This window comes from Macrobrachium nipponense, chromosome 15 (genome assembly GCF_015104395.2).
Source record: "Macrobrachium nipponense isolate FS-2020 chromosome 15, ASM1510439v2, whole genome shotgun sequence".
NCBI lineage: Eukaryota > Metazoa > Arthropoda > Malacostraca > Decapoda > Palaemonidae > Macrobrachium > Macrobrachium nipponense.
Genome location: NC_087208.1, coordinates 40,469,541 through 40,613,719, shown reverse-complemented (window position 1 = coordinate 40,613,719; position 144,179 = coordinate 40,469,541). Strand labels below are relative to the sequence as shown.

Genomic DNA, 144,179 nt, shown 5'->3' with positions numbered 1-144,179 from the left:
ATAGTTTTCAATGCACCCAAAGCATTAAAAGTAAGGTTTTCTTAGGATTTTTGACGATGTTCTGGCATATGACGATTTTCGGCTTACGACGCGTCTCAAGAACGGAACCCCCATCGTAATTCGGGGACTGCCTATGGGTATTTTTATATAAGTATTCCGCGGTGATCTAGATGATGGCAATTGACATTTTCCTATGTTATTTTACTTGCTGTACAAGATTTGAAAGTAATATTTATTCGGATGACTGTAACTAAACAGTAATTTACCTTTGAAGACTGCATGATGGTACTAAGGGGTGCAGTGTACTGACGTATAGAGTTCTAAGGCAAATAAAAGTTTAGTTACAGTGGAACAAAAAATATATTCCCTTGAACTCTTGTAAAGCAAGTAAAATAACATAGGAAAACGTCAACTGCCATAGTCTAGGTCGCCGTGGAATGGTTATAGTACTATACCAAGATCTACCGGAAAATATCCTAAGCAGCGATGCCGTTTTTTCTTCACAACATTGGCTTTTAGCAGTGTTACTACCTATACGCAGTCTTTTGATTTTTTTACATTAATTATGATTTACTAATGGTTAGAATGCATATTTTCCGATGTAGAATTATTTTCCGTGATGTAAATAAACTACACGTCAGTAGCTTAACATACTAAGTATACTATTTTTTAAGAAGAAAAATAAAGGATTTCATTACAATTCATTTGTATGAATAAGCAGGATAATAAAGCATAAAAAGGCAAAGTGAAGAATTTTATTCCTCAGTGTCATGGCCTGTGGTCAGAATATCGACGGAGGGTTGCCAGATGTCACTAGAATGACACTAGGTACCTACTATAGTAACTAGTAGTAGCTAGACGAAATTCCTCAAAAGGCAACATTGATCCTAAGCCAAAATACTAATGTGTACCTACTCTACAAGGGGTGGCCTTCAGATCTCAAGTCTTGAAATGCTACTAGTACCTAGCCTAGTACCTAGTAGCTATTATACCTAGCTTAAAACAGGCATGGATATGAGACAGCCTACCTTTCGCATTTTTAAATCTACTACCTAGGTAAGCTACAGATGAAACTTGTAGCATAGGTAGGTAGGTACCTATGTCAATGCCCCATTAGCCCGATACCATCAAGGCATCCTAGTCGTCACATGGCAGTTTACTGCGATTCCATTGGTCCAATTACCTAGAGGTCAGATGGGGCGACCTCCAAAATTAAACCAGGTTGACAAAGATGTACAGTTTTTGTACGTAACCTTTGGCTGATTTAGTATGTTGGCACTACCTAAGGTACCTATAGGTAGGTAGTATAGGTAGGTAGAACCTCTTTACTCATTCACTCACCACCTAACCTACTCCCTCCGCAACTTAAAACACTTCTAATAAATAAAACTTAGCAACCGATCAATACGTTTTGCAAAATTAGCCATGACTACCTACCTAGATTTCAAAAAGGCCCTCCTCCTCTGCTGACCTAGGAAATTGAAACCGTAAAACTCGAGACTTTCGTCTTTTAACTCTTCTTCATCACTAATACCACTTACTATTTACACTGATCTTATTGTAAAAGTCTTATTCATCATTCAGTGATTCAGATCTGAAGCCAAATGAATACAGGAATAAGGAGGAACATCTTCGAGACTCGTACTCACCGCTAAACATCAGACTCACGTCAGTGACATTTCTCCAACGACAACAACAGGAAAGAAGAAGAAGAACGCATCGCTGTTGAAAATAAACAGTTTTGATGTATTTATTTCACAAACAATGGCCTATTCGAATATGTGGTCTTTCTATTCTACATTTATAATCAAAATTTATATTTCTAATGTTAAAAATTCTCGGCAACGAAGTGTAAAGACTAAAACGAAAACCTTCGTATTTTACTTGGTTGCTTGACCTCTGACCTGCAACTTCATAAATAAGGACGTCATGTTGTTCCCTCCCCTCAAGGATACGTGTCATTGCATAACTTAAAATATCTTAATTTCACACCAACTACAATTTTTTTATCATGTGTCTCTTATGAGTCTGTATCCTTACGTATGATTTTTTTAGTTTTAACATATGCCGAGAACTGCCTTGTGACCTCCAAACAAAGCAAAAAAGGAATGACATCATCGATGCTTAAGGTCCATGGTGAGAGGTTGTATAAGTATCATTACTCATGAGTCCAGGAAGAGAAAAGAGTAATCGGATTTGGATACAGAAAATGAACGGTTGAGTCATATTACGATCGAGTTCTCCCACGCTAAAAGGACGTTGACCGTAACACTTCCTTTACCCGGCACCAGATTTCACAAATGTCTAAAAATTCGCATTTAAAAACATAAGAAGTAAAAATTTCGAAGATGTCTGAACAGCGAATGGAAATATGACGCGCATGACAGAAACATCTACCTGGATTTTTATTAGCTTGCCAAGTTTTATGTAATTTTAAACGATTTCCGTTATGTATCGTTCACCAAAAGAACTTCCAATCGACAGGGAAAACTGTGCTATTGTAAAACGCCTTATTATTGTTAAAAAAAGGTAATATTCTCTTGCTATCTAATTCTATTGTTTTCCAAATAGCAACTTGTCTTTACCTCGGTGACAGAAACGAAGCAGAAAATGAAGCTTGTGAACGATAATATCTGGTTTTTCACGTTTCTGGCCGCGGAGTTTTTTTCTCTCAATCCGGCAAGGGATTTGGGATGGTTCAAGGCTATGTACTCTTGCAAAGGTTGGAGGAATGTTTAGCGATGCATTCGTAAACGCTATATTCTGTCTGGACCGAGATTTTATAAAATGAGGGTTTCGTATGTATATATACACACATATATATATATATAATATATATATATATATATATATATATATATATATATATATATTATATATATAGAGAGAGAGAGAGAGAGAGAGAGAGAGAGAGAGAGAGAGAGAGAGGAGAGAGCAGATTGATTCTCTCTCTCTCTCTCTCTCTCTCTCTCTCTCTCTCTCTCTCTCTCCTCTCTCTCTATATATATATATATATATATATATATATATATATATATATATATATATATAGTATATATATATATGCATATATAATATATATATATATATAGTATGTATGTATATATATGCATACGAAACCCTGAGAAAGAGAGAGAGGAGAGAGAGAGAGAGAGAGAGAGAGAGAGAGAGAGAGAGAGAGAGAGAGAATCAATCTGCTCTGCCATTTATTTTGTATCTCTCTCTCTCTCTCTCTCTCTCTCTCTCTCTCTCTCTCTCCTCTCTCTCTCTCTCTCTCTCTCTCTCTCTCTGAGTGTGTGTGTGTGCTCAGCTGCAGTTTCGTAGGCATTCTCCAAAACAACCAGGCACATTTTTGCATTCCGCTGCACATTATTTCCTGAGTAAGGGCTGCAAACCCCATTACCTAGCCATTATATAGGTACGTTTCTAGCAGGCAGAGCAGAACGAATGCTATTATTTTCCTTTTTTCTTGCATCCTACCGAGACAGAGCGATTATTCGTGAAAAAAAAAATTGTTCCTTCGTATACAAGACCTAGTATGATTGCTGTTGGCCTTGGAAGCGAGAGTCTCATCTTTTGAGGGAGGATTTCCGTCCCACTAATTGGCGCACAAGTAGCGGGCACAACTCTTCGCCATAAGCAGGACCATCGTATCATGCACACACACACACACACACACACACACACACACCCACACACACACACACACACACACACACACCATTAACAGCATCAAACTTAATTCATAGGTCATGCTTCTGTGATTATTATATTTGCCGAAGTCCAGATTAACAATTAACGCGTTGTCCAGCACATTCCTGACAAAGCTATCAACATAGCGAACTAAATAGGCCTATACACTATACCGGTCCTTCGAATAGGTGGCAATTAAATCACTGATGTTGAAATTAATCCAGCTATTGTTTATTTTTCACTATCCTAAAACCACCAGAACTTTCAAGTCCTAAAACTGACTCTATTGTTTCCTACATGTCACGATCGGTGCCCGTCATGAATTTTATGTCGAGGTGTCTCGTAAATTAATTTCAGAAAGCGCATTCATCTGACTACGCAAATAATTTCACGTGAAGACCTAGTCTAATCTATCTATATAATATTATCACCTTCCGTGTCCAGAATTCTTTTAGTAAACAGAGCATCTTTGGAAAAACTGTTCATTTTGGGATGACTATAGTAAACCCATTATGCCAATAAACAAAGTGAAAAACTAGATAAGCCCAGTCGCTCAGTATATAAAGAACAAACGGTTTTCCTGACCTTCACAAATGCCCCCATATCCTTGGCCAAACGAATCTACAAATTTTCATAGAAATATAAACAGTGCTCTATAAACAGTAAGTATTCACAAAATAAAGTCTTATCAGTTTTAACAAGACATACTGCCAATTAAGCGAATGAATGAATGAATTATTTAGAGCTTATCTCATACCAATTAAGTCTCTCTCTCTCTCCAGATGATGGAGGTAAAGTCATCACGATGGAATGTTATCTCCAAGAAGATGAACCCAAGCAAACCATTGCGTGCTTAAAAAATAACATTTTTGCATGCGAGATAGGTGCTGTAGATTGTACCCGAGAACGCCACAATAGACGAACATGGTTTAATGGTTAATTTTCTAATCAGAGTCATGAACTGGATAAAAGCGGCGTTTACCGACTGTGAACTGTGACTGACTTCATCAGTGAACCGTCGGGTCAGCATTCTATTCTGTGACTTTTGTCAAGGCTTGTGTGCTAGTCAGGAGAGGACGTCAGATTTGGACTGTCGGTAAGTTTGTATATTGGAAAAGGAATGAACATTATGAATTATGTCGTAAGTCTTAGGGTTAATGTCTATGATTCTGGAGAGCAAATTTTGCCATTTCTCTGGGACATGTCATGCATGAAATGAGTAATTTTGACGGGACGTACATCGAGATGGCAAGAAAAATTGCTATGGAATGGAACAGCTGTTTTGACGGAAGCGTAAACAAAGGTGCTATGGGATCTACATCTTACATTTTCGTAGTTTCTTGACCAAAACAGATACCTAATGCATAAAAATGAGTGTGATTGCATTATTTAATCCTATAATAATCTCTTGCAGGAGGGTAAAGCTTAAAATTCCGTTAGAAAAGAGATAAATAATAATGATATCGCTTCGCGTTCGTCAATTATTTTCGCGCCTTTTGTTGGAAATTTCGAGACATGTCAGCTGGAGGTTCTTCTGTCAGGAGACTCGTCTTTATTTGATTTAAGCAGCCGTTTGTCGCCGTCGATAATTCGCCAGCGGGTTCCAGTGAGGAGGTACAAACTAAGGTGAGTTTTTTGAAGTGTTTTTCACTTAATGAGATTTAATTATTAGGACTATTTGGGGTAAATGAAGGAGAGTCATCTAGGCCTGGTTTTCTAGCATTCATTTTACGCTATTGAGACGAGACCGTAGATTACCTATCTTAGGCATTATTTATATGAGATACGATAGAATTTATTGAAAAAAAGCCATTAGATAACAAAGGGGAACTATTAGGGCATTGTAGTAGGCCTAACTCCAAAAGAATAGACAAACTACTTAGCTTCATACCTAGGTAGCCGACCCAGTTTTTCAGAATAGCCTACCTAGGCCTATCGTCAGGTTTATAATTATTCATTGTTTAGGCTATTATAAGTAAATTAATTTTAGATTTTGCTTTAATCCATCAGACGTAGCCAGTAACATCTAGGCCTGTTTTGGACCTGAAAATATCAATTTTTCCGTTGTTTTAACGTTTGCTTTGGTACCCAAGGCCAGGTTAGGTTAGTTGTTGTTGTTTTGGTCATTTACCAACAAAAGTTACGCCAGACGTTGAAAGCTACCAACCTAGGTATATTTTAAATATCTAGCATAAAGACTGAGTGGCGACATCATAGCGGCCACCTCACTCGGAACGCGGCCACCTCCCCTAAAAGCACATGAATTATTACCATTATTTTATATAATATAGGAGAAAACACTCACTTCGAGAGGAGCGTGGAGGTCTCGGTGTGTTGCCTGGATGGGTCACAACTCATGGCAGCAAATTCAAGTTATCTACTTCTTTGGGAAGGTGGCAGCTAGCTATGTCGCCGTTTGGCCGTTAACCCTATATTTTAAATGTTGATAGAATTCATAGGAAAATTATTTTTTTAAATTTTCAAGAGGCGATACTATTCCTTTAAATTAAAATCCCACTACCCAGGCCCATAAATGTTCACCTGACCCAAATACAGCCTAGGCCTAATGACAAAATTAAAAGATTCCTTTTTTTCCAAGAATATCTAGACTTAGCCCAATCATATTTATCCTTTGACTTTAATTATCTAGAATCTAAGGTAAATGAATGAGCAGCGACATAGCAGCCACCTCTAGTGGAAAGTGGCCACCTTTCCTAAAAAGTACTTGAATTCGCTGCTATGAGCATCAGTCAAGAGTTGTTGCCTATCCAGGCAACACACTGAGACCTCTACACTCCTCTTGAACTAAGTGTTTTCTCTTAAATTATGAAATAGTGGCACAAGTGCTTTTTTTGGTTAGTACATATTTTCCTTAGGTATACATACTGCCTTTTATTATAATCCAGGTTCAACCATACCACATCGCCCCCGATGTTGGTGGAAAAAAGTTCTGGCTCACAGTAGTTGAATTAGGAATTCCCCCACTCTCCCTCCTGTCTGTACAAAGTCTCAACGTCTGTTCCAGCTTGCACTCAGTACTCTTGCATAAAAGGCCTTGGTTTTTATACCTAGTAGAAATACAAATTACACTTTAAAATGTTATGCTTTTGTGGAATCTTGTTTATTCATGATAATGTAAATATGGGGCCTCATTTAAGTGAGCTGTCTGCCCATGTAGACAAAATATGTGGCATTTCTTGCTAGTGCTCTATTTTTTGTAGTTTAGGGAGCTAAGAATAATTATTACCTTCCAGGTGAGGTATAGGCTATCGCTGGTATTGAATTAATTATTAACTGCTGAATTTCTATTTTCTAAAGATATGTCTTACACAAGAGGGTAGAGTGAGGCTTTGAATCCTTAAAGAATTCTGACCAATACAGCATAAAAATAATAATTTAGTGTATCTAGGTAACAAACATGATTAGACTCATTTCATTAGTTAGATAGCCATGTGATAAGAGATCAAAGGCAGTATGAAACGTACACTCCTAAAAAGCAGACCTCATGTCTGTTTGCAATGAAAAATACAAATTGATTGAAAATTTTTCATTTTTGGTTGAATTAAAGTTGTAAGGGTAGTTCATTATTCTCTCTGTTATGTCTTGCAAGACACACTGTTGTTTATATTCCTCGAAGGGGTATTGCATGTTTTTTAATTAATAACTAAGCCAGAAAAGTTAGACAACTTTCACATTTTTGTCAGAAGTTGTTAATCAGTTACTTGTATGGATACAATTTGCTTGACTTACATATGAAAATATTGGATTTGTAAAGATTTTAAGTAATTCCAACCTATGCAGTGTTGAATTTTGTCATTAGGCTTAATTTCGCAAAAAAAAAAAAAATTGATTGATCTGTGGTCATCCGTCAAGCCTGATTGTTAACTATTAAAATTTTGTAATAAATTTTATAAAATGATTAGATATTCCATACGCTATGACTATTAGAGCAATGGATAACCTTCATTCTCATATTTGCAGGTGAAAAGTTTGAGTTCAAGAGATGGCTGATGATTTGCTGCATGCAGAGCTATTGGCAGCTTGCTCCTCTCTTGGATACAGTGATGGGCCCGGATCAAGTACTACAAAGAAGCTCACTGTCTTGAAACTACAAAGATTTTAGTACGTACTTAAGGAAAGATGACGAGAGTCACGAAATCAGACGTGCACTTGGAGACACCCGTGTTGTACAGACTGATCTGATCCCTATAGTAAGAGACCACAGCCAAGATGCAGAACTGTTCGATGTAACGCTTAGGCTCCTTGTGAATTTGACGAATCCTGTCATTCTGCTTTTCCGTGAAGAGTTGCCAGAGGAGAAGGTGACTCACCAGCAGTACCTGCATCTCCTGTCTCAGCAACAAGGCTATAAGGAAGCTTTTGTAGAAGTTAAAAAGTATGAGTATACTTGTTGGGGAAACTATGTGAACTACTGCAGTTGGATTGGGAGATTCGTCAGGAAGAAGACAGGCTCATCATTGAGAGGATTTTAATATTAGTAAGAAACATTCTTTTTGTACCTGCCAGCCCAGAGGAAGAGAAAAGAACTGAAGATGATGCATCAATACATGACCAGGTTCTTTGGGCATTGCATCTTGCTGGATTTGAAGATTTGTTGCTTTACATAGCATCATCCGAAAATGAACAGGACTTGTGTATGCATGCTTTAGAGATTATTTCATATATGTTACGTGAACAGGATCCTGCCCAGTTGGCCAAAGCTGGGCTTCAGCGCTCCCAGTCAGAGAAGGAAAAGGATGAAAAGGAGCTACAAGAAATAAGGAAGAGAGAAGCTTTGAAGAAACAGCAACAAAGAAATAAATATTATGGAGCACGCCATTCGAGGTTTGGTGGAACTTATTATGTTCAGAACATGAAGAGCATCAGTGACCGGGACCTGATAACACATCGCCCTTTAACAGATGTTAAATCAATTAATTTTGATTTTGCCAAAAGACCGAGGAAGACTGCCAAAAATAGGGCAGATATGGTTCACAACACTTCCACAAGACGTTCAACTCTTGCCATCCGCTTGTTTTTGCAAGAATTTTGTATTGAGTTTTTGAATGGCGCTTATAACAGCATCATGTACATAGTGAGAGACAATCTAAATATGGCAAAATCACAGGAAAATGACGATTCGTATTATATGTGGGCCATTAAATTTTTTATGGAGTTTAATCGACATCATGAATTCAAACTTGAGTTGGTTAGTGAAACTCTCAGTGTTCAGATATTCCATTATCTCCAAACAAACTTGGAAAATTACTATGGCATGATGACAACAGATAAAAAGAAGATTCCATTGTGGTCAAGGAGAATGCACAGGCATTAAGAGCTTATCAAGAGCTGCTCATGACGCTGTCATACATGGACAAGTCTACTGAGGAAGTGAGAGAAGCTGCAAAAGTTCTGAAGAGTAAACTCTTTTATGTGGTAGAGTACCGGGAAATGGTCCTTGTCCTCTTGCAGAATTATGATCGAAGGAAGATGTCCGTATTATATCTGAAGGACTTGGTTGAGACAGCTCACATCTTTATTAAGCTTCTTGAAAAATTCTGTGGGAAAACCAGGCATATGATAGTTCAGAGGAAACACAGAGTAAATCCAAAGAAAAAGAAGCCTAAAGCTGTCCCCAGTCAGATGACAGAAGATCAGCTACAAGTAATATGGGATGAAATGTCAGCAGAATTATCAGCAGTAGTTCAAGGAGAGACAGGGGATCTTCCAGAGATGATACCTTTTGATGCGGCATCAGAGGATCCAGAGGACACAGGAAAAGGAGAATTGCTATGAGACGTATAAATGCCTTACTTCGCAGTAAAGAAATGCCACAGGCCGTTTCTCTTTTACGAGCAGCCAGAGAAGTATGGCCTGAAGGAATCTTTGGAGAACAAACAATTTCACCATCAGAAGAGTTTTTATCTCTACGAGAAATTTTCATGGCAGAATTGAATCCTGTTGAGCCACCTCAAGAAGAAGAGGAGGATGAGGAGGAGGATGAGGAAGAGAGGAAGCTGAGAGGCAAATGGTATTACGAGAAGAGGATTTTGATTTTCCGTCATTCATCAGACGTTTGCTCACACAAAAGTAATGCAGGCATATGCTCAGCTATTTCAGAGTATTCTACTAACAGTGCTAACACAAACCACTGTATTTTAAGGATGTTCCACCAAGAATTGCATGGATTGCAAACTCCCAGCAATGTTCTTTCAGGCCTCTCTCTTTTGTGTCTTCAGAGAAGCAATGCACGACGACAGACAAAGCACTGACGAGAGTGTTTAAAGAGATAGTTAAGTTTAGTAAGTTTATTGTTAGGGAATTTTTTGGTACAGTTCAGTCAAATAACAAGGTTTTTTGCTGAATTGTTTTTTTGGAAGGACAATAGAGAGGCTCATGAAATTGTGTGGGGTTATGAGGCCCTTTGCCTCTGGCAGGAAGCTGCCAAGAGAGCTTGGAACTGAAGAGGAAGAAGATGAGGTGCGTAGGCTCTACGAAGAAAATTTAAAGACACCCCCATGGAAAGTCTGGAAGGCAGAGATTGTGCTGATCTCATTCTGGATAACCTCATAGATGAGAAACGTACAAAGCGTGCGATTGTAAAGAAACTGAAGGAGTTAGGTCTGATTACGGAAACTAAACAGTTGAAGAATCGTAAGCCTGTGCGTGTTCGAGCTCCAAAGATATGGACTGAGGAAGAGGAAGGGGCTTAGGATGTTGTTTGAAGAAAATAAGGATGCCATGGATATTGTTGGCAGGATTATGGATCACATGGTACTGAGAAGACCAAAACATAGGGTCATTGAAAAAATTTTGGAACTTGGCCTTGTTTCGGACAAAAATGAACTCAAGAAAAAGAGAGTGAAGACAGCAAAGAAAACTAAAGGAAAAAGGGACACTAGTGATCTTGGTGAAAGATTTGTAGCTCCCGATGAAGAAAGCGATGAAAATACTGACAGGAGTGAATCTGAAGTGGAGAATGAAGAGATTGATGATTCATCTGGTGATGAAGTACCAACACAGAAGAAATCCTCAGAAAGGCAGGTATCATACATACCCCTGTAGCTACTCCAGGCTTAATAGCTCAAGCATTGAAACTGTCATCGAGGCCAACATGCAAGGTCCATTAGAGGGTGGCTTGTGGGGTGGTCCAGGAGTTGCAGATGATCGAGAAGAAGACGGTGACTTTGAACCTGTTCCAATCCTGGCTATAACAGAGGCTTGCACAGATGCCATGGAGGACAGTAAATTTCAGGAGCTGTTGAAATTACTTGGCCTTCAGCAACCCCTCAGTCATCAGGAAATGTTCTGGCGCGTTCCATCTCGGCTCAGCGTTGATGCATTGCGGAAGAGGGTCCATTACTTGAAACAGAGCTTGTCAGGAAGTCCTATTGAAGTTCCTCAGCTAGAACAACCTTTGGACCCTGTAGTTGAAGCAGTTGTAGAACCAAGCCAAGGAAAAAAGAAAGGCTCTCGGGTCTCTGTGAAAGGCTCAAAGAAAAACGCACCTAAATCTGATCCTGCCAGATCCAAGTCTAAGGCCAGACGTCAGCCAAAGAAGCAAACATATTCTTCACAGGTTTCAGAAAATTCAGATGCTGAAAATATAGATCCTGAAAACAAGGAAAATGTTGAAAGTAATCCATCGCTATCAGCATACGTAGACGATTCTGTTCCACTTCACGTAAATGACTCTGTTCCACTTTTGCCCGATGGAAGTGATGGGAATCATTCAAGCAACGATGAAATTCCCTTATCGAGGCAAGCCCTTCCGTCATCCCATGTGAACAAGAGAGTTGGCATTGACAGTGAGAATGAGTCCGATTCCAATTTGTCTGCTCCGTCACTAAAACGGGCCAAAAAGAAACGCCGTGTGGTTATTGATGATGATTCGGACAATGAAACTCCCCAAGTAGAAAGTCAAGACTTGAACCTACATATAGATACAGAAGTTGGAGAAACTAGCAGTCAAGGTATTATGAGAGTAGGCTCTGATGATGATGATGATGACGATGTACATCTGAATATTTTAAGACAAAGAGCTAAGGCAGTCATTGAAAGTGATGATGAATAGTGTTGGGTGAAGTTGTCTTCAATATGAGTGCTTATAATGTGATTGTGGTTTCATAGTATAGTATCAAATGGAGAATTTTATTTTATATCATAGCACAATATACTTGTAAGATGTCAATTGTGTAACATTTAAAGTGTTGAAAAGATGATAATAAGCTATAATATCTGCTATCTTATGTTAAGTCATTTATAATGTGTGCAGTGACCTTAAATTAATTTTTTGAATCCAGCTAAAAGGAGGTTGCTGAAAGAGAACACTGATGTCATTATTTTATGGATATTTATCCATCATTTTATATATTTATATATATATATATATATATATATATATATATATATATATATAGAAAAAGCAAATTTTTGGCAAACATTACAATTTTCATCTCATGGTCATTTTTAGTTTTTGGTTGGCCCATATTCCCCCGAGAGTCCGTGAATTGATTTGTGATTAATGTTGCTTTCCAGTATATTAGCAGCCTTTGATGGCAAGAATTGCTTACAGTTCTGTTCAGTCCTTGTGTTGATTAGTACTTGTTTTAGGTTTCAGCCTTAATAATCCTGATCGGTCAGCATTTTAGTAGTCCAGATCCAATTTCCTTGATAAAAAGTGGTTTCCCAGATAAGCGTTTCGCTTATAGGTACGTATTTTGTAGTTTTTTTATCAGGTCTACGGTTACAGATAATTTGAATTATTTTTTATTCATTTTGATATACAGAGGCTGGTAAGACTGCAGCCTCATGGCCTTTTAAACCTCATTCTTGAAAGATAAGGCAAATATAAGGGCAAGGGAAAAATGAACTGGCTAATCATTAAAGCAGCAATAATATATGTTCTACTTTTAAGGAGACCATTGAGTTGCATTTCTAGGCTTGCCTGAAGAATTTGTTTGCAAGTGAGAAGTGAAATATGATTTATAGAAATATTCAGTTTTTACTTAAAGTTTCTGGTATCTCTCGAATATTTCTTATTTAGATTTTTTTTTTTTTTTTTTTTTTTTTTTTTTTTAAGGCACAGTGTCCGAAAGTGGTTTACCATTAGGGATATAAAACTTTATTTGATGTATATAGGTGTAAAGATTTAAATTGTAATAAAAATTATTTTATTGCTTGGTTTCACTTCTATTTTTAGTTACTATTTATTTTTACCTCTTGCAATACTAACAGATTAATGCTGTAGCCCCTCATTTTATCATATTGTTGAGGGCCTGGCACTTTCATTGGTGACCAAATCTGATGAATAATAAACACCAAAGCGGAGCCTCCACTGGAAATGTTATTGTGGATGCTGCATTGCTGGCTTGGATGAGATGAATTTGCAAATACATGTAAACTGCTTTTATTTATAATGAACTAGCCCATATTACCAAAAATTATCACCAGCTCCTATATTACCCCCATACTGTACCATCTTTAACTGAATGATTTCATTTTGACCCTTATTTTGAGATGTAACTGAATTAAATATGTACTGCTTTCAGATTGGTTATTATTGGTTTGGCTGTATGATTTGAAATTAATTTTAAGAAATATCTGGACGGATCGTGATCAAAGTTACGATTGCGAAGAGTTGAGATATTCTTCTTGTCAATAGAAGTTAGAACAGTGGTAGGTCATTTACAGCTCTGATTTTTCTCGTATTGTTCATGATTAATCCATGTCCAACACCTAGGTAAGACCTTTCTGCCAAATATTTCTTGTTTGTATTAAGTTCACAACCTCTATCTGCAGATAAGCTGGGACTGTAGAATATTCCACAATGAGAATATTCCATGTGTATATTTTAATGTGTGGTCTGGTTTTTTTTTATCTTGTCTCGTTTGTTATTTATACTCCTTTCCTTACCATGTTTGATATTTGTCCCAGCTGAGTAGTACGTATTAATCTTTCTAAAAATGACCTTTAGTTTCATGGCATTCCTTTAGTCTGTACTGGTTCTTTCATTAGGGGTAACTTCATTTTCACTTGTCTTTCTTTTTCTAGTTTTTGCTTGGTTTGTATCCCAGCTGCTTTTTCTCTGGATGTTGCTGTATGTTAGATCTGGACTGATATTGTAACTTGTTCTTGTGAGGATAAAAACCTGTGTTTTCATATGGATGTACTTCTGGTGCAGCTTTAAAGCTGAAAAAAAAATTTAAAGATTTGGTAGTTTCCTTTTCACAGAGGTTGCTGGTAAATACCTGTACACAGTAGTCATAGCCCCACTTTCTCTTACTAGTAGAGTGCAGGTATGTTATTCATGCTCTTATTTTGGCTATGCTTGAATTGCTTGTGTGTGGGGCTTTCCTGTTCTTTATGTTGATGGTGTGCAGTTTTAATGTGATAGCACTTGTGTGTTTGGTCATAAGAATGACTGGTGCAGCTACCTTGGACATGATAGACTGTGAAGTTCATGAGAGTGCCTGCTATTGACCCGAGCTGTTTGTTCAGCTTGTGGAGACCAGTAGCATTTATTGTTTACTCATTTGGAGTGTACCTCTTGGTCTCCTTCCAAATGAGAGAGAGAGACACGACATCAGGAGGAAAGCAAAAAGGTGATTTTAGAGAGTATTGCACCTCTGCTATCTCTTTCCATTCTTATGCTGGTTCCAGTTTCCATCCCTCCACCAGCTGTAGTCCCTACCTATCCTTCATTCCTTGCAAGGGGTTAGGAGGCAGTATTCAAGACTACCAATTTCAGAGGAAGTACATTCCAAGTTAAATGTCTTTTCTCGATTGAGGGTTTCCGTAAACGAGCATTTGACAAAACAAACTGCACCTTCCTTTCTGGTGGAGGTTCAAAGTGTGCTTAGCCTATGACGAGTTTTTGGTGTAACCAATAGATTAATGAAAACCAAAGTCCCATTCATTTAGTGTTTGTGAGAATTCTCCTGTCACTAGATGACAGTGACACGAGACAGAATAATGTCAAGAACTCTTCAACACCCAAGGATACTTCTGATGAGGAATATTCATGTCAAGAGCACTTATCCTTCGAGATCCCTGAAAGAGGCTAAGAGAGGATCGGATCAGAATGGTGACTGGTATTTAGAGGACAGAAGAGGATGAGTGGTGAAAGTTGGATAGGTATCTGGAGTCTTTAAGTGAAGATATTGGTAGTTCAGTGTGCACAGGTGTGTAGACATCTGAAGAGGCAATTGTGGTTGATAGTGTTTACTATGGCAGAAAGAGTGCCTTCTGTCATCTGCAATCTCTTTTCAACGAGTCAAGTACAAGTGTATATCAGTCAGTTATAGTCACACTTGATGGATGAGAGATGGAACAGGAGAATGCTAGTCGGTTGAAATATAACTTGTTCAGTAGTGGACCAGTCCCCTGGTAAGGTGTGTGATTGGAGCTGTATTGACATGCACTGGATTGATCTTTGGTTAAAGCATGGTAGTAGTGGGCTGGACAGCAGACAAGGCAAGTCAGGAGTTGATATGACAGCAAGACACTAGTGAAAGTGTACAGCATTTGAAGATCAGGCTATGAAAATGGAGTGGAGAAGATAAATGAATGGTGCTCTTTCACCCAGACTTGGAACCGACATTGATGGTTGTGAAACAGAGGAACCAACCACTAGTAACCGAGTTCCATTACCAATTTGACTTGAACTTTTTTCCATTCAGTGACATTGAATTTAGGTTACCTGGTATGACAGCTACTAAGGTCACCGACTATTGGAGACAGTGAAGCGCTGGGCAAGTTATCATATAGCTGCGGCAACATTGCAGGATCATGGAAAGTAAGGTTATTGGTTAAGGACACCTGAGGATCCTGAAGGCTCATGCTTAAGTGTCCAGCAGATAGAATACTAAAAGAATATTGGGGGACGTGAGTGTTAGTGGGTAATTGCACTGTATAGATAATTGATAGGATTATTTTGAAACAAAATACATACATAACTGTATCTGAATATGCCTTAGAAAATGGTAGATGCCTTAGATGAACTGAGCTTCATTTATGAACCATGAATCAGGTACTGAAAACCAGTGTTGATGAGAAATTCTCTTTCTGAAAAGGTCACACAATATAAATAAAAAGGAAGAACTCAAATGATGATGTCTTTGTAGGACTTTCAAGATTTCAGGATATGATACTAATGATCATATGATTCAATGGGGACCAGATTTTTCCTGACAGTGCCATGAGAGATTTTATTTATGCCAATTGTATCTAATTGTGGATTAAAGAGGAGGGTTGAGTGCTTGGTTAATGTACCTGCCGTAACTGGAACAAACTGCAACAGATGTTAATGAAGGCTGAAATCCAAGAGAGTAAGTTAGTAATTGTTTCATTTTCAGAGGTAAAATTGTCATCAACTTTAAAGTCTATGAATTTGATTTTTCCTTTACATGGTTAGATATGCATTGAACTCTCTCCCTTCTTATCTATATTGTACATTTTCAGATGGAGTTCCAGTGCCTCAGTGGCGTGGTGGGTAGGTCTTGACCTGCCACTTTGGTGGCCGTGAGTTTGATTCTCGGGTATTCTATTGAGGGGTTAGGGATGTGTATTTCTGGTGATAGAAGTTCACTCAATATGGTTCGGAAGTCACATAAAGCTGTTGGTCCTGGTGCTGAATAACCACTGGTTCCATGCAACATAAAAACACCATACAAACAAGCAAACAGATGGAGTTCCTGTTTGGTTTTAGTCTTTATTCATGTCCTATTTCTCAATTTGGTAGGTCTTACTGCTTTATTCCTCCCACTTCCAGGATGAATGTAAATTTCACAGCCTGTTGTGATGTTTTTAGACTTAATTCAAGAGAGATTGTGGCAAGCACTATTTTAGGACTTTGAACAAAACCATAGCTCATAAAATACTCATGGAGATAAGAAGTCTGTCTGGTCTGTCTTATAGTACTGAGATAGTGAAGAGAAACTAAACATGATAAGGGTAAAATAGCTGACTCCTTATCTTTTTTCTTTCAAGCAAGTCGACTTGTGTGATAATGAACTTCGTCGTTATCAGAGTAACATTTGTAGTAGTGTTAATAATCTGGTTTTTTCAGTACTGAAGATATGAAATAGGTAAGGTGCTCTTGCTTTGTCTAGGGATAGTGGAAGGTACGTTTTGCTATCATTGTTGAAGAAACATTAGTCAGGTTAGTGTTTTAGTACAATTTTATTCTTAGATTTCTTATTATGCATTATCTAGTTGGCTTATAGCATATAATTTTGTGAATTTACAAGACTACCATTTGGATTTTGGCAAGAAGCAGGTAAAATTAGCTTTTTGTAAAGTTTTTTGGGCGTTATATTTTAATGTTGAAAAATTGATGCAATGGTTTGATCTTTTAAGATATTTTAGGTATCAGTTTCCATAGGCTTATCTTCTTGCTGTTGAAACTGAATGTGTGTACGTATATTCATTTAGATACCTGAGTATATTGTGTGATTTGTAAATTTCTGTTCTTATGCTTTCAAAAGACCTACAGCTTAAGAATTTGATGGTACCAGATTTCGTTTTGCCATCGCTTTGTTCGTAACAGTAATAATGAATATTTTAACAAAGCCCACCCATATCACTTTCAGCTGGGAATTACAATTGATCCTTTATTGTCCCCTTATTAGTAGGAAAAAGTAAATCACCAGACTTACTGGACTTTGTACTACAAAATGCCGTGGGAAGTAAGGCGTTACCTTCATTCTTTTGGTTTTTGCAGAGGTTAGATTTAGGTTCCATACTTGTTGCATAGGTGTTTTGGATTGGTTCAGTTTTACTTTTCATTTGCACCAAGGAATGACTGTGCAGTTGCTGGTTCTCTTTGTCTATGATTCCTAGCTACAGCCACACAATGAATTCATTAATAATTATTAGTCCCCTGTGAAATTATGTCTTCACAGGATTATGAATGAGAGAACAAAAAATAGGCAGTATTGTTTAAGGATGTTGCTAATTAGATCTCTTGAATATAAGAGGCAGTAGTATTTGTAGTAGGAACCATTTTTAAGTAAAAGTACCTTACAGGTGTGTAATTTGTACGCTATAGTCACTTAAATTACCTAATCTTACCACATTTGAGGTAAGATTAGGTTCTGATTAACATAAATTTTACCCTTGGGTAAAATTTATGTTAATCAGAACTTCCAAGTACCTACTGTAGAACCTGGTAAACCTCTAAATTATACTTAAACAGTAAAGACAGCAAGTGCTCTAATATTGTTACATGATTTGCAGTTTCACTGCCTGATACATTACAATACGGCCTCAGAATCGCATTACAATACGGCCTCTTAATCTTACTTGTATCAGTTTAAAGTTTTCCATAAAAAAAAAGTGCTAAAATGTCTTACAATGAGACACATTATGTATTGATGTACCTTGCTCTCAGCCTTGATTCCCTGTAAGTAAAGGCATATCACTTTTGACAGGACAAAGCACCTAGTCACCTTATTTTTGGTATGAAGGGTGACAAGAAATTGTGAATGACGTAGCTATTAATGCTGATGTCCTGGAATTTGTGTCTTGGCTACCAAGTCAGTATCCATTCCTTTGTAAGTGTGACTTATTCTCAGGTAGCATACAGCTCACTGACTTGTTGGAAAGATGCAGAAACTGGCACAAGCAATTCAGTTAAGTAGTTAAGGAAACATAATTGAACAATTCATGCGTAGGTGTAGTGAAGATTTGAATACCAACAGAATCCTTTTGAGAGTCTTATGAAAATCTGATCCTCTTGAGGACTGACATAACCTCGTAAGGTGCACTAGAGAACTTGAGTTAAATCCGCAAGGATCAGAGATTTCAAATGGTTTAAACCTATAGCCCATTATCATTAAGACTGCCATCTTTTCTCCTAAAGAATGAGAGAAATCTGCTGTGGATGTCATCACTTGGATCAATACTCCTTTCCCTTTCACTGAACCACCCGGCACTCCATTTTGCATGGCAGATGTTGAGGGTAGATTCTATGCTTGAATTAAAGGTGATTTAGCATTTTGTGCTGAAAAATTATTTTCTCTGAGGCCCTGCTCCATGATGTCCAAGCATGAAGATCTAAAATCTCTAGGTTCTTGTGGGGTCAGAAAAAATGAGACTGGCTTAGGAAGTCATATTCTGAGGCGAGTATAAAAACAAATGTTACTGCAGGTAAAGGCAAAAATAAGTACTGTACGTATTAGGTTTCTCAAAGATCAACACTGTGGGTCATACATTGTCCAATAGCTAGAAAACATTTATATATCATACTTCCTTGCTGTTCTATCAGCTTTTGCTGAAAAGGTTTGTTTAATTAAATATATATATCCAAATGTTCCCAGCATTTTGAATAATATTTTGTGATGTGTACACCATTGTTTAAAATTCTTCCCTTCTCTTTTGTCAGGTTACAACACCCCAGAATAGGAATCTGTGCTCTTGACAGGATTCTCACTACCCCTTAGGTATTTAATGCTGTGATAAGCTTTTTGTGAGAGGCTGAGCAGATGGGTATTTTAAGGAAAATTTTTATTATTTTCCAAAGGGTTGAAATTTTTCAAGTTTCTCCCAAAAATCATGATTTTCATAATGTACAGACTTTTTATATGAAAATACAATTTTAAGAGTCAAGCTACTTAATGTATAGCAGAGTAATCTAGGTTTACTGTTAAGAGTTAATCTATTGTATACACAGTAATTTCATTTGAATCTGTATTGCAATGCATTGATATAGTACTTTGTGTTTTTTTTAAGATGCGATGGATCAAAATCTCAAAGGATGGTTTACTGAACGATCCCCCATGTGGCCGGGTCAGGCGTTTTCTTTGCAAGTGAAGGAAGTTCTTTTGGAGGAGAAAAGTCCATTCCAGAGCATTCAGGTCTTTGATAGGTATGTATTTCCCTATTGTTTAAAGGTATATTTTCCAGAAAACATGCCTAAGAAGAATAATATTTGCCTAATTTTCTAGAAAATTGAGAAAAGTTAACTGCACAGATAATATCTGAGGAAAAGGCATTGATTTAGATGCCACCACATCTGCTGTGGGTAAAACAGGCCCCGTCATAACCAACAGCCATAGTGACAACAGTCTCCCATACCTTTTAAATAGTGATGTTCTTTGAACTGTACTGAAATACACAAGTATAATGTGTAAATTTCAATTTCCATTCTTTTTGTAACTTTCAGTACTCACTATGGAAGAGTTTTGGTACTGGACGGAGCAATTCAATGCACAGAGCGAGACGAATGTTCATATCAAGAGATGATCACATTTCTGCCTCTCAACTCGCATCCAAGTCCTAAGAGGGTAAGATTCATTATTTATTGCGGAAACCTTTTTAAGTGATTTTTGTATAAATATTGCTCGTCAGTACTTTACTATATTCTTATCTGTGGGTTTTCCAGTTGTGGAAAACCCAGAAATTTTGCAATAACATACGATTCTTTGAATTATTACAGTTTCTTGAGGTTTGACCAAAGATATCATTCTGCTTCCAGATTGCAAATCCATCAGGTACATGGAGCATTTGACAGAGATTAAAACCAAGGCCATTTGGAATTACACATGGAAAGTGCTGTAACTGACTCTTTTACTTATGAGATTCATTATTATTATGATTAGATTTTTTGGTAAGCCACCTTTCTAGATGTGTTGCATTTTCAGGTGCTTATCATTGGTGGGGGTGATGGAGGAGTAGCACGGGAGGTTAGCAAACATCCATCTGTGGAGCACATTGTTCAGTGTGAAATTGATTCAAAGGCAAGTGATGTAGAATTATGCTACTGTTAATAATAGGGGTGCGGATCTTACATTCTGTGCAAAGGCTTTATTAAAAAAGAAAGATAATCAATAACAATTTTAATGCCTAAGTGTCAAGAAGATAATCCTAATGTTATGACCTCTGGTTTGTTAGTTATGAAAAATACAAATTGATTGAAAATTTGTCATATTTCTGATACATAATCATTCACATTTTGGTGGAAGATTATCTTTTAAAAAGGTTGGACATGTAGTCACTTCCTTCACTCTGTTCTGTCTGTTGTATTTTCTGCCTGAAAACCCAAGAGGTCAGAGAGTTCCTTTTCACACTTAAAAAGAAGCCTGACATAGTCTTGGCATTGAAGAGAACAGTCTTGGATTGATGGTCACCAAATCAGTGTTTATAAAAAAAACTATTACAATGTACTGTATCATACTGATAAATTATAGGTACTATTGTGTTTGTGATAAACATAATACTGTAATTTCAAAAATTATTAGCTATTTAACCCTTAAACGCCGACTGGACGTATTTTACGTCGACATTTTTTGTCTCTCGGGTGGCGACTGGACGTATTTTTACGTCGACATACAAAAGTTTTTTTTGAAAAATTCGCGGAAAAAATACTTATAGGCCTACCAGCCTAAAACTTTTGAATCACGTGCCTTGGGGGATGCTGGGAGTTCACGGATCAAGGTGTTGTTTTGTTTACAATCGTTACGCAGGCGCGCAAGCGCGAATTTCTTTCTTTTCGCACTAAAAAGTATCTGTGACACATCTCGGAAATTATTTCGTCACTTTGACATAATTTTTGTACCATTGTAAATTAGCCGTTACATAAAGTATTATATATGAAAATGTGCGCATTTTTATGTAAAATACAACAATAAAATACTCATGATTGTAGCTTTTATCAGTTTTGAGATATTTTCATATAAATAACGATAATTGCCAAATTTTCAACCTTCGGTCAACTTTTGACTCTACCGAAATGGTCGAAAAACGCAATTGTAAGCTAAAACTCTTATGTTTTAGTAATATTCAATCATTTACCTTAATTTTGCAACTAATTGGAAGTCTCGAGCACAATATTCCGATTGATGGTGAATTTATGAAAAAACTTTTTCCTTACGTCCGCGCGGTAACTCTTCCGAAAAAAATCATACATGCGATTGTGGTAATGTTTGCACCATTTTAAAATTAGCCGTTATATAAAGTTTTATATATGAAAATGTGCGCAATTTCATGCTTAATACAACTAAAAACAACCCATGGTTGTAGCTTTTATCAGTTTTGAGATATTTTCATATACTAAATAATGATAATTGCCAAAATTTCAACCTTCGGTCAAATTTGACTCTACCGAAATGGTCGAAAAACGCAATTGTAAGCTAAAACGCTTATATTCTAGTAATATTCAAGCATTTACCTTCATTTTGCAACAAATTGGAAGTCTCTAGCACAATATTTTGATTTATGGTGAATTTATGAAAAAAATAAAATTTTCTTTATGTCCGCGCGGTAACTCTTCCGAAAAAATCATACGTGTGATTGTGGTAATGTTTGCACCATTTTAAATTAGCCGTTACATAAAGTTTTATATATGAAAATGTGCGCAATTTCATGTAGAATACAACCAAAAATAATTGAAGGTTGTAGCTTTTCTCATTTTTTAAATATTTGCATATAAATCACGATAAATGACCACGTTCGGTCAACTTTGACTCTACCGAAATGGTTGAAAAACGGAATTGTAAGCTAAAACTCTTACAATCTAGTAATATTCAGTCATTTATCTTCATCTTGAAACAAATTCGAAGTCTCTAGCAAAATATTTAGATTTATGGTGAATTTAAACAAAATCTTTCCTTCCCTCCGCGCGCGGATTCTCCGCCACAAATCTCCGAAATGCGTACGTACCATTCTCGGAATATTTGCTCAGTTTCATATTAGGCATTTCATAGAGTTTTATATATGAAAATGTGCGCAATTTCATGTAGAATAAAACAAAAATATTTGAAGGTTGTAGCTTTTCTTATTTCCGAAATAATTGCATATAAAAATATAAAAAAAAAAAATTAAAAAAAAAAAATTCGACATTCGGTCAAATTTTCAAATTTAACTCGTCAGATATGGTCGAAAACTGCAATTGTAAGCTAATACTCTTACAGTATAGTAATATTCAATCATTTGTCTTCATTTTGAAAGAAATTGGAAGTCTCTAGGACAAAATTTAGATTTATGGTGAATTTTTGAAAAAAATATTTGTTTACGTCCGCGCGTTACGAATTCATGCATTATTTTGTGATAATATTTTCTCTGTGTTGCTTTTATCGTTTTACAATGTGTTATATACCAAAATGATCGCAATTTAGTGTACATTACAAAAAAAAAAAGTAACTTGTTACCTTTAACCGTTTTTTGCACACTGCGATTTGAATACAATTATATATGAAATTTTGTTTTTGCGCTATCATATATCGCATTATTTATATATGATAATGATAATTTTTTTCATTTCTGATGGTTGCATACTAAACTTCAGCCGATGACAAAAAAGGAGCCAAAAATGAACTCTTAATCTTGAAAACTAAGCGTGCTGTGATTTTTTGAAAAAAATATTTTTTCCGCTTCCGCGCTCACTCTGAAACACCTCCGGCACACGGGAGACAATTTTTTTTTTACCGTTTCGGCGTTAGAGGGTTAAGATAAATTATGGTTACCTGAGTTTGTTATTCTGAATCTGATTTGCAAACCTGAAAAGGACATGCATAACTAACAAGAAGTTTTTTCCATGAACAGGTGGTTGAGGCTTGTAAAAAGTACATTCCATCAATGGGTTGTGGATTCAGCTGCCCCAAGCTCACTCTCTATACTGGAGATGGCGCTAAATTCTTGGAAACCACGAATGAGAAATTTGATGTAATCATCACAGATGCATCTGATCCTGTAGTGAATGCAGACGAAGGTGCTGGAACTAAGGATGGTGGGTGAATTTTATTTTATTTGTCAGATGATATAAAAATGTTTCCATTTTTCTCACTGTATATAGAATGAAGTTTTACCTGAAGGTACTTTGCCAATGTCATCTTTTAAGATTATATGTAGTAGTCTTCAGAACATGTTAGTATTGATTCAAGAGCATGCAGTTTAGTTTGAAGGTGAAGTCTGAAGCTGTGAAGTAAATACACTTGTGTCATAAATATTTCATTTAAATATTAGTAAGTCCTTTTGCATTAAGGATGTGTATTGTTTATTATTTTAGAATTATCATGATCAATGTTTTCTGTGTTCTCACAGGACTAGCTTGAATGACTTCATATTATCAAAAGGAAAACAGGTTTTATGTAATAAAGCTTTTTATATGATGGTTCTTGACTAGACCAACTAAAATTGTTTTATTTGCTGCTAGTAATTAAAATTTGGATATTCATACAAAATATACTTGATTGTAGTACGTATTTGCTTCAAATGGGAACTGGCCCTTGAGGAGTGTCATTAAGCAGCCTTGTGCTGAACTGGCATTCTCAGCATCTCTTGAGAGTTAATTCCATGTGTATTCCCTTTTTATTGAGGATTTAGTGTTTTAAAAATATAAGAGATATGTTAGAAAAAGCAGTTCCAAAGTAAAAGAAATAAGTTTTTCTACCTTCCAGATATTTTTACATTTTTGTTATTTACGTACTATACTGTATATGCCATATCTTGAAAAATCTTGCCTGCTTATTACTGTACTCTTTGCTTTTTTTTTATTTGTATCATGAATTGATGTCTGCAGTGAGAATTAATTGGTAATATGCCCTGTACTAAATTCTAATCTTATTTTATATATGTACTTTGGCTTTTTCTGTGTATATTACTGGAAAGGAAAACAAATTATTTATGAGACCAAAATGAATTATCCAAAGGGTGAATTTAATTTAACAATGCTTTGCAGGTCCTGCAGCTTCCCTTTTCAACGAAGATTATTATGTAAAGATGAAAGAGAAGTTGGCGGAAGGAGGAATTCTTTGTTGTCAGGTTGGTATATTCGTAGAAGTTTGAGTATATTGGATATACAGTGGTCTCCCCGTATTCGTGGGGATGCGCACCAGACCCCCCAGTGAATAGTTAGAACCTGCGAATGTTTGGAACCCCCTATAAAAAGGCTAAAAACAGCCTATTTTGTTAGTTAAAACTGAAGAAAACCCCACTAAAAATTTTCATACATGTTTTTTTTAATAGTTTTATCACAAAAAGTGCATTTTATGACAAAATTGATAAAAAAAAACCTAGGAATTTGTGGATATTTCTCATAGAAAAATACCGCGAATGTGCGAATTTTCCGCTAATAATGCGGGGAAACATTCCAGAGAAATCCGCGAATCCGGAGAACGCGAATATGGGGGCTCCACTGTAAACTGATGTCATTTGTTCCACTTCATAGTTTGGATTAGTAATTTTTCCTTTTAGGCTATTCACCTTTTTGTTGATTTGTGTAGCTAATAGATGTTGAGTGATTGATAAATACTGTACCAATCATAGTGTGAAGTTGTGGATGAATTTGGCCGAAGAGGATGCAGAATATTTAGTTCCACTTTGGATGTCTTTCATAATACACACCAGTCTAATTGGTGGTTTTGTAACCTCATTATTTTGTGCTCTCAAAATTACTAATACTGTTCAGGCTTTGATGCTCCTCGTCGGAGTTTTAACTTCAGCTTTTCCCTTTAGGATGTTAAAACATGAAATTACTCTTTCTGTCTTGTTCTAGAATATCAGAAGAGTAAAGAAAACTTTAATGTCTAAACACCTAAAGGGAAAATCTGCTCTAAATATTTGAATGTTGATTAGGTCTTGTACAGTATGGCATTTGTGGACCTAGAAAGGGCATTTAGCAGAGTACTGAAGCAAGCAATACTCTGATATATGTAATTTCTTTGGTGTACACCAAAACTGACAGTATCAGTTTAAAGATTTTTCCAACCTTTCCTTTAGCAGTTTTCATAGCATGATTCAGCAGTACTTTACAGAATGTAGAGCATCCAATTTTCTTATGTACAGTATTGCAGTAATGATTTTCTCCCACTCTTCTGGTCCATTGTCACTTTTCCCAAATTTTCCATATCATAAATATGAAGAAAGAAATGGTTGTACTGTGTACACAATATTATATATGTTTTAGAGTTGTGTATTTGATATGTTACCTGAGCTTTAAATAATTACCTTGTAATTTCAGGGTGAGAACATGTGGCTTCATGCAGAGTTGATTAGCAGACTCTTGAAGAAATGCCGGTCCATATATCCAGTGGTTGATTATGCTTACACATGCACACCGACTTACCCTTCAGGCCAAATAGGATTCATCCTTTGCAGTAAAAACCCTGTGAGTATATGAAAAATGCTCATTCATTCAACATGAATTTGTATTTTAACATTAATTTCTTTTGTTTGCACTCATAACAGAGACTTTGCCTTACACAGATATGTATATGGTAAAATTAGTTTGAGAAATTTCTCATATAATCAGACCTGGTGTCACTGAAGATCATTAAATTTGTAATTTCAGTGGTGTTAGATAAAATTACTCTTGGGTTGTGCATTTATTCCAAAATGAATACCACACTGAAGTAATAAACAGCCTTTGAATTTGAATAATTGTTTTGTTCATGAATGCATAACAAAATTTATGATGAAACATATATTTAGTGATGTCTTCAGTTTTCAATCAGTAACACATCTGCACAGAATAAGACTATTTATGATTAGGTAATTGAAACATATTATAATGCAAAATCACTGAACTTTGAGTATTGTCCACTGAAAGTAAAACACTTTTACAGCAAACTAAGTTCAGGGAACCCGTCACAATATGGAATGACGATGATGTCGAGACATTTTCTCTCAAGTACTACAATGCCGATATCCATCGTGCGTCATTCATAATGCCAACATTCATGAGGAAGGCCTTGCAGAAAGCACAAGTATAGAACGTCACAGGTTTTATAGTACAGGTTCACATCTCTGTTGTATAATAAATAAACTAGTACTAGTTTATTTAGGTTTTCAGTTCTGTTGTATGTATTGTAGTTTTAGTTTTTCAGTTCTGCTAGTTTTATTGTTAGTCAAGAATCAAAGGTTTAAAAAATATTTTTGTAAAATTTTGTATTGAAATGTTGACCGGTTACATGTAGACCTAGGTTTTTAATATGCTTCTATTCACTGTAGATTGAGAACATTTTGAACATTAAAATACAGTGAGCAAGATATGGTAGAGTACAATAATTGGCACTCTCACAAAGGTAGAAAGAAGCCAGCTTCATGACCCCAGAGCACTGGACAGCTTCACTTGGTAATTATTATTAAGTAGTTTAACCAAACCACTAAGCCAAAATACCTATTTTTCATAGGGCTTGCCAAAATATTTTCCATTCTTTAAAAATATGATATAGTAATTAGCTAACTGGATAGACTGAATTTCTTTAACCAAATCATTTCCACAACACCTCACAGTTGCACTTTGAATCAGTTTTTAGGAGAAGGTGGAAAGTAAGATGGAAGAAAAATATGAAAGGAGATACAGTAAAAGGAACAAATGGGGTTGCAGCTAGGGGCTGAAGGCATGCTGCAAAGAACCTCAAGTAATGCCTACAGTGAACCGCATGAGGTGCACTGACGGAACTACCTTCATATGGGGTGAATTATAGTAAGGAAATCAGCCAGCCATGAAGTTGTAACAGTAGTGTCCAAATTTCCCTTACCAGATACATTAATTACTGCAACATGAATTTGCAAATTTTCCTAATTCTGCTTGCTTAAAAGTCCTTTTTAGTAGATTATTCTTCAATGGTCTGCCAAAGATCAGTACAGTCTTGTACAGAAATTTGAGCTTGAGCTCTCAAACCATAAGCATAATTTTTGAAGTTGAAAAAAAAAAAAAAAGAGTGAATTAGGTGGAATAGTTCACTAATCAGGGTAACTAGGGAATAAAGTTCACTAGCCATGAATTTAGTAGCACTGATAATTCCATTGACAGCAGTACAATTAAGTCTTTTACAGGTTTTTGAAATTTTAATAATTTCAAATGTCCATACAAATAAAAGTATCCTACACAGAAAAAGCTTTCATCCCTTTTGGTAATTAGTTGAAAATGTTGTAAATAATAATGGTAAATTCTAGGTATTGACATGTGACAGTCTTTCATTTTATAGATATAAGCCAATTTCTTTACAAATGCCTTTGTGTTTGGGGGTCAGACACATTATCTAAATCTGTTTGTTAGTAGTTGAATAAGCCTGCACCAGGGCATTCGCATGCATCTGCAATACGACTTTTTCCTTCAGCCTGGTCTGAAGAATTATGAAATGCCAAGCTTTGAATGAAGTACACAAGGGAATTTTGACATTTTCCAATGCTCCTTATCTAGCATGGTCTGCATACAGGACCAAGGCTAACAACCCTTGGTCGGTCAAAAATTGGTTGGAGAGTAACAGAGGGGTTGCTGTCCTTGAGGGGCAGTCTGTACCAGTCCAGTTAAGACTGAAACTACACAGGACTCCAACCCATTATGTACTAGCATGGTTTTCCAGTGGGGAGTTTCCCCTACTCGCAGCAACAGGAGAGTAAGCATTCTCACTCCCTATTGCTGTGAGTAGGAGATGCCTGTCAACATGCCATCAACAGGGGATGGATTCCTGGGTAATCTCAATCCTTACTGGACTGGTGCAGAATGCCCTTCATGAATTGCAGCCCACATGTTACTCTTCAAATGATCCAATTTCCTGCCTACCATCCCTGCTACCCTTAGTATCCACCTCATTTTGCCTTCCCTAATCTGACAGTGGCCTAGGGCAGGTAGCAGGCTTGGAAGGCCTTACGGTTAGGGTTTGGATGTCTAGCTTCTTCCCAATCCCAACATTAGTGTCATAGCCAACCCAACAATAAGGCTTCGTTGCAGTTAACTCAAGTACCAAAATGCGCCTAGGAGAGGGTTACAGCACCAGAATTCTTTCAGCTGCAAAATTTTGGCAAGTTATTCTCGGAAGAGATGGAAGTACATATAATGAGTTGTACATCCAGTCACAAACATGACCTAAGTGTAGCCTTAATGGCTAACTGAAGATATTGCTGTACAGGAAGAGAAAGCAACCCCTTCCCATGATCCTTGCTCTGGTATGAGGTAGTTTGTCAGCACACAGACTGCCAGGTCCACTGCAAGGGACCAAGTCTTCACATTCTTAAGATTTGCTGAAAACTAGTACATTTTCTGGTCCAGAGATCAGCATCTACCTCTTCTAGCATCCCACAATTAAGTGGTGGTGACCAAGGTGGCTGATAAGATGGCTACCTGAAGTTTTCAGTAGCCCTCAAAGCTTCTTCAGTCCATGAATAAACCCAATGTTCAAAGTACCTGGCCAACTCACAACTACAGTACATATTGTGATTACAACAGCATAAGATTTGCAAGCATTACAGTATCCTCCAAAAACAGCAAACCTTGGTGCGACTGCAGCCCTTCCAAGAATGCAGAATTCATGATCAAATTCCTGTTTTTACTGTGAATACAAAACACGCACCAAACATTGGTACCATTCCCACACATCATCATGCCCAGACAATTTGGGTATTATCCGTTAGTGAACAAGTGGGATTCCTGCAAATAAAAGCAGGTAATTTTGGATGTGTTCATTTTTTAAAGTCAACACATGACTGCCTTCCAAATTCACCATATAGATTATAATGCTTAAGTACAACTGTTTGAATCACAAGGAAACAGAATGGTCATGAAAAACATTACAGCAAACTCAAAGGCAATATATGTTAAAGACCTAACTCATGTTCATACTGAAACAAAATGATCTTGTTCAAGTTAATACAAACATGCTTATGGTAAAAAAAATATTTAATAAGATATACCACTGTAATCCTAATGCATTGGTAGCCTACACAAAATCATTGTTCAAATGAAAATTTGAATATCATGAAAGGGCTTTTCAAGGTATCACTTCAGCAATAAGGGTCATTTGTTTAAATCTTTTATTCAATTTTCTTTGAAATTTCAGCAGCAAATTCACATAAATAATTATGCATATTTCCACACTCCAATTTTTTTCAAACAGCTGCCTAAAAATGCTGTGCTTTGAATTCAATCACATTAACCAATAGTTCAAGCACAGTCAGTGGAAAAACTAAAGTAATTAGTTTTACAGTAAATGAAAAACTATGGAATTAGTTTGTACAAGTCCACCCTTGACAAATATTAATAAAATGTTATAGTTTCAACCCTAAAATAAGTTACAGTAAGTTTCAACCCCTAATGAATAATATATTGTATAATATAACTCTATAAGTGAGAAGCTTTCATATATTTGGTTACCACCGTGTCCCTAGTAAATGAATATGGCTTAAGAACATTCCAAAAAAAGAAAAAAAACAAAGTGTTTGAGCAAGCTATCTAGAAAGAGAAATGGTGCAGCTGCAAGATTTATTTTTTTACTTTTTATTGTCATACGACAGTGTCACAAGAAAGGACTGCAAATGAACTGTCAGTATAATATAGATTTGATAGCAGAATCACAGATACATATGATAAATATCACAGTACCAAGCATGCACCTATCTATCTAAACAGCTGGCCCGAGTTTAAAATATATACTATGATGCAAACTGACTCTTCAAACAGCAAATGTGAAACAAAGTGAAATTAAGAATGTATGTTTAAGTCAATATGACTAGGATGAGGAAAAAAAAAGAGAGTACATGGATATTGAAATCCACTCGGTAAACATTAAGCAATATAACATGAATAAACTGAAAATATTTCCACAGGTGATAAGTGGTGGTTATGATATCTTACTGCAGACCATTCGATGTTAATTAATTAAAGAACTACAATGATCTTTGTTTTTAAAATTTTCTAATGCAATGTTAAGAAGCAACGCCAATCTTAGCTGGCCGCAATAATATACCCGTTACAGCCTCTCAAAACGCAGGGAAACAAGTCATTTTCTGTCTTATAACAAGCAAAATTATCAAGTATTTCAGGAGGCTGATATCCTGACATTCTTGTGGCCAAAACACAAAGTGCACATTCACTTTTAACCAGAATTTATTTTTCTAAACCTCCCATTAAAAACTTTGCTTCTTATAATCATCCGGTCTCAAGATTTTTTGCATACTTTCACTAAAAATCTTAACAGGTTCCCTAACTCCAACAAACCTTCATTCACATTAACAGAGCAAACATGCATGGGGGCAAAAAAAGCCACTTGTTTTAAACAAAGTCTACACTCACAGTTACTATTAGATAAACTATACTATCACTTTATGGTGGGTCAATGTGTTGGACCTAGCCATTCATGAAAACTACGCAATGAAATATGGATGCACCTTATTTTCTATTCAAGATACACTATAAGCTATAACACTTAACTTACATACTGGTAAAACATGCAAGATCATACTGTGCAAAGTAGATTTAACCAACAAACAGTATAGTATGCATTTCTGTAGTGCCAGTTCTTTAGTTTTGGGTCCTGCTTTTAAGTAAGAATGTGGTTACTATTTGCATTTCATAAGTATGATAACATTGAAGAGAAACAAAGAACTCTATGGGGTGAATTATACAATGAAGCAGTAAATACTGTACTGTACAGGCACTAATTGGACTGCACTACAAAAAATCAAAAGCAGGATTCTATTGACATTACATATAGTTAAAAGCATCCCAAAATGCTACAATGAAATGAAATTCAGGCCAACACATTTTAACCCATTTTGTATATAAGGTACAATTAGAGCTTAATGAAACGTAATATACAAACATATAGGGGCAGAAATTAAAGCCATATTTTTAACACAAAAATACCTACATACAGCTTAAAACTTTACATAAAATAATAAAAGATACCAACAAAACGTAAATGCAATGAAGGGGAACAAAGAGTGCCTAGTTAAGTGTGCCTACAAACATGAAATTGAAATAATTTGAAGTAAATCTGCTTTTTTGATCGTTACAGTTATGACAAAAAGCACGATATTTGATCGATCTAGAAAATAATTAGCTATATACAAAACTAATGAGATTAAAGGGTTATAAAACTAAGATTTGTTCCGTTTTAAATTATAGTCACAATTAGAACAGGGTAAAAAATATCCCTTGCCCTTCACCTTATTGGTGAGAATACAAATTAACATACATTTTACATTCAGCAGTCATACCTAATACATGCTGGCACAAATCAGGAAGCACAATCTATACTTGATACACCAAGTGCCCTACCCTGATCAATTTGTTTGTACCAACTAACTTTGGTTCAAAAAACTGGATATCTCTACATAACTATACACAGATAACTGCAGATATGGACTACCATTTCACACCTGAAGACAAATTAGAGCAATTTCTTCCAGCTTTCTATAATGAATATTTAAAAATAAAATGAAGATTAAGTTGTCGAACAACTCTTAAAAGTTCATTAACCGGGAACCAATGACTGAAGATTCATTTCCTTTACTTGGAAAGGCTTCTGCAATATTTTCAAATATGTCTAAGCAGAGTGCATGGTAACACATACTACAAGTATCAACACTAACCTTGCTACACTGACCTTTCAAGTTCAATAAAGTTGCATAGGCATTAACATTGTAACTATGCATGAAAACTGATCTGGTACACAATTGTACTTCACAGCATCAGGGTTTCAGCAAAACTTGACAGAATATTTAATACCTCCTACAGTCAGACTTGACAATACCTTTTGTTTTGAAGCAAATTCCTAGGTGACTGATATGAAGTCATCTCATTTGGATTCCATCGCTCCAAACTAAATAAAACAGTTAAAACAAAAGTACCCTTTTTTTAATGTATTACAGGTAGTCAAAAAACTATTTCTACACACATGGTGTTGAAATCCGTGCTGCACCTTGAATGAAAGAAACTTACCTCTTCCCAGACTGTCTCATGCTAAAATAGTATCAAAATCATCTTCAAAACACAAACTCCACCAAATAACGACAGTAAAGGTAACTTTCAATGCTATCCAAGTGGCAGAAATTATTTGCAAATGTCACAGGAAAAGTAAATCCCAATGATTTATTTTAAGACAATAATTCTAATGTACAATAGCCAGAGTAAATGAACAAGACAAATATTTACAGCAAATACTTCCTTATAACTTTCTTGAAATACACAACTATCAGTACCTCCCTTTGAGTTAAGAAATTCCTAACAAAGTCAATGGTTACACTTGCACTGAGAATTTATTCTTAAGTATGGTTAGCAAAATATTTATTGTATGAATGCTCTGCCTCTTTTGAACTTTACAAACAATCTGCCTAAATATGTGAGTTTTATTCTTCAACTGACCAATTCTGCCAACATGAATTTTTAGTATTACGTACTTCAATTCATAGCGAAATTTTCAAAATGTTGTTTTGTAATTGACACATTTACAAATTCTCTGTCCTATATACAGCACCAGTTTACTTCATCACAATGCAAGTAAATTTTTTTTCTCTCTCGGAGGTACCAATTTGAACTGTCATTCCCTTATTGCTTCCCTAAAATACATTACCCTCTTATTTTCCTGATCCAGATGCCCACTTCTTTGTTTTTTCCCTTGCTAACAAAGTCCCAGTAAATGAAAGTTAATAATTTTGTTACTTATTAGTGGAGTGCAAATAATTTTGTTACTTATTAGTGGAGTGCAAAAACATCGTGAGCTTATTGTCTTGCAGAAAATAAAATTTAAAAAAAAAAAATTTTTTTTTTACTCGTAAGAATGGAACAAAAATTTACTGTTTACTACAAACGTTTTAGTTGTTAACATATTCCTTAGTAATTAGTCAGTTACACTAAACAGCAAAAATAACCTTTAAGACCACTTCACAGGTCTGCTCTCATTAAATAATTTAAAGTTCTCAAGACAATTTGATGAAAGGTCTGTCTGGATTTTCAGGCCTGTCTTGAGGAAATTTAAAATTATATATACACTAGTTTCTTAAAATGTTCTATACAGTACACCTCAAGTTTTCACAAATTAAAAGGGCTCTCTTAATTTTTTTCTATGTGGATCACAGTTGGCAATACCACTTGAAGACTTGAGAACCATTGTTGGGAAAATTCTTTGTAGTGTAAGTTTTGGATCTTCTCCATAAAGTACAAATGACTGAATTTAAATTTCTGTTGTCTCATGTAGGAGAATTGCTTCAATACAAAAATCAAGTCCCTGCCAACATGCTGGCTTCAGTACTGCCAAGCTTTTGTGCCAAGTTCAGACTGCCTTATGCATTACCGAGGAAATGTTCATGGGAGTTACGATAAACTTATAACAGCAGAAAAATTAATATTGACCAGTTATTGTTCTCAAGTTAAGAAAGTAAAATATCTAAAAAGCAATTACACTGTAAATACTGGGGTAAGACAATGTAATATTTAAAGCGTACAATAATAATCTCCCAGTCATCTCCTCATAAACCAATAATAATCTCCCAGTCACTCTCATAAACCAGAGGCCAAATTCACAGATTTAGGGAGCGGGGTTTCAGGCTTGAATTCTGTGTGACAAACTGCCGGGCTTGTTCTGTCAGACGACGCTGATTCTCCGTCTTTCCACACGCAACCATTTCCCATCGAACATCCAACTGAAAATGTAAATGTATTGTAGTTAGCAATGAAATTAAGGAGACACTACATTGCTTCTTATATTTATGTGTGTCAACTATTTCTTCTGCCTGAGGACAAATGGACACACAAACTATGCAATCACAGATGTTTAATTATGACATCCAATAGTTTTGTATAAAATGACAAAAAATAAATATATCTCTGCTAAGGATAATACCATACATCCCAAAATCATAAGTTTAGATCTACATATATAGCTTTTAAACAGGAGTAATGTAACATGACAAATTATTATTATTATATATAAAGGATTAGTTTATCCAGACCTGAGCCTAATAAAGGCTCTTCTCGGACTGGTTTACTTAATTAAATACACTTAATATTTAAGCAGCATGTTTCAAATACTGTTAATACCAATTTTAAGGAAAAAGTTAAGTTAAAAATATTTCCTCTGCGTAACAATTCCAAAGCTTGTCTGGTTTAGAGTAATGCAAGATATAGAGTAAAATAATTTGAAGGATAAAAGCAAAACCACAAATACAAAACCAAACCACTGAAGAATAGACAGTATGCAATTAAGCAATTTAAAAACTTGAGGTTTTAGTGTTTCTTTCAATCTGTATAAATATCAAATAACAAAGGGATGTCACCAGTACATGTTTCTGGATTACTGAAAAAGCAGTTATCGGTATTCTGCTTTAAGCAGTTACTGATCACAATTCATAAAAATTTCCAGGAACCCCATTGGGCAATTTGTAATTCTGTGTATGAAAATTAATTTAAAGAAAGTTTTGGGAGTTTAAGCAAACAAAAACATTTTCTTTGTACTACACATGAAAACCACTGAATTACACGTAAAAAATGACTTGGACTTCAGGTAAAATAATCAAATGTAATTATGGTCTACAAACTTATTAGTATTGGTAACTAAAAATGTAAATACATCCATAACTAAAATAAAAAACCCACTCTTAAATATGCCTCACACAACTTGAGTCGAATTTCAACAGCTTTGTATTTCCTCTGTAAATGGATTATGAATTTCCCTACTTTAATAAGTCACTTGTACTAGGGTCATTAATATACTGTACATCATTACCAACCTTAAATAAAAACTACAATCAAGTGCACAACTATACTCATGATTCTCACATATTTATTAGACAATACTACCTCAAAATCAAAATTTCACCTACAGGCTAAATATTGGCAATCAACCGACTATCTTAAGACTGTGTTATAAACTGGGAACTGACTGATTATCTAACTATGATTTAAGAACCTCTGTTGCCTCCTGTTCATGCTAAGAACTAGAAAAGCATCAATACTTTTAGGCTATGAATCCTAGTCAACATTACTGCTGAATGTCAATTAATTATTGAAAGGTCTCAGAACTGTCAGTTTGAATCTGTGAAGTCAGTCAGTCCTGGGTAAGGCTGGATCTGGAAACCAAGTTAGTTAATAGAAAATGTGTTCTTATATGAGAAAAGATAAAAAGGGAACATATTAGTAATAAAATTCAATTAAAAAAAAAATTGAACGACTGAATTTAATTGAGTAAGGAAGCCAGATTAAGAACCTTAAGCCGTTAAACTTTAAATCACTGCATTCTGTAAACTATAACCCACTTCTGGTACACCTGTCACAACTATGGTTGATGTCGCTAATTTTTCCTAGTGATCTTGAATACGTCTTAAAATTAAAATAACCTTAACCAACACTAATTGGTAGTAGTGTTATAACCAAACCAATTAAAATAAAAAATGCAGACATACCACTACATGGTTAAAAAAAATAACAAAACCATTAATTCCTAACAACACAAGCCTCATCAAAAGTACGTTGCAAGAGAAATCAAAGCAGGACCACATCAAACAAAACAAACCACTAAGCATGCAATGAAGAAAAAAATATCTACCTTCTACAAATCATGTTAAAAGAAAAGTAAATAAGAAAAAAATAAATGTAAAAACCCAAAACATAAACATAACTCATTTTCACTTAGTTTCCATTTTCCTCTTATTTTTTTTTTTTCCTTTTTACCTTTGAGACACTGGCCTTGTTGGTCTGGCCTTCGTTGAAGGATATCCTCTTAACGCACCCAATTTCACCATCTCTCAGCTGGTTGGAAGGGAGAGGTTTAAGTATCAGATGCCTTACGCTTTCCATATGTCATCTCTGTTTACTATTATGACTGTAGTAAACCATTAAGCTATATGAGCTGTTGCCATTATACTGTTCAAAAATTACTACTACAGTACTTTGTTGCAAAACGCTAAAAAAAGGTGAATGCAAATAACAGAATTACGTAATCAATATGGAAATAAGACAAAAATATGTGAAAACACTGAAAGTGCTTTATGAATGTGTAGTAAACTGGACTTTAAACAAATGTCACCTAACCAGCAGTAATAAGAAATGAAAACATGTCCCTTACTACAGCTTAACTCTAATATGCTTTACACTATCATCAACTGAAAAAGTTCTGCAAAGCAAAGTTATTGACGGAGGCTTGTCCAGAATAAAGCGCAGAATAATCTATATGCAAATACCACAAATTTTACACAAGATAATTTCTTCTGACATGACTCAGCATCATATGATTTAAATAAATGTCTTTTAACCTCACCACAGTGCTGTAATTTTGTCATAAATAAAAAATAAACTTAATATCCTTCTGAAGTTAATTGCTTCTAATACTGTATTTAAAAATGACATTCCCTTATACATAACCTGTTTGATAAGAACATAGCTCCCAAAGGGCTCCAAACAAAGTATATGTGCTTAATAATTTTAATATATACCGTATATACTCGAGTAACGTGCGATCTCGCATATCATGCGACCCCAAAATTTTCACCAATAAACAGTGGTTTTGTCATGTATCTCATGTATCATGCAGATTCCTTTTCCGAGGTCAGTTCATAATGGTTGGTGGTTTAGCGTGCTAATGGCCGAGTCGTTCAGATGTGTGCTGCTGCTAGTGAAGTTACGGTAATTTTCTTACTAATCTTCGAGAATTGAATAGAAGATCTCAGATTAAAAAAGAATCCCAAGATATAAAATAATTGTAAAAATAACACACCTTGGAGTCCTAAATCATTCTCTCTCTCTCTCTCTCTCTCTCTCTCAGAAATAAATACTGTAATTTGAGTCTTTCACCAACGGGTATCAGTAAATGTGTAGACATTGTGTGCGTGTTTACAAAAATGTGCAGATACCACACATTCCGATGTTTAGGTTTTTGGAATTTTTCAATTTCGGAATGTGAGGTCAGATGCATAATCAAACAAACATCACTACTGCAGCAAAAACATTTTTTCCTTTATGTTTTTCATTATTGTTATTTATTAATTACAGTTTATTTAAATAAATATTAATATAATACTGTTACATGAATATGAGATAATTAAGATCACCTATAATAAAATAGTGGGACAATGAATATCATGTTTCACTAATAGCTATTATTTTCAAAACAAACATTCCGTAAACGCAAAAATATATGTACATAATCAAAATCTAATAATGTTTAGCAGTTCAACTTGTGAATTTCAACAATAAGTATGACTATATAATATATATCACCATATCGATCTTGCAGTTGAAGAGTCGTAAAATTTTGAGGATGGTCGGGAAAAGGATTTGTACTTTGTGATTACGTATCGCTACAACACCATGTGGTATTTTCATACCACTATATTGATGACGCATCGCTACGACACACTGGTATTTTTCATATCACTATACAATAAAGTTAAAATGATCACGTTATATTATTGTTTTCACGAAGAAATAATTATATTAAGAAAATTATCGAGTAATTTTTGCCGTCAGCAGTCAGAAAATCACGAACATGGTAACGTTCAAACCTAGTGTCATCCATGGCATATATCTATAAATAGAACAGAAGCAGAGGGCAGTCATTGGATAACAGATCTCCATGGCTACCAACCAGCCAATCAGGTGTTAGTTATACTACTCTGTGAATTTCTAAGAATGAACGTTTACACGTAACACACGGGAAGCTAACGATGATGTGTGTGCTTTGCATACAGTACGTAGTTTTTGTTTTTATTAGTGTATTTTACTGATTACATGAGGAACTACTCTCTCTCTCTCTCTCTCTCCTCCCTCTCTCTCTCGCTCTCTCTCTCTCTCGTCTCTCTCTCTCTCTCTCTCTCTTAGGAAAGATACAGTCAATTCAATTTATCAGTATCTTTTCTTGATAGACAGAGTAAATATTTAGGACTCCAAAGCTTGGCATATGTCAATTATTTTATTATCTTGGGATTTTTGGTTAATCTTGGGATTTTCCATGGTCAACTCTTGGATTAGTAAGAAAAATGCGATTATTTGAGTACCAGTAGCAGTAGCTGCAGCGCACACCCAAATGAACCGGGTAAGCCTAGCACGCCAAACAATAGTATTTACAAAATGAGCGGAGCTCTCTGGCTGGGCTGTTTTGGTCCACCCGCGTGTTTGATCGCATATCTGCCAAATTTATAACAACAACAGAGATAAAACCATTTCTCCCATTACAGATATCAAATATTGTCTTTTCCGTTGCGCAGAATTCTAAATAAATTACGTAGGTTCACGATTGATAAAGTTTTTTCATGCAATAACAAGAAACGGAGTCAGATTTTCTATCAACAGGGCATCTCATTTTGGTGCTGCTGCGAATATTTCAACCAGTTCCTCGTGCGTTTTAAATCCATACTGACTGTACAGTCTGGAGGCAGTTCTCCCTTCTACACATATCTTGATTTCTTAATATCGTAGGTATAGAATAAATTGGTGAGCAAGGAAATATGAAATAAAGCATAACAGTAAGTTTGACGAGTGAGAAAATAAACACTCGTATACAGACACTCTCTCTCTCTCTCTCTCTCTCTCTCTCTCTCTCTCTCTCTCTCTGAGAAAATAATAGATAGGAAACAATGACTGAATATTGCTTGAATGCGATATGGCAAAGTTTTGGCCTGACTGAAGTGTGGAGTGACTTTGACACCGACTTACAAGTTATTCCTCACAGCCATGGATAGACATCAACTTCACAGCCGAGAAAGGGCAATCGTATACAAAATAAATAGGTATGGAAAAAGCGAAATCAGGGCCTATGTTGTCCCATAAAAAAAGCTCTCGCTCGGACAGCTGTAAGATTTAGGAGAAGAGAGAGAGAGGAGAGAGAGAGAGAGAGAGAGAGAGAGAGAGAGAGAGAGAGAGAGCGAGAGGAGAGCAGGGCCGAATAGGAAGGAGATTAAAGTACCTGGGAATGAAAACCCCTTATAATCTTATAATTATAGCCTCGGGGTTTGTCTCAAGGACATTCAAAGGTCTGTCACACACGGGCAGTTGTTGTTGTAGAATTAGCATAAGGGCAGATCTTTAAAAGCCACGCCAGGGAGCTCGCCACGGTGACAAGACCTATGCCTTCCATATGAATTGACGAGGTCCTATATGAAGATGCAGGAGATGAAGATGAAATGATCAAAGATCTGGAAGATGACGAATATGATGACTGCCTTGATGGCAAAGAATTCAGAGCAGTATTTGATGATACGGACACGGAGAACGACTTTGGAGGATTTTAGTTTATTAATTTTATGCATTTTTTTTTACTTTAATAAATTTTCACTTACCTGCGTATCCTAAAATGAAAATAATAGTTCAAGTAACAAATGTTTCTTTTACTGAGTAAAACAAAAAGTAAAAAATCCTTCGGTGTTGTGCCTTAATCAACTGATTTGGAAATTATAGATGGTTATATTATAGTCTAGAACAGTTAAACATGTTGTATAAACCAAAATAATGCAAATGGCGCATGATCGCTCTTTTGTATTTTAAAATACAATAGTAATATGAGAATGCATACAAGTATTATTGGATATAGTTGAGTACAAGTAAAGCATAACTTTTAAAAGATCTACTGTTTTCCTCCGGCGGTAGTAACTATCGCGATCTGCCGATTTGGGAAAGCATAGACGGTACGCTAATTTTTATGCCGCGTGTATGATGCGACCCCTTTAAAATTAGCTTCAAAATTAGGTTTTAAAAGTCGCATGATATGCGAGTATATACGGTACCCTCCTTTTAAAGGAATTTAAACATTCCAGTGTCAAATAATTATTTATACTGTTGCTTCAGCAGACCCGTGAATCGGTTCTACTCTCCTCTGACTCGCAAAGAAAGATGTGTTCCTAAATATGATGGTGAAAACTGGAGCTATGTAAAGCTGATGCTTGATGGCTACTTGCAAAGAGATCAAAGTGAACAGATGAGGAGTAAAAGTCAGACAACAATGTAACTGCAGGCTGAAAGAATACTACAAAGAACCTTCATGGTTTAATGTGCCACATGCACACAATGGTACTCTCGTATGGGGTTAGGCTGGCAAGATTTCCCTAAGATTGGTGTACAACGTTTGCCATTTATTGTAGGTTAAAATTTATCACCCACACGAAAACTTTTAGTCATCACTGAATGGAATTTCCATATTTCAGGCTGCATTATGCCAAGTAGCAATTAAAATTGTTAAATTGGCATTTCCAGTACTTGATAATATCACACTATTATCCATACTGACATTCCTTTATAACACTGCAATCATCACCAGTAAAGCCTGATTTCATGTTGTCAATTCACCAACAACAGTAACTCATAAAACCGTGTGATAGGAAGTAAATCGCAGCTCTGTTAACCATGCTATCTACAACACTTCATGAAACTATTCCTTGTCCAATAGAAAAGGCAATGTATACTGTAATTCTGATCAGTTTTTCAAGTTGCATTATGCTGTTAAAATATGAAGCCATCAAAACCATTAACATCTACTAACCTTCAAATTTACACAATCCTTTCATAGAGAAAGGAAAGCATGGATATATTTCCAAAAAACAAATCTACTCCTACATCCATCTACCTCTACTGGCATTTTCTCTACCATACTACTGGAGAATATGGGTATCAGAAGATGAAATGCAAAATAAGATCATCTATTAATTTACCTTCTTAGTTGACTTCTCAGTGTGTAGTGATGAAGAATTTAAAGGATGATTTTCTTCTGGTAATGTATCACGAATTATGGAAGGAGGTGAGAATAAAACTGAAGAATCTCCGATTAAACTTTTGCTCTGCAAGTAAAAAGTAAATGTGTAAGACTAAATATAAGATGCATTAAGTGGCAGATTTAACGTAATTCTGAAGACATGCTAACACTGAATTATAAGTAAAACCTGAAGAGACTTATTGTCAATATATCAGATATGAGCTTTAATGCATTCTATTCTCTGCTGCTCAAGACCAACACTATACATTTGTGCTGACTACATCTACAGAGCAATATAAAGTTTGACTCACCGGTGTTTCAGGCATCAGTGTTAATGGTTCTGCGCAAAACCCTGGTACCTGGATGTCTCCTGGTGTGGACCAAGTATTGACCAGGGCTTTACGTGCCTTCTTGCTAGGGGAATTCTCTTTGCCTGAGGGTGGTGGTGCTTTGCGCTTAACTGTGCCATAACCACTGTCATAAATAGTTGACTGGAAAAAGAAACAAGCTTTATTTTTACTTTTCTCCATAAAAGCTTCCTTCAATTAACATCAAAGACTTTGCTTGAAATGAGAATATATCAAAAGGCATGAAATTAATATATACACTAGCACATTCTAAGAAATGCTTTAAACCATACCTGGTTTCTAATGCTCTGACTATTGACAGAAGGAGTTTCAAACTTGCTTTGGTCTCTCTCTGTATCCTTGCGAATGATCTCTGTTATGTCCTCCAAATGTGTTGGTGTTTGAGGCTGCAAAGAGAAATGATGATAAAAAGCAGTCCACTTTTATATATTCACTGTATGTATAATGTACAAATATCAAAACATGAAACCTTACCAAGTGCTTTAATGGTCCGCTCTTTTTCTCTATTTCACGAAGAGCATTCTTCAATGGTGTGGGAGTCTTTGGAGTAGGCTGAATTAACGCCCGTCTAGACTTAGGAGTACGAGGTTGACCAGTGGCATCACTGGGTGTAGATGTGTGATGATTCTGAGGCTGAGTAACCGAAAGAGATTGGACGGGTGTCGACTGAGATGCTGGTATGGAACCTAATACAGGTGTAGATGTCAAATTATTGTTGTCTTCAAAAGACAAATTTGGACTGTTCAGGAACTGTGACGGACTAAAAGCTACCATCTTGACTGGTGTCATCTTTTGAGGGGTTGTAAGTAGACTCTCATTTGGATCCTGTGGAAAAAGTACCATGATTCAAGATTTTTGCTAAAACGTAGGACTTCCAATGCATCACATTACCTCTTCATGAAATATATGCTAAAAATGAAACTTAGGGTCACTGAGCCCAACTATCATTTAGTTAATACAGTCCTCTCCTACTGTTAACTGGTATGCTTTCTAAAAGTTTTATGGTTTTAAAATTTTGATTTACAGTATGAAAATTAGTGAATCAAGTATAATTTCCTCTATATTCATGAAGCCCATAATACACTAACATGGTAGTCAAAAGAGAGCGCCCAAAATAAATTTCTAATAATTTACGTAAGTTTAAACTTAATACCCTATTTGCTATAGGTGACTGAGAATTCTTCATTTACATATTTATTGCATATTTAATGAGAGCTGAAGTTTCGCTCAGAACTTTATACTTAACAAGGGATTGAAGTCATGATATTTTACTTCATTACGTACCTAGAAAAATTTCATGCCATTAAAATTAGCATCGTCATATTTCTGCTTACTAATGTGCTTATTTAAAACATTTGAATGATGTATAAATAATTCTGTATACCATATCTTAATTCATGTTGTTCAGCACTACATGCAGTTCATATACTGACTGACCCCTCTTATTCCATCTGGCCAAAACTGACATGACAGGTGAGGCCACCATAATCTAACCAAATACATGAACAGTAATAGACCTACTAGCTTTTACATTTGTCTGGCTTTGAAAACCTACAAGAGTGACTGTCATATGTCAAACACAGTAAGCTTGCAAAGTTTGTTATACGTATCACTAACACAAACTACCCATGACTTAGCCTCCCTGCCCCCTCAATTTCACACTGGATTTGTACTAACAAGTATTCCAAAGATTTTCATTCCTATAAGAATTCATCAGTTGCATAATAAGAGGCACATTCTCAAAGTTGAAAATAATTATGTGTTATAATTTAGTTATTCATAAAGGGGGGAAATGCATTAAATCTTAGTCAAACACAAAAGTAATAAGCAAGATTTCTAAACAGCAACTCCAGAGAAAAAGAACTTGACATACCACTATGGTCACATGTCTCTTGGTAGGAGACCCTTGTTTTCGTCTGCCTCGCCTTAGGATAGGTGGTGTTGAAAGGCGTGACGAGTTAAGAGACGAAAAGGAAACGTTTTGGACACTGTTACAACTCTGATTGAGTGTAGCTGGAGCCGACACGATTGTTGATGTAGCTGTAGTACTAATCAAACTCACACTTGTCAGGCTAGGTACCACAATAGGTGTTTCAGAGGAGGGAGGGCTACCCTCCACTTTGATGGACTGTGGACTCAGTAGTTCCGAAATCAATTCTTGCTTAATCTGGAAGGATGTGGCATAATTTATTTCAGTTAAGATTTCACAATATTACAGTAAATGACATGTGCAGTGCAAGTGTAAATACAGAAATTTCAGTAACTTATTGACTATAATGAAAAGTAATGACTGTGTACCATACTACATTAGAAAAGTAAATATCAGTTCCTTTTTAAAATTCAGTGTCACTCAATTCACTAAGCAAAATCTGGCCATATACAAAAACCCCCTTAAAAAAAAGTATTAATAAACTACCCACACAACTGTGAATATTCTTAAATTAAAACGCATAAAAGGATAATAATCTCTACCTTTACAGGACTGCATGTCAGCAACTCAAAAGCACCCATGTCCAATCCAGCTTTGAAAGCTTCTAACCCTCGGTCAGGCCTCAGAGGAGACAAAGAACCAAGTTCATCAAGGTATCTGTAAAAAGATTCAAAATAAAAGCCTTATTCTGTGTACAGATTTATATCCATAAGATTATTCAGGGGAATCATGGCTGACTAGATACAATAGTCAGCTGATAACTGCTAAGACCGAGTTTGCAAACTGTCCAAGCTGTAAATGGGTATCAGCATCTGCTGGGGTCAAGAAAAAGTGCATGAGGCTAGCAAACTCACCCAAAGGCTTGTTAAGAAACCAGAAGGGTGTAACCTTTTAGGAGCCCCATCCCCCAACAGAAAAGCTTATGATGGAAAAAATTGTAACAAAAACAATACTTAGAACATTAGCAATGAAACCTAACAATATGCATTTATTTGTTGAATAATAAAATACAAATCTTAAGCAAACTTACTTGAGAGGTGATATTATACCCAGATCATGGTATATGCTTGTCTTATCAGGAGACAGAAGGAAACCTTGGTTCAGAGGAGGGCTCAGTGATGTAGATGATGAGACAGACAACGGAGGTTGAGACTGGAACTGATTGTACTGGCTTAAGGGTGGTGTGGGACCACCATGTGGTGGTGTTGGTGTTGTAGTGCTCACCTGATTAAGGGAAAAAAATTGTAAATCAATTCCTGACTAGTTGGTCATCATCAAAATCCACCCTGCAGTAAAACCACTGACATATTTACAAACTCAAGTACAATGCAAACTGGTGAATTGACCGTTTAATTCACAAAAGTGTAGTAGTATCAGCAAGAAAGAGGAAAGCAAAATTAAAGAAAACCCCTAGTTACCTTACTGGAAACAGTATGCCATATCTACCATGAGAGTCTAGCATCTTTAGGATAGCTTTCTGACATTAACTTACCACAACACTATCTATAGGTGACCTGTTCCGCTCCATGATGCTGCCCGAGACAGGGGTCTGACGCTGTTGCACAGAATCACCACCACCACCACCACCACCAACACCATCTTCACACTTTATAAAGCTTTCAAGACCCAATATGCTTTGAGGAGACTGGGATCCTATGGGCTTTTGTTTACTCACCTGAGCAGGTATTGGTGTACCCACAGACTTCATGATCGAGCCCTGTGCTGGTGACGCAGTGGCTTGATGGTGTGTGGAAGTTGCAGGGGGCAAAATAGTACCGTAGTTCCCATTGTATGGGCTATTCTGTTCCCAGTAGTTCTGTAAAAACAGATTTTCATTTATTTAGCTGAAAAATCTTTTGAGGACCAAAACTGACATTGGATACAATTTCCTTTGTACCTCCCATCTTATTGATTACTCCTCAAAACCATGAGAGTGAATGATGGAAGACAAGGCAACTAAGGGTGAAGATAACCTAAAGGTTAAGTGCTAAGACCACGACCAAAGAAAAAATGTATTCAGAAACATAAAAATCTAGTAAGTCTTTATATGAACTGACCTGAGAATAGGCCTCTTGGCCATATGGAGAAGTGTTGTTCACAGGGATGGGGGTATGCATTGCAGGTGGGATATCATAATGTGGAGTATGTCCATGGAATTTCAGCTCCTGGTGCTGGGGAGGGCCTCCATTGAAAACACCAGAAGAAGGATACAAGTGTGATGCTGATCCCGCAGGACCTTGCGGAGAAATGTGGTTGTGACCTATGGGTGGGCCCATAACATCTGGGAGATTAAAAACAATTGTAAGACACCTTTCTTATTTATATTTGTATTCCATAAATTCTTGTAAAAGAACAGTATACAGAAAGCAATAAGCATTTTCTTTCCATTTGCAAAATTTCAAAAGGATGACAAAATGGATAACAATGAACTGTGTTCACACTATGCAAGAAATAGACAGCAAATGACGCTAGTCATATGAATCTCATGTACTAACCATACAAAAATTTACCTGATCTGTGGTGAAACTCATGCGAGTACTGCGGGGGTGGTGGAACCGGAGAAGCTATGATTGGAGGAGTCTGGCCAGAACTGTGTCTTCCTCCTCGCTGCTTCTTCCGCCCTGATGCTGTCATCTCTGCCTCGTACTTTCGTCGCATTGTGGAATTCCAATGGTTTTTAATGGCGTTGTCCGTTCTGAAACAATGAAAAATATATTTCATGTGGCAATCTGACTCACATACTATGTAATTATGTCACAACGTTCTACAAATTATCTTTTTCTAAATGTGTCCAGCTGAATACTACTTACAAAAGCTACAAAAATAGGCAGACAAAAATGGTCTGACAAGCATGCAGTGGTACTAGGAAAATATTTTCATACAAACATCAAGCTCCCAGCAACCCAAGAAGCATGACTCCTACCTTCCAGGAATGAGCTTGCAATTTTTGCCCACTGATTGCCCCACTGCTTGTGTGCCTCGTATATGATACGGTCTTCCTCGTCAGTCCAGGCACACTTTTTGATAGCTGGGTTAAGATGGTTGTGCCATCGTTCACGACACTGCTTACCAATCCGACCCTTGAGATGCTTGGCAATCAAAGTCCACCTCTTTTTGGGCCATACTTCTTAACCAGCTCAATCACCTTTTCATCTTCCTGTAAATCGAGAGTAAAAAAAAAAGGTATAAATTTTACCTATCAGAAAATGGGGAGAAATAAACACCAAACATATCCAGAAAACTAATTTGAAGGTACACTTTCATCATAGTTTACAGGCTAACAATTGGACAACCTGGAATAAACATAAATATGAATATGAAAGAATGTTGAAATTGCTGCCAGTCCATTGAAACCATCACCATTATTTTTCAAATTCTCAAAAAGCCATTCCTATTCTGGATCTTATGAGCTGAACATTATGTTACTTTATTTTTGAAGATGAAAGCTCCTAAGTAAACCAATCATGGATAAACATACATTATTATTATCATTACTATTTTTCTTATTCAGAGACCAACCCTATTCATATGGAACATGCCTACAGGGGCCACTGACTTGAAATTCAAGCTCCCAAAGAATATGGAGACCAACTTTTGTTCCTTTATTACATATGAGTTGTCTATCAACGGTATGCAAGTGATAGCTACCTAGATCTAGCAGGATTTTGCTCTGATTACTTGAATAATAAACTCAACGTCTAAAATGGATGACTCAGGCAAAAAGAAGATTGCAACTGCTATATAATGATGAAGGGCTCCTTTTAGCATAACTGCCCTCGTCATCGACGCCCACCTGAGACAAGAGATATCCTCATAGCCTAACCCCAAGGTCTCCCTTGGAAGCACGTTCTGGGGGCGTAGTTTTACGGGCTACCCACATGCCAACTTCCGCCCACGAGGATCTGCTTGATTGGTCTCTAAAGGTGAAATGGCCATTCAACAACAACAAAAATTACCAAGATGAAACAACAGAAATAACAAGTAACCCTCAGGATACGAGCAGAATCTTTTCATGCTTAAACTTTACATAAAAAAATAAATAAAACAGAAATCACATGGAAAAAAAATCCATTAAACGCGATCTACCAATGAGGTAGAAGTGACATGAAAGAAATAAAGAAAATATCAGTTGCAATTTAACCCAAAATTATCTGGAAGACTTAGAAGCAACAATTATTCACCGGCCGTAGAAATTCCCTCCAAAAGCTACACCTAACCCAAGAAGTTGAGTCACCGGCTCGACAGAAAAGCCCTTCCCCGTCACTTCATATTGAGAAAATGATGAAGGGCAGACTTACGCCCACGAGTAGGGGAAATGAATAGTTGCATGCTTTCACGGCTGTTTCAAACAATGCCAATAGGTCAATTGTGATTTTTAAAATTGACTTCACACTAGAAAAAGTTTTTTCCTTTACTTTCTGCTGGAAATTTACGGAAAGAAAGAGAGATCGGGCGTACAGAACTGAAACTTGAGAATCGGTACCGACTCCCGGAAATTCAAAAATGTGTGACTCACCGACAAAGTAACATTGCTTATTGCTTTTTCTTTCGCGAAAAGGAGAATAATTACGTACCGTAGAACGTGCATACGAGTACAAATCATATCAACACAAAGTGCACAGTAAACTTAACGACAGGTAAACCTCGGTACACCCAAACAAAGAGTGCAAATTCCATGACAAACTCGCTCACCTCTCTCTCTCTCTCTTCTTTCTCACAAGCGAGGATAGGCCTACCCCGAACCGTGGGTGGTATTCCACTTAGGTCTAGACCTCGTCATCATCCATTAAGCCTCTTGCTATAGACTATGACACATTTCGGCTCAGAAGCAGGAGGAAGGAACCACCTTCTCGGAGCGGATACTGTGTCCATAGGCCGAGTCCACCATTTGTGGAAAAGCTTGGCGACGTGAGTTCCTTTAGACGTAACAAATAAAAGAAAAGCACACGAAGACGATTATTTCTTTTAAAAAAATGGGCGTCAACGCAAAATGTATATTAAATTTCTGAAGTAATGTTTTGTACCTCCCATTATTATTATTCATTAACAATAAGCAAAAACCTCTACCGAAGAATTATATCAAACAACGGCCAATAGTTCGTTCGCTTAAAAAAAAAGGACTACGCCCTTCTGCTATGTAGGCGACTATGCGTCGTGGGCGGATAATTGTAATCTATAGCATATGCGGTTATAGTCGTTGGAAAATAGTGTAGCAACCACGTTCGTTAAGAAATTTCACTGCAAGCTAAAAATACTTGCGAGAGAGAGAGAGAGAGAGAGAGAGAGAGAGAGAGAGAGAAATATTTCATCCTAGGCAGTCACGGGCAAATAGTGACGGAAACCACAGAGGCAGAACTACCAGTTACCTGAGAGAGAGAGAGAGAGAGAGAGAGAGAGAGAGAGAGAGAGAGAGAGAGAGAGAGAGATATTCAACGACTCACTCATTCCAAGGAGAATCGATATCTTACCAGTAGGAAGATCCGATATCCAAGGCTCCCCTTTTTTTTTATTTTTTTATTTTTTTTATTTTTTTATTCCTCGGTTTTCCAGGATTCACAATAATTAAAATAATCCAATGCATTATTGATATGAATTTTCGAAAGCGCAAAAGAATACATATACAAGTATAGAGAGAGAGAGAGAGAGAGAGAGAGAGAGAGAGAGAGAGAGAGAGAGAGAATTCTCTGTATTTCAAATTGTTACATGTAAGACTCAAATTGTGTGAAAACAATTATATTAATAAGAGAGAGAGAGAGAGAGAGAGAGAGAGAGAGAGAGAGAGAGAGGAGAGGAGGGAGAGCAGTAAAGAGAGAGAAGAGAAGAGAGAGAGAGAGAGACTTAATTCCTACAGATTCGAAAAAACATATAAGTCAAATAGAATCTGGCTGAAGTATTTCAAACTCCTCCGGTATTGCATTCCAATCATCATCAAATAAATAAAAGTTTGAACGTCAACACATTGATGGCGTGCGCTCCACGTTATCAACTGTAGTGCATGTGTTCAAATTTAACAATATTGAAGTTTGTAATAAAAAAAAACTTACTTTTCAAGCACCATACCTACAACATTCAAATTACAACTGTGTGTTAGCCACTCAGTATAACAACAGTCTATTCCCATTTAGTGAAAGCAACATACAAAATACGACTGCGTTACCCAATCAGGAAGCAAGCCCGATTCCCGCCTAAAACTGGCATCCCAAACGTAGGCCTCCCCATTCGCTCACAGAGAAACGTTGGAGGTCAACCTTGCTGTTCATGGGCCCTACGTACAAGTGAATTCCAACCGCATACCTAAATTTAAGATCCCGTGGCAGTGTCAACAAATCACGAGAGAGAGAGAGAGAGAGAGAGAGAGAGAGAGAGAGAGAGAGAGAGAGAGAGAGAGAGAAAATTCTCTGTATCTCATAATGTTACTTGTAACCCTATCAAATTTTATGTGAAAACAATTATTACATTAATTGAGAGAGAGAGAGAGAGAGAGAGAGAGAGAGAGAGAGAGAGAGAGAGAGAGAGAGAGAGAATTCTCTGTATATCATATTGTTACATGTATGACAATCATATTATATGAAAACTATTATATGAGAGAGAGAGAGAGAGAGAGAGAGAGAGAGAGAGGAGAGAGAGAGAGAGAGAGAGAGAGAGAGAGAGACTCAAGCTATAGGCTACATGAATCTCTGCAATCATATAAATCGTACAAATACATATTTATATGCACTTAGTTATTATTCATGGTGGGTATGTCAGTCAAGACAACGTGAGTCCTAAAACACACCACATTCATGTGAAAATGGGCACATGTTTGTGGCATGGGGCCATGGCGTGACGTGCTTTGGGGCCAGAGTTGGGGTAGCTGCATGTCTTAAAAAGGTAGGGTCTCTCGTTTCATGACCTATAAGGAAAATACGAAACGGTCGCCTGTTATTACACAAACAACAGCGTAGCGCAAAGCGTTATGGTAAATAACAGCACCTAAACAAATAGCCTGTCATTGGAAAGATGTTTAGTATTCAAATTCCTCCAAGGAGTGGCACTGCCTATACTTACATCCTCGCTTTTCAAACGCCAACCCCCCCCCCCCCCTCTTCTCTCTCATAACTCAACGATCCTCTTCATTTTCTTATACACGCAGGTAGAAATCGATACGGAAGAACATTATCAAAACGTATTCGCGCTGAAAACCTTGCGGTAAGAGAGAGAGAGAGAGAGAGAGAGAGAGAGAGAGAGAGAGAGAGAGAGAGAGAGAGAGAGAGGAAGCCCAGGTGGGCGGGGCAATGATGCAATTCTTACGTCATCTACTTCCAACCCCGATGTGGTGCCTCACGCTGCTGCTGCTATATGCATATAAAAATAACAAATACCACCCCTCCCCCCACAACCCCAAACCCATCCCTTGTCTCACCCCTATTGCCGGCCTCTCTCTCTCTCTCTCTCTTCTCTCTCTCTCTCTCTCTCTCTCTTAGCTACCCACCGGGGACGTGATTCGACATAAAACCTGAGTAGAATTATTATGGTTGGGCAATAACTTAGTATATACAGGATTACACCCAGGTGTTCAACCCTCCTCGCACACGCTTCCAAGTCATTTATAATTCCTACAGATATCTGGCCTCTTTGTAGCTACAGGCGACTGGGCCTTCCAGTGAATACACAAACCCCCAAGTTACAGAAACTAGCAAGCTTTAAGTTACAGGAACTGTAGCATTTACTTGTAACCGAAGACAACAGCCTAACCAACAAGCGATCATTTCGATATAATCTCTCCCTCTCAACTAATGAGGATATCGAACAAAATTATTATTTTCTAAGGTTTCTTTTTTATGGTTAACCAAGCTCTCGCCGAGATACTTTGTTATTTTCATGCGAGTTTCACCCCTTCCTGGTAATTCAATTCCAAGACGCAGCATATCCCAAACTTCTGTCATATTTTTTTAAACCAGGAAAAAATTCCCGCGCGCACTCCATCCCGCATGGTAATATTTACGATGACGTCATCCGCATCAGTTGTCATGTCGCAATATTCAAAGTCGCCAATTATATATTTTCAACGGAGGTTTCTTTATCAATCACACAATACTCATAACCAATACAAAAGTAAAGCTAAAGGCACTCAACAATCATACATATACACAAAGTAACAGCCCTAACGACGAAAAACACAAACTGGCACCTATCCAAGTCGTGAGCCAATCAACGACAGGGACGGGAGAGCGTGGGAAAGGCGCCTCAGTTTGAACACGGCTCCCCCATCCCCCCTCCCCCTCAAGGGACCTAGCGAGGCCCAGCACGTGGCAAAGCTGAAAGACTTATAGTCCCACGACTTCGTCGCTGATGATGCAAACTTCCTTATATACGTATTACCGAATTCCTCGTCATTTCGAGTTTAACGATGACGCTTAGCAATGCGATCATCTGCCAAACGGCACTTGGTATTTGATTGCAGAAATTTATTTATTAACAAATTATAGATGTCTTAGACTAAGGCCATTATCTACAATATTGATAATGATAAATTGCAGCCCGTACACAAATGGGGGAAAATTGAACCACCACAGAATGAGTACCAACCAAATAAGTATATTCTCGAAATGTCAAGACGAACTTTGACCAAAGATCCAAAGAAACGACGACTTGAAGCAAGAAGCAGCTCCACGGCGCTGACACATCGACGTGTACGAAACCCCAGCATGGACTCCCTTTCAAAAGGTGGACCGAGGGATGATGAAGGGAGGGGTCCCCACCCTTCGCGCTCAGTGGCACCCCTTCGGGAGCCCCTTAAGAGGGCAACGGAGGAGGGAGGACGATGGGGGAGAGGGAGAGAGAATTGATGAGAAGGAAGGGGAAATAGTGAAGAGGGAGTAGGAAGTTGAGGGGGATGCAACTGCCGATGATTCACGCCCCCAACAAAGTTTATGGGGAGGTAGGTCGGTCTTCTGCTGTGACTCTCTCTCTCTCCTCTCCCTCTCTCTCTCTCTTACTCTCTCTCTCTCTCTCTCTCAGAGCTGTGTGCTTCACCTAGTGCCAATGCCTTAAGTTTATGAAGGAAATTCAATGTAGAAAAAAGTGTATTTAACATTATTCATTCCACGAAAGATAATTTACTAAATTTCTATTATCAAAACTAAACCCACGTTGAGCCTATATATATCTGAATAAGTAAACTAATATTATCCCATCCAGGCGTTAAGGCTCTACCAAATACGTTACACACTCAAGGACAAATGGCGTCCACAAAAGCAAACAGAAGGCAGAGGAAGATACGATCAACAAAAGGCACTCCATTGTATATATCACGAACGGCCTAATCGGACAATTCTAGCGTAGCAACAGTTGGAGCAAGCTGACAAGCGCTCTCTCTCTCTCTCTCTCTCTCCTCTCTCTCTCTCTCTCTCTCTCAGAATGTTCAGTTTTGAGGTAGCAACGCTAAAGAATGAATTTGCTCTAGATGATAAAATAAAAATTTTAGGCATTATGTGTATGACAGAGAGAGAGAGAGCAAACTAAGTGCAACATATGCATGTAACCTTGGCCAGCAAAGAATGTCACAGCCAGGCACCTCCACCGCTATTAGCTCCCCCCCCCCCCCCCCCCCATCTCCCAGTATCTCACATGGACACGCATGAGCTAGTAGCTCTTGTCAACATGAGAGAGATGCCTTGTCCTTATAAGGTTCCATTTTTCCCCCACAAGGAGATCGAATTACACAACACATGCTGGGACGAAGGATGTTGAAACGAGAGTCATTTAAAGATTAAGAGCTGAAATAAACAGTGAATGAATTCTACTTCGAACGTAAATTGTAGAGTGTAGCTAGAAGAGCCTTCTTTATAATGCTTGCTAATTCAAGCAGTTAGACCTCTCATCTTTGCTTAGCATTGCATGAAACATTTTCGAAAACGGGTAACGAGTTTGCTTGAGAGAGAGAGAGGGAAGATGGGTGGATAGGGCCGGGTAAAGCGGATCGAGAGGCCCTTGTGTAAGGTAGGCAGACACACGGGAGGGGAAGTCAAGGGCGTATTCTTGAAGGGTCACCTTCAGGATTCGGATGAACACAACAGGCGCACATAGAAACCACTCACTCACTCGCCCCCCTCTCTCTCTCTCTCTCGAGTGGCTGGTTAGCCGAAACCACAACAACGAGCGCCTGTCAGTGAGTGCTTTGGCATTAATCATCCATCGCTAACAAGTCTTCGAGACATCCTTATCCTTGTAACGCCTTCAAGCGAGCGGATATCGATGTCGAAAAAAAAAATTACTTTGAACGTCACCTGAGCTACATAGCGTTTCTACACATTGTTACTCATTTAAAAGCTTCTAAAGCTGTACAATTTATTACTCATTTAGAGGCTCCTACAGCCGTAGAAATTATTACTCATTTAGAGGCTTCTACAGCTGTATAAATTATTACTCATTTAGAGGCTTCTACAGCTGTAGAAATTATTACTCATTTAGAGGCTTCTACAGCTGTACAAATTATTACTCATTTAGTGGCTCCTACGGCTGTGCAAAATACGCAGAGGTAAAGTGGCATTCAAATGAACGGAATACCTCAGTGAAATTGAATAGCTCACATCGCATTAACCTTGAAGGCAGGAAGGAAGGGGTTTTGTGCCTTCATTGTGAGAGACGCTGGGTTTGATCTTGGATGACCTTGAGAGTTGACAAACGATTCGCATCCTAGATCTGTGCGGAGGAATTTTCATGAGGTGCTGCCCAATGATTTATAGCTTCGCTAATGGAGTTCATAATTGCGCTGGCGCGGTCTTGAAGGAGAGAAGCAAATGGCCTATAAATCTATGTTTAAGATTATCACATCCAGATCAAACCAGTTCCCAAATTTCTTCATCACAAAGCAAGATTACAACTAAAAACCTTCCCTGACTGACAGCTGCAATATCAAACACCTGTAAAAACCCAACTAGATAAGAACAGATATAGAAAATATACTGTGTTATATTATATATATATATATATATATATATATTTATATATATTATATATATATATAGTCGTATAAATGTGGCTTAATAATTATCTGAGCAACCAGACAATTAATGTGCGTGAATGAGTAAACTTAAGTATACAATATAAATTCCATAGAGGTCCTTTCAAAAACTTTCCCTACAACTTTCTCTTTGCTCCCAACGAACGAGCAACCCCGAGAACTCCACGGGGGAAAGTTTATTTGCGATCACACAAGAATCCATCAAGGAAGTTGTTCCCCGCCACTACCGCGCTGTGGAACGCCAGGCCCAAAAAGTGGCGTTAATGAAAATACCTAAATACTTATACCCCGGGGGACTACTTTCTCCTCTCTGTTTATAAATGGGCGAAAGACGGCTGCCGGCCATGTGGTTACGTCAAATCAGCCATGTGGTTTCATACGTAAACATCTCCGGCGCTGAACTTCCTGGGTAGGACGTGCCCGTCAATTTTATGCCCTCCGATGGCAGAAGTTCAGTTTCATTCATACGATCACGCGAATTCTTGCTATATGTGAGAGAGAGAGAGTCCACAAACCTCGACTGCTAATTCGTTTATTTTGGCCGAATGCCTTCAGAATATTGCATCTAATAAGAGAGAGAGATCTACACGTCTCCAAGGCTTAATTTATTGTAGCAACCTACAGTCCTAAAATTTTCACTTCGGTTGACTTTCAATAATAACTATCGATCGCAACAAAAGACTCGACGCCTGAATCAATTGCAAGAAAATGATAAAAGTTCGTTTGTGTCTAAGTGAACACCAGTGCGTTCTAACGTTATATTTCTGAAATATACGTAGTTTATGTACTTTTAAGTCTCTGTAAACATTATGTCCTCTGAGTGGCCACTGAAGGACGAAAAATCTGTGAAGAACCGGAGTACGTTCAACCCAGCTATAACATCGACCGCTTCCGCAATCTGTCCCGGTATCAACTTGTGGGAAGAAAATTGAAGGAAAAAAAAAAGCGCCATCATTTGCCTAATGCCACTGAATGGGAAACAGGAGGTGGTGGCGCGAAAGAATTGATGGGAGGCGCGACAAAGGAAGAGGAAAAGAACTAATAAGACACAAAATTATTATCATTATTATATTATATTCAGATGAACTCTACTCGTGTGGAACAAGCACATCAAAAGGGCCACTATACTGACTTCAAATTCAATCTTCCGAAGAATATTATGGTGTTGATTTGAAAGAAGTGACAGAAAGTAAATGCAGAAAGCAGAGATCAGTTATAAGAAGAGATAATTTAACAAATAAGTAAACAGATACTATATGTATCGTTGAGACACAAGTGGTTTGCGAAGCTGCATGCATAGAAAAAAAAAAAGATAAAAAGGATAAAAGATAAATTCATATAAACGTGAAGACTTGACCACATACTATTTTTATGTCATGTAACAAAATACAAACTATTTAAACTTTAAAATATAAAAAGAACAACTGACAATGTTCAGGAACGGAGAGGCTACGTCGCAGAGAATCTGCAAAATACAAAGATACTGAGAGAGAGAGAGAGAGAGAGAGAGAGAGAGAGAGAGAGAGAGAGAGAGAGAGAGAGAGAGAAATTACGCATTTACGAGGGGAGAGTATAAAACCAAAAAGCCATATCCCTTCCGCAACAGGTTTTCTCTCTCCTCTCTCTCTCTTGAAACCTATTGCGAAATTTTAACCGACGCCCGAGAGGGACCCCCTAAACCCCCAACCCCCCTTTTTTCTTTTCACACTGGGGCACACATTCAAGTCAGGCCTATGCTGCAATAGGTCGGCGAGATATAAAACTCTCTGGAGGAGAACTTGTTTTCGCTTTGAGAGAGAGAGAGAGAGAGAGAGAGAGAGAGAGAGAGAGAGAGAAGAGAGAGGGGTGTCAATAGATGATGATATCTCTGCTGCAATTCGACGAGGATTCTAAAGGATGAACCAATGGTCGTTACACAGGATTTGTTGAAGTCTTACAAAATATAAAAATGGTTCGGGGAAAGAAATGGATGATAATATTGGTTCTGGCGATATGAAAGTAATGTCGGAGTTTTTAATTCATTTTCAAATTAGTTCAAAACATTATCGATCTCATGCAAATTTTTTTTATCATGTTGAAATAACGTAGTAATGCAATGGCTTAAAAGTCCAAATCAAAATATGAAGACATCCCATAGACGATTTATGGCTCTTACACATGTAACCAGAGTAAATAAACATATTCTACTTAATGTATTAGAGTCTTATCAATATATATTAGAATATTCTATCGACTTTCTTGCATACCCCAATTACATAAAAAAAATTCTAAAAAAACTGTACAACATTCATGGGAAACTATGATTTCTTTGTCTGGATTTTCTATTTATTCCTCCAAGTTTTGCTTGTATATTTCTATGCATTCGATGGCCTCCTTACATCTGGTTAACTGTGGAACCATGTGCGTCAAATCTTGGGGGGGAAGAGCTAAGTGAACTGATTTAACACTCGAGGAAACACACTCAAGGTTAAAGGAATTCGCAGCGATGTTGCGCAGTCATTGCATGCAATAAGAAAATCGCATACTTCATTCGAATTTATATCGTGCAATTACGAAAATATGGACATTCCCCAAAGGGAAATATCGTCCAGAATCTTGTCCTTAAACAAGTTCATAAAATTTCAGTTTAACTTTCTTACTTTGCGAATATAAAAGCGGACCGTTTGAACCTGTCCAAATTATTCCTGTTTTTAAAGTTAAAACGTATATTGATCTTTCTATCCGCATGACTCATCCTAGACAGGGAGGGAGTTCCTCCTGACTTCCTTCCTTCCTTCCTCAACGGAAGTATCTGACAGCATTCATTACAAAAACCCCTGCTCTGTCTCCCTCTCTCCCTCGCCCGGCAAAAAGGCATTCTTCCTGCCAAGACGACAGGAAACACGCACCAAGGCACAGCGAATAACTATAGGAGCGCCGTGGCTCAAGGACTCCTCGTCCCTTCCTTCAGGATTTGCTTAAGAATCCGTGTCTCTTGAGTGAGGCGCCATCCGGTGTTTCGCGATCACTTTGATGAATACAAAGGAATTTCCAATGGACGTACACAGGTCGCATCTACTCAGAGAACTTAGTCATTTGAACATACGGACACGAGCTAATTTGTCAATGTCCGAACGGGAGGAGAGTATATCATATAAAGTTTCGCGAACTCAATCAATAGAAGGCAATTTTCGTAAGGGCCATTTTGCCCCTCCAAACTTCAACATTTCCACGCTGAAACAAGGGTTACTTAGAGAGAGAGAGAGAGAGAGAGAGAGAGAGAGAGAGAGAGAGAGAGAGCCTGTGGTATGGTTTGTGGGCGGGGGATGACACGCTCCATGCCACACCGCCAGGAAGGGGGGGATTACCTAAACCACCCCAAAATCCCCATCTCGTACATCCTTCCCTCCTCCTCCTCCCATACACACCCACCTCCATAAACCTTCTACTATATAGGCTCCCTGGCGGGAGTTCGAAATTCCACCTCACTGTCTAAACAATCATCATTCCGACGATCATTAACAAATCTAACACGTTGCCGAATTCTCTCTGTCACGCCCTGAACATGACGGTGGAAACGAGGAAGTATATCGTCTAATAACCCAATTATTCAATCCTGAATGTCTGAAATGCACGTGTCCTACTTAAGTATACATATGGATACATATTTGTGTGAGGAGAGAGAGAGAAGAGAGAGAGAGAGAGAGAGAGAGAGAGAGAGAGAGAGAGAGCCGGAAGTGCGTGGAGGAGGTGAGAACACAGAGAAGGAAGAGGGAATAGGGAGTGTCCCACTACATGTTGACGGAGAGAGGGCCTTAGGTAGAACACAGAGAGAGAGATGAGAGAGAGAGAGAGAGAGAGAAGAGAGAGAGAGAGACTGTGGCGGGCCGGAAACTCTCCTCTTCTACCATCCCTTCCATAGGAGCTCCTCCCTCCTCCTCCTCTTTGTCACCTCGCTCCCAAATTCCCTTAGAAGAGGAAGGGAAACATTTTGAATATTCATTCCCTCCCCTCCCTCCCCCATCTCCCCTGCACAGCGACGTCGGAGAGGTCACGTGATCTCGCTTTCTTTCGTGGTGGAGTTTTGTTTTTGTGATACTTTTCAAGTTTACTCCAATAAACTGAAGCATTAATGAAATATTGATCTGTGTAAAACTTTCATATCATTGGAAACAGAGAGCAGAATTTTAAGCGAAATTTTAAATAAGGAAGCTTTAAGAAAACCTGATTGGCAATTTAAAATAGGCATTCGATTCAAAACTATATACTAAGCATTCACCTACGACTTTGTCTCATAGTCAGAAATACATAAGATAGTACATTCCCTCTTCGGTAACTGAGTGTGTATTTAACTAACATCTTTATGTATACTCTATTAGAAGCGAACTTACTTTTTTTTTCTAGCAACGCGTGAGGACAATCGTGACACACATACACATTATATTTTATTATCTTTTATTCTTTTGTCCTATTTTTCTTTGCAGAGAGAGAGAGAGAGAGAGAGAGAGAGAGAGAGAGAGAGAGAGAGAGAGAGAGAGAGAGAGAGGCGGATTTTGATAATTACAATTCCGAATGTGCTGAAGCAGAATCTACCGAAGTGTCTTAACGAAATGGAAGTAAAAATGAACAAGGAATAAGAGAACCTGAGAGAGAGAGAGAGAGAGAGAGAGAGAGAGAGAGAGAGAGAGAGAGGAGAGAGAAGTACTCCTGCAGGTATCCTGTCCCACCTCAGACAGGTATGGGAAGGTAAAGCCCCCTGAACAAAGGACCAGCAGGAGAACATTGGGGAGGGGGGGAGGGGGTAGAGAAAAGGCGTAGGGGGGAAACTGGTGGCAAAGGTGCGAAATGGGCGTGTCTATGGGTTACACAGGTAAACGGGCGTGGCTACACGTTACACAGGTAAATGACTTCAAGGTTGAGGGCCGCCGCCCACCAGGTCCTTCCTCAGAAGCAATGTCCTTTTGCTGCCATGACAGAACAAACTCAAAACAGGAAAATTTGCGATTAAATTGTTCCTCAAATTTTGGTGCCACAGGAGAGAATGTTTAGCGATATTCCTTCATCCCTTAAACCAAGACTGTGAATCTGTATTTTAATCAAAACGTCCCAGAGTTTCCCGTGCATTGTAAATCATACGAAATCTTAATATAAGTTAGTAGGTTTATAGAGTTTCAGAGACGGTGATTAATAAAGCTTATGGCTTGTTCTTGATCAATTTAACACGTCATTTCCGTCTTCCCCACTACTTCGTTCCTTCCAAGTTATCTGTAACCAAACTCGCAAGTAACATAACCCCTTCACCTTATTCCATTATCTGACCACCACCACCACCACCGCCCCCCCTCGCATTGCATATCAAGGCAGCTACCTCTCTCTCTTGACGACTCGCAAGGGCTAACGAACAAACTCACGCACGCCCCTACTATTTAACAAGATAGCAGCGAGGTGGGTGCACCAGTCGAGTCAGAGAGAGAGTTCCTAATCACACTTTACCTCTTGTTACGAAATGGGAGACACCTTTTCCCAGCAATGGATATAACACTTACAAGGATTTATCGAGCGGCTGAAATGACAATTTCGGAATCGCTGTGGGATCATAACGAGATAAATTAGGAGTACTTTTGCGCGATGGTGAAATACAAAATGATTGAAAACGGAGATTACGAAGGATTATATACGGAAGCAGATACATCAACGCGCATCTTCGAGGAGTTACATACATCCAGACTTGTGACGGGAAAAAGGTCGGAAATGTAGCGGAAGAGAGGAAAGCCAAGATCCCCTGCCAAAACAAAGGCTGCTATTTACATTAGGCGTCAACTCCCAACCCCCAGAAACAGCTGCTCTGTGACATCCGCCGTGGAAAGAGTGAAAGCTCAACGCCCCTCGGAGGAGGGAGAGGAGGGAGAGAGAGAGAGAGAGAGAGAGAGAGAGAGAGAGAGAGAGAGAGAGACAAATGGCCCGTAAATCTATGTTACGATATCACATCCAGATCAAACTAGTCCCGAATTACTTCATTACAAAGCAAGATTACAACTAAAAACCTCCCCTGGCTGACAGCTGCAATATCAAACAACCTGTGTAACGTTAATGAGAGAGAGAGAGAGAGAGAGAGAGAGAGAGAGAGAGAGAGAGAGAGAGAGAGAACCTAAGGAGATCCCATCCTTCATGTTTGAAGAGAGCCGCCTTATGGCCACAAGAACATATGGCACCGACATATGACCTCCCCTTATGACATACGGCCAAGGCACGAGGCATCTCCTCCTCCTCCAGCATATCGAGAGAGAGAGAGAGAGAGAGAGAGAGAGAGAGAGAGAGAGAGAGAGAGAGAGAGAGAGAGAATTCGTTTCCGCAGAACTGGCGATCAACATCATGGATAAATGTGGGTTAGGAGTTTAAAAAGTAATTTCTATACTACAAACAAATATATATATATATATATATATATATATATATATATATATATATATATATATATATATATCTATATATGAATAATTATACATCGAACCGTGATTCATTTCTATATTCGAGCTACAAATGTCCTTTAAATATCTAAATTTACTCTACCTCGGAATTGATATATTTTCATATGTATTACCGAGGTAGAGTGAATTTAAAAATATTTTAAATTAAAGGACTTTTGTAGCTCGAATGATCTTATATATATATATCTATATATATATATATATATATATATCTGGAAATTCACTATACCTTCGGAATACATACGACTTACAATCTATATAGTGCCTTCGTCCAGTCTGGCGAAGTCGACTGTCAATCACTAATTCTCAGGCAGAGGCCCAGGTTCGAATCCAGGCTGGGGCACAAGCTCTTCTCAATAAATAAATAATAAATAAATAATAAATAAATAGTAATAATATAATAATAGTAATAATAATCTCATCAGAGCGTCATAAGTGAATTCGATGCTAAGAGATATTTGTCAGTATAAAAAGTCAACCCTGTATGTGACGATATGAGAGAGAGAGAGAGAGAGAGAGAGAGAGAGAGAGAGAGAGAGAGAGAGAGAAATGCCATTAGGGCATAAAAGAAACAAACACACGCCAATCAAAACCCATCATTTCCACATCAATAGTCCAGTGTGCCGGCGGCGTGCGCTGACACATTCCCACGGGAACCAACTTCTCCTCGTCTCGTCTCGGGAATACATTGTCCAGATGAAACAGCTCGATTCCCGCTGTGGGAGCTCCCCCCCTGGCTTCCGAATCGCCAAATTTCGTCACACGATCAATCTGGACGGACACACACACCTCACTCCCCTGATAATCACCCTCTCCCCCGCTGGAACTTCCTAGGGGAAACCAATCGATATCATGTTACTGGGGAGGGGGAGGGAGATTAGAGGCTGGGGTTATATAGTGTTTGATGGACGAAACAACACACACACACTATACGGGCCATTATAATGGCCCTCCCGGTGCCTTGTGTCAAATGGTCGTTCGTCTCTGTCCCAGCGAAGGAAATCTAATCCTTATTGACTTCCTCGGTAAAGGTTATGACAAGGGAGGGTCGCATTTTGGCCGCTGGTCAGGTTGATCTCATGGGAGGGGGAGGGGAATTGTTTCTGCTGTTGAGGCAAATTAGGAAGAGGAGGTATTGAAGTTGAATTTAATGTTTAAAAGGATGGACATTTGTATCCAATAATACTGCATACAAAATTGTAGACACCTAAACTGATACAAAAAGTAATGAATTCATGAAATTTTGGCAGTGGAGAGACGAGTTGAAGTGGTTGGACAGCAAAATCAAGAAAATAAAGTCAATTCAATGCAAAGGATCCAAAGGAGGGACTATGAGGAAACTCCATCAATGCGGTAAGTAGTAACAGTTAAAAGATGCGATACGATAAGTGAAAATTTCTTGAAGGATAATTTTATCCTGACGACGAAACGTCCCTCCCCCAAACCCAAACCCCTCCACCACCCACTTTTATTTTTTAATGGAGCACAAGCGACGGTGGACGAAAATCCTGCTCCTTCCACTTCACCTTGACAGCCAAGAAAAAGGGCAGTGGTGGTTGCCCTGACACTCCGAGTAGCACTTGAAGTTGTAGAGGGAGCGGGCGAGCATGGGCACATAAATTTACCCACTTGAGCCAAGAAAGGGCAGTGGTGGTTGCCCTGACACTCCGAGTAGCACTTGAGTCTGCTAGAGTGAGAGGGCGAGCATGGGGCACATAAATTTGCCCTCTTGAGCAAAGGAAAGGAAAGAGGTTAAAAAAAAAAAGTGTCGTAACAAAGAGAGGCCATTTATAGAAGGCGAACACAGAACGAGAAGCCTCTCTTGAGATATATCTCGGAGGAACACCACCACCAGGAGACCGGTTGTTTGAGTCTGGGTTCTTTCTCTTTTAAGAAAACCCATTAGGGCGGCAAGAGCTGCTGCCGGTGTAGGAGAGAGAGAGAGAGAGAGAGAGAGAGAGAGAGAGAGAGAGAGAGAGAGAGAGAGAGATCTGAAAACCCACCATTATTCATTCGCATATATTGGCATAGACGAAACAATTGAGAATTTTAAGTTGCTGTCAAGATGTTCTCAATTCTCAAAATGAAAGGATGTACTACTATTTGTTCCGGATTGTGATAGAATATTATAATACAAAATTCAAGCCAAAGGCCAGGGAATGGGATTTATGAGGTCATTCAGCAATGAAAATGAAATCGAGTGAATATTTGAAAAGTTTGGCAGGAGGGTAACTTCGCAGTTGCATTACGAATCAATTGTAAGGAGAGGGCGGAACGTAGTATAGTTATCTAAGGTCACGAGAATAAAGACAGCAATATTAGCAATGACATATAACGTGGCCTATGATGAAGAAATAGGGTTATGCTCGTAGACACAGTTTCAAGTCAGACCTCTTCCATCCTAGGGGACAAAATCTAGGGAAAAACAGAACACAGCAGGAACGACTGACAACGAAAGAAATACAACAACGACGAGGCTTCAACATCACAACAGCCATGTCAAACCCCATCACGGCGTCTTTTGTAGCAAAAAGAACTTCCACCGGAGGCTCTCTCTCTCTCTCTCTCTCTCTCTCTCTCTCTCTCTCTCTCTCTCTCTCTCCACTTGAGGGACGTGTAGATTCTGGAGCAGAAGGGGAGACTAGAGATTTCAGGGAAGTGAATAAAGCTGGGGAGAGTGGAAGGGGAGGAGGGAAATAAAAGCTGGGGAGAGAGAGAGGAAGGGGAGAGAAGAGTGATAAAGCTGGAAGGAGAGATTTTTTTCAAGTTCTGAAATTTCAAAAGATGGCGATAACGAATAGAAGGAGATACTTTTTCTATTGTCAAGAAGGAACGAGAGAGGTACCCTTTGGAAATCTGAACAAACGAGAGAGAGAGAGAGAGAGAGAGAATGGTGCCTGTTCAATCTACCTGTATTTGTCTGGAAGACAACCCCCTCCCCTCACTCCCATACCTGGTCACTTCTCTCACCATGACGATATAAGATGATGATGATCATGACGACTGCTACGAAGATGATGAAGATGATGATGATGAACAAATCAACCGCTCGAATGGGTATAGGAGGAACACAAACAGGTTTGGGAAGAAAGGGGTTTAGCTTCCTTCAAGGAACGACCAATGTCTCTGCGATGACAGTTCCACCTCTCTCTCTCTCTCTTTCTCTTTCCTCCCAGAAGTAAAGCCGTGAGTGAGTCACACGGCCTTGATATTTAAGACATCGATTTCTTCAGAATCCTCCTCGGCCAACCGCTTGGTTTCAGGTTCTGTGGTCACTCTAACAAGATGGTGACACACTTCCTCGTTATCCTTTTGGGGGTAACAGTACCTTATATATCTAGCATTCAATTTCCTTTAGAAATACAATTTCACCATAACTTTCATTCGACTGCCAATCGAAGCAACTAAGTTTTGACATTCTCTTGCTGCTTCTGCTTTTCTAGAATTTAATATACATTATGTCCTTTCTTAAGTTTTATGTGTGTTTGCTTCTTCAGGATGGGCCAAAAACGGTCATCAAATTACCCATCCAATTGGTGGTATCTGTCAGTAAATAATCAGCGAAATATATCAAAAGCCTCCAGCTCGGCTTCAGTTGAAGGTTACGTCACTTCGTCACTTGAAAACGAAGGAAATTCCGTTAGGTGTTAAACGTTCCCTTATACGACACATACAGGGCCTCTCTCTCTCTCTCTCTCTCTCTCTCTCTCTCTCTCTCTCTCTCTCTCTCTCTCTCTCTTCTGCATGCGACTGGTTTTCGAAGAGAAAGAAAATATTACCGGACCCCAATAAACTTTCAGAGAGAGAGAGAGAGAGAATACATCCCGGTCACTTGCACAATCAAGGCACAATATAAACAACCTATTCACATCTCTCCTCCTCCCCTCCAGCCTCCTTCCAGGAGACAAAAATATCCCTCCCACCTGAAAACCCTTTTTGTCCGTCCCTCTCTCTCGGGGCGCTCGTTCTGGACTACCTTCGGGGGAACTTCGGGGGGAGGGGTATGGAAAAGGGACACGAGGAAGATATATTGACGCAATCAGTAGTCATACGTGAGAGGGAGAGAGAGACTTACAAGGATTAGGATGTCTGAGACTTATTAGTCCATCCGAGGAGACATCGTATGCTCACTTATCTCTAGAGAGAGAGAGAGAGAGAGAGAGAGAGAGAGAGAGAGAGAGAGAGATACGCGTGGATTTTAAACAGAGGGACAAAGCATCATTACAATGGAAGAGCTATAACAAAAATATTCGTACCGTACGACACCCGATTAAGCTCTCTCTCTCTCTCTCTCTCTCTCTCTCTCTCTCTCTCTCTCTGTATCCCAGAAACATCCCCGGGTGATAATGCAGGCTTGTGTCTCCTCCCCTCGTCCCATTGTATCGACATCATTACTTCCATTATTCTGTTCCCCTCTTTTTCGCGGCATCTCTCTCCCGCTCCCCAGCAATAAAGCTCCCTACCCCTCGCCTCTTTTTTCTCTCTCTCTCTCTCTCTCTCCAAGAGACGTCGCAACAGCAAGCTCGAACTTATTACATATCTGTGAGCCCGTTAAATGACGCCAGGGGTCAGGCAGGAGCGCTATAATTCTTCATTCAACCTGCCTCATTAGCATAGTTCGAGTGTCGGATACACCGGCGACGACGATTTCCCACGAGTGTGGAAAGCCGAAGGGTTTGTGTTGGTACTTGAGAAGGCCTACATCATCTGCGTTCATTTAGGTGCCACGAACTAGGCCCACAACTTCGCCGTGTGTGTGTGTGTGTGTATTCAGATTACTCGTATAACCGCTTCAGTAGGCATCTAAATTATCCCGTCTAACTGAAGCCAAATAAGTCATTTGAATATCTAGGTGTGTCTGTCTGTTTGTATGCATTTGTGTGAAAGACAGCTTTGACTTTTCTCGTAGTACAGGAACCCAAACAGTGGCCTCACTGTGACAGATATTTGATCTTAAAAAGTGCAACGCAAAAGGACAAAAGCAGTGCGTATAACAATGCTATACAAATTCCTTTACTCTGAAGTCCATCTACCCCACCGTAATCAAACTTCCCATACTATCTCTCCCCTCCCCACTGACCTTTCTCTCTCTCTCTCTCTCTCTCCAATTCCTGTCATCGCCGTCGAACGTGGTATAAACAAACTGACCACAATGGGCGGCGCGGATGACATATGCAACACCCGGGACACCATCTCATTATGGTTCCCACGAGTCGCATGCAATTGTGTTGCTCCCTACGCAGCGAGAGAGAGAGAGAGAGAGAGAGAGAGAGAGAGAGAGAGAGAGAGAGAGAGAGAACTAATGCATCAATAGTTCACCAATCAGACTACCTTTAGTTAAGCTATCCCTCCTTCCCTAAGAGTTACAACAGTTTCCTGTAACCAAGGGATCACATGTGGCTCTTGCCTATAGCAACAGGATGCAACACCAAAGTTACAAAGGTCACCTGATAATGCTGGGAGCTGTGGATGTCACCTATTTCAAGATGAGAATTCGTTCTCTCTTTCTCTCTCTGAAACCATCCGAAGAATGTAATTTTTTTTTCTTTCTTTCCCTGATTTTCGACGGACGAAATCCGACACTTTCTCCAGAGGGATGCCGGCTCGAGTCCCGTTCATTTCTCTCTACCTGTCCTTCTTTCTCTTCGGAGCGATAGGTCTATAGCAGGTTATCAATTAGAGAAGCCCTTACACGAACGGGGCGGGTCCCTCGCATAATCAAACCAAGATTAACTTCACATCAGATTCCCGAGGACCAGCAGGGCCTTCCTTTTCCAGCCGAGAGATTTTCATACAAGCATCAAGACTCAAGCAGATGTTAAGTCAAGAAACGGGGGTAGGTGTTCAAAACTGCAATTGGTAAAGTTACTGTGGCTCGTTTTGTGGTCCCAATACGCATAAAGGAATACGAAGTATGATGGAAATGTGGCATTGCTAAATACTGGCTGACTATTATCCCCCCGCCTCTCTCTCTCTCTCTCTCTCCTTTTTCCAAGCATCAGTCCCACAGGACGAGGCTGACTGCAGTGCTGTTGTTTAGCTGTCCATCAAATTCTTTTGGTTGTGTCACTTACCATTCAAACCTAGCTGTTCGTCACTTATCTCCATAGAACTCTCTCTCTCTCTCTCTCTCAAAATGCATCTCTTGGTTTCGGAATATATTTCAACAATTAAAAATACACCATAAAACGTCAGACGCAGACTCCATAAAAAAAATGAGACAAACACCGCAGCCCATATTAAACCGAATTTGTGTTTACGACATAAAAAGACAACGAAACTCAAGTTTCCCCGGCTGTAACCAAAGCCACTCAAGGAGCTTATGATCACTTTTCCTTCCCTGTCCTGACTCCCTGTTCCATCATCTTTGTCTGCCACGCAGGCTACCCCCCAAATGGAATGGGGAAGGGAAAGGAAGACAGAGGGAGAGTGGGAGAATACATAACCCCAGCTACCTGGGAACCTCTCTCTCTCTCTCTCTCTTCATGTGAGGCTCAGCGTGACGTAAGACAACCACGTCGGATCTCCCGAGCTGACAGACAATTTACGCCCCTTAGAATGAAGGCTCCTAAGAGCGACATTCCTACCAGCTGGCGCTGGGATTGCCGACCTTATAGCTTACCCTGGGGAAAACAAATCTGTGTGTGTGCTAGTACTGTTGCGTTAGAGAAAGGAAAAAATGAAAGGGGCATGAGAGAGAGAGAGAGAGTTTTTGAGAGAGAAGGAAGAGAGATAAGAGTGAGAACTTTTTTAAAAACTTACTTAATGCATTTTTCTGTTAATTATATTCAAAGAAATTCCAAAGCACATTTTTGAACACTTGAAATTCACAATGAATCTCACGAGGTTGTACAACCCCTCCATTCGAAAAGATTACCATCCCCCCTACTCTCTCTCTCCCCCCTTCCCCAACCAAAAGGGGAATAAAAAATATTTTTTCTTATTACTACAACTCCCCTCTCCCTCCTTTCACCAACCACACTGATCACTACTTACACAAGAATCGAAATTGCTTAGCTCAAGATAGCTCGTAATATTTACCCTTAATAAATCCATCCAATATATTTTCCTTGCCTAATGAACAAGCATACTTACTTAAATACTAATAGAGAGAGAGAGAGAGAGAGAGAGAGAGAGAGAGAGAGAGAGAGAGAGAGAGGCGCTCCTTTCTCTTTCAATTTAAAACCATACACATATAAGGGGTCGGGCCCTAGCTTGGTAGGAAGTGAAAACGCGGAGGGCGAAGTACTTCTCGTGCCCTTTTGAGGGCAGGCAGACTCTTCTGTGACTTGGCTGAGATAAGGGAGCTCGGAATGAATGAAATAAGAGTTACAAGGTAATGATTTTAGGGTTAGATAATTCCTCTCCAAAAACCCTTTAGTTACATTTTAGGGGACTCCAGTACAGGATCTTAAGTTCGATTGGGGAACCTTTTATCTGAAATCTTACATTTAATAACCACTATGAGGTCATGGCAATCTACAATATTGGGGAATGCCAGGACAAGGTCCTCCTACCCAGCCTCCAGAAGGGTGTAACCATCATACTATGGACATTCTCCCTCCCTCCCTCTAACCAAAGCGAGGTAATGACGTGATGACAATCTGCAAGGGAGAAGGCCTCGAATACACAGCCTTAGTCTAACCAATATGAGGTCATGACAACCTACAAAGAGGGGAAGGCCTCGTCGAGGTAATACCCAGCCCAGGAAGGGTGTAACACTCGGTAATGGAGTCAGTCTCTCTTTCTCTGTCTCTGTCTGTCTGTCACAGACACACAATCCCATAAACAAATGATATATAAACTGGGTTACGATCCTCGCTATAATCAAAAGAATCATAACGACGAATTAAAGATATTAAAAGCAAACCACATTCACCACAAACAATCACTCAATCAGCGACTACGACGGGACAAAGCATCACGAGTAACGGGAGGGGGAGAAGATGAAATAGGGAGAGGGAGAGGGAGAGGGAGAAGGGGACCGTGGCTGCACAGGAAATCTCTCTTGAAGGATCTTAATACGCTCCCCGAGGAGTAAAAGGTGGAGCAGGCCCAAAGGTGATATCCCCGAGGGGATGATATCCTCCGGGATCGAATAACAGGTATCGGTATCCTTCCTTCCTTGGTATCCTTGGTCTCTACCTCCTCCTCCTCCTCCTCCTCCGCCTCCCACTATCTCGAGACGAGCCATCTTCCCTCCCCTTTCCTAAGCTCTCTCTCTCCTTTACAAAGAGGTCACAGTTACTTGCTCCTTCACGTAATTAAAATATTAAACATATAACTTCTCCCAGATAGTTGATAAACCGAATGTCTACTATTTCCACGTTAATCTTTTTTTCTTTTTTTTTTTTAATCTTGAGGCATCATTCCTCGATTAGTATGCTCTCTCTTCTCTCTCTCTCTCTCTCTCTCTCTCTCTCAGTATTAGAATTATGCCACGATCTTGAATATTTAAGTCTGATTCACGTCAAGGTTTTAAACTTAGGGGAATCTTATTTTACTCTTTGGAAACAGAATTCGACCTAGATATTTAGTCCTGAATCCTACGTAATGACTGTAAGGTTAAGTTAATCTCTCCAGAGCCGCATATACGGCTCGCTCTCTCTCTCCCTCTCTCTCAAAAGACGCACCAGCCTCGGACACTAATTATAATACTTCGCCAGCACATCTATAAACTTCCACGCTCGCCCGTTTGTGTAAACAATGACGCAATCACCGACACATGGTCCCCAGCAATGAAGAGACATTTTCCGGAGGCCATGAGTCTGCAAAAACACAAACAGCGCCGAGAGGAGGGAAGGGCATCATAACCACCCCCCTAAAAATAGACACCTAAGTCATCGGTAAGTCTCCAGAGAGAGAGAAGAGAGAGAGAGAGAGAGAGAGAGAGAGAGAGAGAGAGAGAGAGAGAGAGAGAGATAAAATTCCGTCAAACATAGCCATGATGTGAAATTCAGACAAATCATCTACGATTGTTCAAGTAAGTAAAATACTGTTTTCCATTGAGAGAGCATGTTTTTGAGAGAGACGATTTGACGAGGAGAGAGAAAGAGAGGAGATTCGAGAGAGAGAGAGAGAGAGCAGTCCAATCTTCGGGGTCCCACTTCTCTTAAGGCCCTTAGCTATCCCCACAGCCATTTTTTTTATTTCCCTTCTTTACTTATTGTCCTTATGTAAATAGGATGGTGGAAGCTCTCTCTCTCTCTCTCTCTCTTCTCTCTCTCTCTCTGTAAGACTTCCTACTTTAGGCGCCCCCATCGCCATCTATATTGCTATAATTCTGATCTTCGCTAAGAACCCTGCTCCCAAAAGATATGGGTTCCTACAGTTAGTGAACTTTCCACATCTTAATTTTGTTTTATCTTTTGTTAGAGAAAATATACAATATTATACAATTTTAACCGTATTGCATGCAGAATTGTATCAAAGTTGACTTAAAATTTACTTCTTAATCAATTCAGTAGCCATATAAGGGTTCTGTGGTGACATACCCATCTAAATTAGACCCTTATTATATACGCACTCTCCTGCCTCTGCTCTTTATTCATTAAACCTACATATTCTACTTAAAACTACGCTGGATGAATAATTCAAGTGTCACACCCAACATCAACGGGAGTGTTAGCATTAAAACACGCGCTTTTTAACACGGAAAAGGAAAACAGACGACTTGTTATAAATCCACAAAAAGATGCCCACGCGATAGGGGCCACATAGCGGGATTCTCTTCGGAGGAAAAAAAACTCGACGAGGCGGAATGAGTCTTCTTCATATGATACATCGCTCTGGTGCACCGAAGTCATAGATGGCCCCCATGACGTCACTCTATATATAGGTATGGCATTCACAGTGGGGCACGCCCCAACTCTCCGGGGCAAGCCACCTCCCTGCAGAGAGGATCATCTACAGTTACCAACTCATGGAGTATAGGTACGTGCTCGTTCTATGGACGAAGGAGGAGGATTGGCACGGACGCGATTTCTTCAAAATCCAGGATTCTGTTGAACTAATCAAGTGAATTTTGTACTTGGTTGTTGATGGATCCCTGTATCACTGCATAATTCGGAAGGTAAGGTCTCCACGAAGTAATCCCTGCCGAACCAAAACGGGACTTGAGAGAGAGAGAGAGAGAGAGAGAGAGAGAGAGAGAGAGAGAGAGAGAGATGGGGGCGGAGAGGGAAAGAATGATGACAGAAATATAAAACAATGTAAAGAAGAGATGTAAAAGTGATTTTAATATGGCAAAGGACAGAGAGAGAGAGAGAGAGAGAGAGAGAGAGAGAGAGAGAGAGAGAGAGAGAGACCTCCCTGGATGACAACCTACGGCATCGAGGAAAAGCCTTCAGCCTCCGCCCTGCCTTAAATGGTAAATATAATGGACCTCATTTTATCTCCAGGCACCACCACACACACCTGCGCCAAACAGGACCAGATAATACCACTCCTGTGGTATCAAATATGGAAGGAGCTCGAACACAAACAACTTTGTTACGAGGTAAGGAGACGTCAAAAAGGTTGAAACAACTTTGTTACGAGATAAGGAGACGTCAAAAAGGTTGAAACAACTTTGTTACGAGATAAGGAGACGTCAAAAAGGTTGAAACAACTTTGTTGCGAGATAAGGAAAGGTAGAAAGTAGAAAGGTTGAAATAACATCTTCGCTACGCGGGTAAGAGAGCAGAAAGGAAGCAACTATCTTGCTTACGAGGTACGGCGAGGCAGAGAGGGTGGAACAACCAAGCAAGAAGGCAGAGACAACTAAAAGAAAAGGAGCGAGAAAGAAGCCGAAAAGGAGCAAGAAAGAAGCCAAAAAGAGAAGTAAGAAAGCCCAATAAAGCTACGACGAACGGAGGAAAGAAAGGGGAAGATGGGTAAAGAAAAAGGGAGCAGAGTTAGCCGAGGGCAGCAAGATGGTATAGTAGGTAGCGAGAGAGAGAGAGAGAGAGAGAGAGAGAGAGAGAGAGATTATCAAGACCATTCGATCCAGTCCAGTGGTTTCGAAAGGAGAGTGAAAGACTGCCTGGCCCTTCTTAAGAAAATTTTATCCTGCTCTTCCACTGGAGGGTAGAACTGAATGGCCTCCATCCCCTTCGCCACTGCTGGAGGTATTATAGATCTCCTTACAAATGCCAGGAGGAGGAGGAGGAGGAGGAGGAGGAGGAGGAGGACAAGTGGACGCAGAGGAGGAAAGGCCAAAGCAGAGAGAGAGAGAGAGAGATGAGAGAGAGAGAGAGAATGAACCACGTTTGTGAAAGCCTCCCGTTCTCTAAACTTACACACAGACATACAGACAGGCAAGAGGATCAGAGGATATAACTAAAAATGTGTTTGAAATTGTCGTCACACATAACGATGTGTATCATGGAAATGTTCGTATAAATGAAATATTTTAAACGGGGGAGAGAGAGAGAGAGAGAGAGAGAGAGAGAGAGAGAGAGAGAGAGAGAGAGAGAATGGCAAACTTAAACGATAAAAGACTAACCAAAACAGGAAGGAACAGAGAACTAAGAAGAAAAGAGCCCGAGAGAGAGAGAGAGAGAGAGAGAGAGAGAGAGAGAGAGAGAGAGAGAGAGAGAGAGAGAGAGAGTTCTTCTAGTTTTCTTTTTCTCCTTTTCATTTCTAGGAAAAGGAAAGAAAGAACCATTCCAGCCTCGAAACCTGTTCTTCCACAGTGAAGAGAAACAACAAACCAACAAAAGGATATCCGGTCAATTGTATCCCCTCTTCACGGAGAGAGAGAGAGAGAGAGAGAGAGAGAGAGAGAGAGAGAGAGAGAGAGAGAGTCCAGCAATTCAAACCCCAGCTATAAAAATACGAGTGCTTTTAGAAGTTTATAGGTTTCCGCTCCGTCGACCTCCCGAATCGACAGAGGCCAATAAAAATGTTTCTCTGAACTGAAGATCTCTCTCTCTCTCTCTCTCTCTCTCTCAAGTATATTTAACCCTTTTGGACACTATTCTTTGCATTATAGAGGCCTATGGAATTGACATACCAATACACTATGATTGCAGTTAATCATAAAATATCTATATACATATACATAAAGAGAGAGAGAGAGAGAGAGAGAGAGAGAGAGAGAGAGAGAGAGAGAGAGAGAGAAGCCTTAATAAAACCGGGAATGACCTCCAGAACAAATCTTCCAATTAGTTCTCAAAACTCAAATACAATTGGATAATTGGCACCCCCCGATCATTTACGAGTGAGCAGCTACCAATTAGCTCCCATTATCCAAACACTAAAACCTAACGCCAATTACAACGTGGTCACTGGAGAGAGAGAGAGAGAGAGAGAGAGAGAGAGAGAGAGAGAGAGAGAGAGAATTATTGGTGTGGAGAAGACGCCATTAATTTTTTCGGCATTTGAAAGGGCCAAAAAGATTCCCGTGATCCCCTCTTGCCTAGTCCAATAAAGAGGGACTCTCTCTCTCTCTCTCTCTCTCTCTCTCTCTCTCTCTCTCTCTCTCTCTCTCTCTCTCGAGCCACCACGTGGTTGCTGGACAAGGAAGCAACAGGCAGGAGACTTCGAAGTCTCCAGTTCCAGTTGCAAATAGTGCAAATAGTATTAGCAAAATGAACGGCATCACTGGAATGTCTTAAAAACGTGCGGTTCATGGAGGTGGCATTTAATTTTACGTATTATTAAATTCCGATCAGCAACGGGACCTAACATCATGTAAAAACAAACAAACAATAAACTCCAAGGCCATCCCATACTTTTCTGACAGGTAGCAAACGCTGAGAATAAAATACCAAGGAAAAGAATGCATATTTACAAAATAACATTTCATAACATGAAATCATTTCGATTTTTACAAAATATTAATATGGCAATTTAATTTTAACATGGTCAATTTACCTATTGCAAAACCATTGTTAACACAATGGCGGTAAAGCTATTTTAAACTATTCTAACCGAGTTCCGAACGGGTTATCACAGCAGCTAAAAGACGTGAGAACATAAAAAAACATACTTCAAAAAGACCGCCTACGGGTTATCAGAGAGAAAGAGCTGAAGAGGAACCGGTGAGAGAGAGAGAGAGAGAGAGAGAGATTCCTGACGCTTCTTCCTTCCCCTTTCTTTCAGTTCCTCGTAAAAATACGGGGAAGGAAAGCTTTTTAGCGGCATCCAAAAATGGATATGGAGGAGACCCTCTGCTCTCATCAGAGAGAGAGAGAGAGAGAGAGAGAGAGAGAGAGAGAGAGAGAGAGAGAGAGAGAGAGAGATCCAAATTGCAAGCAATAAATTTCTAAACTCAAAGCATATCTAAACCAACAGCTGTTCCCCCAAAGAACGGCGAGAGTGAATTTCTGAAGGTAGAAATCTAATGAAAGATTTCGACCTAATCCCCCCCCCCCCCCACCCCCCATCTCCCCCTAACAACCATTTCCCTGATAAATCAACTGAACCCCATCTAAGCTCAACCTTTCATAACCGTACCCCCTCCCCCACCCCCCAAACAACCCACCTTCCCATCCCCCTTCTCACCTGTCACGGCAGGTATATAAGCCCCACTGACTTGGGAGAACAGCAAGAAACAAACCCATCTTTTTTTCTTTTTTTCTTTTTTTTAATAATAATAATAATCCTGGACGTGAATAGGTTTAAGGGGCATCTAACTCGGCATGAATTTGGTGTTCAAATGATAATGCTTTACCTACCAGAGTTAACATGTAGAATATACATATATATTCTATAAATACATTAAAACAGAAAATTTACCTTCCAGATTAAAAGGAAACGATTTCTTACAAGACCAAAGTACAAAACTTATCTTGCCAATAACTTAACAAATAATGTAATGTCATCTTACGAAAATCAGAGCTTATATAAACACGACTATTATTTACCAAGTAATTATTTCTAAGCTACCAAATGTCATCATACCGAAGTCAGAACCTATACAAAAACTATAATAATACTATAAAGTAATTTCTTCCCCATTACCAAGCATTCCAATATCAATATAGAATTTCTACACAAACCTCATACAATCCCTGGATCCAATTACATCAGATTACATCAGCTGGAAATTAATTGCATGCAACATATTTAATAGTTTTTTTTTATATATTTTTACTATTACTCTCGATATTAGTACTGCCATTACCATCATTATGATTATTATTTTTACTAACGACTTCAGCAACTGCGTGGAATAGCAGGTTTTCATTTTTATCATTTTATCTCTTATCTATAGTAGATTGTGTGTGTTGTATTGTCTTTACTTTGCATATTCCATGTATATGACCCTGAGCTGAAATAAAGATTATTATTTCATTATCATTATTATTTTGTATACGGTCCACAATACTATATCAATGTAGAATGTGAAACTTAATAGTAATGTATAAAAAGCTTTCTACCATTGATATATTATTGTGGACCTCATACAAAGTAACCTCTGTTTTCAACATTGAGAGTTCTAAATTATTATGATCATTATTATTATTTATTACTGGGATGAGTTCGTCGATCAAATTTGCCAAACAAATCCTACAGAACTGGATTACACCGTCCACTTTAACTACGGTCATTTCATAGTCAGTTATTTCTAGTTTATCTTACATACTTACTATGAACCACTCCAGCCATCAAACATGGCGACGATATCGTGAAACAAAGAGAGAAATATCTATTTAATTCTCAAACCAATAATGACAAAGGACGGTTGGAGAATTACATTACATGTAGTAATCAAAGATAACGCCCCCTCTGCTCAGGAAGGACCAACCACTGTTAAGGAGAGAGAGAGAGAGAGAGAGAGAGAGAGAGAGAGAGAGAGAGAGAGAGAGAGAGAGAGAGAGAGAGAGAGAGAGCGCATCCTTAAAAAGCCATGCCGTTGAACACATTAATTAGGTACCGTGCTATTATCGATTTGCCACACGTAAAGAAATATGACCTAAAGTATAAGAGAAAACAGCGAGTAGAATCCCCTATGCGCCCACCTTAATATGACACGTGAAAATCCATCTTACCCCTGCCTTAAATATAGTAAAATCCAAACCACTAATATGTCAGAACTGAAAATATACAGAAAAGCTCTAGGTGCCCTAGATTTTGATCAAGACTACCTGAAGAAACGCAGGAGCGCTTGCATGCTAACACAAGACCTTCTCCTAACTTAATCTCAATATCTACAAGTTACAAAAAGTGACCTTAACTTGACCTCAATACCTCCAAGTTACAAAAAGTGCTCCTGACTTAACCTCAATATCTACAAGTTATGAAAAATGCCCCTGACTTAATCTCAATACCTCCAAGTTACGAAAAGTGCCCTGACTTAACCTCAATATCTACAAGTTACAAAAAGTGCTCCTGACTTAACCTCAATATCTACAAGTTACAAAAAGTGCTCCTGACTTAACCTCAATATCTACAAGTTACAAAAAGTGCCCTGACTTAACCTTAATACCTCCAAGTTACGAAAAGTGCCCTGACTTAATCTCAATATCTACAAGTTACAAAAAGTGCTCCTGACTTAATCTCAATATCTACAAGTTACAAAAAGTGCTCCTGACTTAATCTCAATATCTACAAGTTACGAAAAATGCCCCTGACTTCATCTCAATATCTACAAGTTACAAAAAGTGCTCCTGACTTAATCTCAATATCTACAAGTTTATGAAAAATGCCCCTGCTTCATCTCAATATCTACAGTTACAAAAAGTGCTCCTGACTTAATCTCAATACCTACAAGTTACGAAAAATGCCCTGACTTAACCTCAATATCTACAAGTTACGAAAAATGCCCCTGACTTAATCTCAATACCTCCAAGTTACAAAAAGTGCTCCTGACTTAACCTCAATATCTACAAGTTACTAAAAGTGCCGGATACATTCATCTTTCCGTACGGGTCAAAGAAAGTAAAGCAAAGGCACACGAAGATAACCCGACATACGCACGAACCAGGGAAAACTCGCCCGTTTCCACCCCATTCCACAACGGCAACGGGTTGGCCGAAGAGAAATGATTGTCACCGCCAAAGTCTAAAGAGCTTGGTCACCACAACAGGAAGCGACCTAAGCAAGACACCGACCGGGGAGCAACTTCCCTGATTGCCCCCAAATGACGAAGAGTGATGGGTAGGAAAATTCACTATGAAGGCCCCTTTCCCGGACGTACTTAACGCGTCGTTTGGGGCTGAGGGGGCGGGGACAGGGAGGGGGGGGGGGGGGGGACGGGGGGGGGGGGGTGGTGTGGGTGAGTAATCAACCTCCTCCTACTCCCTTATTTCACTGTTTCTCGATTCGTGTTCTCTCTCTCTCTCTCTCTCTCTCTCTCTCTCTGCTTCTTTGTTTATCAGAAGTTTCACTACAAACAAGTCTTGATAGCTGGAACACAACAATAATGAGAGAGAGAGAGAGAGAGAGAGATCATCAAGCGAAAGCACAATATTCGTACAGTTAAGTAAGAAATAAAATCCTTCGAGAGAGAGAGATGAGAGAGAGAGAGAGAGAGAGAGTAGAGACGAGAGGAGAGAGAGAGGAGAGAGAGAGAGAGAGAGAGACTTAATCTTTACGAAGACGAGAAATCAAGACGAAAAATCAAGCGAAAGCAAAATACGCCCCCTCAAAAAAACTAGACAGCAAGAAAGAGTCCCTTAGATAAGAAAACTTCCTTTCCCGAAAATCCATCTGATAAGCCCTCCCATTCAGCCAAGCCAATCTCGACAAAAATGAACTCAAAAGGAACCATCGGAATCTTATTCTTCCTCCTCCTCCTCCTCCTCTCTAAGCCTAATCCGCTCCGAATCCCTTCCAAGAAAAAAAATGGCCCACCCATGCCATTACAGCACGGTCCTATCTCTATCTCTCAACCTTCTTCTTCTTCTTCTTCTTCTTCTTCTTCAGGGGAGAAATGGCGAGGAAGTCTGAATGAGATGCGTACGATTATCTCTCTTTCTGCCCTGAAGACTTCAGATACAATTGCAAAGCATAACTAGGACCCCAAAAGTATCAATAATTCGCCATGTAATCTTAAATTACTTATATTTTTATTTACTTATTAATGAGTCATTTACCCTTGTTTGTTTTCTAAAAACTAATGTCTTCGTTTTGTGTTTCCTATCGTCCTATTGTCTTCAGTAATGTCTTTCAAATAAACTTAATATTCTTCGGAGGCTTGAATTTTGAGTTAATGGAACCTGCAGGCCTGGTCTATGGAAATAGGGTTCATCTACTGAATAATAATAATAATAATAATAATAATAATAATAATAATAATAATAATAATAATAATAATAATAATAATAAGAAGAAGAAGAAGAAGAAGAAGAAGAAGAAGAAGAAGAGAAGAAAGAAGAAGAAGAAGAGAAGAAGAAGAAGAAAGAAAAAGAAGAGGAGAAGAAGAAGAGGAAGGAAGAGGAAGGAAGAAGGAAGAAGAGAAAGGAAGGAAGGAGGAGGAGGAGGAGGAGGAGGGAGGAGGAGGAAGGGTTACTTTGTTATTTTTTATACCTGTAACATTGAGTTCTTACGTAAAAGGATGATATACAAACACCCTGACAAATAAGACAGGCAGGCACTTGCACACAACACAGAGAGAGAGAGAGAGAGAGAGAGAGAGAGAGAGAGAGAGAGAGAGAGAGAGAGAGAATCATCAATGGCATGAAAATACCATCCAGATCTGTTTATCCGATGCTAATCTGCATCCGGTATCTAAGCAAAGACATATGTTGACACAAAGCTGTTTAGCCAAAGCGCCAAAATAAAACCTTGCCAAATAAACAAGGCAGTCTTCCTAGCGAAGACAGGTAATCCAATATCCAAGCAAAATTACGTCCCACGAAAAGAAAAACTGCACTTTCCGTATCTCAAAAGATGCGGCGGCGTCCACGTACGAACACACAATGCTCCCGCTTTTTGCAATATGGGTCCGGGATTAATGAAACACTATTCATTGCTACACTTCAACCCCCTCTGCCCTTAACCCTTTAACCAGCGAAGGTAAAGACACTCTACAAAACACACAAAAAAAGGACGAAAGGCAAAAAAGGGGAAAAAAGCCTTTGTGGCAGAAGGTAATGGGGCGTATATGGGACACTTCTGTTGGCTGAGTGACGAACTGCTAATTGTGTTGGTCGAACGACGAACGGCTAATCCAATTAAGAGAGAGAGAGAGAGAGAGAGAGAGAGAGAGAGAGAGAGAGAGAGAGAGAGAGAGAGATTCTTTAACATCAGGGCGTTTCATATGTCCCCAACCCCCCCCCTTTTTTTGTCGTCCTTTTATCTTACCGCTTTTTTTTATTGCGTTTTCCTAAACAAACACTTTTTGCATTACATTAAGCGTCCTCAAAAGAATTTACATTTGAACGGTTTTTCTATTAGCAGATTTAGATGTCTCTCCCGTTCGAATTTTTGTCCTACTCAAAACTAACGAGCAGGGATTAAAAATGGTCATGTTTTTATTCTCTAACGAATAAACAAATTCTCTAGCATCAACCTTCCACTACTGCATTCGTAGACGACGTCATACCAAACCAAAGACCAAATTCTAGTCAGGTGACGTCAGAAGCAGAAGGAGGTGACTTTGCAAAGGTACGAGTCTCAGAAATCGTCTTTGGAGACGGTCATTCAAACCAAGAACTGGAGCCGTTTCGAAGGCATATCCCACCTACACTACTACTACTAGAGACAGACCTAGATTCAAAGATCAAGACGATAAACTTAGTTCTTATCAAACATATGAGAAAGGTTTTTATGCTTTTAAACTATTGCTCATTGTGACTCAAGAAATAAGGCCGCAAAATTATAAACAATGTTAATATACAGCTGAAATGAACTTCATGGACATTAATTTGAATCTGGAGGCTAGATATTTTTTTTAAGATGCGTTTAATGAATTAAAGAAATCTCTGATACGAAACTCTTCTATATCTCTTCCAGTTTTCATACTTGTAGTCTGATATTCAGTCAGATTCCTTCCAACAATTCCTCAGCGCACGAACTGGGCCACGAAACTCCTTCCTTCCACACTCGGCAGAGACCAGAGGCTTTTCGTCGTCTCGCAAGAGGTTGGGAGAAGCGGAAGGTTGGGCTCAAGATCGTGGGAAGGTTCGCCCAAGGCGTGGGAATTTTGAGGGGGGAAAGGTCGACTCTTCAAGGGGAGGGAGGGAGGGAGGGAGAGAAAGGAGTGAGAGGGAAGGAGGGAGCCCAAGGTGACCCTAGACCCTTCAGCTGTGAGTGAACAAGTAACTCTACTCTTGCTTCTCTCCTTATGGCGTGTTGGTTCGAGATGAATTATAAATTATTCCACTGTGATTCCTGGTGAGCGACGCCAAAGAGAGAGAGAGAGAGAGAGAGAGAGAGAGAGAGAATTTCTCACAGTACTTGTGAAATGAACCAAGTGATAGAGCCTTAATCCTGGCAAATGAACACGTGAACACCTCAAGATAATGAGCTCATTACCACATTCTTGAAACCATTAAAGAACTTCGCTTCGAACAACCAAACCACAGTGAACCTTCTCAAAGGACTCAAGGAATTGTGATAATCATTCTGTGTTTAATTAACAGAGAATGATTATGAATATCACAATTCCTAAATTGACATACGTAACCAGAAACGTCAGGAATCCAGTCTTCTGTATTTTCGCTCGGTTGATGAACCTGATATTTATATACGTAATTAGCCAAATATGGACCATTTCTCGTAAGCTATTTTTACGGCATATAGAATTTAGGCCAAAAGCCAAGCGGTGGGACCTATGAGGTCACTGAGCGCTGAAATCGGGAATTGAAAGTAAGTTTGAAAGGTGTAACAGAAGGAAAACCTCATCGCCGTTACACCGAAATAATTGAGAGGATGGAGTTAAGTCAGATGGAAGAAAGACAATATGAACAGGGGTATAGCAACAGGAGGTTGTTGCAAAGAACCCATAAGCAATGCTTACAGTGCACCACGTGAGATGTACGGACTAACCCCCTACCCTCATTCTAAAACCAACTATTAATATATTGACGTTCAACACCACCTACAAGGAAACCCTTTGGCCCACTACCATGAATCTCGACTCGTAACACGACGCAACCCTCATCTCCCCTTTCCGGGCCGCCAGGGAACCTCAGGGAACCTTCTACTATATACAAGTAAACCCAACACTCCAGGAAGGTTACCCTATGTGGTTTACCCCGACAGAGGGCGCCGCCGCCTGCCCAAAACCAATTCCCTTTTTACGACTTTTTTTTTTTCTGTTTTTACAACGGGGCTATCGCCCTCGCGTTGAGCAATGGGATACTACATGGTATATATTGAAGAACGTATTGCAATTTTACTGCCCCTACAGAGAATTTTGCAACGTGTCTTGGATTCTTTTAGTTTTACGCTGTTGGCAAAGTTGCAAAAGATGGACAAGCTTTCCTGTAGTCCTTTTTTGGCAAAATTTTCACTTGGCCACTTACCAAAATCAACGACAGAAGACATTTTAAAGACGAGGACAACTGGCGTCTTATCACAATAAACGACGAATTATTGAAGAAAAAATAAAAAATATGAAAGCTCTACAAAAACCAATAGTAAACATTAACAGAGGGCGAATAAAGCCGTGACTTACCTCTTTGGTCCAAGGCCCCTTGACCAGCTCGGGATTGACGACCTTCTGCCAACGCTGCTGGCACTGGACGTCGTTCCTGTCGGGGAAACACGCTGCGATCACCTCCCACCTTTCTCCGTGGGCCTCCACCAGACCCTTCAGCTTCTGCAGGAGACGGCGCAGAAGGGGGAGAATTAATTTTAAAGTACATAAAGGAGGTTGTTATTTACAATAGACGTAACGAATTACTTTTATGTTTGATTCTATTGATATATAGGCTCTCAAAGTCAGGCCAAGCACGCATGGTACTTTTGGCTAATCGAAGTTAAGACGAGAGAGAGAGAGAGAGAGAGAGGAGAGAGAGAGAGAGGTAACAGATCCAGAAAACAAATGGACTCAAGGCAGAGATGTGGAGAAACTCCTACACTTCCACTACGTAATAATAATTAGAGGTTGAACAATAAGACTGGAGAAAGGAAGTGGGAATGGAGAGGTTGGAACTGGGATTTAGAGAGGGCTGGACAGCAAGAGTTATAAGAGGAATCTGGAATTCACGCCATTGGGCTGTGGAACTGCCATTGGAAATTCAGAAATATCTATATTTAAATGATTTACTAACAACTATACCTAATTCAAGCTTTTAATATTCTTATGAGTGACATCCTCTTTCTGGATCTCGAATGAGCACCAAAATATTCAATGGAAACTTGAATTTCAGGTCAATGCCCCCCCCCCCCCCTTTGGTGGGCTCGTTCCATTGAACTGGGATCTTCATTTTCTGAATAATGCTAAAATTCTTTGTCTGTAACTAGAAGCTACTTTTTAGAACAGAGAGGAATATATATTACTTAGGCCAAAATCCTACAGATGGGGTAAAATGGACACTGACACTGAGGTTAGAAAGGTGTAACACTGAATAAAAAAGTAAGAAAGGGTGGAAAGTGAGATGGAAGAAGGCGAATGTGAAAGGACCAAGTGAGCTGCCCTGAACGGCACTAAACACTCCTATGAAGAAGGTACATCAAGAGCTCTCCTGAGGAGGGCCACAGATTTTTTTTCTCTGGTTCATTATTTTTGTTAACTAAGAGGCTAAACTTTTTATAAACAGTACAATGTCCTCTCTCTCTCTCTCTCTCTCAGAATATGAACGGACCAAGTGAGGTGCCCTGAACGGCACTAAACCCTCCTATGAAAAAGTTACATCAAGAGCTCTCTTGAGGAGGGCCACAGAAGATACTCTTTTTAATGGTTCATTATTTATGTCTATAACTCGAGGCTAAATTTTTATATACAGTGCAATCTCTCTCTCTCTCTCTCTCTCTCTCTCTCTCTCTCTCTCTCTCTCTCTCTCTCTCTCTCTCACCTCGTCCTCCTCCTTGGTCCAGCGCCCCTTGTTGACGTGCTTCTTGATTCTGGGACCTGAAGTCGAAGACGGATGGTCGTCGTCCACGGACGACTCGTCTATCTCGTACTCGTCGCTCAACTCTTCCTCATTGGAGCACCATTCTTCGTCCAGGTTGCTGAGAGAAGGAGGAGGAAGAAGAAGACCAAGAAATGAGACGTCGTTGCAATCGCAGTTCAATGTGAAATCAAAATGAGACAAAAAAATCGGATATGTATTGGGTACACATTGAAAATCCATGATCAGCTGGAATCGATCAGTATTATACGACTGAAAATTCATTAGCAGGAATCGATCGGTATTAAGACTGAAAATTCATGATTAGCAGGAATTAAAAATGATATAAAAAAAAAAGTCTGATACATTTTGGGTACATTGACAATCCATGATTAGCAGGAATCGATCTGTATTAACACTGGAAATTCATGATTGACAGGAATAAAAAATGAGATAAAATGGGATACATTTTGGATGACACATTGAAAATTCATGATTAGCAGGAAACGAGCTGCATCAACACTGAAAATTCATGGTTGGCAGGAATTAAAATGAAATGCACTTTGGGTGTACATGGTTTCAAAGATGAATTTCCATTATTGATACTTTAACCGTGCAAATGTTTGTCCGAATAGGCAAACAGTAGAAAAAAGTGAAATTTGTTATAATAAGCAATAAAGGCAAGATTCTGTTGAATTGGAAAAAATTTAATAAGCCAGAATGAGAGTTTACCGAATAAATCATACAAACACATAAATGGCAATACATTTCAAATAACTCAAGAGAAAAGTGTACTACACTTCAATACATTGCATTAAATTTACAGGTACCAACATCAATGACATTGCAAAGAATGGATACCTTAGTAACGGAACTCCCAAACATAACCTTCGAAACGACTCAAATTTATTCTTGTTCACAAAACTGCCTATAAAACATAGATTCTTCTGGCATAGTTTTAATAAGACACAACATTGCTTCGCACATAATCGGAAGTATAAACAGATGCAGAGCAAGATGAGGGCAGAGAAGACTGACGACGTCCTAAGTTTGATATTTATAAGGTCAACCGGAAGTTATGCATCAGAAATGCCAAAATGACTGGAGCAAATTATGTCATGTTCGAAGACTGCTGTCGTGTTTACACAGGCGAGGACATGGAATTCATTCGAGCGGACTTGATGCTGGTTGAATGGCAGAAGGAAAGCGGGGAAATAATCTAAATATCGTAAATATAACCCCTTACAAAATAAAATATCAAGAGTATTCCTCAAATATCCTTAGTTTAAAAGTTTATTTGGCGAACCCTCGACTTGAAACCTGAAATAAAACAGTATACTAAATTTGGAATCCTATTTATGCAGTCGCAAAAAAGTTCAACATTCCTGTATTATAGGATCAACATATATATTTAATATATAATATAATATATATATATCTATATATATAATATATATATATAATATAATATATATATATATATATATAATATATCAGGTCCTTATCGGGTGAAAACCCGACAGACACAAGCACAGACAGCATACTACATACGCCTCGTCACCAGCACTTGGTGGTGATGGTGGCGAGGAACTAAAATCAATATTCCAGTCATCCTGCTGAGGGGGACTGGATCGAATATAGCAGCCTACTACTACTTACTACGTATGTCAGTACACCCGTCATAAGGCCTGGCAGGGGATATGATCATTCTTGCTTCGGCGCAAATGCAGTCGTTCGTCAACTCGCTTCCACGTTCGCACAAGACACAAACGACATAGCGAGATCACTTCAGAATTGAGAATTTCTATAACTCGACCTAATCATAAATGACAGATCCAGATTCCTCCTCGTCGCGCAAATGCATTCGAGTTGAAATGGAATCGTAACAAATAAAAGCGCAAATGTCATTGAACAGATCACTCAACGATGAAGAAATCGTCGTAAAACTTAAGACCTAAAAAAAAAACGAATTTCCTAACATTCTGCCCTGGCAATGGATTCATTCTGAAATGGGGTATAGCATGCGAATGATTGGAGTAGCGTAGAAATTGACAATAATAATCAGAAGCACCCATCAAAAGGACACATCATCATCATCGGGCGGCTTCGTCAGCACATCGAGAGGCCTATAAACGTGAGAATCCTACGGAGAGACGGGGCATGGCTGGGGCGTCTGGTTCGCTAAAACGGGGTTGGACAGGTGGTGTGGAGGCTTCAGGCCGCTCCTCTAAAACTGCAAACACCTGGCATGGCCCCCTCAAACCCCACCCCGGCGCCACGAAGAACGAAGGCCCGCCTATTCTAACCCTTATGCGCGAAGGCAATAAAGATCAAAGTCATACGGACTCTTCGCTAGGAGTCGGAGACGCCACTTGCAACTCTACGGAGAATACCAATAAGGGTTAGATTTGTCTGCCGGCTGTTGCACTGAGCAATCCACCATCTCATCATGCATGACAACTACTTGCAGTAGAGACAATTGAGCTACGAGTGTCTCGCACAATCTTTGAATTCATAAGGATATAAATGGGTTTCCACTAATCAAGGCTTCACGTACGTTAGTTTGGAAGCTGTGTTCGACGAGAGCATCAATTTTTTTTCTTCTTCTCTCTAAAAGATCATACATACCATTCTTTTCCCCCAAATATTATATCTTTTTTCCCAGGTTATACCTTTTTTTCTCCAAAAGGTCATAAAAAAAACCTTTTCTCTCTCTCTCTCTCTCTAAAAACTCATGTAGTTTTTCCCTCCAAGTCATACCTTTTTCCACCCCAAAAAATTATGCCTTTCTTCCAATATATCGCCATTAAATAAAGACATCTTGTTATTTCCCAAAAGATTTCACATATCTTTTTTTTAACAGATCAATAATCATACCTTTTTTCCCGAAAAGATCATACCTCTATTCCCAGATTTATTTTTTTACCAAAAAAAAGATTCCCCAAAGATTTCACATATCTTTTTTAACAGATCAATAATCATACTTTTTTTTTTTCTCTCAAAAGATCATACCTCTTTTCCAAAAGATTTTTTTGCCAAACGAATACGTATAGACGAAAAGCTCGTAAATATTAAAACTACAGTTAAGTTTATGATGAACTTATTAAAAGGATCCAACACCACAGAAAGATGCCATGTAAACACTTATGCCATGCATGCCACAGCGTTTGCCAGGAGTTTAATCTTGGCCACTATTAAAATGTGGACTAATATGCCCTGGGCAGTTGTGGAATCTTCTGATATCCAAATATTTAAGCGGGAGCAAATTCCTTCATGCTCTCTGCTAACCTCTTCTTAATTTCAGATGTATCAGGATTATTTCCTTATTATTCCCTCTTATCTATGTACTGCCTTTTCCTTTAACTCTCTCTCTCTCTCTCTAGGCTGATATCCCCCTTTCCCATAAAAAGGGTCTATAATCTACTGACCATTCTATAAGGACTTTCAGCTGACCATTCAAAGAAAGAAAAAGAATAATAAAAAGACATAAATTAACTAGGACTGTCATCATTATTTCCCTAATGCTAATGTGTAACTACTCCAAGCCTCCCTGAACAGCTGCAGCATACAGCAGCAGCAGCAGCAGCAGCCGTCGTGGCCTCCGTCAGCAGATCCATTTACTCTCTAAGAAAACAATTAACCGCGCCCTCACTCCCGGAAGCAGGGGGCATCGTCGGAAACGGGTGTTCTAGGGGCATCGGAAACAGCGACCGGGCATGGCTAAGTTCCGACCGCCTAACACACACACACACACACTCTCCCACTCTCTCTCTTTATTTTATGGTCATTCATTCGACACCCACCTGGAGTTCCCTTCAACAGATAAGAAGTTTTGCTATAAAACCGTCCCCCTCTCTCACATGAGACAGCAACAAGACTTTTGAGAGAGAGAGAGAGAGAGAGAGAGAGAGAGAGAGAGAGAGAGAGAGAGAGATTAATGACAGGTAACTTTGTTTCTGTCGACCGATAAGACAGCGGCAGCTGCACGCACCTAAGCTGTGCAGCTTGACCATAGATTGTTGTGAGAAGAGAGAGAGAGAGAGAGAGAGAGAGAGAGAGAGAATGACATTCTCACTGAGACTTCATATGCTCGGAGAGAGAGAGAATGTAATGAAATGCTTACTGAGACTGTAATATGCTCATTGAGAGAGAGAGAGAGAGAAACTGTGTACGTATTAATATGCTCAGGGGGCTAATATTACCACCCGACCAAACCCACAACAATGGCCACTACCCCATTTCATTCAACATCGAGTTACAGGAATATCTCTCACCGCAAACAAAACCTGGCTTTTTAAACCCTTAATCAACAACCCCCTCCCCCCTTTTTAGTGTCTCCTTTTACCTGCAGTCAAAGGGGGAAAGGGGGAGGGGGAGATTTCGCGAGTTCCAAAGGGGTCTCCTTCTGACTGTGGGTTTTCTCCTCTCGGACAAAAAAAGTTCTCACTCCTCAATCGGACATTTAAAAATGTGTTGGTCGATATGTGCTTTTGACTTTTTTTTTATGATTATGAGGGTTTCAATGATGATTTGAGAGAGAGAGAGAGGAGAGAGAGAGAGATGAGAGAGAGAGAGAGAGAGAGAGAGAGAGAGAGAGAGAGAGAGAGAGAGAGAGAGAGAGAGAGTTTTAATACGACGGTTTTTAGGAAGAATTCCACGAAATTGTATTTTGTAGACGTCGAAATGCTTTTATTAAAATGCACTTTTGTCCTCAGAGAGAGAGAGAGAGAGAGAGAGAGAGAGAGAGAGAGAGAGAGAGAGAGAGAGAGAGAGTCTCTCTTTCCAGAATAAATAATAATTCAACGAAATTGTATTTCGTAGACGGCGAGATGCTTTGAAAATTCATTTTCTCTCGCTATCTTTTAGCTGAGAGAGAGAGAGAGAGAGAGAGAGAGAGAGAGAGAGAGCTATCTCATGGCATTCTGGAATTTCAAGTGGAGCATGGCCATGCCCCAAAGTTTATACGGAGGGGCAGGAGAGGGAGAGAGGAACCCCAGCAGAACAAGACACCCATATATATATCTCTAGTATATGTATACCTTCATGGGAGACTTCCAACCTACAACAAACTACACAACCCCACAGAAGGTAATTGTCGCCCCCACCCCCCCCCCCCCCCCCCCCCCCCCCACCCCCCCCCATCTCTCTCTCTCTCTCTCTGACATCTGGCGAAATTGGAACCTGCTTCCGGAAAAGAAGGGAACCACGGACTTCCTATAAAATTTCGGGGCAGAGGGGCAAGGCAGATGCCCCAAAGTGACGGTGAAATGAAAAAGGGGGCTTTATGATCTAGTTTAAAATAACGACCCTATCATAAGACATTTAATGGCCGTACGAAGCTTAGGACCTGTACTATATACTCGATGGTATTTCCACCAGTAATATACGTGATAAATGCTTCATACCAAGGTTTTTAATTAGGTATATTATAGATTTACATTTTAAATGAAAATAGAGAATCTTTGGTCAGCTTTTATCAACTACGTAAGTAATTGTTAAAACCACAGTTCCCTCTTCAAACCTTTTGGATAAGCTTTGTCACCACAAATCCTTAGACCAAAATGTATGTCTTTAATACAGAGAGAGAGAGAGAGAGAGAGAGAGAGAGAGAGAGAGAGAGAGAGAGAGAGAATGCTTGTCACTCTAAAGCCTTAGTTCCAGATGAATATATTACGCTTGTCACAACAAAGCTTTAAATCTAAATGAATATCTTTGAGAGAGAGAGAGAGAGAGAGAGAGAGAGAGAGAGAGAGAGAGAGAGAAATTTAAATGGAAAAGGGTACACGCCATCTCCCACGTCTAGACCACCACCGCATTCTACCTCCTCATCACCATGACATTCCACGTGGTCCGATACTCTAACTCCGGCGGGGAGAGAGAGAGAGAGAGAGAGGAAAAACCTGCATATGCCCGTCGTCGACTACTTGCGCACGAACAAACACGCACGCAGCACGTACACTCGTCGTCAGCTGGCAGGTATATAATTCAGCTGTAATGCGAGCGAAAAGGGGAAATTCGAACAGCTGGTTGGGGATATTTATATTCAACGCCAGCCATCCCCCACCCTAACACCCCCCTCCTCTCCCTACCTCCACGGAAGCCCTCCAGCTCCCCCAGCAAGCAAAGGGGGATATCCTTTATCCCTCCCACAGTCCTGGGACAGGGACCCTTCATTCTTGGGGACTATTACACTGGGCATGGGGATCGGGGACAGGGGGCCTTGCAGCACAGGTAGGTAGGTAGGAAGGTGGGTACTGGGTACGACTTTTCCCAGTCAACAGCATCCCCAACCACCACCACCACCTTTCGCTCAATCAGACACAATGGCTTTTAAATGGAAAAACCAAAAAAGAAACGCGCACATGCAACACCCTTCAATTTCTCCTCAGCACGAGCGCCTATCTGAATATGGAATGGAAAGCTGATGTTAACTATATACAAAATATTAAGTGTAAGAAAGTGTAGGCATTGAGAACTCATCAAATGAAAGATGAGACGTCATATTACATGAAATCTGAATGCGTCATTTTGAGACATATTTAGGCTTGCTCGAAAACGTCTTTGAATCAAACTTTGCTTACTTGAAAAGGGGGTATTCAATTTATTTTAGCTATATCTATTATGAAAGGTTTAGGATCAATGTTCATATGTCTTGGCCTCTTGGTACACCTCTGAACTTAACCCGAGAAAATTCCAACAATTCCAACAAAACATTCCATAAACAAACAAACAAAAAGGTTGAGACCAAAAGTATCGGACCAGATACGCAAACTTAAAAGACTTGAATGCAACATAACGAAGTAATCTCCATCAGTTATGGATATATTTAAGGATTATATAATTATGTTTAAAAGTACCGATGAGAGAGAGAGAGAGGAGAGAGAGAGAGAGAGAGAGAGAGAGAGCCACCTCATCGAGGCCCTCGCAATTTTTACGGTAAATGAGCACCCACATCTGTTGTTTTTCTGTTTCCTCTCTCACGAATAGGTAACTCAAACTCACTGCTTTGGTCGACAAAGGCCTTCTTGAGTATTAAATAAGAAGTCCCTATTGTGCTGCCCAGTCCACTTCGGATATCGGACGCTAATGCTAATAGTTCAGTTGAAGAGAGAGAGAGAGAGAGACGAAATTAGCATCAAAAGAACGGGCCTGCTCTAAGCTATCAAAATCAGATGGAAAAAAACAAAAATGACACATCATGTATATACCTAGAGAGAGAGAGAGTGTGTGTCTCCAAATGGAGTCAACAATTAAAACGTAGTTACAATCTACAGAACAGGCCTGATCCATGCTATCAAAATGAGAGAGAGAGAGAGAGAGAGAGAGAGAGAGAGAGAGAGAGAGAGAGAGAAATATGTGGGCGCTGACCTACTTTTTTGGGGGGATTCCATCAGCCATCCCAATACCCATTTTCACACTTTCTCCTGTCACTTTCACCACTTCGAAAGGTCCTTCTTGACAGTTAAGGGAAAGAGGAATTCAATGCGTTACTAAGCAACCTCGTGTGGACGAAGTGTCATTTTATTTAGTCTTTAATCCCGTGTCTTTGATTTCAAGCTTATGGTGTGCTATAAGGAATGGAATATAGACTTTAGGCAGGAGGCCAAGCGCTGGGACCTATGCCGTCATTCAGCACTGAAAGGGAAATTTTGAAGAGATAGGTTTGAAAGGTGTAACGGGAAAACCTCTCAGATGTAGTATGAAATCATTGTTAAGAGGGCGGATAGCAAGATGGAAAAAAGATAATATGAATGGAGGTACAGTAAAAAGGAAAGGAGTTGCAGCTAGGGGCCGAAGGGACGCTGCAAAGAACCTTCAGTGAAGCTACAGAATACCGACGGTACATCAAGCATTCTTAGGACACTAAAATAATTTATTCCAAAACGCAACCCCTCTTTCCTTTGGCGGGGGGCGTCGCACAGGAGCCTCCACAAATGCCCGTCAAACTGCCCTCGCCTTGCCCAGGGCAATGGACGAATTGGTAAGAGAGACAGGAAGCGAAGGTCAGGCCTTAAAAGACCTTGGAGAACCGTGTCATTAATCGAAAATACCCCCATTGTAGTCCGTCATGTCTCTCACACCAACACCTGACCATTTTTCCGGCTATTTAGAAAACTCCCACACTAATGGATTCTTCTTTGTTCGAAAGGGAGGTAAAAGGAATAAATTTCTACGTAATTGATTTATTTTACTCTGAGTTCCCATGTAAAACATAAGGCACTAGAATAAACTGTAGGAAAATACCAAACTATAAATCCATGTTTACAAAAATATACAACAAAACAAAATCATATTCAACGACCGGCACTAGTCATGGGATATAAGAATAATAATCTGAACACTGCCAAAGCAATTATTATTATTCAGAAGATGATCCCTATTCATGAAACAAGCCCAAAGAATATGATGTTCCTTTGAAAGTAACAGAAGGTAATAGTACAATTCAACAGTTGTCCAAGTCTCGATCATTGTTACATACATAAACGGACCCAAGTGCTTTCCCTACGAACTGACCATAGTAAAGCACAAGAAAAATGAACCAAAGTCTCTGTTAAGGAGAGACTATTTATCAACAGCTTTTGACACAGTACGATAATATTAATGAAACCAAAGATGATCAGAATTCATCAAAACGTTCTTTTAAAAGTAACCTCATGAAACGTTGGAGTTTTAGCATCAAATGACAACTGCTTCAGTAAGTTTACTGCTGTTGCAACGGACAACACCAATCACAAGGACTATCCCATCAGTAAGCTATCTACAAACCATAAGAATACACAGGTATCAAAGTGCTTGTGACTATTTCCGTTCTGGCATCTATTCTTGGACTCACGTCAACTCTGACAGGTCACTAATATAGCATACTCGCGGTTTAACTATCACAACACATAAGACAGCCTCCCATCTCATAACACTGTTATCGTTAGTTACGTAAAAGCATCTATCTTATCAACGGCGCACCTGGTTTATGCTATGACCGGATGTGAGAGTTAAATGTCGAATATCTAACAAAGTATTGCATTACCAAACTATCAGCAGCTCCTCGTATGACAGTCGGAGCCAATGACCCCAGTCAGTTGTATTGTATCTGGTGCCAATTTGCATTTCTTGACTGAATTTGGAATATGAATTGGAATTTGAGATTCAGCCCTGATACCAAGCGTTGGGACCTAGGAGGTCATCCAGCAATGAAAGGGAAATTGAAAGTAGAAAAGGTTTGAAAGGTGTAACATGAAGAAAACCTGGAAGTTACACAGTGAAACAATTAATTATTATCAGGGACGCTGCTAAGAACCTTATTTGTTCCCTGCAGTGCACTGATGGCACTAGCTCCCTACGAAGCAAGAAAATGAAAAACCAGATTTTGGGTGCAAAGATCTGATTTAAAATTGGAAATGCACAAATGTTTACGGTTACTCGCAAAAAAAAGTAAATAAATAAAAAAAAACACACACACATTTTCCAGGTACGCTATGGATTAAATGCTCCAATAACAAGGCAATCCAACCGAAAACAGCATACACACCTCATTGAAATATTCGACAAACAACAAGATAAAGTCCGATAAATTCCAGTCATACACAAACATACTGTAAAACATGAAAAAATTCACTTTCATAAACCTGGTCAGGGCGCAGCCCACAATGAGCAAATCTTGAGATGGCCACACCAGCTCAGGTATCATCAAAAGACGTGTATTGAAACTCCCTAATCTATCTCCGACCAGATAAAAGGCCTATATCGAAATGGGATCCCGCTAGTGGCCCTATCACTCAGGACACTAGGATACTATCCTGTATCGAATTTCCTTCGCTGACCTGAAGGACGGTGTAAATAAAATCCCATCCCATTTTAATGATAGGACACTTATCATCTCGGGTACGTTTGCCTCTAAGTGGGCCCCGGGAAAATTCTCAAGATAATCTCAAGATACTGAGGGCTCATCGATTAAATATTTCAAAGATACTGAAATCTAATCTGACATAAATCTTGAAAGATATTTAATAGCACCAAAGCCTTCATACGGACTCTGCAATGTCTCCTGGAACGTCTTTAGCTTCTTTAGTCTTGGCACAAACTTTAAGCCCAGTTTTCATGCTAATTATATACATTTTTACTGTATGATGAGATACTCCAATGAGGTGAAACCTCTAAATCTAAATATAATGAGAGAGAGAGAGAGAGAGAGAGAGAGAGAGAGAGAGAGAGAGAGAGAGAGAGAGAGAGAGAGAGAGAGAATTTCTAAGGTCCTTGCCTAGGTCCTAGGGCATTCAGTTGACTAACTACCAGATAACGTAAAACAGACTTTTCAGTATTAACGAAAACGTTTACGAAAACGGTTACCCAGGCTAAAATACGACACACGAATGACTTACGCCCAGGACATGACCAGCCTAAGCTGCCTAAACAAGCTACGAAAATATTAAAAATCAGAATGACTTACAACCCAGGACATGACCAGCCTAAGCTGCCTACACAAGCTACGAAAATATTAAAAATCAGAATGACTTACAATCCAGGACATGACAAGCCTAAGCTGCCTAAACAAGCTACGAAAAATATTAGAAATCAGGCCGCTGGCAACACCACCCTGGCTCATATATCACCTCATCAATAACACCCGAATGAGCAATGGGACCTCGCACTCCCTGTTGCTGGGTTAGAACTGGATAACCAGAGGCATAATCAGGCTGAAATACCGAATGGCATTTCTCGGTTTACTGCGCAATTTCACATATCTGCTACTACTAGAAATTTCATAAAAGCTGTTTTAGTACACTACTGAGAAGTCTGATACATCAAATGAATCAAAACTTTACAATAATCCTATCAACCAAACAAAAACTTCTTTCAGTTTTCTTCTGAAGATTGAAAAAGAAACCCACAAAATTACTGTGTATAACGTGTTTACTTATAAGTAATTACATTTTTTTTTTATTTTACCCAACACTCGAGTGTTGAGTTAAATAAAATGTAAATATTTCTAAGTAAACATGTTATACACAGTAATTTTGTGGGTTTCTTTTTCAATAATCCTATCACCATCAAGAACACTATAAATTGATCATTCCACTACATTCTTTCAAGGAAATCATATACTGTTTGGAATTTGAGAAATTCTCGACTACTCCTCTCACATCCTGCCTGATTGTCATTCCGTTCTTAACCCTAAAAATTTAGGCCTTATACCAGCTCCACAGATCCGCCAGTCACTCTTCGTCAAGACTATATCAACAACAGATAAAACTAATGGGAAAATTATCACACGAATCCAGTTACCATACATTCCAGAGAGAGAGAGAGAGAGAGAGAGAGAGAGAGAGAGAGAGAGAGAGAGAGAGAATTAAACCTGATCCTGTGTCAACACAGAAAAGATTCCGAAAGTGACATTCTATCAATATATTGCTTTTTTGTATTTTTAGAAAGCGAAAATAACGTTCGAAGCAGATCCAAAGTTAAGAAATTCCTTGAGAGAGGAGAGAGAGAGAGAGAGAGAGAGAGAGAGAGAGAGAGAGAGAGAGAGAGAGGCAGGCATTCAGGGTTATCAGCTGAGCGGCCCACATCTTAGTAACATATAAAACCCATTCCCTGGTCATGGGGGCTTGAATTCCATGGGCCTCTTATCGCATATCTCTGATTCATCTATACATATTTACAGGCAACTATCCTATACTCTCTCTCTAGATACGTATACACACACATACATACACATTTTATATCATATATATATATATATATATATATATATATATATATATTACCTTCACATAAAGGCATTCGAGAACAAACAATTCTTTTCTCGTTGACAGAGAGAGAGAGAGAGAGAGAGAGAGAGAGAGAGAGAGAGAGACACACACACACAACCCACATCGCCCACGATTCACCAGTCCCCCCCCCCTCCCACACGCCCACTAACTCCCTCCCTCCCGCCCTAACCAAACCCCAATACCAAAAGCCCTGGCAGAGGTATAACCATAAATACGTATAACATTAGGAGAACACACGGGTCACAGAGGTCAGCCTACAACCAGCCTTCCTTCCCCCACACCAAAATACCCGGAGGGTATCGTTTAGGGCGAGAAGGGAGCGGGAACCTGGGTTTTAATGGAGGGAAGGAGGTAATATGTTCGATTCAAGTCTCTCTATTTCGACAGTTTTGGGGGAAAATAGAAACTATTTATAGGATTGTTCAGCAACATATAACATAATTATTGCCCTGTGTCTATGTATATATAAGTAACATGCAATAGGAAATGCACGAAGACCTAATTACAGAAAACCATACACTACAATACCCACAATACAACAGAACTGTTGAACGACTAATTAGAAAATTAAACCAACATTAGTTAAAATCAATAAAATATCTTTAAACAACCAACATATTTTATCAAAACTTTAATTTCGCCAACAAAAATTGATAAACAACATAATAAACCTTCAAATTAAATGTCAAAAGACACCTGCAAACTTCTGAATAAGAACATATAGTACATCCGGGGTCACGTTTTCCCGCCAAAAAGTCTCTTTTAGTCCATTCCTATTCTTATCCCGATATTCCCACACAAGGAGGCCCGTCAGCGAGCCTAACAACACCTCCCCCCGTGTGATCCATCACGGCTCAGGGGGAGTTTACGCTCCGGCAGGGGCCCCAAGTGGGGACACTGAACCCCGGTAAGAGTTCCCGCCAAAGTCCCTTGAAACCTCGCTATAGCGACGCCCACTGTTTATCTGCAACTTAAAAGGATATAACCTGTTTCCAAAACACCTTCGCATACGTAATGCACCGGTATGGTTTGGATGTTGCCAATCTAGATGCGAGTAAATGACACAAACATTCCTAGCCCTTACGATGTATATTTCAACGAAAATATCAAATATATATCGTAAATTTAAGGTATAATTGTAGACCTAACTCAACACCTGATTTCACCTCTCTCTCTCTCTCTGCCCATTTAGCATTTAGAGGATACTTCATGTCACTTCACGACTCTCCACAAGGTACAACCTAAACTTCAGTTTCCACGGGTAGCAACATTTAGGCTGTACTGCTTACTATAACCACGGGAGCAGCCAAATCCCCTTTATGGAAGCAAAGTTAAAAATCTTCCTTTCTCATCCACCTTAATACTACTGATCTCTGCAGCTCCCACGAACACGAAAATCTCACAACAATAATTACAGGAAACGGGACCCAATGCATCGTGAGAACCACCGCCTAATTATAAAGTATTACGAAACATTGGGATGCTTCATTTAATTCTAATGAGACTGGCGCTTTTCAAGAAATCGTCCATATCGACAATGAGCTGCTCCATTAATTTTTCGATAAATCTTTAAAAAGACTCGCTTAGGGGTGTCTTAAGAATTATTTCACATCAGTGGAACGAGGAATACCTCGTCGAGGCCATCCCGTTCTGATGGTATTAATATTGGAGCAATGTTTGTTTGCATAGTGTTTTCACGTTGCACGGAACCAGTGGTTATTCAGCAACGGGACCAAAGGCTTTACGTGACTTCCGAACCACGTCGAGAGTTAATTTCTATCATCACCAGAAATACACATCTCTGACTCCTCAATGGAATGCCCGAGAGTCGAACACGCGGCCACCGAGGTGGCAGGTCAAGACCATACCGATCACGCCACTGAGGCGCTGTGAGTGTTGTAGCAATGAGGAGATAGCCTAGCGCGTACTTTCTCTCTTTTCATCCTAGTTGCAACCCACATTAGTCAGCTTACAATAAGGTACGTGACTCCTCGTCTATCCGAGATTTATGCACGATCCTCAGCGAGAGAGAGAGAGAGAGAGAGAGAGGAGACGAGAGAGAGAGAGAGAGAGAGAGAGAGAGAGAGAGCGTGTCATTTCAACTGCAAGACAAAAAAAAAAAAAAAAAAAATGACGAGGGCGTTGAGAGAGGATATGGATGGTGGGGGCATAATGACGGGATGCTACATACCCCCACCCCCCCAAAAAGTGGATAAGCTGTCGCAAGAGGTAAGTGGAACGACCGAGATGAAATTAAATATAAGAAGGGAAGGGGTTTAAAAGATTGCAAGGTTTATCCTCCTTAAATAAGATTTTCACAACGCCGCTGCATTCTTTAGTGTTGTCAAGTAAAGCTTCATTTAAGAGTACCAGTCATGTTCCATACAAACTTAGAGCTGTGCAAATCTTTTTTTTTTTTTCATTTACGTGGTGCTTTGTATACCCTAGGACAACCTTCGACAGCAATTTCAAAAAGGGCCCACAAAAACACACACGTATCCACAAAATCCAAACATATTTTGTAATATCTAGCCACATCGTAAAACAAAACAAGATTCAGCTACCAATGTACACGGAAAAATAAACCTAGGTCACTTAATATCAACCTACAAAACAGGCATAACTACGTACTCGGTTAAATAACCCTATAACGGCTTAAAACGGAACATATATTACCGAAGCTGAAATATATATACATGACTTAACCAATTCTTCCCAGAAGTCATCCTTCGCCCACAAATGCAAAACAGAAACTGAGACAAACCTTTCACAAACGGGCCAAGTGTAATAATACTCTCCAAATTCAGCAACGAATAGAAGGAAATAGCCAAATCTAACATATTAGTGAGTGTGAAACGAAATCACACGAAAGGTCTAGCGTATCAAAACGTCACGACTAATTCGTCAATGTCTTGACAGGTCACATCTCCAATGTTTGGTTTGTCACTCCCGTGAGAAGGGAAATAGTGCGTCAGCGAGGGAGTTATAAAATTGGACTCAGATAAAGTCTTTAACACTAAGCTTTGTTAAAACTGTAATGTGAAGCGCATACGTGTCCTCTACATCTACGCCATGCCGATAATTTAATTAAATTTTTGTCTATTTTATTTACTTTTTTTTCTAATGAATGGTATCTTCTTTCTGTATTTTTTGTAACCTTCAGCTGCCTCTTTCAAATGAACACCATATTCTTCAGAAGCTTTATTTTAAAACCTCTGTGGACTTGTTCCATATGTATAGGGTTCATCTTCTGAATAAATAATCATTTTAGGGTTCATCTTCTGAATAAATAATCATTTTAGGGTTCATCTTCTGAATAAATCATCGTTTTAGGGTTTGTCTTCTGATAAAATCATTATTTTTGGGTTCATCTCCCGAACAATAATGATAATATTAGGCATGGTCAAACAAAATAAAATCAACTCTTGCTGTAAAACATTCCTTAGAACTCCCTTCACTCAGGTAACAAAATCTGCTGCGTATCATAAAATTAGCCAAAACTCTAAAACAAGACATTCCATGCGGCCTGAGCAGGATCATGAGTTGTCAGTTATCGCATAGTACGCGTTTACGAATCTTGACAAGCTGCCTCCTAAGACGGATCAAGCTTTTAAGATTAAAACGTCAAAAGTGCGCAGAAGTGAGAAACGACACGAAGTTAAGGTATCTGGGAAATCCGAGACAAAATCGCGAATGACCGACGGACGCTTATCTCCAAATCTGATTCATCACGTCTGAGAGGAGGATGCCAACAGTTAAATCAGGTAGCTTATTGTAATAGTCAAATCTGAAATGGCTTTTGGCATAAACTTCACAGAAAAATAACCGTTTGAAGATACTCATTATCATTTTGAAGGTTCTCCATAGGCCTGTATTAGGTCCAACTATTATATCTGGCTCTATTTGTCTGTTAGCTACAATAGTTTTGTTTCAAGAACTCATCCCAAAGCATGTTCTTTTTTTAAATGAATTTAATTTTCTCTCGTCTACGATTTCACATTTCAGCGGCCTGGGTTACTTACTTATGAGTGCCAGTGGAGATAAAAATAAACAAAAAGAAAGGGCCATACGCAGAGCAGCAGGAATCCGAAATACACGGAAGGGAATCTCACCGCCGGGGCCATTATACCTAAAAACGAACAGAAAAGGGCAAATTCAAACGTGACACGGATGAAAAAGCAAACCTCCCTCACCTTGAGGTTACTCAGGGGCCACCAACAGACGCTGAATAACGTTGGAATAACGCCCCAAGACCCGAGATTATTATAGGGAGCTTCCTACCGAGTATAATGACGCTGACAATAACGTATGAGAAGAATGACATCCCGAAAGGGGTTACACTAGTAGTTTCCATCATCTCTCTCTGAAATAAACGAACTCACTAACATTTCGCGTAATTCGCAAGATTAAAACTCGCGTAAATCTATCAATAAACTGGAACGAAGCTGCACCGGATGTGTCATCATTCTTATTCACGATGCAATTTCCATATTCCCTGCTCTGCGGCCGGTAGGATGGGAGAGGGCGAGGTCAACCACTGATGCAAGAGAAACAAAGAAACAGGAAATGGAAAAACGGCGAATACGTAATCAACAAAGACAACTCTAAAAGGCACAGGTTTTCTTGTCACTGTTAGCCAAAGAGAACGCCATTCGAGCGAATATAAAAACAAAAGACTTTTAATTATTCACGCAATTCAATTTAGACTTGCCATAATGTAAACAATGGGTTTATTATTACTACTACTATACTATTATTCAGAAGATGAAACCTATTCATTCATTCGGTTTTTTGTACAGCATTCCACAGGTATGATTCTTGTACGTTTTGTAAATAAGTTGCTTTTTACATTTTCTTCTTATAATAATCGTCTTTTAGCGTTTACTCATCAGTATCGTAGCTCCCAAAGGGGCCACTGACTAGAATTTCAAGCTTCAAAAGAATATTACAGCGTCCATTTGAAAGAAACAGAAAGAGGAGATCACAAATATATATAAAAAAATAAAAAAAACACTAACAAATAAATACAGCTGAGTAAATCATTCAAACGCACGGAGATCTGCATCGCGACCGAAACCAAAACAAACAAGTGAGATAGGTATTCGAGACGAACTGATGATTAAGCAAAGTCCTCGCCAATAACATAACAAATTCCTGGGTGACCATCAGCGCGTGCGCCAAGACGCCTCCGGGCGACGGATGCGAAGAAAATCTTCGAGTCAAACTTGTGGTAAACGACGAGATAAAAAGAGGCATTCGGAAACGACATCTCCCTCCATCCCCTTTCTACTTATAAACACTCCCTGACCCTTCCCAGACAGGAAGCACTAAATCATAGGAGACCGGAGAAGGTATCTTGGCATTTTTTGTTTCCACCAACTCCACAGCTTCAGCCAAAATCTCAATATGACTTAGAAGTGACATAAGAAATTTATCAACTTACACCTATAATTACCATAAGAAATTGATCATAAACAAGCTTACTGATTGGCTGATTGCAGTCTGAATAAATGGAACGATAAATGCTTTTACTTTTATCTTGAAAATACTTCTAGCTCCACTATGAAATAAATCAGAACTACCTTGGCTAAATTCGTTGTTCCAAGCTAACCCCTTATGGTATCTCTCGTCAACACACCACTTTTAGTTGAATAGTTGAATTCAGTCCCTGGCAATCTAATACCTATAATAATCAACTTACCTATAATTTACCATCGATAAAATTGATCCATAACAAGCTTTCTTATTGACTGATTGTAGTATGAATAAATGGAAAGATAAATGCTTTTACTTCTATCTTGAAAATACTTCCAGCTCCACTATAAAATAAACTGTAAACTCTGAGAACTATCTTAGCTAAACTCCTTGTTGTTCCAAGCTAACCCCTTAAGGCATCTCTCGTCAATACATCACTTTTAGTTGAATCAGTTCCCTGGCAATCTAATATCTATAATAATCAAATAAAAAGAATAATGATAATATAACTACTAGAACATAAAATTACTAAGCAAAACCTGCCCAGAGGGATGCATGCCATTTGCCACATCTGTTCACCAGCTGAACCATATAAATTTCTGCTCTGAGTACCGACCAGGCAAGAGTTCATTTAACGATAGCATTCCAGAAGACTACTTTTAAAATATCATATACAGTCCTGTTATATTTAAATCAAAGCAATGGCATATAAGTGACAAAATATACCATAAACAGCTGCCATGTTAGGTAATAACATGGATAAAGCTACACTCCAAGGACAAATATATTCACTTGGTCAAATGAAGTCTAAAATACTCTAACATTGTATTCAATATAAACCTACTATACCTTACAAGAAAACAAAACAATATAGTTTTTTTTACAAATGCTCCATATCTAAGACAGTCCAAGCACAAATATTCCCAATTTAAATTCCCAAAGTACCCTTTAACTTTATATTTTTATTTCAGTGGTATAATCCTGCTAAGTTGTAATTACAAGTAGAAAGTAAGTTATATAATCCTACCTAAGTGTCCCCAATCCAGCTAAGTTTTAATGATCAGGTACAAAGTAACTAATTAATCAGTCATTAACAATGAAAACTTCGAGCACTTTACATGCAAGAAGCCTACAAAGTGCTAATAAGCTAAGTTTAGCTTTTGTGAGTATTGTAATAGTACTATGTTAAGAGTACTGTACAAAGGTGTGAGCATTAAGTTCTTGCTTTTTAAGAATGGCCCCTAAAATCTTATGAGGCACACTTATGCAGAAACCAGAAGCTAAATAAAATTTTTAACACCCATTACAGGTACCCCCACATCACCACCAAACATCAAGAAATCAACTATTACAGGATTGATAAAAACTGTGGGTATCAATGGCCACACTAGATAGAAAAACCTATGGCTACTGCACAAACCATTTTATTGCATAAATGCCATTCAGCATATACTTATTAAGACCAGTCAACAAGTTGAACTGCAAAATAAGTAACGTAAATGCTAACAAAATTAAGAAAAACAGAATCTGGGAAAATTATGAGTATTGGTGGTTGACTGACTTAACAGGAATGTTGAAGATGGAAGAAAACGAGACAAAAGGGGGTAACACTAAAATATAATCATCCAAAACCAAAACCTTTTCTTTTCACAAAATATCCTATTGCAATTATAAAAACATTTACATTCAATATGTAATGAAAATAGTCATGATTACTAGCTACATAAAAGGAATTACATCAAAAAGATGAAACAAGAGGCCAATCTCTTAACTGTATTTCACCATGTTTGAATTGTGGCTTCATATAATGGTGTAATCTGTAACTGGATAGGCAAGTAATGTTTGAATGTTTGATACAGATCACAGACTCTTTCAGAAAGTACCAATTAATTTCAGAGGTTAGCGTTCCCTAAATAAGGCACACTTACAAAAGAAAGGCTAGACTACGTAGAGGTTACACATAAGTTGAATTAGGTACCCTCACTTGCCAAGCAAAAAGCTTCTAGACAAAACGTTTTTGATAAGTAGTGCCTTATAAAGAGATCAAAATGGCAAAAGTTACATCACCAAAAAAATTCAATGTGCAGCACATGACCAGCTTGCTCTCATGTGTAGAAAAGAATATATCATAAAAAAATTAAAAGCTTTAGTCTTCGTCCTAGCCTTACCTATTAAACTGTCACCATAAACTATATATAGGTACCTATTTACCTGATTAAATTACCACAATAAACTATATATTTAGTCTCAAAATCCAAAGCTCAAACTAGCCACTTTGTCAAATCTGGAAGAGCCTAGCCTGGGTTAACTCAAAATGCCTGACAGCCTAGCTTTATCAGAAAACTAAATAGCCTAACCCAATCTATAAGGATTAGCATCACGACATTAACCACACAAACATGAAAGCCCAAGAGCTCTTATGGTTGAAGTAGACTAACAGCCTACCAAACAAAACCCAGGCTGACCCATCACAATTCTTTGAAATACCAACAAAACCAAAGCTAGACGACCACATAGGTAATGGCAAGGTGTCTAACTTTTGGCTAGGCTTAATATAACCTACAATGACATAAAAGATGGCAAGTGCTATTACTTGAATAAATTCAAATTCTGAATAATAATAAGGCCCAGTCGAAGCTACCAACCAAAGTTCAGAAGCGAGCAGCTTAACCTGTCGGAGGTTTATTCAACCTGTAACTTCACATGATAGCTACTAATAGGTTACGGTAATGATCAACTTTGGCCTACGTTGAGAATTTTACCAAAAATTAAACCCAATACCATACAATATCATGTAGAGTACCATTATGTAGTGGTGTCTAGATTTGCTGAATAACAATCTAGTTAATATCCTCTCCATAAAAACATAGGCTAATTAAAAATACGAAAGTTCGAGTAAGCGAACATAGGTTCCGAAGACCCGTGTTCATCGACACCACAAAATGCTTTGACTCACAAAATTACATATGGGCAGGAAAATCCTTGTCAACCTCCCTAATAACCTGAAGATATGTTTAGATTTAAGAACGATTGCTTGGCAAGGCATTCCTGGGTGAACAAGATCAAAATACAGAGGATGAAATAACCGGAGACACATCTCCAGACTCCGAAGGTATCATCACCACATGCGGACTCAACCGAGAATATTTCGCAATATATACCCGTAATTTCCTTCCAACTCTTCCTGCTGCGTTGAAATTCACGTGATGAAAAGGGAAAGAGTCGTCAATTCTGCGCGGCATCATCAATCTAAAACGTCTGCTTCATATTGAGATAAATGGAAATAGAAAAAGAAAGAGGCGAGATGAAGGAAGCCCATCCCTTCCTCCGCTGCCAGCTGATAGAGCTACGCCTTAGACAGACGTCAACATTCACCATCGCCCTTCGGTAAACTCACCCGTGTACGCTGCTTTGCGACATTATTCCCGTCACGGAGGCCCCGCTTGCATATTAGGCGCAATTTATAGTCCACTTATCACTTTTCAGAGCAAAAATCCGTCATACAGTCACAAAGTCTCACGAAGAGCTCCTCACACTACCACTACCTCAGATTATCAACATGGCCGGCCGACCCGCTCGTATTTTGGCGCCCAAAAGCCACAGTGCTGCAGGCGCGTCGCTGATTGGCTGGGATCCCCGCCGCGTCGCGCGTGATTGGTTCGTTTTCCCCTGGGCCTTGCGGTGATTGGCTGACGTCCCTGCGCATTAACACCAAAATACGTACTGCGCAGGAAAAACATGAGTGACTAATAATGTACTTTATATATATTTAAAGCATATTTTGCGCTTATGAATTATACAAAAAGTATCGCAAATAAATTTATAAGATTTAATTTAACATTACCTTCCAGAGTCATGCGCTACTTACTTATTTTGACGCGAGTTCTTACGCGTTGCTGGAACTTCTTGCGAATAAAGGTTTCTAAAAGCCTGTAAATAAGAGGTGTGCACGAGACGCGCGCAATTTAAAACCTGCGCTTTGTGCGAGAATTTGCCGGACTCTTCCTTCTTCCTACACAGTCCAACGAAAAGCTATTTTTAAAACTGAACGCACGGTATGATGAAAAAATTGTTATTTTGAATTACAGAGCAATGAATAATTCTGAATTTAGTACTTCACTCAGCTAAAGCATTTGTTATATTTGATATAATAAGTAATTACGACTGACGTCATCATTCCATTACTTTCTAAATCCTTGTAGACACTCTAAGATTTGTTTAAAAATCGTACAAGCATTTATACATATATATATATATATATATATAATATATATATATAGATATATTAATCTAATCTTATATATGTGTGTGGGTGTGTGTGTGTGTGTGTGTGTGTGTGTGTGTGTGTGTGTGTGTGTGTATATATGAGCTGTATGTGTGTGTGTGTATGTGTGTGTGTGTGTGTGTGTAGCTGAATCACGAAAGTTTGGAACGTGATAAATCCATAAATAATGGTATAAGCCACGAAGGAAAAATAAACAACGGAGTTTCTGCAAGATCTTTCGACTCGACGTCCTTTAATCAGCTTATACCTTTATATATATATATATATATATATATATATATATATATATATATCATTGGCCTTATTAGGATGTCCCAGAGAGAGAGAGAGAGAGAGAGGAGAGAGAGAGAGAGAGAGAGAGAGGAAGACACGTTTATTTAAACATCACTATAAATGCTGTACTGAGAATTGACAGCCAACTGCGTAAAAAAACTTCTCATTATTAGTCTACCCCATACACAGAAGTCCTTCAAAAGGACAGGACAATAATTTTGTAGAAAACTAAATGCAAATTTATTACATGGGAATATATATGAGAACCTAATCCATAAAAAACAAGTAATTTGAATAAATGCATCTATCTTGTAAGTAAAAACGAAAAGGTCTGAAAGACTTTTTCTTCAGGAATTCATAACATCAGTATCTGTCAAAACGAAATTAGCAAAAAACAAGTGAGAATGCTTAGGCTACTGTTCAATAAAAGAATGAACTCTAAGTATATCTATTATTAAACAGATACCAGTCTAAATTCGCCGTAGTAGTATGTTAAATTCTCAATGCCCATTTATCTTTTAACCAGCGTTTCCTGCCAAGAAACACAACAGGAAAAATGTAGCCTGTGCGAAAAATATACCTAATCAGCAAAATATATCGAATGAGCATAATTTACCAAATATATAAAATCTGCCCAATTGAAGGGGAAGACGGTCAGGTACTTGGAGGTCGTCATCCAGCAACTGACCACCACAACGACAGTAACCAACAGCCTGAGATTGGAGCTACAGAAGCAAACCAAAGGAAGAAATGGACAAGAGAAGAAAATAATGAAATATGGAGATGCTACATCAGAAGCAACCCGACGGAGAGAGGATATAGAAGGTTGGTCAACACCTGGAATGAGAGGAATAACACCCCCCAAACAGAGCAGAGGCTGGCAGACCAAGTAAGGAACATAGAGGAAAAGATCTGGCTCTCCCCAACAGAGAGAGAAGAACTGGAAAGGGAAATGTCACACGACAACGAATTACACGAAGACGAACTGAGAGACGATGCCACAGAAGACGACAGGGATGATGAGGTATCAAACAACGACACACGAAGAAACACCGACGAAGTAACAGAGAAGACGGAATGGGTAGAAAAGATTAGACAATGGATGGAGCCAGATACAGAGAGAACAAAGATACCCTCCATGAAAGCCTACAACATCAAGAAATTAAGGGAGAAAACAAGTGAGGTCAATGAAATAATGGGCAAAAATACACACCACCAGTATCACAGAAACAAATAACTTGGCATATGCAGGAGCAAGATTAGTAGCAGAACTGATGGGGATTCGAACACCAACACCACCAGCACAACCAACCCAACAGAAACCAAAACAGCAACCTCCTTGGAAATGGCGCCTGGAAAAGCAAATCATGGTGATGAGATCTGACTTGAGTAAACTGAAAGAGATGGCAGAAAAAAGGCTAAGACGCAAGAAAACAAGGGAGGAACTCAACGAGAAATACAAAGTACAAGAGATGGGACTAAACAACACAATAGAAGATGTAAAACAGAGGCTTAAGGCCAAAGCACATAAGGTCCAACGGTACATGAACAGGAATAAGGGATACCAACAGAACAAACTATTCGGAACCAACCAGAAAAGACTATACAGCCAACTAAGAGGGGAAGACAACTACCAAGAAATTCCTGAAGCCGAACCAAGTAAGAGACTCTGGGAAAACATATAGAGCCATCCGGTATCACACAACAAACATGCAACATGGCACCAGGATGTCAAGGAAGAAGAAACAGGGAGAATAAAACAAAGATTCACTGAGATCACGACAGACACAGTCAGACACCAACTAAAGAAAATGCCAAACTGGAAAGCCCCAGGTCCCGATGAAGTCCATGGATACTGGCTCAAAAACTTCAAGGCCCTACACCCACGAATAGCAGAACAACTCCAGCATTGTATCCCAAATCATCATGCACCCAAATGGATGACCACAGGAAGAACATCCTTAGTACAAAAAGACAAGAGTAAGGGAAATATAGCCAGTAACTACAGGCCTATCACCTGCCTACCAATAATGTGGAAGTTACTAACAGGTATCATCAGTGGAAGGCTATACAACTACCTAGAGGAGACAAACACCATCCCCCACCAACAGAAAGGCTGCAGAAGGAAGTGTAGGGGCACAAAAGACCAGCTCCTGATAGACAAAATGGTAATGAAGAACAGTGGGAGAAGGAAAACCAACCTAAGCATGGCATGGATAGACTATACGAAAGCCTTCGACATGATACCACACACATGGCTAATAGAATGCCTGAAAATATATGGGGCAGAGGAAAACACCATCAGCTTCCTCAACAATACAATGCGGAGGTTAATATCAGGAGAGGGATCTTCCAGGGCGACTCACTGTCCCCACTACTCTTCGTAGTAGCCTTGGTTCCCATGACAAAAGTACTACAGAAGATGGATGCCGGGTACCAACTCAAGAAAAGAAGCAACAAAATCAACCATCTGATGTTCATGGACGACATCAAGCTGTATGGTAAGAGCATCAAGGAAATAGATACCCTAATCCAGACTGTAAGGGTTGTATCTGGGGACATCAGGATGGAGTTTGGAATACAAAAATGCGCCTTAGTCAACATACAAAAAGGCAAAGTAACGAGAACTGAAGGGATAAAGCTACCAGATGGGAGCAGCATCAAACACATAGATGAGACTGGATACAAATACCTGGGAACAATGGAAGGAGGGGATATAAAACACCAAGAGATGAAGGACACGATCAGGAAAGAATATATGCAGAGACTCAAGGCGATACTCAAGTCAAAACTCAACGCCGGAAATATGATAAAAGCCATAAACACATGGGCAGTGCCAGTAATCAGATACCGCGCAGGAATAGTGGAATGGACGAAGGCAGCTCCGCAGCATAGATAAGAAAACCAGGAAACATATGACAATATACAAAGCACTACATCCAAGAGCAAATACGACAGACTATACATAACACCAAAGGAAGGAGGGAGAGGCTACTAGTATAGAGGACTGCGTCAAACATCGAGAACAGAGCACTGGGGCAATATCTGAAAACCAGTGAAGACGAGTGGCTAAAGAGTACATGGGAAGAAGGACTAATAAAGTAACGAAAGACCCGAATATACAGAGACCGAAGAATGACAAACAGAACAGAGACTGGCATAACAAACCAATGCACGGACAATACATGAGACAGACTAAAGAACTAGCCAGCGATGACACATGGCAATGGCTACAGAGGGGAGAGCTAAAGAAGGAAACTAAAGGAATGATAACAGCGGCACAAGATCAGGCCCTAAGAACCAGATATGTTCAAAGAACGATAGACGGAAATAACATCTCTCCCATATGTAGGAAGTGCAATACGAAAAATGAAACCATAAACCACATAGCAAGCGAATACCCGGCACTTGCACAGAACCAGTAGAAAAAGAGGCATGATTCAGTGGCAAAAGCCCTCCACTGAAGCCTGTGCAAGAAACATCAGCTACCTTGCAGTAATAAGTGGTACGAGCACCAACCTCAGGGAGTGATAGAAAACGATCAGGCAAAGATCCTCTGGGACTATGGTATCAGAACAGATAGAGTGATACGTGCAAATAGACCAGACGTGACGTTGATTGACAAAATCAAGAAGAAAGTATCACTCATTGACGTCGCAATACCTTGGGACACCAGAGTTGAAGAGAAAGAGAGGGAAAAAAATGGATAAGTATCAAGATCTGAAAATAGAAATAAGAAGGATATGGGATATGCCAGTGAAAATTGTACTCATAATCATAGGAGCACTAGGCACGATCCCAAGATCCCTGAAAAGGAATCTAGAAAAACTAGAAGCTGAAGTAGCTCCAGGACTCATGCAGAAGAGTGTGATCCTAGAAACGGCACACATAGTAAGAAAAGTGATGGACTCCTAAGGAGGCAGGATGCAACCCGGAACCCCCCAACACTATAAATACCACACATTCGTATTGGAGGACTGTGATAGAAAAAAAAAATAATAATAATTGCTTTTTTAGGGGGGGTGGGGGGTGGGAACTCTCCATAACGAGAGTTTATACAATGTTCTCAGGGGTCCACTATCATGAAAGCGTTAAAAGTTCCTGTATAATTCATAAAAACTTTATAAAAGCGTTCGAACTCTTTTATAAAGTGTTTATAAATTAAATTAAAGACGCACTTTTAATATTTTTATTGTTGTTGACCCCTTAGAACAAAATAATAATAATAATAATAATAATAATAATAATAATAATAATAATAATAATAATAATAATAATAATAATAATAATGTGTCGTTCTCAGTGTCAAATATCTCCCTCGATCAAGGTCTCGAAAGCGCAGCTGCTGCTGCATAGAGATTACCAAAGAATATAGAGATTACATCACCTGTCGTGTGACTCACTCGGTCACTCGCTCACCCGCCCCCTCCCCCAACCCCCACAGTCACCCAAAATAAGGATAAACGAAGTTTGCCCCCCGACTCCCGACAACAACCTTGAAGCCTCGAGGTGAATTTTGTACAGAAATTGATTTGTTGATTGAGTTATTTACCTGTTTACTTATTTTTTTGTTATTAATTACATTTAATTATCTGTCGTCTATAAATAAATATACATTACGATACATCGTTTTAATGCATTTATATCAATTTATAACCCTTATCCCGTCTAAGCTGGTTGATGGATAAATCCAGGGGTCCAGACAAGGCCTCTTAAACCTCGAAAGACCTAATAATACACCTACGGACAACCCTAAAGTAAGGGTTCTTCCTGGCATAAGGCCAACTTACTCTACATAGGCCAAACCAACCGTCTTGCTTTCCCTCGATCATAATATAACGAAATTCTGGTCTGTGGAATCTTGACAACGGGGTTGATTCCAGAAGCACAAAAGATCATTATAAATGATGAGAATAAATGATAATGTAAGAATAAAATCCACAATCTGTAGGCAGCTTTTGTCGGTGAAATTAACAGCTGTTTGTCGGTGATATTAACAAGTGCTTTTTTGGTGAAACTAACAGCTATTTGTCAGAAAAATTAGCAGCGAATTGTCGGTGAAGGTAACAGCTGTTCGTCACTGAAATTAACAGTAGTCTGTTGATAAAATTAACAACTGTTAGTGGGTGACATTGATAGCAGTTTGTCGGTGATATTAACAGTTGGCAGTGAATGAAATTAACAGCTGTTTGTTGGTGAAATTAACAGCTACCTGTGGCGGAAATTAATGGCTGTCAGTGGATGAAATTAACAGCTGTTTTATTTTTGGGAAATTAACAGCTACCTGTGGGTGAAATTTATGGCTGTTTGTAGGTGGAATTAAGAGCTATTTGTCGGTAAAATGAACAGCTGTTGACGGTGAAATTAACAACTGTTTGTCGGTGAAATTATCAGCCATTAGTTGATGAAATTAACAGTTGTTTGTTGGGCGACGTTGACAGCAGTGTGTCGGTAAACTCAACAGCTATTTATCGGTGAAAATAAAGTCTGCCTGTCTGTGAAAATAACAGTAATCTGTTGGTGAAAGCAACAGCTATCTAATTTTCAAGTCGTTAGATCCAAACTTGCCTTAAAATGGAAATTCTTAAGTCGAAGAGACGCGGCTGTACCAACCGAACGATACATCAGTGTCGTCAATAGCAACGAACAGTTCGTTGGTAGATAATTACTAAGTAGTTATTGAATGAATAATAAGTAGATCAAAGCCCAGAGATAATGACTAATCAGCCTCGTGACCTTGGTATATACAGATGGCGTCGAAAAAACACGAAGAACCTTTTGCAAGACTTCTTGCGAAAGCACAGCAGCATGACAAGCAGCGCTTGCAAGGATGAGTTACAAGGAGTTACAAGGATGAGGATGTCTCAAAGACTTGTTAGTCCATCCGAGGAGACATTGTGTGCTCACTTATCTGCAGGAGCAGGTTTTACTGTGCATGAGTAACCAACATTCACTCAATCCGATTCGGGTGCAACACAGAGAAAATGAGAGAGAGAGAGAGAGAGAGAGAGAGAGAGAGAGAGAGAGAGAGAGTAAACCAAAGGATATTCAAACTAGGCATTCATCAAAATAAACATCGACTCGAAGAGATTCTATGAAACCTGACATTCGTTCCTGCGCCTTCACTTCCACTAGTCTCCACTCACTTCCAGCCTCTCGTCTCTTATTATTATTATTATTATTATTATTATTATTATTATTATTATTATTATTATTATTATCATAAAAAATCGTCCCGCATGAGAAGGAAACTGACCAATGGGAAAGTGATTTACTTGGGAAATCACTCCCCTAAATATGGCCAAAAGAGCTCAGCTATTTCTAACAACATAAATAACTATAATCACACAATAAACTAGAATTTGCACATATAATTCATAGCAGCAGTTGTCGGTTCAAAAGCCAGATGGTAGAATCAGCACTGATTAAACAAAGAAATACAATGAACCTCTCAAAAGGAGCTTGGGACTCTGATATTATAGACAAAATCTTCCTCCAACCAGAGATTAAGAAGATTAAGAAGCTATCAACTGGAGTGATGTAACGGTTGACCTCTGGAACTCTTGGTATAAATACCGCTTTTCTGTAACTCTTATTTCATTCATATATACTTGCCTGTAGGGAGGGAGACAGTTTTTCTCTGAAATATATAATTAACTTTCCACCTTTTGGCATTTTTATGGTCTCCTTTTATCAGATACAGAGCCAGTTAGCGCCTGGCGGCGGCCAACTGTAGGCCGGCAATTTTTGAACCGTAATATCATAGTTATTAACCAAACAAAAACTTCTTTCAGTTTTCTTCTGAAGATTGAAAAAAAAAACACAAAATCACTGTGTAACTTGTTTACTTCTAAGTATTTAAATGTAAATACTTAGAAGTACACAAGTTACACAGTGATTTTGTGGGTTTCTTTTTCAATCATAGTTATTTTTCATCGTAGAAGAAAAGTAAATTTGGAATCTTTGTGAAAAGTTCTAGCAGGATCATGTTTTCTTTTTATCTCTTCAACTAATATTAAAGAAGTTAGCATGGCTGGATATCCGGCCACATTTTTGGATCAAAATGGCAATTGGTTAAAAACAATCCCCTAATATTATTGTTATTTTTCATCATAGAAGAAAAGTAAGGGCATAGTTGGAATCCTCGTGAAAAGTTCTATCGGAATAAGGATTTTTTTTTTCACTACAAATAATAAAGTTAGTATGACCAGATATCCGGATCAAAACGGTACCTGGTTAAAAACTATCCCCTATAAAATCTAGGGTCCGACTTTGGTTCAATTGGGTCCAGTTGTTTCGCCGTCTATAGCGAACAAACATACATGGTCCGACCGTCAACTTTATGTATAAGATATATATAGATATAAATATATATACATAGGAAGATAAAAGGCACATAAAACACTATCAGAGCATTGCAACCATATATTTCGAGCACTTCCTTCTGTGCCCCTGTTCACTGGTAAAATATGGATAGATGATGTCTGACAAGACTATATATATATATATATATATCTATAGGGTGACCATTTATTTGACTTGCGAAATGGGGACAAAGGTTTATAATAAGCCCATTCGCACTTGCACTTATGCTGAGTCGTTATAAATTCAGAAGTTTAATACATAAGTATATTCAATTACAGGTGATGACAAATGAGAAAGTCTATCAATCAGTGTTTTTATTCAGACATTATCGTTGACATTTTAAGGTCTATCAATTTGTGTTTTTATCAGACATTTTAAACAGAAAATTATTCGTTAAATTTTAAGGAAATTACAGACATTATTTAAAAAGAAAAAAATTCTTATATCATTCTTTGGTGTATTTTTGGCTTGATTTGATCTTTACTAAGCATTTTCAACAACAGGAAATGATAAATTAGGTTATCAATGACATTGTTTTTATTCAGACGTTATTTATTGCTGACATTTTAAACAAAAAATTAGTCTCTAATTTTTAAGGACAATTGCAGTAATTACATAAAAAAAAAAGAAAGGCTGAAAGGGGGAGATTAGGGCGCCCCCCCTCAAGACCCCCAGTTTTTTGGGGATAAAGTAGAGTCAAAAAGAGGGACTGTCCCCCTCAAAGGGGGACGTATGGTCACCCTATATATATATATATATATATATATATATATATATATTATATATATATATATATATATATATATATTTATAAAGCATATGTAGTAGGTATTGCAGTAAGTTTCTGTTGGTATGCAGGTGACAGTTGACCCAGGAAGGATGGAAATTAAACCAATCACTGGTTGCAACGTTCAAATAATGTTTTCTGGCATTTTATCTTCATATAATAATAATAATAATAATAATAATAATAATAATAATAATAATAATAATAATAATAATAATAATAATAATAATAATAATAATAATAATAATTTTTATTTTCAACACTATTGTAAAACAGTAAAAGACATTCATGTAAATATAGGTAGCAATTACATTTAAAACGACTATTCATTACACAGACAGTGATGCAATACACACATGTCACGACTAATCATCAGGCGAGGTACCTCATAAATAATGAAAAGGAATCCTGCAAATATAATCGACAGATACTGCTCAAGTCGCCTACTTCACTTACGTGTATGGTTTGAAAGTCAGGTAAAACCTGACTATGCTTCCTTGTAAGGAAGGATGACAAATCCTCTAAGTTCAAGGCGCATCATGCATCTTTCAGTTTGAAGAATGATAGAATAACCTTTTTTTATCTGCTTATTTATTATTTTTTAATATCTGATCTTTTCTTTCTGTATTTACTTTTGTCTTCTGTGACTTCTTTCAACTGAACACCATAATATTCTTTGGAAGCTTGAATTTCAAGTCAATGGTCCCTGTGGGTTTGTTCAAAATAAATAGGGTTAATAATAATAATAATAATAATAATAATAATAATAATAATAATAATAATAATAATAATAATAATAATAATAATAATAATAATAATAATATCACTGCATTCTTAAGATTCATGTCAGTGGTCCCTGTAGGTTTGTTCAATATGAATATGGTTAATAATAATAATAATAATAATAATAATAATAATAATAATAATAATAATAATAAAGACAGGAGAATGTCAAACAGAACAGAGGACTGGCACAACAAACCAATGCACGGACAATACATGAGACAGACTAAAGAACTAGCCAGCGATGACACATGGCAATGGCTACAGAGGGGAGAGCTAAAGAAGGAAACTGAAGGAAAGATAACAGCGGCACAAGATCAGGCCCTAAGAACCAGATATGTTCAAAGAACGATAGACGGAAATAACATCTCTCCCATATGTAGGAAGTGCAATACGAAAAATGAAACCATAAACCACATAGCAAGCGAATGCCCGGCACTTGCACAGAACCAGTACAAAATGAGGCATGATTCAGTGGCAAAAGCCCTCCAGTGGAGCCTGTGCAAGAAACATCAGCTACCTTGCAGTAATAAGTGGTACGAGCACCAACCTCAGGGAGTGATAGAAAACGATCAAGCAAAGATCCTCTGGGACTATGGTATTAGAACGGATAGGGTGATACGTGCAAATAGACCAGACGTGACGTTGATTGACAAAGTCAAGAAGAAAGTATCACTCATTGATGTCGCAATACCATGGGACACCACTGTTGAGAGAAAGAGAGGGAAAAAATGGATAGTATCAAGATCTGAAAATAGAAATAAGAAGGATATGGGATATGCCAGTGGAAATCGAACCCATAATCATAGGAACACTAGGCACGATCCCAAGATCCCTGAAAAGGAATCTAGAAAAACTAGACGCTGAAGTAGCTCCAGGACTCATGCAGAAGAGTGTGATCCTAGAAACGGCGCACATATTAAGAAAAGTGATGGACTCTTAAGGAGGCAGGATGCAACCCGGAACCCCACACTATAAATACCACCCAGTCGAATTGGAGGACTGTGATAGAGCAAAAGAAAAAAAAAAGAAAAGAAAAAAAAAAAAATAATAATAATACTGCATTCTTCAGATTCATGTCAATTGTCCCTGTGGGTTTGTTCACTAATAATAATAATAATAATAATAATAATAATAATAATAATAATAATAATAATAATAATAATAATAATAATAATACGGCTTTAAGTTTATGAGCTAAGAATAAAGAAATTGAAAATCTCTACGGGACAATTACTCCATCTTCTAAGGCTGATTCGTTCCCAACGAATATATAACACTGTACTACTGCAGATCCTCTCGTCCAGTAACACTAAAACGGGTTTATGGGCGTTCCACTCTTTCCTCGCGATAATGGGTTTATTGAGATTCGAATTTTGAAGTTTCATCCTGTTCCAATAAAATAAAAGATTACCTTCAGCATTTATATTTTTTTTTTGAAAATTCCCAATATGAATATTGGCCAGTTGCTCAGAAACATCGCTGAGCCTTAGAAGCGAATTGTAAGAAAAATAGAAAAAACAATATATAAAATCAACTCGCTTAATTCAGCCATTCTTTTAACAGCATTCACCTAAATGATGATCTTCTACCAAATATAAAATAATAATAATTAATAACTAATAATAATAATTAATAATAATTAATAAATAATAATAATAATAAGAATATAATAATAATATAATATAATTATATTAATTATTATTATTATTATTATTATTATTGTTGTTATTATTATTATTATTATTATTATTATTATTATTATTATTATTATTTATTTATTTTTTCTCTATCACAGTCCTCCAATTCGACTGGGTGGTATTTATAGTGTGGGGTCCGGGTTTGCATCCTGCCTCCTTAGGAGTCCATCACTCTTCTTACTATGTGTGCCGTTTCTAGGATCACACTCTTCTGCATGAGTCCTGGAGCTACTTCAGCCTCTAGTTTTTCTAGATTCCTTTTCAGGGATCTTGGGATCGTGCCTAGTGCTCCTATGATTATGGGTTCGATTTCCACTGGCATATCCCATATCCTTCTTATTTCTATTTTCATATCTTGATACTTATCCAATTTTTCCCTCTCTTTCTCTTCAACTCTGGTGTCCCATGGTATTGCGACATCAATGAGTGATACTTTCTTCTTGACTTTCACCCTATCCGTTCTGATACCATCGTCCCAGAGGATCTTTGCCTGATAGTTTTCTATCACCCCCTCAGGTTGGTGCTCGTACCACTTATTACTGCAAGGTAGCTGATGTTTATTGCACAGGCTTCAGTGGAGGGCTTTTGCCACTGAATCATGCCTCATTTTCTACTGGTTCTGTGCAAGTGCCGGGCATTCGCTTGCTATGTGGTTTCTGGTTTCATTTTTCGTATTGCACTTCCTACATATGGGAGAGATGTTACTTCCGTCTATCGTTCTTTGAACATATCTGGTTCTTAGGGCCTGATCTTGTGCCGCTGTTATAATTCCTTCAGTTTCCTTCTTTAGCTCTCCCCTCTGTAGCCATTGCCATGTGTCATCGCTGGCTAGTTCTTTAGTCTGTCTCATGTATTGTCCGTGCATTGGTTTGTTGTGCCAGTCCTCTGTTCTGTCTGTCATTCTCCTGTCTCTGTTTTGACTTGAGTATCGCCTTGAGTCTCTGCATATATTCTTTCCTGGTCGTGTCCTTCATCTCTTGGTGTTTTATATCCCCTCCTTCCATTATTCCCAGGTATTTGTATCCTGTCTCATCTATGTGTTTGATGTTGCTCCCATCTGGTAGCTTTATCCCATCAGTTTTCGTTACTTTGCCTTTTTGTATGTTGACTAAGGCGCATTTTTCTATTTCAAACTCCATCCTGATGTCCCCAGATACAATCCTTACAGTCTGGATTAGGGTATCTATTTCCTTGATGCTCTTACCCTACAGCTTGATGTCGTCCATGAACACCAGATGGTTGATTCTGTTGCTATTCTTATTATTATTATTATTCATTGGACAAAAGACGAACCCTATTCATATGGAAGAAGCCCACCACAGGGGCCACTGACTTGAAATTCAAGCTTCCGTTTAATTCGAAAGAAGTAACAGAAGGTAATGGGACACATAGAATGAGGAGATCGGTCATTTGAAAAACAGATACATTTACAAATTAGTAAATAAACGAGAATGTCAGTAAAATACAGTAATATGCGCTATGACAGCGTGACACAAGACTGAGAGGGGAGCTATAATTGTCTATATAAAATTAATTTTACCACAATTAAAAATTGTATCTTTGCTGTTATTAATATTATATTAAACCTTCTTTCGTTGGACATTTCAGTAATTTTGTTAATTTTCTAGTTTAAGACGGAAAATTAGTGATTTTAGGATACAGCAGATTACTACAATAACTAGACCTATATTTGGCAACTGTGCTGGTTTGTACTGGCCTAATCTGCATCACATAGCCTGAATACATTTATTTGTTCTACTGTTACAGTCCAAGAATATATATTATATACAACATGTAGTATACGATACAAGGAAAAGAATGCTAGAACGAATGAATCAGGAATGGTATGCTATCTGCCATCGAACCTTAAGGCTGGCTACCAATTTATACGACCGTGCACACTGCTAATATATTTTGCAGCATGCGTCTGGCAACACTGAAATATATAAAAAACAACCCGTCACGTGACACGTCAATTACAAAGGAAAGTAAACGTCTTCACAGAGCTGTCAAGACCGTTTAAAATAAATACTAAAAGTATGTTCAATGATAATAATATTTATAATTTTACTATTAATTATACAAATATCCACTTTCTAGTTATGTTTATTGCAGGAGCTGAGAATATCTGAGCTTGGAGCTTTTAAGACAGCTCTTTACGTCATCTGTCCTACCATGATAGTTGCCACATAACTAGTGTTCTCAAAAGTTATCAAATCTTGGTCTGTAACTGTATTCTATGGCCCCCTAAAGTCCAGGTTTGTGTTCATTTGTTTGAGAATACAGTTAAACATTCTTTCGCTCCTCAGATTTATTAGCACATTGTTATTTATCATTATAATAATACAAGTCAGGTTGAGGAACGATGGATATATATAGAGATCCCGACTAGAGATTAAGCCAAGGAGAAGAGACACAAGTATAATATAGACTTATGATTCTATCATGCAATTCGACCCCACCTCTGCCACATACACACACACACACACACACAACTAAAGAGTATGGCAGTAAGTAAAAGCAGATGACAATAAAGCTAAAAATTGTCAATAATGACAAACAATAATTTTGTATAACACACCACGAAGGACTTTTATATTAATGTGAAATAAATGCTTAGATACGCGCTTATAAGCCTCTTTTTGGATAGAATGTGCCAAACAATCTGACAGAATCGAGGCTCATGCATTCTAATCATTCTACTATACAGGTAGGCCTACCACTGGAACATTTTACAGGCGGTACTACATTTTAAGAGTATTGTGCAAACTACAATCAACGTCTAGCTAATGCACGAATGCTAGACGAATTCCCAGTTCCCACACTCAACCACATTGGCAAGCAGCCTATCATTATACACATTGGTGGTGGGTGACCACATTTATTAATTTCAAATGACAACCAAGATTATGATCAGGACAGACTATTGGCAATTGTCAAACAGTTTTGCAAAGAAAATGGGATTTTTGGAACAACAATTCTGACAAATCGAGACTATTACACCGCTTAATCGAGATCACAATAAGAGAAAACATTTTGACACATGGAACTACGTGATAATTGTATATACGAGAGACATATATAACTGAAATCAAGTTGCATTCGTGTTTTGCTTTCAATGTAATTGGGATTCAGTCATTTTTAAATAGGTTAATGAGTAGAAAAATGTGTATCAGTTAGGCGGACAGTCAGGCAACATGGACAGAAAAATACTTAAATCATTAAAACTTGTTGCCTAACGTCTCTTTGAACAAGACTAGCCTATTGGCAGGATTTGTTACTTCAGGCAGAATCCTTTAAATATATTAGACACCCTTAAAGTTGGAATAATCCATTTTCTTTATAATCATAAGATTTCGTTTTCTTTGATTCCCAAAACATAAACAATCGGACGCGTTCACTTGGCACGAAAAGTCACAGCCACCGGCGTTTTCTTTTGTAAAATTACGTAAGTTTAAAGGTTATGCGCTTATATCGAGCTCTCGAACCGCGTGTTTTTAACATTTACGTAACTTGTGAGTATTTAAAAATGTGTGGTATATTGTGACAGTTATTATTATTGTTTCCGTCAACATAAGGACATTGATCAGCCTGAGGACGTCAGTTCAATTTTACTTACCTAAGGTGTCGTAATGTTCTGCTACCTTAGTGAATAATTATCTTTAAAGTTTGAGTTTAGCTATACCATGAAATAAAGGCTAGCTATACCTTAAATACTGTTTTATAATAGAATTAATTCATACTCCTGATGAGGTTTCTTCGGGGCAAGCAATGCCAAAATAAAATAGCTTTAGCCGTAGCTAAACAATTTACGTAGCTAATGGAGAATAGGTAGGTACCTAGGTAGTACCTACATAGGAGTAGGCTACATACCTATTGATTTTTGTTATGTAGCCTATACCTACTACACGTTCCTTTGTCAGTAATATAACTTAGTTGACCGCTTGTTCCAAAGGGCCGAGTCTGCTGTGGCTTCTACACTACCTAGTGTAACCTTTGCTTAGGTTATGGTAAATTGTGATTTCATAATATTCTGTTTGTAGGTATGCTAAATGGTTGGATAAGTATTGTGGGTGAATTTGCGAGTGATATTAGGTATTTCCTCAGATTATAAATCGTAAAAATAAAGAAAAAGTGAAGTTGCCATTGAAATGGCGAGGCTTTAAACTAACTTATTTGATTTTACCTAGTGCATCTGTCCTAGGCTATCTGATTTGGGCGCCCATCGCCTCTTTTGGGAAGTTTATCTCCCATAATCTGAGAATCCAAGGCCCAAAGCCCATTTAATAATGATGATACTAATATTTCTTTAGCCTAATGTAGAACTAACATAGTCTAACCTTACCTAGGCTTATCCTAACGAAGAACTAGGGTAAAACACCACGGCAGGGCAAACAGGCCACCTACAATCAACGCTTGCCACCTTCCAAAAAAGTATATTAGGGTAGAATATCACGACAGGCCAACCCTCATCACGGTGGACGGGTCTTATTCACTGATATTTAATTGGTGAAACATGAATACAATTGCAACTCTAAGCATACCATTTAAAAGACTGGTGTTTCGTCAACATATTGTGATATATGAAGCCCCATACGAACTAAAATAACCATGTGAGTTCTTCGTAAAATTTGTTTTCAAGGCAGTTTTGAAATCCAATATGGCGGCTACGTTTTGCGGATGGACGGTTCTCATCAGTGACGGCCACCATCTTTCCCCAGCCTTCCCAGCACTCATTTGAACAATGTTAGCGTATTTATGTAACGTTTATTGATCTTACTCAAGATTGCAGTTGTAATCAGCACAATAAAACAACATTTTGTTGCCTATATTAGTGAAAGTATGAAACTTGTTATTCCCGGGGTTATGGTTGGAACTGAATTCATTCTTACCTTGTAATCAGTGGTTTATCATTACTGCCATCAAACTGAAACTCCACAGTGCTTATTTGATTGTAATTATACACATTTTGGTCTTAATTCACTCCACAGTGCACTCGAACCACATTGCTGTTCGTGTTTTCCTAAGCACTCACTCCGTAAACAAAGTTACGAGCAGCAGACGACAACACTGATTATGAGATGCAAAGCTTTATTCCCTTAATTGTTTACTTTACTCAATATTTAGTTTAACTCTACTTCAAAATGTTTATTTAATTCATGTCCATTATCCCTTTTTTGCAACCAAATTAACCCCCAAAATTACAAATGTTTCGGATGTATACTACGAGCAGACGACGTGAGGAAAAATGGCTCATCGTTGCCAATCTAGTGGAGCGTCACACATATGCCGATGCATTTACAAACTGTTTCGATGAATTCTAGTTGTCATAGTAATGCAGTAATGATAAAATTGCTCTAATATGTATATATACTACAAATAGATACGCTAATTTCACTTATTTCCCCGGTTTTGTGTAAGTCTTATACCTAGTTTGGAGGGTAAACACATACCAATTGACAACACTGATAAACAATTGAAGAGCGCAAAACACCGCAAAGAATGCCGTAGTCCCCTTGAATAAGTACGAATAAGTGCTGGTAAGGAGGTGGGTTTACGATTGTTGTGATGAAAGTGCCCCAGCGTCTATGGGTACAAGTGGTGTGCAGATTTAGCACAGGAAATGGGAAGTTTGTTGACACAAGCGACTCCGTAAACATCAAGATAGCGTCAATCTTCGAAACATTTTTAGTTGTAAGTAAAAATTTCTAAAGCGTTTTGGTGAGATTTCCACTGCCGTAGCCACCCTTTTCAGTACCCTCTGTTTAAATCTTAAAATTTGGCCTTAATTTCTAACTTTGGAGAAAATACTTACTTCGAAAGGAGAGTAGAGGTCTTTAGCTCCGTTTTTCACCAACAAGAAGTCGCGACTGATGCCCATCTCCGGTGTCAGGACGCGTTATAATGTACTTTTTCGGAGGGTGGCTAGCGTTGATTGTAGGTGGCCTGCTTGGCCTGCTGTGATATTTTACCCTATAACGCGTCCTGACACCGGAGATGGGCATCAGTCGCGACTTGTTGTTGGTGAGAAACGGAGCTAAAGACCTCTACTCTCCTTTCGAAGTAAGTATTTTCTCCAAAGTTTGAAATTAAGGCCAAATTTTAAGATTTAAACAGAGGGTACTGAAAAGGGTGGCCACGGCAGTGGAAATCTCACCAAAACGCTTTAGAAATTTTTACTTACAACTAAAAATGTTTCGAAGATTGACGCCATCTCAATGTTTACGGAGTCGCTTGTGTCAACTAACTTTCCATTTCCTGTGATAAATCCGCACACCACTTGTACCCACAGACGCTGGAGCACTTTCATCACAACAATCGAAACACGGTTTCTCACCAACAAACAAGTTAGGAGTAACAACTGTTTTTGGTAGAAGATGACGTAGAAGCGTGCTCTTAGCTAATTTTTTAAATAGATAGTAAAACATCAATATTTTACATATTTATGATGATTAATTTGAAAATATTCGTTATTGAAAAAGTAACTCGACTCTGACTCAAATTTAAGTAATTATTTTTCGGAATTAGAACGTTCTTTTAAGTTTGTATTAATTGAGACGTCAGCGACATCTTTGACTTTCCACCGTATCTATTGTAAATAATTGCTATACTCAACTGTCTTGCAGAACAGTTTACCAGTTATTCATGCAGATTGTTATCAGCTATTCATGTAATTGTTATAATCGTAATGTGCATATATATCTTTATTATTTACTTTTTGGATATATGAAGATGTTTTACTGCTGGATTACCGCCGTAGTGTGACGCAATCGTTTTCGGTCCCTGGGCCTCTGTCTGTTTTAGCATAAGAAATTATGGGGCCGAATTTGCAATGGCCGAAAGGAAAGTCGTTTTAAAAGAGGGAAAGGCGGAAGTTTAGCATTGAGGGTGCTATGTGTTTTGGACTGAGAAAAATACAAATTTATTCAATAGCTAGCTTGTAAAAAATACTTGGTTATAAAAACTTGATTGACAACTAAGCAGCATGTCTACTATGGGTTTCAGAGACAGTGCAAGCACGTTTATGGGCAATACCTATTTCTGTAACGAACACTCGTAACAGAATGAGATTTTGCTATAGTGCATTACACCCAGTGCCGTAATTTATAAGGGTATCGTGAATCACTAATCATAAAGAATAACGACACTTGTCCTTGTACCAAGAGACAAAAACTCCATTATGCAGAAATGGATACGAACACGCGAATAAAGCTCCACCTACCCCCCCCCCCCTCCACCACCACCCCTTTTCTTCTTCGTTCCTCCGCCTTCCTTTCTCTCTCTCTCTCTCTCTCTCTCTCTGTTGCCATTCGGTATGTGTTGACCCTCCAAACTGGGTATAAGACTACACACAAAACGTTGAAATTGGTGAAATTAGGCTATGTATTGGAAGTATATATACATAAATATTAAAGCAATTTTATCATTATTGCATTACTATGACAACTAGAATTCATGGAAACCGTTTACAATAATGGAACGGCGTATGTTGTGAAGCCATCCACTAATGAGGCAACGATGATTTTGCCATTCTTAGCATGCAAACATTAAAGGTTACATTTATTTCTGGCATACGATTATTAAAGAAATTCAAAATACTAATATAGACTGAAATCAATGAAAAGTGCTAGCAAAAACAAAAAAGCAAAAAAAAAAAAAAAAAAAAAACATGTATAATTAATTCACTTTTTCCGTAGTCGTTCCTCTATGCACTTTTCCATAGTCATCCTCTATGGTTTTCGGCAGCCAGATGTACGAAAATGTTAGAAACATTTGATTGTATCTACTTTAGAAATATCTGTAATTTTTCGGGTGATTTGTTGCAAAAAAGGGAGGGATAATATACATGAATTAAATTAAAATTTTTAAATAACAAAGTAAATTTAAACTAAATAACGAGTAAAGTAAACAATTTAGGGAATAAAACTTTGCAGTTTCGTCGTCTGTCGTCGTCTGCTGTTCGTAACTGTGTTTGTGGCGCGCGCGCTTAGAAACTAGGAACAGCAACGGGTTTAAAGTGCAATGTGGAGTGAACTGAGACCAAAATGTGTATAATAACAATCAAATAAGCACTGTGGAGTTTCAGTTGTGATGGCAGAAAGGATAAAAACCACCGATTACAAGGTAAGAATGAATTCAGTTCAAACCATAACCCCGGGAATAACAAGTTTCATACTTTCACTAATATAGGCAAGAAAATGTTGTTTTATTGTGCTGATTACAACTGCAATCTTGAGTAAGATCAATAAACGTTACATATATACGCTAACATTGTTCAAATGAGTGCTGGGAAGGCTGGGGAAAGATGGTGGCCGCCACTGATCAGAACCTTCCATGCAAAACGTAGCCGCCATATTGGATTTCAAAACTGCCTTGAAAACATATTTTACGAAGAGCTCACATGCTTATTTTAGTTCGTATGGGGCTTTCATATACATATCACATTATGTTGACGAAACTTCAATCTTTTAAATGGTATGCTTAGAGTTGCAATTGTATTCTTGTTTCACCAATTAAATATCGAGTGAATAAGACCCGTCCACCGTGGTGAGGGTTGGCCTGCCGTGGTGTTTTACCCTACAAAATAGCCTTACCTAGGACTGCATCAAACCCGACCAGGGGACTATTTAACCCACCGTAACCCTATCTCTGACCCTACTTTTAAACTTCCGCCTTACTATTAGTAGTTTTGGAGGTCAAAACGTATGATTCATCAGTGTTAGAAGAACAGCCTGCCCAGTTTTATTAATATTTTACTATATGCATACCAGACTACCAGTACTGTACTGTATTCCAGTAAGTTGCTTGAGATATAAATGAACTTTTCAGTAAAAATAAGTATTTACATAATATTTGCAGTTTATGTAACACTCGGGAATGTACTGGCGGTCCCGGGTTACGACAGAGGTTCCGTTCTTGAGAGGCCTCGTAAGCCGGAACATCATCAAAAATCCTAAGAAAACCTTACTTTTAATGCTTTGGGTGCATTGAAAACTATGTAAACTGCATTCTTATGGCATTTTTCATCAAAAAAACCTTCAAATATTGATTATTTTGCGTTTTTGGTGTCATATTTCATCTCCCAGATGAGCGTTGTAGGTGTCGTAACCCTGGAAATAACGTCTATTGACAAGCGTCGTAACCTCGGAACGTCGTAAGCCGACACCGTCGTAACCCGGGGACTGCCTGTATTACCTTTTCTCTGAGTGACCAAAATGTCAAATGGGCTAATTCAAGAATTGTTATCCTTTGGTGACCTATTGCTCTAGCCGGTCATGAATTTAATTGGGTGGATCTGCTGTATTTTGAGACTTTTATAAAAAATTTTGTTTGTTTGAGAGTGTGTTTTTGTACATCCAGTGTATGAAAACAATTTTTCATACATTCAACTTACCTGTCAGATATATACATAGCTATAGACTCCGTCGTTCCGACAGAATTTCAAATTTCGCGGCACTCGCTACAGGTAGGTCAGGTGATCTACCGCCCTGCTCTGGGTGGCAGGGCTAGGAACTATTCCCGTTTTCTAATCATATTCTCTCTGTCGCCGGCTGTATCAACATTGTTGTTACTTCCTCCTGACTGAGAATTCGTTTTTCGCAAAGCTTTTGATCATCTCTCGCTGATATTTGGTGACGTACTTGGATCGTGTTTGGCATTCGCTATCGTGGACTGTTTTTTGGACTTGGTTTTTTGGATTTTGTGAATATGTCTGATTCTAGTGTTAGTTTCAGAGTGTGTGTGAATGAGGGCTGTAAGGTGAGGATTCCGAAAGCTTCGGTAGATCCTCACACTAGTTGTAGAGGGTGTAGAATGGTTGAATGTTCAATTGAGAATACGTGTAATGAGTGTGAGAATCTGAGTGCACAAGAGTGGAAGAATCTAACTTCTTACTTGAAGAAGTTAGAGAGAGATAGAGAGAGGAAGAAAACCCATAGAAGGTCTGCCTCTCATGATTTACTTTCTAGCTCTGTAGCTTCTTCCTATGATGATAATGACCATTCTGTTTCAGCCCGTTCACAAATGGCTAATCCTCTAGTTCGGCTTCGGAAATAGCAGAACTTAGAGCTTCCCTTCAGAAAATGCAGGAAAAAGTCGCAGCATTGGAAGGTAAGGAAAGTGAATGTGGCAGTGATATTAGTGTCCCCAGTGTAGTGGAGGGGGCGTCTGGTCGTCTCTGCGACGCTCCCAGGCCTAGACCTCTTCCAAGCTCCCTGGCCCGGAGGAGAAGGAAAGTCGAAAGCCGTACGGGGGTTGTGGAGAATCCCCAACGATCATGGCGTCCCTTCGCAGAATCGATCGTATCGACTGCTAAAGACCGCTATAAGAGGGTCCTACGAGAGTGCTTTTCGTCGTCGAGTTCGCCTTCTCCGAGAAGAGGGTGGAAGGAGTCGAATCTTTCCCGTCCTTTGAAGAGGAGTATGCAAGAGCCCTGCCCCCAGGCGCCAGGCGCCTGCTGAACATGAGATCAATTCGAGTCCCGAGCGCTTCTCGGAAGGAGGAGCGCCTTCGGTAGTAAAGAGGGCGAGAATACAGTCAGACTCTGGGACTGGAGGAGATCCTAGAGCGCCTTACAGATCTCCCTCTCCTAATTCGGAAGATTCCTCAACCAAGAAAATTTTGAAGAATATGCAAGAGCAATTAGCCTTGCTAGTAGGAACTCGTTATAAGGAGCCTACTCGTAAGAAGGATGATAGGCTTCCTATTAAAAGATCTAAAGAACTATCTCCTGCCAGGCGCGACGCATCCTTCAGGGGAGTTGTCGCACAGGCGGCCATCTCTGGGGGGGGCGGTGCGCTAGACAGGCGAGAAGTAGGAAAGGAAGCTACTCCTGTCAAGAGTAGGGCGCCAACCAGAAGCCAGACTCCGAGTAGGCGTAACGAGCCAGGACAACATTCAAGATCTTCAATCAAGCGCCAAGAGCTGGATGAAGAAGAAGATCCTGTTAGGAGTAGAGCACTTATAAGACGGAAAGCGCCTACTAAACATCAGACGGATACTCCTCCCAAGCACCAGGAGTATTCTGAACTAAATACTCCTCCCAGGCACCAGGGGTATTCCGAAGATTATACTCCTCCCAGCGCCAGGAGTATTCGGAACTTAATACTCCTACCAAACGCCAGGAGTATTCTGAACAAAATGCGCCTAATAAAGGCCAGGAGTATTCGAGGCGCTCTGCGCCTGACAAGCGCCAGGAGGATTCCAGGCGCGTTACTCCTCCCAGGCGCCAGGAGTTTTACGAAGCTTATACTCCTCCCAGGCGCCAGGAGTATGCGGAACTTAATACTCCTACCACGCGCCAGGAGTATTATGAACATAATGCGCCTACGAGGCGCCAGGCGCCTGCTGAAAGCCAGGAGTATTCGAGGCGCTTTGCGCCTGCCAGGCGCCAGGCGCCTGATGAAAATGCGCCTGCCAGCTCCAGGGCCTTGCCTGAAAATGAAAACCTGCGCAGTGCCAGCGCCAGGCGCCTGCTGAAAGCCAGGAGTATTCGAGGCGCGTTTGCGCCTGCCAGGCGCCAGAGGATCCCAAGCACGCTACTCCTCCCAGGCGAGATACTCCATGCTGTACACCAGGCGCATTCCATCTATGAACCTGACACTCGTAAGAGAGTAAGAGAAGAGTCAGTAGAAAGGAGAGAGCCTTCTCCTTCCGAGCCTCTTAACCCAGAAGATGCCTCGGAGGACGAAATGAAGGAAGGATCTTCTAATTATAAAGTCCTTTCGTCCCTTCTGTTGGAGGAATATGGAGACTCTTTGACACCAGCTGCTCCCCCTTCACCACGTTCGCAGTTTTCGAGCACGAAAACACTCAAGTCTTCCTCTTTCCTTAAAATGAAGCCTGCCATTTCTATGAGGAGAGCGCTACAATCTCTTGACTCCTGGTTCAAGAAGAAGAAGGAGTTAGGAAGGACGGTCTTTTGTATGCCTCCCGCCAAACTTACAGGGAGGAGAGGAATTTGGTACGAAAGGGAGAGGATATGGGATTGTCTCTGTCCGTTTCAGCCGAATCAGATTCTCGAGTTTGGTGGATTCGTCGAGAAGGCACGCCTTGGAATGCAGCGAAGGTACATGGGGCTTTCGGAATAACGGACCACCTCATCAAGGGTCTATTTCACACCTTAGAAGTTTTTAACTTCTTAGATTGGTCCCTTGGGGTTCTGGCCAAGAAATCTCAAGAAAATGAACAACTCGACCCAGAAACCCTGAATTGCATCCTAGCCTGCATTGATAAGGCTGTTCAGGATGGATCAGCTGAGGTATGCTCGCTATATGGTGCAGGAGTTTTAAAGAAAAGAGCGGTGCACAGTGCTTTCCTCACAAAGGCCGTCTCTCATTCGCAGAGAGCCGCCTTATTGTTTGCGCCTCTCTCTGAACACCTTTTTCCCTCGCAGTTGGTGAAGGACATCGCGCATTCTCTGACGGAAAAGGCCACCCAGGATCTCCTTAGACAATCATCAAGGAAGAGTAGGCCTGTGGCTAGTGAGGAGAAGAAAGTGGCTCGCCCAGCTCAGAAACAGCCCTTTCGAGGAGGTCTTCCAACTAGACCGATCGCCAGAAGGAAGTCAACCGATAAGAGGGGCAGGTCTTCCTTCCGTGCCTTTAAGAAAGGGAAGTGAGAGTTCTGTCCTCCAGACACCCGTAGGAGCCAGGCTACAGTATTTTGCGAAAGCCTGGGAAGACTTAGGAGCCAACACTTGGACGATGTCGATTATCAAGAAGGGGTATCGCATCCCATTCAAGGACATTCCTCCCTTGACAACATCTCCGAGGGAATTGTCCGCCAGATACAGGGACCAGATGATGACGGACACTCTTCGTCAAATGGTGGAACAGATGTGGGAAAAAAGGGCAATAGAACTTGTACTGGATTGCAACTCCCCGGGGTTTTACACCGCTTGTTTCTTGTAACAAAAGCTCGGGGGGATGGAGACCGGTACTGGACGTAAGTGCGCTGAACAAATTTGTCGAACAACAGAAGTTCAGCATGGAAACGTCTGCCTCAGTCCTTGCAGCACTACGGCAAGGGGATTGGATGGTGTCCATAGACCTTCAGGACGCATACTTCCACATCCCGATCCACCATTCGTCGAGGAAGTACCTTCGATTTATGTTCGAAGGAAGAAATTATCAGTTCAGGGCCCTGTGTTTCGGCCTGTCCACGGCTCCTCAAGTCTTCACAGACGTGATGAAAAATGTAGCGAGACACCTACACTTGAAAGGGATAAATGTCTCAATGTACCTGGACGACTGGCTCATCAGAGCCAGGTCTCAAAAGCAGTGTTTGGAGGACCTGTTAATAACACTGGAGTTGACAAAGTCTTTGGGACTGATCGTGAACCTCGAGAAGTCTCAGATGATCCCCAGCCAGAACGTGGTTTATCTGGGGATTCAGATGGATTCTCGGGGTTTTCGAGCTTTTCCATCGCAAGAGAGACTAAAGAAAGGCTGTGCCACAGTATCGAACTTTCTAGGGAAAGAGCGCACTTCGGCGAGGGAATGGCTGAGCCTTCTGGGAACCCTTTCCTCGCTCGAACAGTTCTTTCTCCTAGGGAGATTACATCTTCGACCGCTTCAGTTCTTCCTAAGAAGAAGTTGGAGTTGGAAGACAGGTCAGCTATCGGATACGTTTCCAATATCGGAAGAAATAAAACATCATTTGAAGTGGTGGTTGCTTCCACTAAAGGAAAACAAAGGAGTGTCCCTGCAAGTACGGAACCCAAGCCTGACATTGTTTTCAGACGCCTCGGAGGCGGGCTGGGGTGCAACATTGGGACCCAGAGAAGTGTCAGGCACCTGGTCGGCAGAACAGGTGTCATGGCACATAAATTGCAAAGAGCTCTTAGCAATTCACCTGGCGCTAAAGAGCTTCGAACACTTAGTCAGAGGCAAAGTCGTGCAGATAAATTCGGACAATACGACAGCTCTGGCTTATGTCAAGAAGCAAGGAGGGACGCACTCTTTTGCTCTGTACGAGCTGGCACGGGATCTACTGATTTGGGCGAACCAAAGGAAGGTAATCTTCTACAAGGTTTGTTCAAGGGGAGAGGAATGTGAGAGCGGACAGACTGAGCAGGAGATTCCAGGTCCTTCCCACAGAATGGACACTCCACTCAGAAGTCTGTCAGAGCCTGTGGCGCCTTTGGGGGGGGAAGCCTCAAATAGATCTTTTCGCCACATTCCTCTCCAAAAGGATAGATACATTTTGTGCCTGGTGGAGGATCCCCGGGCTTATGCAACAGACGCCTTTCTCCTGGACTGGTTCAGGAATAGACGTTTACGCTTTTCCCCCGTTCAAGATTCTGGGGGAAGTAGTCAGAAAATTCGTGGCATCCGAAGGAACCAAGATGACTCTGATCGCTCCGTATTGGCCAGCTCAAATCTGGTTCACAGAGGTGATGGAATGGACAGTGGACTTCCCCAGATCTCTTCCAAACAGAATAGATCTGCTCAAACAACCCCACTTCGAGAGGTACCATCAAAATCTACCCGCTCTTGCTCTGACTGCCTTTCGACTATCGAAAGACTCGTCAGAGCGAGAGGGTTTTCTCGCCAGGCAGCAAATGCAATTGCTAGAGCCCGCAGATCATCTACGAGGCGAGTGTACCAATCGAAGTGGGAAGTTTTCAGAAACTGGTGTAGGTCGAAGAAGCTGTCCTCTTCCAGTACCTCTGTGACCGAAATTGCAGATTTCCTTCTGTTTCTTAGACAAAAGTCGCATCTCTCGGTACCAACTATTAAGGGGTACAGGAGTATGCTCTCAGCAGTCTTTAGAAACAAAGGATTAGATCTAACGAATGACAAGGATTTGCACGACCTCATTCGTTCATTCGAAACATCTAAATCACGCGAACCTAAGGTTCCAAGCTGGAACTTAGATGTAGTTCTTAATTTCTTTCATCAGATGAATTCGAACCACTTCACACTGCTTCGTTCCGTAATATCACTAGAACGTGTTTGTTGTTCTGATGTCTCTGCAACGGCAAAAAGAATCAGTGAGTTGCACGCCCTTGAATCAAGAGTTGGCTTCAAAGGAGACTCAGCAATTTGTTCATTTCAGTCCCTTTTTCTGGCCAAAAATGAAAACCCTTCGAATCCCTGGCCCAGGAGCTTCGAAGTTAAAGGACTTTCTAGCTTGGTGGGCAGAGAGGCAGAAAGATCCCTGTGCCCAGTTAGAGCTCTAAAATTTTATCTGGACAGGAAGAAGCAGTTGGGGGGTTCGCAGAAAAGTCTTTGGTGCTCAGTGAAAGACCCCAAGAGAGCAATGTCCAAGAACGCATTAGCCTTCTTTGTGAGAAGTGTTATCACAGAAGCTCATAAGAAGTGTCCAGATGATTCGTTTAATCTCCTAAGAGTGGGAGCCCACGAAGTTAGAGCAATCGCAACCTCGGTGGCGTTCCAAAGAAATATGTCACTAAAGAACATTTTGGACACAACTTATTGGAGATGCAACTCTGTGTTTGCATCCCATTATTTAAAAGACGTACGAGTTACGTATGATAAATGCTTTTCGTTAGGTCCGTTTGTGTCAGCACAGACGGTTCTGGGTAAAGGAGAAAGCACCAATCCTTAAAATTATGTACGTAACCCTCTTGTCGGATGTGTTCTCGGGTTTTCGGTTTATGGGAGTGTCAGTAGTCGCACAGGCGGCCTTCACTTCTCTTTATTTGAAAATCGAGTGACATCTGACTATTAGAGGGGTACAAAAATTTGTTATTTTTGTATGTATGATTTTCGAGTTTGTGGTTGTTTGCAAAGAGTTTGGGGATAACTCTAGGCAATCTTAGAACTAACACGGGTTAGGATCGGGTGATCGGGATTGGTTGTGTGCTCCTTAAATTAGTGCGTGTTGTCATATAAGCGGATGTGCTCCCATTGACAAACGCCAATTAGGATTCTGTCGAGTAAGTGGAAGAGACCCCATCGACAGATCCACAAGAATTCTTGGCCACAGATCACTATCTCGCTAAGGTTCTTGAGATGAAGCAGACTCCTAGGCAGTAGCCACGAAGTCTTCCATCTAAGAAGGTAGAACTAAGGTTTATTTATACCTACAACATATGTTGTTTACCTGTCTAGTCAGTTAGTTAGCCGTCCTCTTGCCCTCCACCAAAGGGTGTCAATCAGCTATGTATATATCTGACAGGTAAGTTGAATGTATGAAAATGACATTGTTATGATACAATAAAGTTTCATACATACTTACCTGGCAGATATATACAATTGAAGACCCACCCAGCCTCCCGCAGGAGACAGGTGGAAGAGAGAATATGATTAGAAAACGGGAATAGTTCCTAGCCCTGCCACCCAGAGCAGGCGGTAGATCACCTGACCTACCTGTAGCGAGTGCCGCGAAATTTGAAATTCTGTCGGGAACGACGGAGGTCTATAGCTATGTATATATCTGCCAGGTAAGTATGTATGAAACTTTATTGTATCATAACAATGTCATTTACAGCATTTTTTAACAATATCTTCCCTCCTTGCATCCAGTTCTATCTATTGCTTTCCATGATGTTAATATATGATAATTGTTGAACTAGAGAACTCCCATATGTAGTTTTTTTTTTTTTTTCATTCTAGTAACGTAATTGGAACGATTTTTGCAGTAAATATATCTACTACTATTTTTGATTTTTTGCAGATTGACGGGTTATTTTGTGAAGAAGTTATAAAAATAGTTTACAAGATAGAAGACGTCCCGACAGTCATATTACTTGAGGATATCAACACTGATTATGTAACTGAGGTGAGTGCGAATGGCTTTTGCAAATTCTGTTGCATCACTGGCCAGCTTTTGTTTCCCTCAATCTTTCAAGGTATCTGTAGTCATGATTGAAGCACACATGTTTGTTATGTGATGTGTACCTTTTTATTTCACTATACAGTATGTTATCGTTATTATTAGTCAGAAGGTGAACCTTATTGATATGGAACAAGCCTATGTGAGCCATTGACATGAAATTCAAGCTTCCAAAAAATGTGGTGTTTATTAGGAAGAAGTAAGGCTGTATTTATTTTATTTCCACATTATGGGCATTTCTTATTAATTTGGTGAACCCTAAATGAAAACTAAATATTAAAAGTACAGTAGCCCTAAGAAATGGGATGACAATGAGTCAGTGGCGATGGTCACTTGACTTGGGCCTGAATCTTTCAAAAGTGACTCATGTAACAGGTAAAAACATTGACTTGCTGTGCTAACTGGTGTTTAGATTGACTGTCTAGCACCAAACAGTAACATAGAATAGGGATATTAGCGAAGAAAGCTACCATAACTGATTCTGATTCTGAAGTATTTTGGTTTCTTAGTTTGCCTTCAAACACTGTAGTATACTGATTTGATTTGTTTCGTTAATTTTCTGATGTGAGCAGTCAAACAGATGTCTGCCAGTTGTTAAAGGCTAAAATGGGGTCTTTAAATTTTACAAATTCTCTCTTTGTTGTAGTCACTTGCTGCAATTTGGCTACTTCTGGTTGGAGCAAAACCATGAAGTTTTAGTACTTGAAGCCTTAATATCTACACCATAATCTGGTGGCGTATTTTGCACGTAGCCTCAAGTCTTGTTATAATTGGCAGCTTCAGACGACTGATTGATTGAGAGTTATCTGGCATCATGGCTGCTACAGTCATTGATGCAAAAAAAAACAAATTATGATCTCAGATGAAACTATTAATAGGATATTAGCAAAGACATAGTAAGTCAGAAATATAACAGGTAGAAATATTCATTCATAAATTAAAATACTACTGAGAGTGAAAATCAAATAGAAGTGTACGTACTAAATATTATAATTATTAAAATCTGCTAGAAATCAAACTTGCAGACAACCAGGATGTAAAACAAATTTGAAAGTACCACTGACGTTGTAACTTATGATTTCTCTTAAAACATTGGCAAAGGGATATCTGCCATTGTCATCTTGAGCGTCATATAGAAATTGGTGTCTTAAGTTCTTGAAGATTTGGACATTCTGTCGACAGATGCCTCATTTCAAGGTGACTAAGCAATTTTCCCAGAATGACTGGTGGCACCAGCCATTACAAAAGCGCCTCAGTGGCGTGGTTGGTTTGGTGTTTGCTTCTCACCTCGGTGGTCGCGGGTTTGATTCTCGGCCATTCCATTGAGGAGTGAGAGATGTATATTTCTGGTGATAGAAGTTCACTCTCGACGTGGTTCGAAAGTCACGTAAAGCCGTTGGTCCCGTTGCTGAATAACCACTGGTTCTATGCAACGTAAAGACACCATACAAACAAACAAACAAAACCAGCCATTACAAATCCATGAGTCAAATGGATGTGCATGATACTTCAGAGACGATGCCATTTCCTACTGTCTAAGCATATTGTTATACATCCATGGAGGTATATTGCTTTTTATTTAATAATTTTTGTTGATGAGCTAGAACTTGGTATGAGATTGTGATATAAAATATTAAGCATCTCCTTGAATGGGTTTGTGCAAATGCTTTCTGGTCAAGGTTATTTGCCTCCTTATTTCTGTATGTGCTGGATATACTGTACTGACATAGTTTGGAAGATGTGGAGCCTCTATAAAATCTTCAGTTAGTGGTTGGTTGCATTGAAAATGTGCAGTGATTGCACAACATTTTTAGCATCCAAAAATATCACTGCTATTTTTTCAGGAGTAGCCAAAACTCTCAAGAGTTCTGCTGTAAGATTTGAGTCTACTTTATGAGTGCACCTCTGCAATTAAGGATAGTACAAAAATCTCCAACTCCATGTCAGCGTTCGATTTGGAGCCGTGGTAAAAATAAATGGATAAGGCTAAGTTCACTAATTATATGGAAGCTATTTTTTATAATTTTATTTGGATGTTGTTGTTAGGTTTATTCTCTCTTATTTTTGTTTGTATGTTGCAAGGCCTATTCAGATCGCAACTTTATTGCATAAATGAAGGCTGTTAGGATCTTTGCCAAGAGCAGCATTTTCATCTAGATAAGAGTTTCTTTGAGAACCAGTTTGTTTAATACTAAATACAATTTATTATACTTGCTTTGTTGAATGACAGGTTAGGATGCTTGAAGGAAACCTAAGCAGGTCTACCATGGAAAACTTATAGCTGATTAAAATTTGATGTGATGATGGAATATGGTACTGATTGGACAGGTGGGATTTGTTTGCATCATTTAGTACAGGTGCTCAGTTAATGGCCCAACAGGTACTTAGGAGCTTGGGCATCTGAGAGGACCGCATTTGTTGTGTACTGTTCATTCAGTTAATTCTGTCATGGCATCTGTTTGTGATTAGAACGGCAGTGAAAGTATTTGTATTGCTCGTGTCAAGTGCCACAGTCTTCTGGATTAATCATTCACATTGTATAATGAGTATAATTCCAACATAATCTGTTTATTTTCAGTGTTACCAAATTTCCTGAACTATGACAACAACATGTAGATGGGGAAGGTTTGTTGACTGGTAATAGGTAATTGGAGTTGATGCTGTTGCTTACAATATTTATAGTATTGGCATGTAAATTTATACCATGTGTTAATGTTTATACATTCAAGGATAGTATGTAATGGGAAATGTATGAGAAAGTCAGGCATAACAAATGAATGTACATGTTTCAGCAAACTTTTACAACTTTCCTTGGAGAGACTTATGTAATAGATTGTAGCATCCTCAAAAGTGCTGTTTATTTTGAAGTTACACGTACCAGTATGTTTGGTACATACAAGACATTATGTTCTACCATAATTTATAAAGTATAAGGAATGGTATGTAAGGTACAAAGCTTGCATATCTAAAGCAAAACATATTTAATTGTTTCTAGGTGGACAACAAATGTTTTTGAAGGAGCCTTAAGTAACGTTGCCTCATCATACAAGATCACAAGTAACCCATGCGACACTCCTTTACTGCATGGTTGGAGGACAGATTACCTATTCCCTTTTGAAGCGTGCCTTCTTGAAGCTCGTAAGTTATATTTAAGGAAACTCAGTTTTTCTAGTTAGAACTATGGGTGATATCTTGTGTCTAGATGATGTCCCTTTTCAGTGTCAAAGTTGCACTAGTCAGTTTCCATCTAAGGCTTCCCTGAAAATGCATTGCTTTGTGACTGGCCATCGTGGGGGTGAAAATCCGCAGAATGACGCATTTTGCGACTGTGGCGAGAACCCAGATGAGCCTCACCAGTGTGATTCTTGCAAGCTAATAGGTATTAGCGTTGAAGGCGACAGGAGAGGAGAAGGGGAGAACAACCAACTGTATACTCAGAGTCAGCTGTGGAAGTGCTCAGGTTGTGGTATGCTTTGGAAATGCATTGATTGTGGCATTCTCTTTAAGGGATCAAATAAGTTCAGACAGCACTTGCCCCGATGCAACGACATTGAGGCAGTTCTGAGGCAGTTGAAACAAGAGAGAGAAAGTGACGATGAAGCTGATGCTAGAGAAGATAATTTCTTAAAGGAAGAAAAGCATGATCCTGATATTAAGTTGCCAGTAAAGCAGGAATTTGAAATCAAGAGAGAAGGAGATGATACTGATATTAAACCTTCTGTAAAACAGGAGGTGAATGTTAATATTAAGCAGGAAGGAGATTTAGAGGATACTAAAGTAGGCCTTAAACGGGATTCTGATGGTATTGTGAAGTCTGAAGACAGCAGTGTTAATTGCGACGGTATCAGAACTCGCAGCAGACGGGAAAGACGTGTTAATGAAGATTGATGGAAGCTTCGATGGAAAATAATACGTAATGGCACTGAACTGTATATATTGAAAGTTTGTATATTCTCTGGTAACTAATTGCAGCTGTAAGAATTTTGCATTAGAGGTGTGGTTGGTTTGTAGATTTGATGTGTGAAGCTTGCATTTTACAAAGAAAAATTGTTTATGCCAGCAGTGGCTTTAAATCCTTGGCATGTCTTTGTAATGGTGCTCTACTAATTGTGTGAAAGATCTTGTATATTTTCCATTCAAAGCATTTGAAAGTTCTGATGATAATTTAAAGTAAATACAAATTGGAGAACAAATATATTTAAGAAGTCCACATACATTTTCAGGTAGTCATGCTCCCTCTTCAGTGTGGAGGGACGTACTAAAACCGAACATGATACTCCACAACTATATGTGGATTTTTAAAATATATTCGTTCTTCAGTGTGCAGGTTTTTCAGATTTGAAAATCGTCCTCAATTCCAATGAGATAGAATCTGTTTCGTGTTAGGTATTGTTTTTGTGACCTTAATCACTATTACCGTACTCTGTTTTTGTAATGTAAAACATTTCCACATTTGCTCTATGCTCACTAATAATTTCTTCCAATTGTGTGTTTTGAATCACTGTTTCCATGAATAACATCACTTCCCATCTGAAGTTCCCCTTTTGTAAGAGATTAATCCCTGAGAACCAGCCCGAGAAGAGTCTACTTGAGACTCAGAGGTCTAGAAAAACTAAGCCCTATTAATAATAATAATAATAGTAAGAGATTCAGGTTCATGTTATTTTGAAAAGTGTGAAACATTAAAGTGGAAATCAAACCTTGAATAAAAATGCATAATGTGTTTTCTCATATCTGGAAGGTGACAAGCTAAAGAAAAGGGTAATGGTGACACCCCTTTTTGTTATAATAAGCTAATTTTGAATAATGTAGAATGTTCAGTACTGATATGCAGCCTGTAGGTATTTACTAATTATTTTTGTGTATGTTTTGATTATTGGTATAAATATTTTGTATAGTAATTTTGTTGAAGCTGCAATAATACTGGGTAACTGGTAAATATTTTGTTTATTAGTCATCTAAAATGCTTTTTTAAACTTTATTTTTATAATTTTATATAACACACTTTAGAAAATAAATCTTACATCTTGAACCTTGCTTTTCATTACAGCGATCCCCCTAAGCTACTGTCAGCCATTTCGTTTTTTTTAGAATGAGTAAATGTAAATGTGGAAATGGATCCATGCTATTATTGTGGTTCATGGGTTCGCGCTACTGTTCTTAGCAGTGATTCTTAGTTGCAACAGACCAATATACAGGCACTCCCAGGTTACGGCAAGGATTCCGTTCTTGAGACGCGTCTTAAGCCGGAACATCGTCAAAAATCCTAAGAAAACCTTACTTTTAATGCTTTGGGTGCATTGAAAACTATGTAAATTGCATTCTTATGGCATTTTTCATCAAAAAAACCTTTAAATATTGATTATTTTGCATTTTTGGTGTCATATTTCATCTGCCAGATGAGCGTTGTACCTCGGAACATCGTAAGCCGAGACCGTCGTAACCCGGGGAGTGCCTGTATAGTTTGATAACAGCTTTCTGTAGATGATAAAGATTCCAGGTGGCTGCCAGCATTGGCACAGGATAACAATGTTCTAAAACAAATGTTGAAATAAATGCCATCCATGTAGGAAGCCTCACAAACAGTACCTGTCCTTCTGAGTGCATTAGAATTCTCAATTGAAAGTTGCTTATTGGCATTTTGTCTCACAGATGTAGTATGGCATGATGTGATAAGAGCATAATACTTATACTGCTGTAATTTGCTGTATCGTACATGCCTTATTATCATCGTGAGATATTTCACATGTCCAGGTTACAGGTAGATGGAGATATACTGTGCAGAGAATGCATGTAAAGGATCTTCTGCAGACTCTCAGCTATGATTCCCAGTGTGTGGAACAAGCAGATGTGAACATGTCCTTGATCATGGATGTCTGCTGAAGTTGCAATGCTATGTGTGAAGAAAGAAATAATATAGGATGATGAAACCTGTAACAGGGGAAGCTTCACGCAGTAAACAGTTGCAAAGAAAACAACACAGGAAAAAACTTTTAGTACTTAACATTATATACTGCAGTGGGCTGCACAAGGCACACTGCAAGTGGTAGCTTCCTTCAGGGATTATATTCAAAACATATTGTTTTGAACCATTGGTTCAAAGGAGCTTGTAACATGATAAAAGGAAATTTTCGGCGTATACTGTAGTATTGGTGACCCAAATTTCTGGAAGATTTTTCCTTGAATTTTATATGTTGGAGAAAGTAGAGTAAGAGTGTTTAAAAAATTATGATAATTTAATTTTAAATCAGAAATGCCTTTGGAAAATAAAGACTTCATCGCTCCAGGGATGTTAAGAGATTCTGGATAATCTTGATAGTGGGGGTGGAGAAGACTGATGGTCTCTTCCCTTTGTTTTTTAAAAAAAATTTGAGCAACTAGCTTCGCTGAGTGGCAGTACCAAAATACAGTAAATGTGCCTCACTGTCCAACTTCTCAGTTCCAGAGGTGATTTATTCCTCAGACCACTGGACCGTGGAACAGCCTCCCAGAAAAGTCATGCAATTAGAACTCAAGAAGAAGTTCAAATGAAGGTGTAATACATTACTATGCTAATACTATTTATTCCCTTTGCATTTTAATGCATTTTTATCTGTTAATTTTTAAATGTTTTGTAGGTTTTTGATAATTGGGGTCCCTTCTTTCTTTATATCCCTTTACCTCGTCTTACTTCTTCCTAATGAACACCGTATTCTTTGGAAGCCTGAATTTCAGGTCACTGGCCCCAGTGGGCTTGTTCTATATGAAGAGAATTGATCTGAATAGTAATAATAATAATAATAATAATGATAAGGCAAATGGAGACATTATACATTGCTCCTGTACTGTAAATACATTTTTGGGAGTCTTCCAGCCTGTCTGATAAGTTGAGAAGGGTCCTATGTAAGGGATGACAGCCTACCAGGCAAGCATAAGCTGATATTTCAAAGTACCCAACCTGCAGTGGACACTAACCTCAAGAAAGCTTATCTATTTTCCAATGTTTGTACTGCCATTTCTAATAGCAAATCACATTTTATCTTAAACCAGCCCTTGACCATTAAATTAATAAATGACAATTAATAAGTTATAAGAGAACTAAATTTAGAGGCTAACCTTCCACATTTACAACAGAATTCTTATGATTAATTAATGATCTTACCTTAATTACAGAGATTCAGGCTGTGCTGCTAAATGTCATTGTGTTATAGTGTTGGCTGAAGGGCATATTTCAGTCTAAACCTTTTTTAAGAGGACCTGTCTTCTGCTTGTATTTGTTGATGACGCTTGAGGGGCATATTGCCTGAAAATTATAACAGCAATTAAACAAGTGTTGTTAGATCACAGGCTGTGATTGTAAACAACACAGACACAAGTTACAAGACAAAGAATTAGTCAGAAGAAAGTACTACAGGGTAAAGGGTACTGTCAAGGTAAATGACAAAAGGCTAAGGAGGTACTGTATATGATACGGGATGTGCTGCATAATGCGTCAGAACTGGTTACAAGTACTGCATCTAATAATGTCATGTACAGTATTTTATTTTGATTTTTATAGTTACTAAGAAAGCCATATGTTTGTTGACAAGTACTACCATCTTTTTGTAAAGCTGTCTATTAATTGAGAGTATCTGTAGGCATTACTTAAGGTTTCTTGCAGCGCCCTTTTGGCCCCTAGCTGCAACCTCTTTCAATCTTTTGACTATACCTCCGTTTATATTCTCTTGCTTCTATCTGACTTTCCACCCTCTCTTGATAACTGTTTGCATAGTGCAACTAGGAGGTTTACCTCCTGTTACACCTTTCAAACCTTACTGTCAGTTTCGCTTTCAGTGCTGAATGATCTTATAGATCCCAGCGCTTGGCGTTTGGCCTAAATTCTGTATTCCAAATTCTGAATATCCTTTGTTCTGAGATCTGTAAAACCAAGGACCCTCTAAATGCATAGGTGTGTATTCCTTGATAAGATGATGTGATGTCTGTAGGTGGAATTGTGGTATTCTAGGAGTTTCAGGAACATTTGACTTATGAATACGTATAAAGAGTTCAGTTGTAAAAGATTTTAAGTAATTGGTTTTCATATTAATTAGGTAACTGATGGAAAATTTATTGTTATACTGACACCCCTTACTTACAAACGAGTTTGTTCCAGACAGCTGTTTGTATGTTGAATTATTTGAAAGTTGGTTACTATACTCTTCATGTCTATTTAAGTACAGCTATGATATAAAAGGAATAAAGTACTTTACATTTTTTCATCCTAAAACACAATACAGGCAGTCCCCGGGTTACGACGGGTTCGGCTTACGACGTTCCGAGATTAAGGCGCTTTTCAATTATTTTCATCGGAAATTATTTCCTGGGTTACGATGCCTACAACGCTGATCTGGCACAAGAAATATGACACCAAAAATGCAAAATAATCGATATTTGAAGGTTTTCTTGAAGCAAAATGCAATAAGAATGCAGTTTACATCGTTTTTAATGCACCCAAAGCATTAAAATTAAGGTTTTCTTAGGATTTTTTATGATGTTCCGGCTTACGACGATTTTCGGGTTACAACGCGTCTCAAGAACGGAACCCCCGTCGTAATCCGGGGACTGCCTGTACATGGTACATACAGTACCGTATGTGCAGAATAGACTCGCAAAACAAAATTTGAACTTGCGGGTGGGAAAGGGGAATTATCTGAACACAATTTTAATTTGCAATCCCATTTGTTTGTATTTGAATGTTCATAAGTAGGGTAGTGTTTGTACATACGCTTAACGGGTAGCCTGATACCCTTCTCACTTGTATCATATTTTTAAAAATAAAAAAAACGTTACAGGACGATGGGGAGTGTGCGAAGGGTGGTGGTGACTGGGCTGGGTCTTGTCACCCCCCTCGGAGTTGGGGCCCCTCACAACTGGATACAGCTGACTTCAGGGAAAGTAGCAACCACAGCACTTTCAGATCCTCGCTATGCTCAGGTGAGAGGTTTTGCTTTCCTCTTCTTTGAAGGAGTCTGAAATTTGCATGTACAGTGGTCCCCCCGTATTCGTGGGGGATGCGTACCAGACCCTCCCGTGAATAGTTAGAACCCGCGAATGTTTGGAACCCCTATAAAAACCCTAAAAACAGCCTATTTTGTTAGTTAAAACTCAAGAAAAACCCACTAAAAATTTTCATACTTGGTTTTTTTAAGAGTTTTATCACAAAAAGTGCATTTTATGATGAAATAGATAAAAAAAAACCAGGAATTTGTGGATATTTCTCATAGAAAAATACCACGAATGTGCGAATTTTCCGCGAATAATGAGGGGAAACGTTCCCGGGAGAAATCCGCGAATGTGTGAGTCCGTGAATCCGGAGAACGCGAATATGGGGGTCCACTGTATTACTGTACTCTGGATTAGTCAAGACTCTTCAGACTTATTAAACTGGCTATATGTAGTTGTCAGCCGTTAAGATTTCTTAGCAACTGTGACTAGGTATGGATTTATTTCCCTTATTTGGTATGTCTTTTCAATATATTACTTCATTCAAAACATTTCTATTTGGTACTACAATCTGCCACTTTGTAGCTGTGACTTATGTGGCTCACTGTAGGCAGTTCCGAGGGCTTTTGTCTGTATCCTTTTGGCTGCATTCCTTTGGGCTTTTATGTAATTTCCATCTAAGTGGTCACAAAGTAAATTGGAAACAAAAAATAAATATACTATGGTATTATTGAAATTAAAGTCGATTCTATATCTGTACTGACAGTCACAGACAGAAAAAATTTACTAGCGTCTGTTACGTACTTACACATATTGCTTAGACAAGGCATCTTTGGACTTTGTTACCTTGAAATTTTACATCAATAAGAGAAGTGTTTTGTATGAACCAATCAGTTTCACCCATCTGTGCTCAAAACATATTTTTGGAGAGGTAGTAAGAGAAAGAAGAATGACCAATATTTCTTCATCTGATATTGTTTTGTGTTACAGATGCCCTGTCGTATAGCAGCCAGTGTTCCAAAGGGAGATGGAGAAGGTGAGTTGAACATCTCATCCCACTTCAGTGCCAGTGATTTACGCACAATGACTCCAGCAATTGCTTATGCCTTGATAGCAGCTGATGAGGCAGTTTCGGATGCTCGGTGGAAGCCGGAAGAATCAAAGGAGCAAGAACGGACAGGCGTTGCCATTGGCATGGGGATGGTTGATTTAGATGATGTAACTTCTACCGGTCAAGCACTGGAACAAAAATACAGTAAAGTCAGCCCATATTTTGTTCCAAGAATATTAACTAATATGGCAGCGGGGCAGGTAAGCATGAAGTATTCATTTCAAGGTCCCAATCATAGTGTGTCCACTGCTTGTGCCACAGGCGCACATTCAATAGGAGATGCTTTCAGGTTCATTAAACATGGTGATGCAGATGTTATGGTGTGCGGAGGAACAGAAGCCAGTATTACGCCTCTCGGTATCGCCGGATTCTGCCGACTGAGAGCTTTGGCCACAAAGTATAATGACTGTCCAGAAAAGGCCTCGAGACCTTTTGATGCCGAGCGCTGCGGTTTTGTCATGGGCGAGGGAGCCGGAATGGTCGTCTTAGAAGAATTTGAGCATGCAGTCAAGAGGGGAGCTAATATATATGGTGAAATATTAGGGTATGGTCTGACAGGGGATGCTTTCCATTACACAGCACCTCGAGAAGATGGGAAGGGAGCAATGCGAGCAATGGCAAGGGCCATGGAAGAGGCGCAAGTCAGGTGCGATGAAGTGCAGTATATCAATGCTCATGCAACTTCAACTCCATTAGGGGATGCAATAGAAGTTGAAGCAATAAAGTCAGTATTTGGAAATCATGCAGAAAACCTTCACATATCATCCACTAAAGGTGCCACTGGTCACCTCCTCGGTGCAGCAGGAGCCGTCGAGGCAATTTTCACTGTCCTCACATGTCATGCTGGTTACATTCCTCCAACTGCCAACTTGGAGAATCCAGATCCTAACCATGATATTGATTTTGTACCCAAGGAAGCAAAGGCATGGATTCAGATGGCCGACAGGAGAATTGCTTTGTCAAATTCATTTGGATTTGGAGGAACTAATGCATCTTTATGTATAGCATCCTATGATTAGGCAGTACGTGAGGTGAATGGCAGCTAGTCATTGGAAATTCTTCTTTACTGAAGTCATACTTCAAATTGATGTTAGGTCATTTTATTATTTTTTATAACTGGGTGAGAAAGATGTAATTCAGTGGGCATTGGTATGATATACTGTATGTGTCAGTTATTATTTCTGACTGTTGCAGCAATTTCATAACACTAGTTTATTTCTGTAAAAAGTTACAATTTAATGATTCTCAATTACAGCATATTTTAAAAGTTTAATTACTGTTATTAATTGGTTGTTTAAACCTAGAGTGTTTGCGACTGCTCTATAGGGTGTTACGGCTGTATATAGTATTTAAGTTGTATATTGTATAAAATAAGGCTTTGATTGTTCATGAAGTTTGACATTAGTCAGTCACTTTGTACATTGTTAAAGAGAATAAATTATTTTGATGATGTTTTGTGTCTCACAAGCACTTTATTTTGTTTAGATGATGTTGTTACTTTGTATTTTGATGAGTTTTTCTTGTAGAAGAAGTTTCAATATTCATGACCACAAAATGGTATGGCATATGATAAGAAGGGGAGAGGAGTAGCGAGTTAGAAAGGTAATACTGCAGTTGTGGAATTAGCCATTAAAAATCATTGGAGGAAGGGCATAAATGAAGACTAAACCTGATGGAAATTGAGCCATAATGTTCTCGAACACAGAAGAGCAGAATAAACTTTATTCACATCTAATCACACGATGGGAAAATACGGAATTTTTGGTCACTGCATTGAGGCATTTTCTTGTTATGCGCTACTGTACATATTAAGCTTACTGGAATGTGTTATAGGTTACAGTTATTAATTTTAACAACCACCAAGTCACTCTAGACTAGTAGGGTCTTCTAGCGCCTCAGTGGCGTGGTCGGTTTGGTCTTGGCCTACCACCTCAGTGGGTGCGAGTTCAATTCTCGGACATTCCATTGAGTGGTCAGAGATATTTACTTCTGGCGATAGAAGTTCACTATCGACGTGGTTCGGAAGTCACGTAAAGCCATTGGTCCAGTTGCTGAATAACCACCAGTTCCATGCAATGT

The 144,179-nt window shown here is 39.0% G+C and overlaps 3 protein-coding genes and 1 pseudogene across 13 annotated transcripts; 3 read left to right on the top strand and 1 right to left on the bottom strand.

Annotated features, from left to right (window-relative positions):
- The first annotated feature begins 4,502 nt into the window (after positions 1 to 4,502).
- On the top strand, positions 4,503 to 26,882 carry LOC135227151 (spermidine synthase-like). Of its 7 annotated transcripts, none has more exons than XM_064267038.1 (10): positions 4,504 to 4,789; positions 13,245 to 13,371; positions 19,079 to 19,136; positions 19,426 to 19,561; positions 19,859 to 19,979; positions 20,337 to 20,432; positions 23,236 to 23,419; positions 24,371 to 24,453; positions 25,652 to 25,798; positions 26,256 to 26,882. In XM_064267038.1, the coding sequence occupies exons 4-10, from the start codon at positions 19,431 to 19,433 to the stop codon at positions 26,400 to 26,402; spliced, it is 909 nt and encodes a 302-aa protein (XP_064123108.1). In that variant the 5' UTR covers positions 4,504 to 4,789; positions 13,245 to 13,371; positions 19,079 to 19,136; positions 19,426 to 19,430; the 3' UTR covers positions 26,403 to 26,882. The 7 variants fall into 7 exon arrangements, with proteins under 7 accessions (XP_064123113.1, XP_064123112.1, XP_064123108.1 ...); XM_064267039.1 differs by lacking the exon at positions 4,504 to 4,789 and adding an exon at positions 5,198 to 5,319; XM_064267043.1 differs by lacking the exon at positions 19,079 to 19,136 and having other exon boundaries at positions 4,503 to 4,789.
- LOC135227149 (protein timeless homolog) lies at positions 7,697 to 12,046 on the top strand (annotated as a pseudogene).
- Positions 26,883 to 29,434: 2,552 nt separating the features above from the next.
- On the bottom strand, positions 29,435 to 103,614 carry LOC135227150 (myb-related protein A-like). Its single transcript, XM_064267036.1, is given in 18 exon segments — positions 29,435 to 34,056; positions 36,083 to 36,160; positions 41,050 to 41,175; positions 41,402 to 41,581; positions 41,731 to 41,844; positions 41,933 to 42,283; positions 43,332 to 43,625; positions 43,931 to 44,045; positions 44,419 to 44,612; positions 45,064 to 45,204; positions 45,446 to 45,669; positions 45,899 to 46,083; positions 46,312 to 46,330; positions 46,333 to 46,504; positions 46,507 to 46,545; positions 81,412 to 81,555; positions 82,754 to 82,910; positions 103,430 to 103,614. Coding segments are annotated over 18 exon segments (2,679 nt in total). The 5' UTR covers positions 103,453 to 103,614; the 3' UTR covers positions 29,435 to 33,933.
- Positions 103,615 to 118,599: 14,985 nt separating this feature from the next.
- LOC135227148 (3-oxoacyl-[acyl-carrier-protein] synthase, mitochondrial-like) lies at positions 118,600 to 143,552 on the top strand. Of its 5 annotated transcripts, none has more exons than XM_064267030.1 (5): positions 118,600 to 118,673; positions 131,870 to 131,974; positions 135,024 to 135,166; positions 140,839 to 140,980; positions 141,980 to 143,552. In XM_064267030.1, exons 4-5 carry the CDS (start codon positions 140,843 to 140,845, stop codon positions 143,117 to 143,119), a joined length of 1,278 nt encoding a protein of 425 aa, XP_064123100.1. In that variant the 5' UTR covers positions 118,600 to 118,673; positions 131,870 to 131,974; positions 135,024 to 135,166; positions 140,839 to 140,842; the 3' UTR covers positions 143,120 to 143,552. The 5 variants fall into 5 exon arrangements, with proteins under 5 accessions (XP_064123100.1, XP_064123104.1, XP_064123101.1 ...); XM_064267031.1 differs by having other exon boundaries at positions 118,621 to 118,740; XM_064267033.1 differs by lacking the exon at positions 118,600 to 118,673 and adding an exon at positions 118,793 to 118,849.
- Positions 143,553 to 144,179: the final 627 nt, after the last annotated feature.

Coding starts and splice junctions, on each gene's coding strand:
- LOC135227151 (XM_064267042.1), top strand. CDS start 19,431: ATGGATCAAAATCTCAAAGGATGGTTTACTGAACGATCCCCCATGTGG. Junction 19,562..19,858: donor AGCATTCAGGTCTTTGATAG/GTATGTATTTCC, acceptor TGTAACTTTCAG/TACTCACTATGGAAGAGTTT. Junction 23,420..24,370: donor AGGTGCTGGAACTAAGGATG/GTGGGTGAATTT, acceptor AATGCTTTGCAG/GTCCTGCAGCTTCCCTTTTC.
- LOC135227148 (XM_064267034.1), top strand. CDS start 140,843: ATGGGGAGTGTGCGAAGGGTGGTGGTGACTGGGCTGGGTCTTGTCACC. Junction 140,981..141,979: donor CAGATCCTCGCTATGCTCAG/GTGAGAGGTTTT, acceptor TTTGTGTTACAG/ATGCCCTGTCGTATAGCAGC.